Raw genomic sequence first — 144,179 nt, forward strand, 5'->3', positions numbered from 1 at the left:
CGACCAAGAGTCTGAAGCTCCAGGACACTGCCCTTGAGGCGGTAGAGGTGGGATCCCTCGCTAAGTCCGAGGGAAGAACCGAACCTGGAGGGTAAACAGGTGATGATGATGATGATGATGATGATGATGATGATGACTAACTAAAGCTCTCGGGTGGAGTATCTCAGGAAAAATTTTAGTTTTCTTTGGTCCTCACTTTATTTCCCACGACACCATCTTCTGGAGCGTTTTGCCTATCTCCATTTTCCAAAGCGAATAGCTAAAAAAATTATTTTTCCCTCATAATTTTTAGATGTTGAAGCTTCTGTGACACATTGTAATAGCCTGTCTCCCCTTATTCCAAGAACCTTCAACGAGCGGGCCTCAGCTGTCAGAGATAATGAAATGGCAGATTATGTGTTTAGCAATGTTTCTCTTTCTCTCTCTCTCTCTCTCTCTCTCTCTCACACACACACACACACACACACACACACACACACACACACACACACAAAGGAGAATATCCTATAAAGTTATTTTCTCTATGACGTTTGTTCATAAACTGATAATACGGGGTGAGTTAGCTGCACGGTACGGGTATTGTAGATGAATGCATTCGGGAGATGATAGGTTCCAATCCCACTCTCGACTGCACTGAAGGTGATTTCCGTGATTTCTCATTTTCACACCACGTAACTCTCGTTTTCTAACCTATCATCGTCAAAGACAACGGAGATTACTGAAGATGGCGTTCGGGTTCACGGCTGAGTGGTCAGTCTTGGTCCGTGGGCTCGATTCTCGGCTTGGTAGAGGAATTTTAATCTTTCCTATACACAGCATAAGCCAGCAACCTTCAACGAAGGGCCTGCGTTACAAAAGCCGCACGAAATTATTAGTACGGAAAATATGACACTGACGCGGGGAAGATAACGAATCAGAAAATGGGCATGTAACGTGAATGAGCCCAGCAAGACTAACCAAACTGACCTTAACATATTTCTGTACCGAGCTCGATAGCTGCAGTCGCTTAAGTGCGGCCAGTATCCAGTATTCGGGAGATCGTGGGTTCGAACCCCACTGTCGGCAGCCCTGAAGATGGTTTTCCGTGGTTTCCCATTTTCACACCAGGCAAATGCTAGGGCTGTACCTTAATTAAGGCCACGGCCGCTTCCTTCCCACGCCTAGCCCCTTCCTCCCTCATCGTCGCCATAAGACCTATCCGTGTCGGTGCGACGTAAAGCAAAAAAAAAAAAAACCACAAAAAAAAACAACATATTTCTGTCTGTCTACACATGTTTTCATTCCGTCCTTGAAAAGATGCGGCGGGCCTCTTAAAGCATTCTCGCCGGCCAGGGAGGTTTGAAGCGTTGAAGGTAATGTATAGAAAAGGTGAGGAGGTTGACGGCCGTGTCCTATACGGGGATCTATCCCGGCGCTCGCCTTGGTGCTGGAGAATGGAAAACCACGGAAAACAATTCTCAGAACAACCGAGGGTGGGGATCAGCCCCTCTCCGTCTCCCGAATGCAGAAAGCTCTGGTAGAGCCGTGGAGGACAACGCTCCTCTGCTCGGTTTATCGGTTGGAATGCAGAGCTGTTGGATCACTTGAGTAGGCAGCCAATGTTACATAATTTCAGGAGAAGCACACCAGTAGGACCTGGTTCTCTGAATGATGAGATTTACGAGAGAAATAGGCGTCACACATGAAGACATCCAGGAGCGTGACCAGCTTAAGCCCTTGCAGACTAAACGTACATAATGTTATGCACATCAACTCTGAAGCTTTTATTTAGCTGTATAAATCATTTAGAGACCTCAAGACGAGTTGCGCATAATTTTGCGCATCAGATATACTAAATTTTGGCACTGGTGCAGCCATCTAGACTGCACAGTATGGGACTACAACACATTCAAGAAAACGTGGCTCGCCATGGGAGGCCTAAGATTCACCGCCATCTAGCACCCTGCTTGACGTCACGCACAACCGACCATAGCATACTCTGCTCCGACCCGAAACAGTTTGTTATTCTAGCACCCGACAGAGGCCAGCGGCTTGGGACTCGCATATGTCATAATTTAAGAAAAGACTAAAATATACACTTTCAATGTAGTACTCATTTTTTAAATGATGACATGAGATCATCCCTATTAGCCATCATTATTGAAAATTACTGTAAGTGTATTTTAACATTCAAAGTTCCTTTTTCAGAAATTTAAATACAAATTACACAATAAATTTGATATTAAATATCACATTGTGCAGAAACATAAGGAATATACCATCAAATAATTTTATTCAGAACCGTTGTTAGTTGTACGACCATTAAGCGAAGGAGCCAACAGCAGCAATAATAAGTCCTGTATAGGCTTATTGTTTTTTGGTAATATATAACGGTTGCAATGCAGTCGTCTGAGGGTGACGTCTGTAGAATAAATCCAAGATATCCCCTGCCTGTCGTAAAAGGCGGCTAGAAGGGGTCCCAGGGACTTTCAACTTGCGAGCGTGGGTTGGCGACCAAGGGGCCCTTAGCTGAGTTCTGGCATTGCTTCCACTTAGTTGTGCCAGGCTACTCACTTTCATCAACTCTAGGTCAACTCTTATTGTTTTCTGACACCGGTGGTATTAGGTCTATGAATGCTAGGGAGTCTTTCATTTTCATAGCCCTTGTCTTTCTTTGGCTGATAACTTCTTTTGTCTAAGTATTGGACCTCTTCTTTTTTCCTGTGATCAGTGTTAAGAGTTGATGATTGTCCAGTTATTTTCTCTTAAAACAATGATCACCACCTATTTCTCATTATCATAGAGATATAAATAGAAATAGAGATAAATAATAATAAGGAGGTTTCGGTTGAAAAGGAGATTAAATAAAGATATAATTTCTAGGGAGATAACGAGCTATTCCTGAATAAAATCTGTGCATATTTTCTTTGTACAATTTTATTATTATTGAGAACTAGTGTATAATCCAATCTTCACTTTACTTTAACATTAGAATTACACTGACTTGTAAACTTATCGTTTGCTGTCATGAAAATATATTTTTTTTTGTGACAGTGAAAAACATTCTTTATTTACAGAGAGATTTCCAAGGATTCTGATTAAAGACATTAACAACGGTTCTGAATAAAATTATTTGATGGTATATTCCTTGTGTTTCTGATAAAGTGATATTTAATATCAAATTTATTGTGTAAATTTGTATTTAAATTTCTAAAAAGAAAGAACTTCGAATGTTCAAATAGACTTCCAGTTATTTTCAATAATTATGACTAATGGGGATGATCTCATGTCATCATTTATAAAATGAGTACTACACTGAACGTGTTAATTCACTGCTTTCTTAAAAATGGCATTAATGCGTGTCCCAGTGCGCGCGCGCAGCCGCTGGCCTTTATGGTGCTAAAGATACTGTTTCGGGTCGGGGAGGAGCCGGTTATGTTCGGCTGTGCGTGACGTCAGCGTGGTGCTTCTTCTTCTTCTTCTTCTTCTTCTTCTTCGTTATCTGTTTACCCTCCAGGGTCGGTTTTCCCTCGGTCTCAGCGAGGGATCCCACCTCTACCGCCTCAAGGGCAGTGACCTGGAGCTTCAGACTCTGGGTCGGGGGATACAACTGGGGAGGATGACCAGCACCTTGCGCAGGCGGCCTCACCTGCTATTCTGAACAGGAGACTTGCGGGGGATAGGAAGATTGGAAGGGATAGACAAGGAAGAGGGAAGGAAGTGGCCGTGGCCTTTAAGTTAGGTACCATCCCGGCATTTGCGTGGAGGAGAAATGGGAAACCACACAAACGCATTCTCATCACTTACGACAGAAAACAATAAAAATTAAACGGGACATACGATAATTTGCAGTCAATGCAAATGGTAAAACATTGTTAAAAACGTTTAAAACAATAAATAGCCTACAATAAACATATACTCTATTATCGCGCGCATAGTTGTGAATATGTTTCAGAAGTTGTAGTATTTTCGATTTGTGATTTGTTTAAGTGTCTATATGCTGAAGAATTTTATAATTTTGCTTAGCCTATAGTGTTTTGTTTAAACTGTGCCAGCTTTGGTGTTTTGAGAAGATGATGGAACAAACACCTGTGGGGGCTTTAAATGCCCATGACTCTGTAATAGAGAATTTGTTAAAAGTTACTTTCAGTCGTTTTTGTCCATACAGTGATAAAGCTCAAGTGATGAATATGACAAAGCCTACGCCTGCTTGTACTGCAAATGTGTGCCGATTTGAAGGTAAAACAGCTTAAGTATACACGTCACATCACATCATCTACAGTACTTATGATAGATAGAAGTGGCTGACTGGTAGTTCTAAGCTGTCTAAACTGTATTCCTGGTCATGTTGTTATTTAGCCGTGAAGCTAATGGATGGTCAAAAGAAGGGTTTTCAAATATCAACTCTTTTTGCACGGCAGTTCAAAAATGCGATAAATCGAAGGCTCACATTTGCAGAAGCATTAACTTTGCAAACTTTGCTAATACAAGAATTTACAGCTAGATAAACAACATGCTGTGCACACTGACCAACATAAAAAATCGTCAAATTTGACTACGTATTCGATTTCTCAAAGAAACAGTCCAAGAAATTCTATCCGCCATAGGCCCTATATGAAAACAGACCATAGCAAGTGATTCCTGAAGTACTAAAATCGGCAATATTAATTGTGACAATACCAGCAAACTCAGCATCTGTAGAAATAACGTTTCCTTCTACAAAGAGGATAAAGCCATATTGTCGTTCAACGCAGACACAAGAACGTTTGTGCAGTTTTGCGTTAATGTCAGTTTAAAATTCCTTTCTCCAAATACTTCACATATCATCAAGGAATTTTCATCCAAAACTAGAAGTCCCGACGTCACGTACAAAGATATAAGATTTTAAACTACGTTATTTAATGTTTTGTGTAATACTAAGGATGAGTGGTAGACCAGACCAGGAGAAGTGGGAAACCACACGAACACATTACCAACACTTACGACAGCAGCATAAACAAGTGAAAGTAAATAGAAATGCGCGCAAAAGAGCATATGCAGTAAAAGCCAAATGTATCAATAACAAAAGAAAATGTGCAGGAAATGTAACCATTACGGAAGACTGTCTCGATGAACTAGCTGAGGAAAACAATGATCAACCACATGTTAGTGTAGGAACGCAATGCTCTACAATCAAGTCAAATCACGTCAAGTCAACAAAAATAAAATTGAAATTAAGGAGGGCAGTAAGAGAGTGTTCAGTATACAGGACTACAGTTAAATCGGAAGATCATTTTATTAAATTGCAATGTCAGGACAAACTCGATGTTGAAATATTCTATCGAAGCTCAAGAGTGAAGCGGGTCGTGGGGACTTGAAAGCTAATTTCTTACTTGAACAAATTCGAGCTTTCACGAAAAAAGAAGCGTGAATAAACTGGCGTATTTCACTCAAATAAATCACCGTCCACTTACCGCTTAGTCAGAGATATGAATATTTTAGAACTTCCTCATCCACGAACACTGAAAATTTACATTGGGTCCACGAACTCAGAGACAGATGTCACGTGACTTGTGAAAGGTAGGTTGACAGCTGAAGAAACGCGATTGACTCACGATAATGACAAGTTCGACCACTTTGAAAGAATATTGCCACGAACCGCACGAGCCGTAGTGCACGTTTCTGAAACTCAGAAGTAAACCACTTGAGAGAAAAATCTTTAATGTGACGCGAATTTTAGCAAAGATCGAGCAGTATTTATCGTTCAGGTGGAACTGGAGAATAACCGGTATGTAATGCTAAAGAAGACATGTGTAAAGGGAATGTGAGTTGGATGTAATGCATAGTCAACAATAGACAACTAGGGCGCTAAACCGCGATCCTAGCGGCGTGAAGCGGTACTACCAGTTTTTCTTGCCACGTCTACGCTCTATTGCCAGGCCTTGAGTAATAACATAGGACACGCACAAAACATACTCGATATTTCCTATTTACGCCACAAGACGCCTGCAGCGCTTAAGCAGCAAACTCGCCCAGGCTGAGTGTCAGTGATCTTCAGTTCCATGGTGACAGAGTACTTTGTGTCGTGCATTATTTGCCGGATAGACACACAGGCAAACGGTGTTTTTCTTTCTTCCCCTACAGTCTTCAAGCATAGTTTCTAAATTGGCTAGTGAAGTATTTTCCAATGCTTGTGACTGTGTTATAGAGAGCTTTCTAAAATACGATCACGTACATTCAGAGAGTAATATTATTTCGCATTGCAGACCAACTCCTGAATTAAAAGGCTTAAACACTAAATCGTATGGACGTTTCGAAGGACATTTTAATGTAACATGGTGTACAGAATCACAGTGGCTGTACATATATTTTGGTCACGTTTTCCAAAATGTCTAATACATATATTTACTCGGTTTTTACCATCCATATCATTCTATTATTCTTCGTATAATTCTGTACGTTAGTTACTGTATTCGAAAAAAGAGGACTTCTTACTTAAACATTACTAGAACATTCGAACGAACTTATTCCTCTCCTCGAATGTATCAGTTTCGAACCCTCAACATCCAGGAAATTCTACGCCACGTTCCTGCAACTGACTAACAAACCGCCTGTTCACCTTCTGGCGAAACAAGAAAGTACCCACCACCTGGCTGGTGGAGACTGAGTAGGATATGAGTGGACGCGAAATTGAGATTTAGAGTCAAGAATCAATTTTCTTATGTTTAAACTAAAATTAACTTTGGAATCTCGGCTTTAAAATGATATAGAATGCCGATAAAACATGTAAATCCTCAAGGACAAGGTCATTTTATTCACAAGCGATGTGACAGGTAATTCATCATTGCAGGATTATACGGTTACATATTCAGACCAAATGAAACACACATCTAACTGTAAAGGGTACCAGAACAGTCTTATCAATACACAGTGTAACGCCCCCCTGGCGGCAACGCTGGCGTGTATTCGCGCATGCAAACGAACATAGTGACGAATGCTATAGATTGTCTCAAGCATCTTGCACCTTTTGATACAATTCAGCAATGGTTTTGTGCAGGCTCTGGAGAACGCGTAAGTTCCTGCTTCATCATGTTCCACATGTGCTCAATTGGCGAGAGATCCGGTGATCTTGCTGGCCAGGGCAGTTGTTGAACACCACGTTCAGCACGTTGCGTCACAGCACCTGTATGTGGACGTGCAATGTCCTGCTGAAAGAGCACATCACTCCCTGTCCAAGGAATGGCAATAGCACGGGAACAACAACCTGTACAATGCAGCGGGCACTGGTTGCGTTAACCTGCAGAAACACTAACTGTGACCGCGAGTTGTAACTGATGGCCTCCCTTACCACTGAGCCTGGGGTGAAATTTGGGTGTCGTGTGAATACACTCTAGAAAAAGGCCGCTCACCAGGTCTACGCCGTACACGTCTACGCCCATCACTTGCATGCAGACAGAATCTACGTATACTCCCGTCACTGAAGACAACAGAGCGTTATTTCCCTCTCCAGTCGACTCTGTCAGCACACCAGAGTAACCGTGCTTGGCGGTGTCGTGGTCTCAGTGGTAGCCTGGCCAGAGGTATACGTGATCGCAATCCTGCTGCAAGCAGACGGTTCCCAGTAGTCCTTGGTGGCACAGCAGGTGCTGCATGTGACCGGATTTCGTTCTTGGATGATGTTCGGTCGGCCACCGCTGTTCACACAATGCGTAGATCTTGGCGTGCGTGTGTACTACGCGGACGTCCTGAACCTGGTTTACAGGAGTGGAAATGTTCCACAGACCACTGCTGAAAGCAACGACACCCCACCGATACATTGTGCTCAACATATTCAGCAATCCGTCGATACGTCCATCCATCTCCCCGCAGGCCCACAATGCGACCCCTTTCAAATGGCTGCAGTTGTTCAACAGGACCACGTAGTCATCGGCGGGGCAAGGTTGTACCCTAGAATGAATGTTGCAAACACTGTTCACCTCTAACCTCAGCGCAGATACTGCCTAAAGAGTCAAAACAGTGTGCGCATGGACAGGCCGCCTGAACGCCGTCTGATCGCCGATATTCGTGACAAATGAATAACTAACATAATATCCCCTCAGTATGCCACTGAATGTAGTCCTTGAGAAGGTTGCATGTTTTTTTTCCTGCAGTGTATGAATCACCTTTGCGTGATAAGTGGAAGTAGTTTTTAAAAATATTTAAAATAGCTCATGCATCAGCTGATGGCCATCGTGGTCGGCGGAGTTATCTCTAAGGTTTCAGTGTGAGTATTTTAAACGTTGTGCCTTTGTTGGTAGAATGTAGTGTTTACAGTGCACTTTGTCTTCTGGTATGGGCTATATCAACTTTGTTACTTTCATTGAACTGTCTCAGTCTGATCCTTGGCTTTGATAATATGAAAGTGACTGAGGTATGAGTGATGCTAGTAATCCCATTCCTTATACAGCCAGTCCCTGTTATGAATGGTGTGAAAATATCACTCATAGGGTCGGTTGGTGCATGCATTTCGGTGGGCTTGGCAGACTGATATGCAATAGCAACTTCTGGCTCAGTGAGGAAAGCAACGGGAAACTACCTCACTTCCCTAGTATGCCTCTTCAGTGACACCTAGGCTATCTATGACAGCTGTTGGTGGAGCTGTAGAGGATCAAACCAGCCTTCGGGCTGAATACCCAACATACAACAACATTTTAAACGTAGCACTTCTGTAATGAAGTCGGTGGTTTGATAACTCTCAAAACGTACAATCATCCACACAGTCTTACCACTTGCTATGATGGAAATAATAAAGCCACCTTTTAGTGACTTACACACTGATCTGCTGAAAATATGTCTGCACAGACGGACACAAAATCCTAACAATACTAACAATAATGTTATTTACTTTACGTCCCACTAACTACTTTTCCGGTTTTCCAGAGACGCCGAGGTGCCGGAATTTTGTCCCGCATGAGTTCTTTTCTTTCTTTTACCAACACGAGGCTGACGTTTTTCAGCATCTTCAAATACCACCGGACTGAGCCAGGATCGAACCTGCCAAGTTGGGGTTAGAAGGCCAGCACCTCAACAGCCCTGCTGTAAACAACTTAATCTGGAGTCGAATTCACAAGGCAGTGTTTGTGGGTATTTATAACCTACACTTCTGAGTATGTGATGCAGTGGCAACATTCAATTACGGAAATGTAACAAGATGTAACGTTTTGGACAAGTTGGGATTGGGTATCGCGTGTCGAACTGTTGAGACCATGCTACGATGTGACAAGGAATGACTTCGATTTGCTGACCGAAGGTTCTAGAATTTAATCAAGGTATCCGGAAAACGACATAGAGCTGCCAAAACAAAAACTGCTGGGCCAGTATGAAGATGACTAACATGACGCAAGTTATAGGGCAGGTTTATTTTGACTTCTAAGTCTGGCGGCTGCTTTCCCGTAAGTTTACCTTTTTCTTACGTAATGTACCTTTTCTCAGCTTCTACTTCATGCTGGAGCTTGAATCTTTCACAGTTTGTTTATTCAAGTGTTTTCCATACAGTGTACTGCTTGATTTCAAATTTCTAGTCGACTTAATGAAAATTATGTTCTGTAAAGTGTATATTTTTGACAGTTGAAAGGAGTATTTACTATACTTGAGCACAATATTAATTATATACACTTCAGTAGCTAGTCAAGGTACATACATTAAACACACAGAAATTTCATACGTCTGTCATGGGTAGTTTTTCTGGAAAGGTACCGTACATCAAATATTGCTAATTTAGCATTACAGTGATAGGGCATTGCGGGTGCCCCTTAAATGAAGTTGGGCTGACAGACTTAGAAAACAGACAGGCTGTGAGACAGATCCTGAAGGATGTCCATGGTTTTTATGAAATACCTCTGAAGAAGAATGTACTTCTTAGTCAGAGGAAAGAGAAGGACCTACACCCGGAGAAGATGCGATAGAACTGTGCAGAGATCAAAAGCGGACGGGTGAAGAAGCGTGGCCCCAAGTACGCACATTCGAAAGAAGAAGAAGAAGATGAAGATGAAGAAGAAGACAAGATAAAAAAATACATGGCAGTTAAAACTTACTTAGGAGTAGTGTAACATAAAAATTAAAACAATTGCATAGTTGGCCCGCCTCTGTGGTGTAGTGGTTAGTGTGATTAGCTGCCACCCCCGGAGGCCCGGGCTCGATTCCCGGCTCTGCCACGAAATTTGAAAAATGGTAGGGGGCCACTCAGCCTCGGGAGTTCAACTGAGTACAGGTGGGTTCGATTCCCACCTCAGCCATCCTGGAAGTGGTTTTCCGTGGTTCCCCCTTCTCCAGGCAAGTGCTGGGATGGTACCTAACTTAAGGCCACGGCAATTTTATTCCCTCTTCCTTGTCTATCCCTTCCAATCTTCCCATCCCCCCGCAAGGCCCCTGTTCAGCACAGCAGGTGAGGCCTCCTGGGCGAGGTACTGGTCATCCTCCCCAGTTGTATCCCCGATCCAGAGTCTAAAGCACCAAGACACTGCCCGTGAGGTGGTAGAGGTGAGATCCCTCGCTGAGTCCGAGATAAAAACCGACCCTGGAGTGTAAACAGATAAAGAAGAGGAAGAAGAAGAAGCATAGAAATTCAAATGAAACTTATGAAAATTTATTTAAACTTGTCCCTTTCATGTACTGTAGCTTATCATGATTACAATGAAGTCGGTCAGGAATTCTCCCAAATTATACAAAATATTCCATTACAAGTAGAAGGATATTGATAAAACAATGTAATGACAATTTACAGATAACTTACATATTTCCAAAGCCGTTCCTTAACGTTACCTGAACAGTACAGTGACAGAGGGAATTATTACGGAAGGAGTCTAAAGTGCGGGAGCGCAGAGCTCATGAGGAGGTTGGCAGCCGTTGTTGGTTGTATCCCTGTGACTGTGAGCATTAATAACAAGCGAGTACAGGCGCGCGTCCCCAGACCACAGCGTGAGCTAATATTGTCCCGACGGTTTGGAGGGAGGAGAAATACTCTCATCACAGAGCACGTAAAGGATGGCGAAGCTAGGTTCAGCACAGGGCTGTTATTAAGACAGAGCACTCACTTCTACACCAGTGGTCCAATTTACACTCTAATGAATCGACGAGGGACCTCGTGGAAGGAAGGGACGAAATTAAAGCTTCAGGAATACTTTTCAGATCTCATCAGATTAAAACTACAGAACCCAGAAGTTAAAAGTACGAACATTTACTTAGGTGTCATTACACTTTAAATTAGTTAGGTATTTAAACTTGAATAAACAATTAGTGTCAAACTAAAAATTTCGACAGTCTTTTTCTTCCACCATTTTTCCCACATTATGGTGGAGTCGTGAGGTGAAATCGGTCAGACATGTGGCCGAATGTCATTTAGGATGCCAACCATATGGCGAGTAATATATTAGTAATTACGTGTTTCTGCAGGGGCCAGTATTAGGCATCCGGTTAGTCTTTACCGGTGGTAGCGAGTGGAACTACTCGCTATAAACAGAGTGAAAATATATCTTATCTGAGCGCGAGTGGTACAGTCACAACACTAGCGAACTGTCTTAGAAATAGTATCGTCGTTGTGAATTGCCGTCATAGATTAGCTGTTTTCCTGTAATGCTTCTGAGTTGATTAACAGAACTGTTGCCCTTTATGGAATGGAAACGTCTGTACAGAAATTACGTGAAGTGATCCATTTTCAGAGTAGAAAGATCATATACTATTATGTATTCTGAAATTCTGTCAGAAATAAAAGAGGATTTTTGTTTGTTTACGATTTGCTTTACGTCGCACCGACACAGATAGATCTTACGGCGACGATGGGATAGGAAAGGTCTAGGAGTTGGAACGAACCGGTCGAGGTGTTAAATAAATTACAGACCCAAAATTTGCCCCGTGTGAAAATGGAAAACCATCATCTTGGGGTGCCGTTAGTGGGGTTCGAACCCACAATCTCCCAGATGCAAGCTCACAGCTGCGCGCTCCTAACCGCACGGCCAACCCACCCGATAAGAAAACAGGAAAGGTTCCAGGGTTCCGTTACAGAATACTGTGGAAAGGACTACTAAGGCTGTAGGTAGAAGGAGAAAACTGCGAAACATTGCGGATATGGACGAAAGTTAAATCGTATTCCAGCCAAACGTTGACTACGTGTGAAAAATTCAGAGCTCGAGATTTTGGTAAAACTTTCCTCCGTACATTATGCAGAACCCACAGTCTATTAAAGAAAATGAAGTTTTTAAAGGGAAAAGAGACACATTTTTAAGATTAATAATAATAATGGTCCGCCTCTGTGGTGTAGTGGTTAGCGTGATTAGCTGCCACCCCCGGAGGCCCGGGTTCGATTCCCGGCTCTGCCACGAAATTTGAAAAGTGGTACGAGGGCTGGAACGGGGTCCACTCAGCCTCGGGAGGTCAACTGAGTAGAGGTGGGTTCGATTCCCACCTCAGCCATCCTGCAAGTGGTTTTCCGTGGTTTCCCACTTCTCCTCCAGGCGAATGCCGGGATGGTACCTAACATAAGGCCACGGCCGCTTCCTTCCCTCTTCCTTGCCTATCCCTTCCAATCTTCCCATCCCTCCACAACGCCCCTGTTCAGCATAGCAGGCGAGGCCGCCTGGGCGAGGTACTGGTCATACTCCCCAGTTGTATCCCCCGACCAAGAGTCTGAAGCTCCAGGACACTGCCCTTGAGGCGGTAGAGGTGGGATCCCTCGCTAAGTCCGAGGGAAGAACCGAACCTGGAGGGTAAACAGATGATGAATAATAATGTTTAATGCGGCGAGTTGTCAAAAGTAATTACAAAGTATATACAAATGAATTATTCCTTACTTAATTTAGTCAAGGACATATTTCTTTTCTGACAGTGAGAGATATGATATCTATCACATCGCTTGCCACACCGCAAGCACACGCATTGCATATCTGGTGCATGATACGTCTTACGTTGGCAGCACTTATGATGAAACACGTGAATAGCAAAGCGGGTTACTGAACGTCTCAATTCGTAACCGCTGTCTGTCCACTCTGTCGTCGTCACCGCATCAGTAAAGAAGAATTCTTCCCAAATTTCTTCTTTCTTCCTCTTCAGTTCGTCCAATAGCTCGTAGTGTAAGCAAGATGCATCTGAATCCGAAGATCTTCAATAAGGAAGTTTAGACCGTTCTTCAAAAATCAGCTACCTCTGTCAGGTATCGCACCCGCAAACTTAGGATCAAGAGTCGGTCACTCTATGATCTACCGAGACCTGTTTTTTGAAGACTGGTCTTGGTCGACTGGTGTTGGTTCCTCGAACCACAACTGCATAAGCCTATCGGGCAACAGTTGAGAACTAGTCCTTTTTATTTCTAGCATGACTATGCATCCATTCATAAAGCCACAACGGAGTGGTTTGTCGAAATGGGAATGAATTCTTCTTCTTCTTTATTTGTTTACCCTCCAGGGTCGATTTCTCGCTCGGACTCAGCGAGGGATCCCACCTCTACTGCCTCAATGGGTAGGATTTTAAATAATTAACCATTAAGTATCGCTTAAGAAAGAAAATTAACCCAATATAAAATACAAATGAATTTATTATACAAAAAATGAGATGAATCGGAAAAGTTCCTTAAAGCGTGGAGGAATTTAGAATTTGCTTTACTGAATTTACTAACTGCTTGCTTTATCTAATTGAAGCTCACCAATTGCAGCTTCCGTTGAAGTCATCTGGTTTCCGTAGTTACTCGTTCTCTTCTTCTCGATGTAGAATTTGCTCCATGGACATCCTTCCTTACTTCTCTGATATGGTACGGGCTATCTGGACTAGCACTCCCTAATTGCCTAGTCTTTAAATTAGACATTGGCCCTATACTTCTAAAAACTGATCAGCGTTGAAGATCAGCTGTGATAGCGGCGAAAGGTGGGCCTACGTGAGCTTCTAGCTTATTTTTGAATTGTGTAGGAAGTACTGAATGTCTGTTAAGAAAGTAGAGAACTCGCTTGCGTGTAACTGTGGGTGGCGAATGTGTGAACAAGTCAAATTTAATTCGAAGAAAAGGAGCTGACTGCTTAATTATTATGTCCACCGAGGTGGAAAGGACTAAATTATTAAATCTTCTTAAGATTTTGAACAACGCTAGATTCTTAGCGAAGAAGATAAATTTCGTGAGTTACCGAGTGTAAAGCAGACTAATGCGACAATCGAGTTAAAATGATAAACTGTGAAGTAACTTCAGCAATACGGACAATGAGTAGGATTAGTATAATTTTAGCGCGTAGGGTGGATAAGGAGAAACTGTAGTGTAGGCTGTAGAAACTGAAGGGAAAGTGATTAGTGATATTGTCTTCATCACTGAGAATTCACTTCTTGTTAGAGCTCATCTTTCATCACATCGTTAATTTCCGAACTACCCGGAGGGAACTTCACAAACTCCTTAAGAGACTAAACTGTATGGCTTCCATTGTAATCTGCAACAGTCTGAGAGCGCACCCTTGAGAACACCAGGTACAGTTTCTGGTGAAACTTTGGGTTCCGGGGGGGGGGTTGGTAGGACCTGTGTTGAACCACGATCTACAAGCCATACAGGTACTACGCCAACTTCCTCGAGGTGATCCAGCTTTTTTCAGGCACATCGCAAATGGAGGTGAGCTTCTTGTACCTTTCTGACCAGTAAACAATCTTAAATTTCACATGGTAGCGGGAATTGAAACCGAGCCTCCGATGAAGACAGCTTATAGGGATAACGTTCCACAACGAAGGCGGACTGGTGCTAAGTGGTCTGAACAGAGATAAGATTGATGTTCTGAGAACATCAGCTATGCTCCCCATTTACTGCTTACTGGACACCTGTAGGTACTGGCTTAACTGGAGCTGGTATAGTGTCAGTGTGACGTAGGTTATCCTTCACTGCTATCACAGCCTTTACACTTCTACGAAGACTATCTACTAAGTTCCCACATAATAAGATATTCGACTATAGTCATCACAATATTGTTAATTTATTATTATTATTATTATTAATAATAATAATAATAATAATAATGTTATTTGCTTTACTTCCCACTAACTACTTTTACGGTTTTCGGAGATGCCGAGGTGTCGGAATTTAGTCTCGCAGCAGTTACTTTACGTGCCAGCAAATCTATGGACACGAGGCTGAAGTATTTGAGCACCTTCAAATACCACCGAACTGAGCCAGGATAGAACCTGCCTAGTTGGGGTCAGAAGACCAGTGCCTGAACCGACTGAGCCACACAGCCCGGCAATTTATTATTATTATTATTATTATTATTATTATTATTATTATTATTATTATTATTATTATTATTATTATTATTATTATCAATATTGTTGCGGAGATTTCCGTGAAGCAGAGAGGAGAAGAAGCGTGAGGGGTAGATGGCCTGACAAAGCGAGAACCAAAGATTCAACTTTAAAAATAAAATCTACTGAAATTTAGTTTCTTTCTTTTCTTTCTTTTTTTTCTGTTCAAGAGAGGAAGCCACAGCTCCTAGAAAGAGGGGGATCGAACCCTTAAATTAAAGTTACATTACATCAAAAGGGTTCGAAACCTGAGCTACGCTTTACAAATTACAGTTAACATGGCCTAAAGGGTCTAAAGTTTACATTAGATAAGTGAATTTACAAAAATGACTCTACGTGAAACCTCTAGTTATTTTCAGCAGAATACACTATTCGCTCCAAAACTCTGGAACGGATTTCTCATCCGCTACCTTTTTTTTCACAGGGGAGCCACATCCGAAACTGGATCGAAAGATAAAAATATATATATATGTATATAGGAGCCGAAGCCCATACTACACGGGCAAGGAAAGAAAATAAGGTTAAATGAGAAAGCCGAGAACCAAGAATGAAAATGGAGGCTGAATCCTTTTCAAACACTGTTTCTTCTTCTTCTTACTGGGCGAGTTGTCCGTGTGGTTAGGAGCGCGCAGCTGTTAGCTCGCATCTGGGAGATAGTGGGTTCTAACCCCACTGTCGGCAGCCCTGAAAATGGTTTTCTGTGGTTTCCCATTTTCACACCAGGAAAATGCTATGGCTGTACCTTAATTAAGGCCGCTTCCTTCCCATTCCTAGGCCTTTCCTGCCCCATCGTCGCCATAAGACTTATCTGTGTCGGTGCGACGTAAAGCAACTAGCAAAAGAAATCTTGTTCTTTTTCCATTCAAGTGCCATCTCCTCTCAGAAGATCGGTTACCATCATAGAAATTCTTGTTTCAGATGATGCAGCGAGAAACAGCTCAATAGCGAACCAGTTGAACCAAGTTTTCAGATTATCAATCCAAGAAATGCGGCTTCTTCCCGGACTTCTTTTGCCTTGTATCTTATCTTGAATGACCAGCTGCAGTAGATGACATTTCTCTCCTCGCATCACATGACCGAGATACTTGAGCTTTCTGATTTTGACAGTATTTAATACTTCATTTTCTCCTTCCCATACGCCTCATTACTTCATCGTTTGTGACTTTATCTTTCCAAATCAACCGCAGTATATTCCTGTTTGTCCATAATTCAAATGCCTCTAATCTGTCGATTTCTCTTGTCTGAATTGTTCCAGTGATTGGGAGTGTTACTTGTCCGAAAAGAGGCATTGGCGAGGCCTGCGTGAGGAAGATCCAGCGGCAAAGTGTAATGGCAGAATTTACTTAGACATGTGAGAGCTCCTGCAGATAGTTTGAGAGGAAGGTTTCAACCTCTTCCTTTTAATGTAATTTTGTAAACTGGTCGTTTCAATGTGGAATTTTCGGCAAGTCTGAGGACTCTGGTTCTATTCCGTACTGGGAAATGCGTAATGTAAGGGAAGAAAGAGTGATGACCCTCTGTCGTTTTCCATTCAATCTTGCATTGGGTGATTAAAGCTTTCAACTTCTAAATTTCGTAAATCTTGTCTTGGCATTAATGTTTCTAATTTATCACCCAGCTGTAGTATAGGATTGGCTGCTGTATCTTCGGGCAGTAAGTCCACTTAGGGTTTTAACATTTCTATAAGGAGTGCTAGTGTTTCACCTCCTTGCCTTTTGTTTATGGCCGGTTATGTACTACCTTTCCTTTTTTACCATTAAGGCCACGTAGTATGGACAATTATTCCCCTGTTTACTTATCTTAGAGTGTAAATATTTCCTTGTGTTAGTTCCCTTTTAGAACAGTGACTAATGCATTTGTTGAGCAAGAAATAAACCCACATCGGGACAACCGTGTATGAGTGCTTTAATGTGAGGCCAACCGACAGGTTGTCTGGTGGAATTTTAGTACGCCATAAGAAACCTATGCCTCCGCGAGGCTAGACAATGGTGTATTTGGAAATCCGAATCATGAGTAGTTTAACTTCTTGGAGCAAATCCTGCTCTTATACAATATTTGTACCTGTTAAGAACAAAAATACTCTTTTCTATTTAAATCAATAAATTGATAATTATCTCAAGTTTTGTGCCTTATTTTCGAACTTCTTATTCTTTGTTATTGTTAGAGCTGACGAACTCATTAATAATCTCTTCTATTTGCTTGTTATTCATTCAGATTTTCTATCTATCAATTTTAAACTAGAAACAAGGAAGGGAAAGAAATACAATTTCCAAATTCGTTGTGTTAATTTCTGCTCTAGTTAATTCTTTGTCGAGCCATTCAACCCAGACGCTTCTTACCCCTCTGTAAACCACGGACATCCCGTAACAATGATTGTTATTATTATTATTATTATTATGCAGCATTATAAAATACCTACTTCCAACATCGCAACATTCATACTTGTAAGCGCAGACATATCTTCGTCGACGGTTGCAGAGTGGGCTTCGGCTTAAAGTGGCCGTGGCTGGACCGTGGCCCGACAGCTCTGCACTCCGACCGACCAACCGAGCAGAGGATTGGTGGCCATTTCTCTATCGTGTCTCTACACCTCTGTATTCGGGAGACGGAGAGGGGCTGTTCCCCGCCGTCGGCTGTGCTGAGAATGGTTTTCCGTAGATTTCCATTCTCTTGCACTCAGATGAATATTTTGACAGTTTCTAGTATAGACCACGGCCGTCAATTTCTTCACCTACACTACACATCTCTTTCACCAATTCAAATCTCCTCGGCCGGAGAGAAGGTTTCACCTTCGAAGAGGCCCGCCGTGCCCCGGAATTAAAACCATGTTACTATACTGCTAATAATAAGAGTTGGTGTCTGACATTTCTTAGAGGGAGGTCCGTTTACTGCTTGCCGAGGCGGGATAAAGGGAGTGGCTGTGTGGTTGCCATAGAAACGAGGGTGGGGCGACTGCGGTTGCCATGGAGATAAAACTTCAGGGCAGCTCGTCTTTCTGAGAGTTGCCAAACCTCTCACTGTCACTGATAAGAACACGATTGTTTGTATAAGAGTGATCGCAAATGGGACGACACCGCCTGGCCAGGTAGTCTACAACAGATCACAGCGGTCAGAATGAAGGAGGGAACAAGTGAGCCGGAAGCGAGGGGTAAGAGCATGTAGAAAGGAATGCTGGAATGTGGCAACATCGTGAAATGGCACGTGCAGTGCTCCTCCCTCCAACCTTACCTGTCAGACGCCAACTTTAGTTAAGTCTAGTATAGCAGTAGGTGAATTTGGAACATGATAGAATATCCACGCGGGTACGCAGTTGTGATTTTAAGAGCTACTGTTTTTAAATTGTAAATAAAATTTCGACCGCGTCTGTGGTGTAGTGGTTGGTGTGATTAGGTTCGATTCCCGGCTCTGCCACGAAATTTGAAAAGTGGTACGAGGGCCGGAACGGGGTCTATTCAGCCTCGGGGGGTCAACTGAGTAGAGGTGGGTTCGATTCCCCCCTCAGCCATCCTGGAAGTGGTTTTCCGTGTTTACCCACTTCTCCAGTCAAACGCCGGGATTGTACCTAACTTAAGGCCACGGCCGCTTCCTTCCCTCTTCCTTGTCTATCCCTTCCAATCTTCCCATCCCCACCAAGACCCCTGTTCAGCATAGCAGGTGAGGCCACCTGGGCGAGGTACTGGTCATTCACCCCAGTGGTATCCCCGACTCAGAATCTGAAGATCCAGAACACTGTCCTTGAGGCGGTAGAGGTGGGATCCCTCGCTCAGTCCGAAGGAAAAACCAACCCTGGAGGGTAAGCAGATTAAGAAGAAATAAAGTTTCACCTCTGATTACAAGATATTTTATCAACTACAGAATGCTATCTGTAATCTTGTCGGTATGTGTGAATATGTATAGTACTTATGTTATATCTGAGCTATAGTGCACCGGGCGAGTTGGTCGTGCGCGTAGAGGCGCGCGGCTGTGAGCTTGCATCCGGGAGATAGTAGGTTCGAATCCCACTATCGGCAGCCCTGAAAATGGTTTTCCGTGGTTTCCCATTTTCACACCAGGCAAATGCTGGGGCTGTACCTTAATTAAGGCCACGGCCGCTTCCTTCCAACTCCTATGCCTTTCCTATCCCATCGTCGCCATAAAACCTATCTGTGTCGGTGCGACGTAAAGCCCCTAGCTATAGTGCAGCTTAAGTACAATATGTTCAGTTAAGGCATTCAGTGTAAATAGATCTATGTATATGACATCACTGATTGTTTTCATAGTCTAGTGTATTTCCCTCAAATATTTTCTAAAATGTCTTTTCATTTTTGTTTGTATCATAGTACTGGTATATGTATTTTCTGTTTTTTGTTAAATCTGTAATAATTTAATACAACGCCTTCTGTAATTGGATCTTAAGCTCTGTTAACTAACTAACTAACTAACTAAATAAAAATAAATAAATAAATAAATAAATAAATAAATAAATAAATAAATAAATAAATAAATAAATAAATAAATAAATAAATAAATAAATAAATAAATAAATAAATAAATAAATAAATAAATCATCATCATCATTATTAGTCGTTGTGCTCATTACTGAGCGTCGTGACCTCATAACTCCATCATTTCCGTGTTGCAACCTTGACAAGATGTCTCCATCCAGAGCGGTTTTCACATTTCGTTAGTATGACCTGAAGTGGTAGCCCAGTGATCTTATTTGCCTGATCTATCCATCTGCTTGCTGTTATTCCTCGTGGTCTACTGCCTTCAATTTTGCCCTGTAAAATTACCTTTTCCAAGTTCTCTCCATCTCGTCTTAAAATGTGGCCAAGGAACTGGAGGTAACGTTCACTCACACGGGAAGATAGGCGTTTCTTGATGCAGAGTTCGTCCAGAATGGAAACATTAGTTCTTTTTTCTGTCCAGGGTACACGTAGCATTCTCCGCCAACAACACATCTCAAAGGCATCAATGCGCTTTTTGTCTTTAGCATTCACGGTCCAGGTCTCACAGCCGTACAAAAAGACGGAGAACACTAGTGATTCTACCAAGCGCATCTTCGTGGCTTTTGATATTGCCCGGTTCTGCCAGATCTTAGTAAGTTTAACCATTGCAGCACGATCTAAGGCAATGCGCCTTTGTACCTCTTTATCACAGCTTCCCGTGTCACTGATGACAGACCCCAAGTATACAAATTCCTTTACTATATCCAGGTCCTTTAGGCATCCCGTAAGTTGGATTTGACCTCGCCGATCAACTACCATTAGTTTGGTCTTTTTGATGTTTATCTCTAGACCATACTGAAGAGTAGTGTTCTTCACCCTTGTAAGCAGGTCGTGAAGTTCCTCTTCACTACCAGCAATGAGGGAAGTGTCATCTGCAAAGCGCAGGTTATTAATTTTTCTGCCACCAATCGAGATTCCACCATTCCAGCCATTGAGAGCTCTTTTGATGATACACACTGTATAGATATTGTAGAGTTGAGGTGATAATATACAACCTTGCCTTACTCCATTTATCACATTGAAAATGCCTGAGAGATCACCATCCACCTTTATGGTTGCTGCGTGGTTTTTATACAGACTTTTCAGTAACGATATTAAATGCAGTGGAACCCCAAATTCCTTTAGCACCTGCCACAACTTGTCCCACATAACACAATCAAAGGCCTTTTTGTAGTCCAGGAAGCAAATAAAGGCAGGGACACAAAACTCGCAACATTTCTCAATTATCTGTCTCATGTTCAGGATAGATTCTCGTGTTCCTTTACCTGTAACAAAGCCTGCTTGTTCTGCGGATATCTGAGGTTGCAGGAATGGTTTTAGGCGTTGATTTATTATGTAGAGCAGAACTTTGCTTGCATGGGATGTTAATGCGATAGTACTATAATTGGAACAATCCCTTATAGACCCCTTTTTGTGAAGAGGGATTAGTATTGATGTTGTCCAGTCCTTGGGCCATTCACGAGTTTTCCACACCATATTGCATACCGAATGTAGAACACGCATGCCCTCCTCCCCCATCACTTTCAGCATTTCTCCCGAAATACCATCCATAGCTGGGGCTTTGTTGTTCTTCAAATGATTGACAGCATTCACAATTTCAGGGAATAAAATATCAGGTTCTTTGTCATACCTCATAGAAATTTCCTGTTCGGCAGAATTATTTCCTTTGCAATACAGCATTTCACAGTATTGTTTCCACCTCTCTATTGCTTTGTTCTTATCAGTAATAAGGTTGCCATCTTCATCTTCAATCACCCATGTGCGTGGTTTGAACTCACGGGTAATGCTGTTGACTTTTTTGAAAAGATCACGTGTTTGATTCAGCCTATGATGTTGGTCTATTTCATCACAAATACTGGTGAGATACCGTGTCTTGTCAGTTCTGCAATTGCGTTGTATTTCACGGCAAAGTTCACTGTATGCTTCTTCGTCTTGCTTGGTTTGAATGCCACGTTTCTTCAGTATGCTCCGATCTTCTATCAGCAGTAGAGTGGTGTTAGATAACCAGGGGTGCTTAGCTTGGGAAGAATTAGTAAATGGTTCAGGGAGAGAAGAGTTAATGATTGACTTGAGGTTGTCCCATGTTTGGGAGGCTGATCATTCCTCCTGAACTTGCTGGAGTTTTGGCCTTATTTTCCCCCCAAAATCTTGGAGAGCATATTTGTCAGTAATGCAAACCTGTGTCACCCTCTTCTTCTTGGTCAATTTCAGTTTGATCCGCACTTTCATGGATAGCATAATGTGGTCACTACCACAGTCTGCTCCAGGATAGGTTTCGCAATCCAGTACATCGTTGCCTCACCAAAATGAAATCAATCTGATTTTGAACCCTGTCGCCAGGAGAAATCCATGTGTATCGACGCCGTGGGTGATGTTGGAAGAGAGTATTGCAGATAGACAGGTTATTGCCAACACAGAACTCCAGTAGACGCTCACCACGCTCATTTCTCACACCTAGACCGTGCCTTCCAACCACATGTCTCAAATGATTGTCTTCAATAGTCGCACCTATCTTCGCATTAAAATCACCCTGAATGACTAATATTTCCTTCTGAGGAATCTTTCTGATGGTGTGTTCCAGCAACTCGTAGAATTAATCGATTTCTTCATCCAGTGCAACTGCAGTAGGAGCATACACCTGAATGAAGTTGATCCTACACGGAGAAGCATTCATCTTAGTGGAGATGATTCTTTCAGAGACAGGCTCATATCAGACGACAGGACTGGCTAGTATTTTAGGAATCACTACAGCGACACCATTCCGACTGAGATCCTCACTTCCAGAAAAATATAAATAAATAAATAAATAAATAAATAAATAAATAAATAAATAAATAAATAAATAAATAAATAAATAAATAAATAAATAAATAAATATTCCTACATTCAAAATCTTTAATCTTTGAAACTTCTTCACCGATTGCCACGAAATTTTGATACAACGTTGCTTTCGAACACTATAGTGTTTTTATATACTTTTATCATTTATTTTCATGTAGTGAGGAATGAGGGGTTGAGATATAAAAATAATAGAAAATAGTGTCGAATCCATAGTTTTCGGTGTCGTTGAAATGAATAATGGCACTCCGGGTATTTTAAAGTCCAAATTCAGCCCCCTTCGGGTTGGGCGGCGAGGGGGGAGCAAGATATAAAAAAGTCGAAAATAGTGTCGAATCCATAGTATTCGGGATCGCTGAGATGAATTGTGACATTTTAGAAATTTTTATCCCTTACGGGTGGGGGACGAGGATTGTGTGAGATATAATAATAATCAGAAATGGTGTCGAATCCACATTTTTCGAGGTCGCTGAAATGAATAGTGACACTCCGGATTTTTAAAAATTCCAAGAACAACCCCTTTCGGTTTGGGGAGCGAGAGGGAGTTAGATAAAAAATAATCAAAAATAATGTTGAATCCAGAGTTTTCGGGGTGGCTGAAATGAATAGTGGCACTCTGGATTTTTTAAAATTCCAAGTTCAGCCCCCTTGGTTTGGGAGCCGAGGGGGAGTGAGATATAAAATTAATAGAAAATAGTGTCGAATCCATACTTTTCGGGGTTGTTGAGAGGGATAGCGACAATTTGGAATTTTTGTAAATCCGAATTCAGCCCCGTTTGTGGTGGGGGGTGAAAGGAGTGTGAGATATGAAAATAATCGAAAGTAATGTCGATTCCATAGTTTTCCGGGTCACTGAGATGAATAGTGACACTCCGCATTTTTAAAGTCCAAGTTCAGCCCCCCTTTGGCATAGGTGTAAGAAATGGTGAACATATACAATAACCAAAATGACTGACAATATGGATGTATGTGTGTATTTTCCAGCATAGCCGTCAACTAAATTTGGTACAGATATTACTTACTACCTGTAAAAAATGCTGTGGGGGCATGACACCCCTCGAACCCTTATGGGAGGGGGTAAAATACAAATACCAGTAAAAGCGACCAATATTAAAGTCGAATCCGTAGTTTTCAGGACTACTGGAGCGATCTGAACCAAACTTGGTACACTTATGACTTACTATCAGGAGACTAACCGCGTGGGGCTAAAACACCCCTAGCACTCTTATGCGTGGGAGTGAGGGGTTAGATATAAAAATAATCGAAAATAGTTTCGAATCAAAAGTCCCTTTGTGGTGGGGGCGAGGTGTTGTGTTTATATTTAAAGGGGCGATATTGTTCTTCCCTGACAGCGATGAGTTGTGTCCTGCTGCCGCGCCTACGACCAAGAGGGTGAGCAGACTTGGGGACTGTATTTACGAGTGAGCCCCTCGTATTTTTGTTCCTTCGACCCGCACCGTGAAATTGTGGTCCGTCTCGTAGTTGTCCCTGCGAGGAGTGCTAATTGATTCATTTCCTCAGCGGACATAGAGAGATGTCAGAAATCAATGATCCGGTTTTCTTTGTCGTAATTGTTTTCCATGCATATACAATCATTAGTAGGGATTTCAGGTTCCCTGCAGACGTCGTGGATTTTGGTTTGGCTCTGGCTGTATGACTGGGAGTCTCACAATGCTGGGACTGGTGATCAGTGTTTCATCGGTGTTGTGTATACAATTTCTGTATTTCCCTTGTGTGTTTATGCGCTTAATTGTGTTGTGATGTAATTCAGTGTCAACAATGGTGTCAACCATTGGTGCGGCGTGTTCATATATATACGGGTGGGGGTTCGATTTGAACCCAAGCTATTTGAAGATTGTGTTTGTTTGTTTGTATTATATTATCTAAGTTTATTCCATTGGGGAATAGTATTATGTTAGATTAGGTGACACTCAGATTTGTTCTGTTTGAGTATTATGATTTGTTTGCCCAGTAAAATTGGGAGTAGCTTCAGTGATTAATACTTAATATTCCGTACACGTGAGGTCATGAAATAGATTCGTCTCGAATGGTAATACTCGGTCTTATCCCTAAATTTGAGCAATGCTCAACAATCCAAAACTGTGTGAAATTCGATTTATGTATTTGCCTTGTATATATGCGTCATTTTTCATAATAATCAGGATTACAATAAAACCCCTTTGATTTTAAAAGATTTAAAAGCTTCTTCTCATTCTATGTAGTTTTATGACACCCGTATTCTCCTAACCTGTATGCCGCTAAGTTATTTATATTGATAGTTGAGGCCCATCAGATTTCACCCAGTTAACGACCCTGTAGACATATCTCCGGAGACTCTATGGGTAGGGGGCGGGTGCAATTTATTGACTTAAAACTTTCTTGAAAGTTGATGACCGATCATCGCAAATCGGCAAAAAATGTAAAATAATGCAAAATAGAAACGTTCTTTTATCGTTTGTTATATCGCAGAATGAATTTCTATACTACTGCGCAACGTCCTATTGCATAGGGAAAAGAGATGACATTTCAACAATATCCGCCCCATAATTTATTATGCCCTATTTATGGGGAAATTTACATTTTCAATTTATGAACGAAAATTATTGGAAGATATATTTCAATCCTTGTAGGAAAATTATTATAAAGGGCCAGCGCCCTAACTATACCACTTGAATAAAGCCAAATAAATAAATAAATAAATAAATAAATAAATAAATAAATAAATAAATAAATAAATAAATAAATAAATAAATAAATAAATAAATAAATAAATAAATAAATAAATAAATAAATAAATAAATGCTAATATATAAGGAGAGACTGTTTGTTTGTTTGTTTGTTTGTTTGTTTGTTTGTTTGTTTGTTTGTTTGTTTGTTTGTAACTACTAGATCGATGTTGAAATTTCTTCCTGCATTTGAAAAATAATATTATTCCCGTGAACGTAGGCTATATATTATCCCGCAAAATCAAAGCGTTCCCACAAGAACCGAGAAAACATTTAGCAATAATACATCTGAATGTTCGTACATTTGCGAGTCTGCGTTTTTTTTCAAGTGAAAAAATTGACCGAAGGAGCTCAAATTTGGCGGTACCTTCGCTTTACATGTAGGCTACTTACTAGTGAACTATCTTTTAAGTCAGTAGCGTAGCCAGAATTTCAGTTTGAGTGTGTGTGTGCATTAAGGTAGGTCTTCCATCCAGAACATATAAAATGCTTAATAAAAGTACATTCGTTAAAACTCGTGGGGTGTCTGGACTCCTTGGACCTCCCCCCCCCCTCCACCTCTGGGTAATCCCTTGTCTTTATCTGTTATTCCCATTCCAACATAACGTGAGAATATCATGTACAGTATTTCTATATTCCGAATACAAGTGAAATGAATGCAAGAATAAATAGTTTGAGTAAAGATGCAATATTCCGGTTTAGAATAAATACGGTAATTTTATTGTAATAATGGTCATATTATAAGCTATAAATTGACATCTCACACAAATAATGCGGCGAAGAAATGTACACACACATACAATAAATATATATAGAGAATATAAGATGTACGGGTATAGATATTTTGTTAGTTGTTAAAGAAAACTACAGGTCACAATCTATGCTATGTAGGGTTTATCTTGTCCTATTAATTTCTCTCACAAGCCTGCGAAACAGAATATTGTAGTATAAAGTTACAGTTTTATGATGCTAGTATATGTATGCAAATTTTTATTAACGTACCAAAAAACGACATGGGGCTGTTGCTATTACAACACCCTTTTAAGGGCCACCTACCAAAGCCTGGATTTGAACTTGCGACCTCGAATCAGGACAGCGACTCAACCAACTCAGCCACATGAAAAGGAGGCGTTTGTACTTATTGTTATAAATAGATGCAGTTAGTATTTTTACAAAGGTTTCATGAGGAGCATTTATTAAGACGTACATTTTCCATCTGTTCTAAATGAAATGCCGTGTGTCCTCCGGAGAAGCCTGATGCAGGTTTTTTGATTTGACGCCCGTTGTCAACCTACACGTCGTGATGAAGGTGAAATGATGATGAAGATGGCACATACACCTAGGGGAATTAAAGTTAAAATTAAAGTTAAAATTCCCGACCCTGCCGGGGATCGAACCCGGGACTCCTGTGACCAAAGGCCAGCACGCTAACCGCTTAGCGATGGAGTCGGACTCCAACTGTTCTAAACCGGACGGAAGGACTAGCTGGAAGCTAAAAAGCATTGCAGGGATGTAGCTTCCTTCTCTGTTTACTTTTCCAAACCAAATTCCATGGCGCAACAACCCCGAAGAGCCATAGCCTACCAAGCGACCGCTGCTCAGTCCGAAGGCCTGCAGATTACGAGGTGTCGTATACACAGCACGACGAATCCTCTCGGTCATTATTCTTGGCTTTCTAGACCGGGTCTCCCATCAGATGGTTCCTCAGTTATAATCACGTTAGCTGAGTGGACCAGCACTTAGATCCATTACCTGGCCGGAAATCGAACCCGGGACATCCGGTAAAAAAGGCAGGAACGCTACTCCTACATCGCGGGGCCGGTTGTTTAATTGTATGTCTTCTTATTTTAGAATTTGACTTAAGACTTACTGCATTCGATTCCCGACACTGACAGAGTTAAGAAAAGGATGGGACGGGGAAGATACAGCCTTGTTTATTGGTGCAATAGAGTTGGCCTTGAGTCTCCCATAATGACCATATGGTTCGTTTCTTAAGAAGACAAATTAAATGAAGATTCTGCTTCCTCACAAACGAAGAACGATATTTTTAATTTTACGAACGTTTCAATAATGCAGCCATTTTGTGTTAAGAGTACAGAAACTATGATCTTGATTGTTGGATATAATTACAGTACAACGTAACAATCAAATCCATCACTATCTATTGAAGTTCCGTTACCACACTCGGTCGGACCGGCTTTCTTTTCATATCCCCGTCCCACGGAAAAGTCTTATCCACGCTACTGACCTGTACTTGTACCCCACCCACTGAAATTATTTTCTGCGAACGCCACTGCATCCACTCACCATTTAAGGTACAAGGTAAGCCCGAAGAATTGTTTGATACGTATTCAAAATACACTACCATAAATTATGCGGTTATGCTTCAAAAGTACAGAGCAATCCATATAAACCTAAACTAATTTAATGGGTCATAATTTTCCTCTGAAAGGCCGTAGAAACTGGAAATTTGTTTTAATGATGTCAGTGGCTCTGGGAGACTGAGTACCGCTAACCATTATTGAAATTTTGTTGATTGTCGTGGCAATAACGAGCACTGTTGGTAAATTAATAATTCGTTCGCAGTCTTTAGCTGCAGTCGTAACGGAAACATGCAGTGCACACTTCGAGAGCGTTTTTTTATTGTGAAAACATACTGGAAGACAGAATCATTGGTTACAACACAACGGGTATTCCGAAGAGAATTCAATGTGCGTGATGTTCCAACAAAGGCAACAATTTTATCGATTATAAGGAAGGTGAAGGCAACTGGTGACTAAATTGTAACAGTGGTAACAGAGACTATTGATGATGTTCGAAGATGCTTAGAGAACTCTCCAAAGAAGTCGTTGCGTCGATTGAGCCAGGAGACAGGCATTTGATACGGCACATGTCATAGAGGTGCGAAGAAATCAGGGTTGCGACCATACAGAGGGCATATTGAAACAAGCAGATCATGAGCAGCGAATGCGTTATTGTCGATGGTTTCAGGGGTTTATTATTCAATGTCGAGACATTTTCTTCATAACTTGAGATTTACAGATAAGGCATGGTTTCATCTGTCAGGTTACATCAATACACTAAACACCACTGCATGATGAAAAGGTTGTACTGTGTGCTTGGTGTCAGATTCCAGGAAAGTCGGCCCAATTTTCTTTGATAAAAATGTAGACACAGCAGTTTATACGAGCATCTTCAACGCATCTGTGGAGTAGCTGGATGATGACGAACTGACAGGAAGTTATTTCCAACAACATGGATCAACGTATCATACCTACGTCTAACGATTCCATGCAACTTGTAACCAGTTTATTTGATGACCAATGAATCTCCAAACGTTTGTGCCCGCCCCATCACCTGACCTAACCTCGCAGGACCTTTTCTTATGGCGGTTATCTTAAAAGCGGAGTGTACAAGAATAGACCTCAGACAACTGATGAACTCTGCGAGGCCATTAGACACGAAATAAGCAACATTGGAGAGGATACACTTCGCAGAACGTCCCGGAATATGATGAAACATGGATGGATGGATGGATGGATGGATGGATGGATGGATGGATGGATGGATGGATGGATGGATGGATGGATGCTGCTAGAGGGCACTTCCAACATTTACTGTCAGGAATCTCCCAACAAAGTATTGTAATCGGTTTCTTTGCTGACCGAATAATCTCAACTTTTTATCTTATCTTATGTACATACGTATGTATGTATATATGCTTGTATGTATGTATGTATGTACACTTGTGTTCAAAAGTTAAGCATAAGTTACGAGTAAGCAGGGCAACAGGAAGTAGACCTCAAATCGCACGACGTATGCACCTACCAACCTTACGTGTTGGCACAACGACGCCATTCGGATCCCGTTTTGCAGAGTAGAATACTCGGCCGCCTGAAAGCAGGCCAGACACAGACCGAAGTCACCATATCCTTGAATGTGCTACAAAGTGTCATTTCCAGGTTTTGGAGACGATTTCGAGACACAGGAGATGTTAGTCGTAGGCCAGTACCACGTCGACCAAGGGTAACTACCCCACAGCAGGACCGATATCTGGCCTTAACCGCCCGATGAAATCGGAGTGCATCTGCAAGACAATTGTCGGCGGAGCTTGCACCTGGCTCAGGGGTTGCCGTTTCCCGGCAAACTGTGTACCGGAGGCTCAGAACAGCAGGGCTGTTCGCCCGACGTCCAGCGGTGTGCGACCCGCTCATTCCAAACAGAGGCGAGCCCGTTTACTGTGGAGCCGTCAACAACGAAACTGGACCATGAATGAATGGAGGCCTGTGCTCTTCACAGATGAATCAGAGTGCATCTGCAAGACAATTGTCGGCGTAGCTTGCACCTGGCTCAGGGGTTGCCGTTTCCCGGCAAACTCTTTACCGGATGCTCAGAACAGCAGGGCTATTTGCCCGACGTCCAGCGGTGTGCGTCCTGCTCATTTCAGCACAGAGGCGGGCCCTTTTACTGTGGAGCCGTCAACATCGAAACTGGACCATGCATGAATCGAGGCCTGTGCTCTTCACAGATGAATCCCGCTTCAGTTTGCAGAACGATTCCCGTCACACATTACTGTAATCTGGAGAGAACCGGGTAGCCGATACAACCACAGGAACATCGTGGAACGTGACCAGTTTGGTGGTGGTGGCGTAATGGTGTGGAGCGGCATCTTGTTGAATGGCCGTACGGACCTGTACATCTTCATGGGTGGTCCTAGGAACACTGTTAACGCTCGGAGATACAGGGATGAGGTAATGAGACTACATGTTCGACTCTTCAGAGGTGCGATTGGTCCCGACTTCCTCTTAATGGACGATAATTCACGACCACACCGCGCTGCTCTGGTGGATGCATTTCTGGCCGGGGAAGACATTCATCGCATGGACTGGCCAGCGATGTCTGCGGATCTGAATCCTATAGAACATGCCTGGGGTGTGTGTATAATTTGTAAATAAAGCACTGTACACAAGTGACAGCATCGCTTGTGTTCGTCTTTGTGGTTACAAGTACTTGACGGACTGTGCTCAAAATTGGCAAGCATACAGCTGGGTCCTTTGGTTAACATATAGATCACTTAAAATCTCACTTGTATCTTAAAGGGAACATTCAGAGAAGTAAAATGTGATTCAATTCACAGGAAAATGTACTCCTGGGACCGTTCCAGGCGAATACCTTGCCTAGACAGTAAGTCCGATTAAATAATGGATCCAGCGGGTGTACTTACAATTCTATTTCCTAGAAAATGTTTATATGGTTTTCTTTCGCAATTCAAAAGTATTCAAGAAAGAGACCTCTTAAGCGGGCCATGTAGCGAAAGAAAATGTGGAGCAAATCAGAGGAAAGCGTACGTTTACGGACCCTTAAAAGTGAATACACTGCTTAAGCGGTTAGTCCTAACGATCATTGGAACACAGCAAGTATTCTTAAAATTTGATTTGCCAGAAAAAATTTATAAACATTTTCTTCGTAACTCTAATAGTTTTCGAGAAAAGAATGCTTTTCTGTGATTTGGTATTTGTTTTTGAGGCTTGGAGTGTGATTTCCTTTCTCTAACGAATTAAATAAGCCACAAACGACGGAAGATGCATCATTTCATTCGAGAACAATTACACACATTCGTGTGTGATTCATAGCGCCCACTTACGCCCTCGCCTCGCCTTTTATTTGCATTCCGTACTCAAATGCAATCTCATGTCCTCATCGTGAGGTGGTACAGTTCTTTTCAGGCACACTCCCAGTGGAAGTGAGCTGCATGTACCATTTCAACCACATACCAGCCCTCCTGCCATTCTTACATTTCTGGCAGTACCGGGAACCGAACACAGGTCTCCGAGGACGGCAGCTAATAACACTACCAGTTACACTATGGAGGCGGACTGCATTCCGTACTAAAATGTATGCATGTATGTATCTTTATTTTCTCCAGATTATACAGTTTTTCAACCGACTAAATCTTCACGGAGAAAATATAAAAAGAACGAAACAAATGAAAACAATCGATACTAATCCATTACATAACACTGTAAAGATACAAATAATAAAACAACCCTATTGAACAAAACTCAACGGCAAAACGGCAACACAAAACAAAAACAAAAGAACAAAAGAACAATGGCCTACCTGTCAAACACTGGTTGAATCAACAAGTCTTGACCTCCAACTCTAAACTCAACACTCGCTGCCCATACTAACAAAGTACAATTCCTGTACAACTGACTCCACTTCAATTTAAGGACCGAACACAAGACCCGAGTGCGTGTATATCATATTTTAAAAATCTCTGATTGGCAAAGAATATGAATAGTTTAGACAAAGGTCAAAACAGAAACAGAAACGCAGTTGGTCAGCTGTCACAACGTAGAGGTTCACTGCAAGTCAGTGCGTTTTACCTCTCGCTCAGTCACAGCCTTCTTGATTCTTAACATTCTCCAAGTTACTGTACAGTGTTCTTCAGGATTGAAAAGCAGGTGGAGAATCATCGTCTGCCATTATAATGAAAACTTCCCAACTCCATTATGACTAGCAATAGGCAAACTTCTCACATGAAAAACGACGTACGGCGACCACTCTGCCGTGTTTCTCGGGTAACGCTAACATCCATCCCATTTAGTAAATTCTTACTTAGAGCATGTTAGATTACTTCATCTGGAATTCAGTATAAAAGGGTATAATTCCATAGCAAAACATGGGTACATACGCTAGTAAATAAGTAAATAAGGTGTTCCAACACCAGAAAACATTGCTCGAGTGGGATGCCTGGTATCAAATCTCTGGCTGGTATCACACCCAGGAAACTGCTTCCGCGTCAATATGTCCTTGCCCGACTGCACCCTGTCTGATGCGACATGCAAAACCGCGCATGCTGTTCGTATTAATATCTCAAAAAGTAAATGTCTGATTTTGAAAATACTTAGATATTTGAAGTTGTACCCAGTTGAACTTTTAGGCCAGCTGTATGAATTTGTACCGTTCCATTTAAAAATATGGAGTTGCTATCAATATCTCGGATATTAATCACCCCATGAGAATATGTAGCACATTATTTTATAAGCCCCTGGGCTATGAAAACAGAATGCCGATATATTTCATGGTTTAGATGTTATTTCCATGTAGCATCTCAGGTGAATACCTTTTTTTTTTCGCTATTTGCTTTACGTCGCACCGACACAGATCGGTCTTATGGTGACGATGGGATAGGAACGAAACTGACGAAATCTCAACGCCGTTTATCTGTGCAAGTGGGATTTAAGAGACCGTCGTGTCGAAACGTTGCATTTGTATCCTTACAAATTTACTGTTGTGTATGCGCTGAGCGTCCAGACGAGCCTTCGCGTGTTTAGTTCTGCTGGAGGTTTCTGAGTGAAGTGAAGTCCGGACTTTTGGACCCTCAGTTTTTCGTTTCTTCAGATGAAGCCATTTCCAGAGTCTTCTCTGAGTGGTGGCGGTGGTGGTGATTGTTGTTCTACGAGAAAGTGCAACTGGGCAGCCATCCTCTATATAACACTAATCGAAAAAGAAAATATGGAAGGGATGCGACACTTCGAAAATTGAAGGTATCGGTCAAAGGAAGACAAGGGTCACGAAGTGCATGAAGGCCTCGAGTGCTCTAATACAGTCGGGGTCGGAAAAGAACAAGAGGTGACCGAGGGAGGTCAAATAGGATAGATGAAAGTGAGGAGCCCGGCACAAGTAAGTGGAAGCAATGCCAGGACTCAGCCAATGGCACCATGGTCGCAAACCCACGCACCCAAGTTCAGAACCCCTGGATCCCCTTGTAGTTGCCTCTTACGGCAGGTACGGGATACCGTGTGTGTTATTCTACCATCCCCACCCACAGGGGAACATCTGTGATGTTCATGAACAAGGGTCAATCATATTGTAAATATTTTCTGGGCCAGTGTTATTTTCCCCACCCTGCATTTATGTACACATGTCATAAACATTGTCTACAAGAGCGCGTTTTAAGGCAGCTTTTACTTGTAGGTCACCTTCATATAACGACGTTAATCCTTACCCATAAATCCCTGCAAAGAACGGGTCTTTAGCTAGTGTAATAAACATATTGGATTTCGTCGCTCGTAAGCTTGTTGTTATTAATAGCTCTTTTATTGCAGAGAGCTTAGCTGCACTTCTGGAACTATCCTTTGGCATTGCCAGAACCAATTACACACTTCTCTCAAGCTAAAAGTGTTCGTTTTTCTCTCTATCTGAGAAGTGTCTTTGAGATGTTAACTGTTCTGCATTGTCTGCTCATCATCCATTTTTCGATACAATACCAGCCACCATCGCTGATGCAAGAACATCGCAAAGAACCGGGAAAAATATCCTCGACAGCTGACTTAGATGCACGACATCAAGATGAATGTAGAGATGTAGTAAATTATGGCAAGAACTGTACAAACAGCAAATAAAATAGGCAATTTTTCGCATTGTCAATTAAAATTAATTTCGCAGAACCATAAAACTGTGTGTTCCAGCTTGACACTCCCAATTATATACTCACCCAACAGCTATTCGACGCTCTGAAAAAGCAAATTTAATTAAATTCTAATTAAAAATGGGGGAGAAGGGGAGTTAATGAATTGTTTGATCTCTCCAAAGCGATTGCTACCTCTCTATAGAAGATATCTCTAAATTTACATGTTTTTATCTTTAGTTACCATAAGTATTTTACGCGTTAGTTAGGACACGGGGTGAGGAAGAACCGAAGCACTAGGATATGATATTTTCCATCAGAATGCTAACAGAGAAGCACTGGGAATATGGTAAGTACTTAGTGATGGTTTTTATGGACATCAAGAAGGCCTACGGCAGTGTGCCTAGAGAGCAAATGTGGGAATGCCTAAAAGGTATAGGTGTGCCAAACTTGCCGATTGGTGAAGTAATATTTTCGTATTGCCAATTAAAATAAAACTGTGTGTTCCAGCTTGACACTCTTAATTATATAATCACATAACAGCTATTCGACGCACTCAAAAATAAATTCGGCTTAAGCTGTGTCCAAATAGAGTTTGGAAAATCCGATTGGCTTGAAACCAAAAGAGGAGTCCAGTAGAGAAGTGCCTTATCACCACTCCTGTTTATCATTGCAATGGATCGGATCATAAAACCCATCAAAGGACATTTCAAAGAGCCTAACACTAAAATATTTGCAGATGATATTCTGATATGGGGGAGAAAATGAAGCAGAAGTATAGGAGAAAATAAATATTTGGAATGGCACGTTTAAAGAGTATGGACTAAACATCAGTAAAACAAAAACTGTTGAAATGACTATCAACAGGAAAGGTACAGATCAAGCAATTTTCTGAAGGTAATTCTGTTACAGTCTGCTTCTAACTTCAAATAGTTTGGAAGTGTAATTTCAAAAGGTAACACAGTAAACCAAGAAATATTTAATAGGACTCAGAAAGCTAATCAATTTTTTCCAAGTGAGGAAAATCTACTCTGGGATGATAAAATACTCCAGAAATCAAAACTAACCATATTTTATACGTACTTCATTCCATTTCTCACATATGGACTCAAACCATATACCCTACACAACAGAGCTAATAGTAAAATCCAGTCAACAGAACTTAAAGACATATGAACAATTGTAACGGTTCAAATCCCGTTACAAGATGATATCTGTATTTTTATTATTATTATTATTATTATTATTATTATTATTATTATTATTATTATGTCCGTATTATTATTATTATTTTATCTGTGATATTATTACTACTATTGTAATTATCATTCTTATTTAATTCAATTTTGCAATGCTTGTCGCTTGCAGGATTGTACTTAGATGTATGCATATATACGTATATGTAGAATAACACCCAAGACATGTATAGTGAGAATTGTGATATATCAGATGTTGGATATGACATTGCTATATTGTGCAATACTGCTGACATTTCTGTCAAGTCATCGCCACGTCATGGCTACGTCATCGTGAGCATTTAGCAATGCGCTCAGATACTCAGGAGCCCCAGGGCATTTCACCCTTACATGCAACAGTTTGAGGCGGGTGGGAGTAAATTATAGTTATTTCTGGAGATTACGTAGGTGTGCCATGCAACGTCTATAAAAGGTGGCTGCATATTGTACAGTCAGTCATTATTCTACTGGAAGGAGAGGCACAGTTGGCCATTAAGTGAACGAAGATGGAGTGGCCTCAGTCAGTCAACGGGAGTCATTAGTTAAACGGAAGCAGTACAGTGAAGAAGCCAAAATGGATAAGTGAACAGTCATAATTCTACTGGAAGCAGAGGCCCTAAGTCGGTCAGTCAACGAGAGTCAACGAGTGGGAACGAGATGAAGAAGACTCAATGAGCCATTAGTTGCTGGTCATTGAGAGAGTGAGGCCAAAGTTGGTCGGTCACCTAGTTGAAGATACGGACGCAAAGGCTTACCATGGAGTCACAGAGGGACACACTTGCATAGAAGTGATACCATACAGATTTGCCAAGAAATCATATGATATGGAGAAGAAGCAGTCATATGGATACATCACCAAATTAGGCGTGACACATCTACAGTAAACACGAGATTTAAGGAATACGTCGTAATTACACTCAAAGTGTTGAAGGTACAGTCAATTGAAACAGTGAGGAATATATTTTCTATAAATTGTTAAATTTCCGGTCAAGAAGAATTCAAATTCATGCCTAGTTTCTTTCAGTTGCAATGTCATAATTTCATATTCTCATCTGTTTTATCGCAACAGGACTCACTATATTTTATATATTATTTAAAGAATATATTTTGTTCTATCAAACGAATTCATAGTTTTATTTCAATGACAGTAAAATATCTTAACCTCAAAATTAATGGGGAAATCGAACGCCAATCTCCTTTTCCCAGAACTTATATGGTATGTTGTCAAAAGTAAGCTTATTACCCCACACCCTAGAGATAGTCACGATTCTCATTCTATTATTGCTGCACTGAGTGGTAGCTGGCGCCCTTCAAATAACGTATGTGTAAGTAAGCAGGTAAGAAGTAAGTGTGAGTCCAGTGTTCGACGATTGTGTATTTTATTTAATGAATGTTAATTTTCATAATTTCCATTTTAAATGCAGATATTCATATTTTTCAAGTTAAATGCAGTTTTATATGTTTCAAAAGATAGTCATCGAGTCACGAACATATTACACAATGTACCAAAAGACCAGAAAGTACAAGTTTGGAAATGAAGCAAACAGGAAGGAAGCTGGCATCAAAATACCTGTTACCAGTCTTCTAGGAAGACGCAGGCTACACTGGTTTGGACATGTTATGAGGATGAACGGAAAGAGAACAGCAAGGAATTACTTTGACAGAGAAGTAAAAGGGGAAAGGCCAGTTGGGAGGCCAAGGAATCGATGGAAAGTCATAGTGACATTGGAGGTCAGCAAGAGGAATGTCAAGTGGGAGGAGATAAGAGGAATATAAATATCTACTTTGACAGGAAAAGCTGACGAGCGCTTGTACACCACACCCGGGAACTGGAGCTGGAAAATGATGATTATGATGAGCTAGAACCTGCCGATATGTTTTTGCTGGCTATAATATTTTTCCTAGAATCTACATTATACAGTACATTACATAAATAACCACTTGCTACTGGATACGCTATTATTATTATTGTTATTATTATATTATTATTATTATTATTATTATTATTATTATTATTATTGTTGTTGTTGTTATTATTACCGTGTTTTGGTGGATCAGCAGAGGTGAAAGAAGGTGCGGGATGGAATGGGTCTAACTACAAGTCCGAATGATGAATTTAAAATTTAAATAAAGTTTATATTTCCAACAGACAACAAGATTGAACAATTTTCACTAGGTGAAATGACAAAGAAAAATCAGGTACAATACAACTTTACAAACGAAAGCACAAGTTAAGGGGTCTTTACAATTTCTGAGCTTTCAGCTCACAACCACAAATTACCAAAGAGCAGAAAACCCCTAATTACATGGAGCACTTGCTCCCACCTCGTAATGTCAAGCCTCCTGGAGGCACCTTTCAAATTACCAAAAAGAGCTGACCCGCTCTCAATCGTCAAAGCCCATTAAAGGCAATAACAGATTATTACACTTAATTGCCATCAAGGCACAACTTATAATGGAACAAGGGTACCTCGTACCCAATCTACTGGGCCTTCGCAGGAAGGAAAAAAAAAACGGGTTAAGTTAAAGGCCCAAAATACAAAATTGAATGGAGGCGAGTACTTGCACTCCTACGTGAAAGCTTGTTAAAACCTAAGTGGCGTTAAGCCAATACACAGGGGGTATTCCCATACTATAGAGGTGACTCGTATAAGAAAAATTTTAATACATGAAGAGAAGAAAATCGGTTATGAAAACGTAGTCACCTCAAGTCAAAATGAAGGGGAGCTCGAGAGGGTAAGGCACTCTCTATCCCCGATTTACAGTTAAAGTAATAAGAAAATGTTTACATAAGCCGGCACTAAGTTACATTTTTAAACAGGTAGGACTTTGAAAAGGTTTCGAACCTTCCCCGGGGGTTAAACTGCTGAGCAAGAAAGAAATAAAGATGTTAAAAGACAATTAGCTTTGTTGAAGAGCTGCTGCTCGAAGGAAGAGGCGCAACCCGCCCCCTGCTATACTTCCATACACTAAGTGGCCACGAGCCATAAAAATCAGCAGTTTTTAAACCCTCATGGAATAATTAAGACACACTAACAAGCGTTTATTGGTTGCCCAAAATTTACACCGTAAAATTGGAGAAGAAGGACACTATAGGTCCAAAATTAATTAAAGAAATTCGGGATTGGCTAAGTTCAAAACTGGCGGAAAGAAAAATTAATATTGCCAACCCATAGATGAAAGAACAAAATTTAGTAAAGGCCAAAACTTATGAATACAAAATATCTTCAAGAAAAGTTCCTTCACTTCGCACCAGGATGCATGATCATAGTTTGTGGTAGAGACATCTGTGAGAGAATGTCCAGACTTCTTGATCAATGAAAAACAGAACAAATCGAAATACACACAGTGACATCTTCTGAGAAAGAGTTGAGTTGATTCGGTTTTTAAAGTTCAGAGTTTCTCCAGTAGAGGAGTACTTTAAGGCGGAACCGTCAAATGTGCGGCGTATAGGTGTACCAACCGGTACAATTATTATTAGCGTATGGTAACGTACACACAACAATACAAAGATTAAATATACATGAACAGTAAGAACAAACTATTAAATACATAATTACAAGATATACACATTATAACACTGAAAACAATCATGCAAGCAAAAGGGTTCAAAGAGTTAGATCTAAATTCTCTAGCTATTGTATAGCCCCAACAGAAGCCACCACGAAGTCCTGGCTGGATCCAGCGAATGCCCTTCCAATGCATTCGGTGGCAACATGGTCGATAGTCTGCTTAACTGCACCAGTCACAGGCTGGAGAAGATTTCATACCTCATTTAAACATCATTGATGTTAGTACGGACTCTGTTGAGGGCTACCCATGTCTTGCGGGGCAAGTCAAAGCCAGCTTGAAGATTCTGATAATTGAACAATGTCTGCCATTGAGTCGGAGCTACGCTGTTCCACTCTTGTTGCCAATAAGTTCTTGGATTGAAATCCCTCCTAACAAGTTCCTGTGCTGTTTGAATAGGAGGAAATCTTGATTTGAGGAGGCTGAATCGGACGTTAACACCTTCATGGAAGGGGATATCAGGATTGGTTAATATCTTGTTGTATACTCTAACCAAGTTATTAAATTTTCTAATTCTAAGAGGTTCTATGTGGCTGAGCACTGGCAACCAGAAAAGAGGAGTAGATTTTACTGTGCCACTTATGACACGCATTGTTTCATCCAACTTTTTAGCATGAGAGCTGTTGATCCAAACTGAAGAACAGTACTAAGCAGTGGAAAGAACCAGCGCCATAGCTGAAGTACGCAAAGTAGATGCAGAAACTGCCCATGTGGAGTCAGCAAGTTTGTGGATGATGTTGTTGCGTGACCTTAATTTGGCTGCTAGGTTGGTTAGATGTTTCCTGTATGATAGCGTTCGGTCGAGAACAACTCCAAGATATTTGGGCTTGGTATTGCGAGGGAGACGACTTCCATTAAGTGACACTTTCAAGGTGATATCCCCTTCCTGGTTATTTAAATGGAAGAAGCAGTTTTCCGTTTTACTAGGGCTTGGTTTCAAGCACCAAGTTTTGAAGTATGTGCACAGAACATCCAGGTTTGCATTTAAAGTTCTCTCTATCACATTAGCATCCACATGCTGACTAATTATTGCCAGATCGTCGGCATAAGCAAATTGACGAGAGCTCGTGACAGGTACGTCTACAATATACAGGTTAAACAGTAAGGGAGAGAGAACAGATCCTTGAGGTAGACCATTGTTAAGTACCTTTATTTAGCTGTCATTCGTATGCATGGCTACCTGGATAATTCTATTTGAGAGCATGTTGTTAATCGGACGCGACACTTGACTACACTTTTTCAGTTTAAAGAACTTATACATATTATCTTCTCTCCACACTGTATCGTATGCAGCTGTTAGATCAATAAACACTGCTCCACTATTTAATTGCTTTTCAAAACCTGACTCAACATGTGTTGTCAAAGCAAGCACCTGATCTTCACAACTACGTTGAGGTCTAAAACCAGCCTGTTCGATTGGAATGATTTTAAAAATTAGAGGACTTACTCTATTGTAGATAATCCATTCGAAGTGCTTAAAGCAGACACCCATTAAAGCAATTGGTCCACAGCTGTCGACAGAATCCGTAGGTTTACCAGGTTTTTTGCTACTTGCTTTACGTCGCACCGACGCAGATAGGTCTTATGGCAACGATGGGACGGGGATGGGCTAGGAGTAGGAAGGAAGCGGCCGTGGCCTTAATTAAGATACAGCCCCAGCATTTGCCTGGTATGAAAATGGGAAACCACGGAAAACCATCTTCAGGGCTGCCGACAGTGGGGTTCGAACGTACTATCTCCCGAATACTGGATACTGGCCGCACTTAAGCGACTGCAGCTATCGAGCTCAGTTTACCAGGTTTTAAGATAGCTAGTATCTTAGTTCTTTTAAACTCTGAAGGGAGTTGACATGTTCGGAGTATGTTTGAGAAAAACTGCACTAGCCAGTTCCTTATATTTTTTCCACAGTGCTTCAAAAATTCTGGATGTATACCATCAAAACCCGGAGATTTCCATTTTTCAATTCATTTAGGGCAAGCAAAAACTCTTGCTCAGTAAAAGGAGCAGATATGTTGGAATAAGTAGTGTACTGCTTTCTCAAATGAAACAGTTCGTTTTTTTATAAACCTTTTGTGTAATTTGTCTGGCTTGGATTTGGACAAAGTGGCAATGCGACTGGCAATATGATATGTGAAACCTTTGTTTTCAGCTGGGCAATGTGAGGTATTCTTCCTAGTTTCTTTAGAAGGCTCCAAGGTTTCTACTTGAGTGTCTGAAGTCCAGTGTATCCATGATTTCCTTCCATCTGCTTCGTCTAGCTTCATCTAGTTTATGAAGGAGCTCGTCAGCTACATATTTTTCACCACTCCTCTGGAAATCCTCATAAAGTACTTCACAAGCCTCATCCCACCCTGGAATAAAGTCCTTTCTCACTCCACGGGGAATATGTCTTTTAACACATGTTAGTATAGCTTTCACAAACCTAGAGTAGTTACTAACCTCAGGAGGAATCCATCGTATGGTACTGTCAAGATCAGCTGAAAAGCTTTCCCAACTAGCTTTACTAAAGTTCCAACGAGGGAGTGGAGAAGATCTTATAATAGGAATCTGCATTCCAATTTCCAGAAGGACAGGTCGATGTTGACTGTGTGGAAAGTTCATAAGAACTTTACGAAACACAGGTAAGCTGGATCCCTGATGATCATATGAAGCAAAGCACAAGTAAGGATTGGTTTTTGGGTCCCATCTTTCTGACTTGATGTACGTTTGTCTTTTGTATTGAAAATCAGTTGCAAGAAATAAAGCTCTGCCCACTCTATAAGTTTTTCACTGGATACGCTGTTGTATGCTGATGATGAAGTACTATTTGCCAGTTTAGAGGAAGAATTATAACACTGTGCGCATCATCTTAATGGAACAGCAAATACACTTTCAATGGCAAAGAACCAGTTCCCTACAAAATTGTACTTGATAACAAGCCAGTAGGAAGAACTGTCTCCTTCAAGTATCTTAGCTACTCTCTACCATTTGACAGCAAAATTTAACAAAAACCATGAGCTCCATGAATTCGATAATAAAACCATCCTTATTACGGAGAAGCACAAAACTACATGTTCACAGACCTGTACTGCTGTACAGCAGATAAGAAAGGGCAATGAGGAAAGGAGACGAAACCTGAGCCCCCGTGGCTGAGATTAGATTAATGAGAGGTACAGAAAGATACAAACGAAAACAAGAGGAAATAGGAACTGATGGTGGAATCGGTACTAAAATACAGGATGTCCTAAAATACTCACTCTAGGAGTTACAATTAATTCGGTGTTCACTAATATAGATACATGTTTAATCATTTAATGTAAATATTAAAGACCATGGAATTCACGAAATTAAAGTGACCTTGTCCAGGAAAGAAAGAAAACAAGTCTAGTGTCCCTTGCACGTTCACTAATGTTCAAAATTGCCTGGAGTGATGAGGCTACATTTAGTTAAATGGTTCCATTCGGAGGGATAATCGAAGGTAAGGGTCTAAATTCCTACCATTAGGGAAAGAGTGAAGGTTCACTGAAATGAGGGAATACAGGATTGGAATCACAGATTTACAAAACACTAACGATTTATTTACAGTCTTGAAATACGTTTACCAGAAAACAAAGTTTTATAAATATACTTGCTCTTAAGCTGAAAGCTACTGATCAACGTTTCAGAGTTTTTAATTAAAAGACCGAAGTCTAAAACATAAAACTTAACTCCATTGCAAAGATTAACATTAAATGTAAGCCATAAGTTTGCTATTAAGTAATTTATAAAAGACCGAAGTCTTCAAAAATAAACATTGAATGTAAGCCACAGGTTGGCTATTAAACAATCACAAAGCACCGAAGTCTGCAAAAGGATTAACATTGATTGTATGTCAGAAGTTGGCTATTAAATAATTAAAAAAGGCCGAAGTCTGTAAAAAGAGTAACATTAAATGTAAGCCACAAGTTGGCTATTAAATAATGACAAAAAACCGAAGTCTTCAAAAGATTAACATTAAATGTAAGCCACAAGTTGGCTATTACATAATTACAAAAGACCGGAGTATTCAAAAGATTAACATTAAATGTAAACTACAAGTTAGCTATTAAATAATTACAAAAAAGCGATAAAAGACAGTTAAACAGCAATCAAATGCACAAAGACTTAATAGTAAATAATTGACATGAAAAGAGCAGCGAAACTGCAGGTAAGTTGTACATGCAGCCACAAAAGGCAATTAATAAACAATTAAATAGACGGACTCCGTCCTGAAATAGAAAAGCAGTTGAGACTGCTTTAAATCTTACAAAAATGCCATAAAAGGGAATTAAACAGCATTCAAATATAATTAAAACTCAGCAAAAATGTAGCAAAGCCGCATAAAGAAGAATTAGAGTCACTAGTGACTACAAAGTATGAACTGAGAACGGCTTACAATAATTTTAGCCTAAAAAGCTAAAGCGGGATGAAAGGTGCCGGTCCAGCAAGTATATTCACAAGGATTTTGAAGTCGGCTGCATGGCGCGTGCCGAGCTATGCAGACAGGTTCATGCACAGCTGTTCGATGCGAAAGAGCAAGCGAAGTCTGACCAACGCTCGAGCGTACTGCTCGATAGTGTGGGATAGGTCAGCCCGAGTTGTCCTTATTGCTGAGTCATGACGTTGGCTTAGTGAACCCCGTAGCTGTTTGTTGAGTAGCAGAGTTCCGGCGAGGGCTTGATCAGCCCAAGTTGTTCTGCTCAGAGGGTCAGGCGCAGTCCATATACTGAGAGTAATGCGCGGCGAATAACACGGTAAAACATAACACTTAAAGTAACTCATTTTATATTACAGACCAATAATAAACAAATAACGGCAAAAGTCTTGTGTAAGCCTAAAGAGAACAGAAACTCAATAATAAATAATAGAAAAAGTAAATAACACTGCAAAACAAGAAATAACAACCGCAGAGGGTTACATTACATCACTCACAGTCAATAACTAGGCAAGTTGCCGCTCATGTCAGAATGGCGTTGACAGAAAGACCTCGAACAGAGGTTAGACATATTACGCTAGCAACCAGTGTTGCCAACTTAGCTTTTTTCCCGCTAAATCTATCTTATTTAATCCAACGTTTAGCGGCAAAAGAACAATATTCCCGCTGTAGCTTTCCCCCCCAGCTAAATATAGCTTATTTCATCCGACATGCCTCATGTGATGTGGCGTTGTGGTTCACCCAGTATGAATGAAGAGTTACTCTCTCTCTCTCCCTCCCTATGTTCCCTTCTTGTATGATGTGGTAGCAGCCGTTAAATTAGCTATTATCACCTATTCATTGTACGTGACTCACCACTGGTCCATCGGGAGCATGGAATGTGCTTTTATGATGTAATACTATGACATCCCTTTTCATCCTTCAGTTTTGCTATCGCCCGATGATCTCACAGAACTTCCTTACTTGTGCGAGGCTCCTCACTTTCATCCATCATGTCCACCTCCCTTGGTCAACTCTTCTTCTTTTCCGACCCCGCCGTTATTAGGTCACGAGGCCTAGGGAGTCTTAAACTTTCGCGCCGTTCGTGGCCCTTATCTTCCTTTGGCGATACCTTCATTCTTCGAAATGTTGGACCGCTTCCATTTTCCCCTCTGATTAGTGTTAATAGAGAATGGTTGCCCAGTTGTACTTCCTGTTAAAACAATAATCACCACGATATCCACCTGTCAAGACTAGCTCAGTGTATGTAATTAAATGACCATGCTTTGCAGTTACAGTAGTTAGGTAATTTAGAAGAAAAAAGAGTAATTTCATTCTCTACCAAGTGAGCAGTGCTATAAATATTTGGCTTATTTTTTTAACTATTTCTAATTTAGCTTTCTCTAGCTTATATTGAATGATGATCTAGCTTATTAAATGCTAAAAACTTGTGCACCAGTCTGAAATGAATCACTGAAGGAGCTGGGTCTCAGAGAGCGACTCTAAAGAGATGATTAAAGCATAACATAAAACAAAGGTATGAAACTAAAATTTAAATAAGTGAAGCAGTGTATTTAGAGCAATCATAATAATCGTGATTCAAATGAATCACTACAATGTATTTGTGGAAACACGAACACAATTAATAGACACATTTGCACCTAATGGGTAGCTGAAAATCCAAATGTGACAGTTGAACCCCTTGTGAACATACACGGAGTTACCGTGAGGGGTTGAGTATCTGCATTGGGCATCCTAAGGCCATTCGGTTTTGACCAAAATGTCATGGGGGTTGTTTACCCAAACTTTTTGCAGGAATCCGTTCGACCATGCATTGTAAAAAACGTTTGGTGACGAGGACTGTTACTTCTAGCAAGATGGAGCCCCACCGCCCTACCATCGTGATGTCAGGGTGCCACACTTCCGAACAGATGGATTGGGCAAAGAAGTAGCATTGAATTCCCTGCGCGTTTCCCCAATCTCAAGCCAATGAACTTTATTTTAAGAGGATACATCAAAGATGAGGTTCACAGTGCAAAATCCACTACAGTCTATGCGTTGAAAGAGGAAATTGCAAGACAATGTCTTGCAGTTCCAAATGCCGTTCTCATACCGTTATTGACTCCATTCACCAGTCAAATGCTGGGGCTGTACCTTAATTAAGGCCACGGACGCTTCCTTCCAACTCCTCGGCCTTTCCTAGCCCACCGTCGCCATAAGACCTATCTATGTCGGAGCGACGTAAAGCCACTAGCAAAAAAATATTGACTCCATTGGTCCATGTTACCAGCCTGCGTAATCATTTTGAACATTTTCAAACCTGCAGTGGGCACTAGACTTGTTTCCTTTCCTTTTGTACCTGGTTACTTTAATTTCGTGCATATAAAAGTCTTTAAATTAAATGAATCCTTAACCTTATGTATATTAACAAACACTGAATGTATGGTCATTCCAGGAGTGAGTACATTTTTGGTACAACCTGTATATAGGAAGGTAGCGGAAGAACTGAAGGGATTGTGTCCGACAATTTGAGAAGTGACAATCCAAAACCAGGTCTTACGATACCAGCCAGGAGGAAGTCACTGTATTGGACGCCTAACGAAGAAATCGTAACAAACTACTTGACCTCATAACTGCTTTGATGATGTTGATGCTAGTTATTATTTAGCATCTAACATCTCCTACCATCATTGGTTGGCACGTATACAATTTTGCTCTCTAGAAGATAAATTTTAATAAATTATATTTATCTTTCACCTTCTCAGCGTTAGTTAGCTCAAAACAAAGGATGGTATTGTTTACGAAGAGAAACAATGAAGTTTTGTTTTTCTCCCCAACAATAGCTGATTTAATAACCCTAGGGTGTTCAAATTAATTTGTAGAGTATATTAGACGAGTCGAAACGATGCGGAATTGTTCTCAGTACCGGTAAGGTAATTAATTTCCTTGCCTGATGTCACATGTTCAGCAGAATACAAAGAGATCTGTCATAAGATGGAGAATGGGAATATATTTTCAGAGAAGACTGAATAAAATGTGTGCAAGAGGGAAGTTTTCCTAGACCAACTCTCAGTTTTGTTACGCTGAATATTTTGCTGAAGGTGAATGAGGGGATATCGTTGCCTTCCAGGTAACTGCAGGCTCTATAGAAAGTACTGTATATACTTTATGCTATTTGCTTAACTTCGCACCGACACAGATAGATCTTATGGCGACGATGGGAGAGGAAAGGCTTAGGAATGGGAAGGAAGCGACCGTGGCATTAATTAAGGTATAACCCCAGCATTTTCCTGGTGTGAAAATGGGAAACCACGGAAAACCATCTTCAGGGCTGCCGACAGTGAGGTTCGAACCCACTATCTCCCGGATGTGAGCTCACAGCTGCGTGTCTCTAACCGCACGGCCAACTCGCCCGGTATATACTTCATGAGGTGACAAATAATGATCTATCGGATTTTGACCTTACAGAGAAACGTATGTACCAGGTGCAACCCACTGTGGAAGAATGTGAACCAAGGGAGTTATCCGGTAAGTCTGTCTCCTTGGTGAGTGTTCAGATTTGACACCTAAATAGTTATCGAACAACATGCGTGGAGACTGCAACCAGTCATACAGCCGTGGCAGTCAAGTTATCTAAATACCATACCGACAGGGGTTTAGGGAGATACTGTCATGCAAACAACGTATGTCAGCTGCGGAATATTAACACATACAGTACTTTTCAGGAACATAGGATTTAGGGATTTGGCTACATTTTTATCAAACATGGAACGTGCAAAGGGATAAAGGCATGCTAATTTAATGGGATATTTTAAGTTACATACATTCTGTAAATTTAATTTGAATTTCTATGGTGACTGTATGGTAACAATGAGTGCTAGAATGTGAGGGGGAGCCTCCGTGGCTCAGGCGGCAGCGCGCCGGCATCTGGATAAAGCGGAATCGGGACAGGTTTTTCTCTCGGTACTCCGCTTTCCCTGTTATCCTTCATTTCAGTAACACACTCCAATATCATTTCATTTCATCTCTCAGTCATTTATCATTGCCCCAGAGGAGTCCGACAGGCTTCGGCAGCTGGCACAATTCCTATCCTCGCCGCAATTTGGTGGCTTCATTCATTCCATCCCTGACCCTGTCATTCACTGGAAAACAGGTTGTAGGTCTTCATTCAAAGCGAGGGGTAGCAAACCCACACAGACATGGAACTGAGATATTTGAAGTTTTGCGTTTGTCTTTATTGCACGAAATCGAGCGCATTAACAGTCACATTTTTGTTTCAAACAGTTATTTATAGTCCAAAAATTATAGGAAAATTAAAATCGTCTTCTAATATCCATTATTTATCTGAAAAATACCAGCTACAAGTCGCACACATTTTAAAAAGGAAATTTAAAAATCGGTTACATTTGGAATAGTTGAATTTTCATCAATCACTTGTTTTAAAATGCAGTTAGGTTCTGATTTACTTTAACATGAATTTCTTGTTACATTTCGGGTTTACTATCAGTGTCTGAAGTCATACCGACTCTAAGCAGCCATCCGTCACCGTCAGCCTTGAAGTCAACACTAAAACATGTGACAGCAAGCGCGTGTGCTATTGGCTACCACTAGCTGACGAAACGTTACCGCGTTGCTTAGCTTCCTCTCGCACTGCAAGATTGCTATTCAGAGATACTGAGCCGTATCCTGCCGGCCCATAATAATAATTGGAATATTATTTGACCAAATATGTAAAATTTATTCATAAAAGTTACAGTCTAACATGTTAAAGCATCGTACCCTAAGGTAGTTGATACCGGATGTTGAGCAAGACAGTAAGTCGCTGGATATTGCTTCATATTTCCGTATGACCGTGAGAAAGGATAGCGTACCCAAGCGTTGGTAAGGATCGACACGTGTATTAGATGCTGACCAAGCAAGATATTTCAGCCAATGGGAACTTAGGGATTTGGCAAACTTGGAGGCTACACCGCGCCAAATCTTAATTCCAGGATGACCAACGTGCTCTGTGGATAAAGTCAGTTTCTGTAGGTAATCGGTTTTCCACAGTTTCTGAAGTCAGATATATTTGGAAATGTATTATAAAAATTGGTGGAAGAGATTTGCTAGTGTTTGAGCTGTGTTTTGAAAATATATCACAATAAGTATTGTGTCATCATATATGACGAACTCTCTGATTGGTGGTTGGTTCAGACACCCGGGAACCCCAGCATTATTGGCGTCACCGAAGCCTCCTCAGTAACCCAAGATCTGGAGAGCGTCATTCCGTGGTAAAAATTTGGACAGTGCGGATGCACTAACTCTGTCACTCTGTGGTAAAGATTTGAACAGTGCGGATGCATTAACTCTGTGACTGGTGATCGTGATTAAAGTGGTGTTATTCCAGTAATAGTAACTGGTTCTCATTGATACTTTAAATTGTGCAGTCGCAATATTTTACTGTACTTGAGTAAATGAAATAGTATAATTTTGGCAGAGTTTACTTTCAATTGATAAAGACGGTGTTCAGTGACCGCTGAGTAACAAGTGTAGTGGAAACGTGCTATTGTTTCACTATTTCGCGACGGGCGCGTTTCGCGTGGAACTTTCGTACCGAACCGTGGGCTGCTTTTTAAACTGTATTTTTACCCTTTAAGTGAAGTGTGTAATATATATGTGAATCAGTGTGTTTAGCTGATCTGGCAAAGAGAAGGGTATTTCGGCTCGCAGCATTAAGCAGCGAAGAGATTATCAACTATAGTCTTCTGTGTTCCAGTGGATTATTTTCCAGCAAGATGATGGATACGCCTGCAGAGGATGGAAGTGCATTCACACATGTTAATGCTGTGATTAACATGGAGTAGACCCCTAAATTAGTGGGGATGTAAGCTGCTATCCTGGTATCCCGAGAGTCATGTAATATAAAGTAAGGCGCATGTATTATTTATGGCATGATATGTAAGTTATGTTAAGGTACTAGGGCAGTGTAGATAGAATTTTTAATTTTCATGTAAAGTAAGCCTGACGGCATCTGTTTGTTTAACTTTGTTACTATGATAGATTCGGATACGAGAATAATGCATGTTTGTTTTATTTTCATTTTGCTTTATGAGTAGATGTTTGGGAAAATGAGGGATTGATAGGATCAGTTGTTGTTTATTTGTGTATATTACTTAGCATAGGATATTCCGAGTTTTCCTTAAATATATGCTAGAAGGGCTAGATCGACAGGTTCATTTTTATATTACGTCAAATACGTATTAATTCATTTTATTTCGGTTATTCAGAGAGACAGGTATAGCTATTTTGCATGATGCATGGTTTTACAGAAGCTGCCAGAAGGAGCTGCAAAACGTCGTTGTTAAAATAAGATCTTTGAAGTTAAGTTGGATTCTGTTTGCCTGATGGTCTGCCAAGGACTCGAACTGCGTCTCATTATGTGGAAAGGCCAGTGGGATTCATGAGGAATAATGAGATAATAATTGCATGCTGAATTATAATGCATTGGTGCAGGCTGATTGTATGCCTGACAAGATAAAGAGTATTGTGCAGATGTGTGTGCCTGCCTAGTGTCTTCTGAGTGTATATTGTGACCAGAATGGACAGTGTTAATTCCAGACTATTGAGTCTGATATTGTTAAATGGCCCAAGCATGCTAAGAAGGAATGAATATACGTGAGTTTCCGTGTAGTTGATGAAAGGCGTTATCTCATGGCAAGCTGATCCCTGGCCTGTGTTTATCTGTATGTGCGAAGGAGGCAGTATTTCCTTGTGGCGGCCTCGGGAGACAGAATTCAATCTTTAGCATAGTGGAGTTCAATATTTCTTTACAGTTCGTAATCTACCCGGAAGTACATGACGGATGACAGCGCTGTTGAGCGCTCAAACGCAGCAGAAGGAGGCAATGTTGCCCATTGCTTTCTTCATGATATCAAGGGTTATTTATATGTTTTTCCCTTACAGGATGGTTTTTACATTATTATTTGTGATTGTATACCTTGTCTCGTTGTTTTTAAAGGGAACAGCCCGAGTGCTGAAGTATTGTTGGTTTATCTAGTTCTGTCTAGATCTTTTGTAGTGAACCGGGATTCACATTAGAATCAGTGTAGCATTTAAGACTTTACTCGATATCCGATGTATATATATGTTTAGTTTGATTATTTGAATTGTTGTAAATATAGTGTAGGATTTGCCCCTAGTATTTTGCATAAATTACATAGCGTCCATTGCGTCTTAATTATTTTTCCTTTCGTCGTAACTTTTTTTTATATAATGTAACTTTTATCTAATTGTAATTTCGACGACTCTCGGGATTAACTTAACTTTGAAACCGTATCGTTGGGATGCGATAGTGTGAAACTCCATACGGAAATACCACATGGCAGTGTTTGCGTACACTTGTTGCCATACAACATAAACATTGGACTATAAGAAGAAATTCAGTCTTGATTTATATAAATGTTCTTTGTTGAATTTTTTTTTAAATGTCAAATTTGTATAATCATTCAATTAACGTTTCTATTTTCGATTTATTTCTATATTTAGAGTTCATTTTTTTACAAATTATTATTTTTCTTGATTTTATTATTTTCGTGTGATTTGATCGGGGATATTTATTAATAAATCCATCTTACCCCCTATGATTGTTTCTCATTCGTGTTATACCTCCATTTCCTGTCATTGATTGCTATTTTAGAGTAGAACTTCGACTTTTTATCCTGACCCAATCGACAACCAACCCACACTCTGCCCAACCCTGAGTTAGTCGGATGTTCATACAGGAATGGAGGCATCGTCCTAGCGGGTATTTACCCCTGGGTACGGTACAATACTGTATTCAAAAATTTTATTTTTTGTACACTGGGAGTGTAAAAGTGGATAATAATTTTTCATATATTGTGGGATAATAAATACCAGGTGGCTCTCGAACGCCGTACTTTTTTTTACTTATAAATGCCCGGCATGCACAAATGATGAATGAGATATCTACCAACTGATTTTCATAGGGGCACTACTGCCAGCAGGCAGGTTACGTTAGAACATGAAGAGATTAGAAACGGGGAGTAGTTCGCAGCATGTTCCTCAGCGCTACCGGTCTAATGCGTTAATGTGCATTAAGACCACTTTTACGTCCAGTTGTCCTTCCTGACCTCCCTCGTATGTGGTGGAATGTATTTTCTATTGCACTTTATCTGTGGTGACTGGTTGTGTAATACGCTGTATTTAAATGAAGATGTGAATGGAGATAATTACAAACACATAGCCCTCGAATTGGAGAAATTAATCAAACGTACCTAAAGTCTTCGGCCCGGCAGAAAATCGAACCCAGATCTCTATGAACCGAAGGACGCTAAGCTGACCATTCAGCCAAGTGATAGATTTTAAGTTATATTCTGAAAGTATTGTGTGAATTCCCGGGTGAATGCGTTGTAATTGTTATTATGCTACCTGAATCAATTTCTTGTGAAATCCTATGTGAGTGCATGAAATATATTTTTTCTTGTGCTTCTTATACGAAGTTATTCATTTTCGTGTATTTATAATTTTTTGCTTTCTTTGTTTGCTGTTGTTTTCTTTTCTTGTATTGTACTGTTTTTCATGCAACTATGAGGGCCATTCGCCGGCCCCGTGGTGTAGGGGTAGCGTGCCTGCCTCTTACCTGGAGGCCCCGCGTTCGATTCCCGGCCAGGTCAGGGATTTTTATCTGAACCTGAGGGCTGGTTTGAGGTCCACTCAGCCTACGTGATTAGAATTGAGGAGCTGTCTGACGGTGAGATAGCGGCCCCGGTATAGAAAGCCAAGAATAACGGCCGAAGGATTCGTCGTACTGACCACACGACACCTCGTAATCTGCAGGCCTTCGGACTGAGAAGCGGTCGCTTGATAGGCCAAGGCCCTTCAAGGGCTGTAGTGCCATGGGTTTTGGTTTTTATGAGGCCCATTCAAAAAGAAATGAGCCAGAGACTATTAAATGAAAACCTCCGAGAGGATCATATTGCAATTGCCAGCGTAAGAATGTGTGGTCCCTATAATAGCGCTGAGGTCCTAAACTCGCCGCTGGAGGGACATGGGTGCAAATCACGTGACGACAGAGCGAGCACGCGCACTCGTTGATCGTCCACTGCACACAGTCGTGCTGAAAACAGTGAAACGGAGGCTTTAAAAGAAGAGCAAGGGGATGTAGATCGTTTCCTGACAGCAGAAGGAGTAAGGGGAACGAAAATTCATTGAATAATGTCAAAAATGCACGGAGAGCACTGTATGTCCGTTGCAAGGGTCAAGGCAGCACACACGATTCAGGGAAGGACGGATGTAGTTGGCCGATGTTGCACGGTCTGAAACGCCACACCGCATTACCGATGCCACTGTCCAGCAGGTGGATACCCTCATTGTGTGGGCGAGTTACGTCAGCAGCCATTGCTGCAGAGGCCGTAGCGAGCGTCGGCAGTATTCAAGGACAGATTGAACTGGGTGCCTCACAGTTCCAAACAGCACAGGAAGCATGTTGAATGGACCTCTCTCTTGAACATCTGCTGCGCTGTGCCAAGAAAGAGAATGAGTTCTTGCCACGAGTGGTCACTGGAGACGAGACATAGTGAAATAACTTGGAACCCGAGCCAAGACGACAAAATCTCCAATGGAATGTATGCAGGGCCGTCGCCACCCATAAAATCCAATGTGATCTAAAGAAGGCTCTGAGAGGTAAACGATTTACCTCGGACACCGACGTCAAGCAGTACGTTTGGAACTGGTCCCCAACGCAGCCCCAGGAATTTTACGAGAAGGCCATTCACCGCCTTGTGTCGCAGTGAGACAAGTGCCTCAACAGTGCTGGGCAATGCTTTTGAAATAACGGTACAGGTTTTCATTTTATAGTCTCCGGCTAGTTTCTTTTTGAATGGCCCTTATACTTTTCCGTACTGCATTCATGGTTCAAATTTCTGTGAGCACGTGAAATTTATGCTAGTAAGACAGTCCCTCTCCAACACCCGAAGTTTTCCATATGTATTTAATTCTAGTAAGAGTTACCCTGTTAGTTGGAAAAATTAGTCTATATATTTATATAAAAAATGACCGAGCGAGTGGCTGCGAAGTTTAAGTCCTATAGCTATCAGTTTGCATTCGGGAGATGGTGGGTTCGAATTCCATTATCACCAGCCCTGGAGGCAATCCTACGTACTCTCCCATTTTTACACCAGGCAAATCGTGGGATTGAACCATAGTTAACGCCATGGTCCCTTCCTTCCCACTTCTATCCCTTTACTATCCCATCGTCGCCACCAGATCTGTGTCGATGCGACGTAAAGTAAATAAAAAACGATAAAACTCAGAGGGGACATATTACAACACTTCTTCACGTGTTTGTGAATGACTGATAGTTTTCACAGCCCTTCATTCTTATAACTGCAACTAATTTTTGTATAGTTTGTAGATAACCCTTCTTTTCTCAGAATTTGATCCCGATCAACTTTCGTATACTGTAGGTATTCGATAATGTAGGGATCTTTCAGACCCAAGATACTAATATTTTTGACCCACGCTTTCATAGGTTTATCTGCGCTGAAGGCAGTTCCTCTCCATCCGTTGTATGTGATCGGACATAGCACAGTGTAATGAGCTGGATCGTGGCTTTCTTACAAAGGAGTTTTGTCCTCATAAAATAGAGAAAAGATGTCAGATATAATGTATTCATTCAGCCATAGCAACCATAATCGGCAATATTGCAAGTCGTTCCATATAATCCGATGCTCTTCGCTTTGAAAAGCAATGAACTGGCTTCGTTCATATTAATGTCGCTATTCCTTTTTTGTTCCTGCTATGCTGAGCCCGCTCTGTTCGCGTCCATTATTGAAGACTGGCTATGAGAGGGGATTAGAACGTGAGGTTGTTGAGGAGTACAGTCTGGAGAGAAGGGAGAGGACAGATGCGTGGAATTGTATTTCTTTTTATGAGAGATTCATGGTACAACTGCTTTAGCCAACGAAGTGAATAATAATAAATTTCAAATCCTAGGGCTCATACAGCTCACTAAGAGCCTCTACATACCAAGTTCCTCTTAAGAGCATCTGTTGATGAAAACTCATATAAAGGCGTTAGGTTGAACTGAGTTCAGACACTAGAGTTATGTATATATCATGTATTGTAATCTGTGGGACTGAGTGGCTCAGACGATTAAAGTGCTGGCCTTCTGACCCCGACTTTTCAGGTTCGATCCTGGCTCTGTCCGGTGGTATTTGAAGGTGCTCAAATATGTCGGACTCGTGTCGGTATATTTACTGGCACGTAAAATAACTTCTGACGGACTAAATTTCAGTACCTCTGCATCTCCAAAACCGTGAAAGTAGTTAGTTGGACGTAAAGCAAATAACATTATTATTTATTAATTAGAAATCAAAAATAATAAAAGGAAATGTTTGCGCGTTACCTACCCAAAACTACGGGACCCAGAGATCTGACATTTTTTAACATAGGTAGATGGAAGGGGGTGTAAATGCACCCCGAAGCCGAATTTTTAATGTTCGCGTTCATTGGTAGTTATGAACGAAAAACCGGAGGGGAAATGTGTTGGGATACGTGATCGTGCTTTCACCAGGATTAAATGTGTTAATTGTCGCTAAGGAACGTACATAAGACAGGTAATACAAGTCAAGAAGCCGTTTTAAATCCATGGCAGATGAACTAATTTTCAGTCCCCAACACGATGAGCCATATTCAGTCCGTAATATTCGGACGTGTTTGTCTGTGTGTATGTGTGCGATTCGTTTGTCTGGATATGGAAATCTATCGTGCTGTTGTCAGGATAAATGCATAGATTCATTGTCGCTATAGGGTCTATATCAGGGCCTCTCAGGGTACATGTACCGGTGCATTATGCGGTGCAAGGTGCGTAAGACGACTTCGCTAGGTTGACCTGAGTGCAGAACCCCACTCCTCGAGTTTGAAGAACAGTGCTGTCTCTCTCTTTCTACGCCTTTCTCGTTCGCACCACCTGTTTCCCCCTTCCACACTCGCCCTGCAGGGATCGCTATTCGAGCCGAGTTGAGCCGAGCTTAGCCGAGTCACCCCGAGTCGTCCCAAGACAGAACGCTGGTCCGAACTAAGCCGACTAGGACCGGTGCACGGCGCACACAACCTCTGCGCCTCACTTTCCACGCGCAAGATTTTGGACGTTTGAGAGGCCCTGGTCTGTATGGTCCGAACCGTGGTTAGCCAATTCGCGTCCTGTTGGTCGAAAAATGTCACCATCAGAATACTGGCCTGCGGAGTAGGAGAGGAGGTAGTGTACAATTTCCAATCACTAGATTGCGTATCAAAAGCCTGGATTTAATTCTAAATCTCTCCACAGTATTCACATGGCGTGAGAGCATATGGCACTGTTGATGGTGATTCGCCAGCGGATGAGGACGTAAAGCCTTACGCAGACCCCTTGGTGCTATTCAAGAGGATTAAGCTATGCACCAGTCCGGGATTCACCCTCTCCATTTCTACTATCGAATTCATTTCATTATCGGTGAGATTTCCGGCAGTGGTTGCCTTGATTAGGCGATTTTGTTGGGGACGCATGGTAGTAGGGTTCGTTGAACTTCTTTGTCTGTGAATTAATGCTGTAGAATAGCTGCACTGGGACGTTTAAAATAATTTTGACTGGTGCCAAAACTAGGAATCGGGATAGGTAGTATCAGAGTCGGTCGCTGAATATTTTTGGCTGCAGACATCTTGCCCGAGTGTTCTCGGAGCAGGGTGATTATAGAACTCACTGAACGTTTTCATGTGTGGATTTCTGTTGTAGGAATTGCGTCATAGCTGCACTCGTCCGTTAAAAGTCATTTTGGTACATTATGCGTTCACAAACTCCATATATAAAGCCAGACTTGTTGCTATAGAACGACTTTTAAAAGTGCTCCGTCACCAGACACCAATGGATTATAAACACTAAAATCGATTCGAAAACATCTCATCGGTTTGTATTCCTTCGCAACCGTTGTGGCGTTAGCGCGACTGGTATTCACTTGGAAATGTCAACGCTGACTTATCCTCCGCATTCCAACACGAGAGCCTTTTTTGGCTTCATAATTTACTCTTCTTTCGCTTTATATATTTTCAAGAGACTTTTGCGTTGTTGCATTGAATATATTTCCATATTTCAGAAGTGAAGCTCCTGCGGCATGCAGAGATATTTAGTTCTGGTTCCGGGTTGAACCGTGCTCTTGCTTTCTGTACATTACATACAATTTGCCGACGTTTCAAATGCGGTTTGATTGCTGCCTGAGAGACTGATTTGCCAGGCTGAGTGGCTCAGACGTTGAGGCGCTGGCCTTCTGACCCCAACTTGGCAAGTTCGATCCTGGCTCAGTCTGGTGTTATTTGAAGGTGTTCAAGTACGCCAGCCTCGTGTCAGTAGGTTTACTGGCACTTAAAAGAACTCCTGCAGGACTGAATTCCGGCACCTCGGCGTCTCCTAAAACCGTAAAAGTACTGTAGTTAACATTATTATTAATATTATTATTATTACTACTTACGCCTCCGTAGCGTAACGGTTAGTACTATTAGCTGCCGTCGTCGGGGGTCCGGGTTCGATTCCCGGGACTGTCAGAAATTTAAGAATGGCAAGAGGGCTGGTATGTAGTTAAAATGGTACATGCAGCTCACCTCCATTTGGGGTGTTCCTGAAAAGAGCTGCACCACCTCGGGACGAGGACACGAGTTTACTTTCTTCTTCTTCTTCTTCTACTTCTAATTCTTGTTATTCTTCTTCTTAGAGACTGATTACCTCGGATCGAGTAGGGGAATTTCAGTCGCCTTGACAAAGAATACTGCAATGTACTCGAAACGTCATCAAACTGTACAAAATGTACAGAAAACAACAACACGTTCCAACCCGGAAGAAGAACTATTTCGACATTCGGCCAATTCAACATTTTGTCACCATGTTTCCAAATTTTCTCACCTTGGTTAGTATTACTTTATAGCACTCCTTAAAACCTCTTCAATTACACCTCACACAGAACCCTTCACCAACGCGTTCCCAAGCTGTAACAAGTTTTGCTGCGCGGCGAACTGGTAACTTTCCGCTCGAAATACGCGATCATCTTGTGGCGACATGTGACGTCGTGCGCTCAAGGTTAATATCGCGTAACATTCTGAACATCTTCTTTTTTAAAAATAGCTTATTGTTTATTTTGGTATGCTTTTATGTTTAAAACATTTAGCCGGGCTGAGTGGCTCAGACGGTTAAGGCGCTGGCCTTCTAACCCCAACTTGGCAGGTTCGATCCTGGCACAGTCCGGTGGTATTTGAAGGTGCTCAAATACGACAGCCCCGTGTCGGTAGATTTACTGGCACGTAAAAAGAACTCCTGCGGGACTAAATTCCGGCACCTCGGCGTCCCCGAAGACCTTAAAAAGTAGTTAGTGGGACGTAAAGCAAATAACATTATCAATTAAAACATTTAGATTTGTGCGGTACACACAACATGGACTTTCGCATAGCTCTCCCGCATACGGGATCCGCTAAGTAACACGTTTTCCGTCAAAAAAGAACGACGTAGCTTGTTATGTATTTTCCCGTCTTTCACTAATCGAAATCACGTTCTGTTGCTTATGATTATTGTATTGTAATGTGTTATGATAGTTACTGCACTGCTTAAATATGCTCTTCTCGGTTACTGCATTCATTATCCGAGTCAGCCAGTTTGATCTACCGATATGGTGTAGTTTCGCGGCACGGAGGTAATCAATAATAAGGTATGCTATGACTGCCAGACCAAGTTCTGAGAGGCACGGGAAGCCACAGATAAGAGGAATAATCATATAACTAATGAGCTTCTTGCAATCTACCAAACGCAAGTTACAGACTTTCTGGAAGTTTGGCTCTTAATATTCAGATAAGATGCTTGACGGCTGGAACGACAATCTGTAATACTTATGGACTGTCATATCCTCACATTCTGGATTAAGTACCATATTATTTCAGATTACCTTCATATTCAATAGTGGTGGTGATTATTGTTTTAATAGGAAACACAACTGGGCAATCAATCTCTCTTAACACTAAACAGAGACAAGACAGAGGACGAGTTTGAGGAAACAGTTCGTATATCTGTAGAACCATTACATTAAATAGAGAAGATACCGATTCATCTGAAATTCATGGGAATATACCAAATATTAGAGCCAAAATCCGTAACCTTGGCTACTACTAAATTCTTTTATTCCTCGCCTGAAAGGGGGTAGGTGGCCCTCCTAGGCGGTGAGGCCGTCTCTCAGGCTACGAGATTTGTACTGGAGAAGGAGATGTGCGGAGGAGATCAGAGAGTTTAGGAACTGTACTTGCATTCGCCTTAGTGCAGGAGAATGGAAAACCACGGAAAACCATTCTCAGGACAGCTGACGGTGGGGACCAGCCCCTCTCCGTCTCCCGAATACAGAGACGTAGAGCCATGGCACGGCTGTGTCCATCCTTCATCTGCTCGGTTGGCCGGTTGGAATGCAGGAATGCAGAGCTGTCGGACCATGGAACAAGAGTCCAGCTCCTGAGGGAGCAAGAGTTTTGTGTTTTGCCACATAGCACTGTAAGAAAATATTCGGAGCACTTCGGAAATCTTCGGTGAGTTAGCCGCCGCTTGGCGCAGTAGGAAGGTAAATGCAATTCTTCGAGGGATCTATGCGATTAGGGGCATACAGCTGTCAGCTTGCGTTCGGGAGATAGTGAGTTCGAACCCCACTGTCGGCAGCTCTGAAGATGGTTTTCCGTAATTTCTCACCTTAATTAACTCCACGGCCGTTTCCTGATTACTCTTAGCCTTCAAGATGGCGGACGGTTGCAGGCGTGTTGTAAGTGTGTTCCTGATAATAAGCGTGTTTCTTGTGGTCCAAGTGCTTTTATCGCGGTTACGTGTGAATGAAATTGAACCGACTAGCGTATACTTTGATGTTAAGTGCGGTGTAACTTGTTGGGAAGATATACTCTCCAATAATAAGCTGCAAATAAGTGCCCACGTGTTGTGTGTTAACGGCAAGCAGCAGAGAATAGCGTCCAGTCAGCGTGTAAAGCACAAGCCTTCGGCCAGTGACACATCCATCCTGACGCTGAGTGTTCTACTACTAGCAGTTGCCGGCGATGTCCAGCTGAACCCAGGACCGGAGGTAAATACCAGCCTTAGCATCTACTACCAGAATGTCTGTAGTCTTAAGAAATCACTCGTGGACTTTAACGTCGCTCTGAGTGACATGCATTACGATTGCGTGTGTTTAGCGGAGTCCTGGCTCGGCTCTTCAATCGACAATAGTGAAATACTGAATGACAATTATGTTATTTTCCGCCAAGATAGGCAAAATATCATTACTAGTAAGAAAAAGGGAGGTGGGGTTTTAATTGCAGTGAACTCTGCGTACGGTCCAGTGCAACGACCTGACTTAACGGGAAACTGGGAATGTGTTGTTGTGAAAGCCACCCCATCCCCTGGCCGAGCGCTATACATAGTCTGCTGTTACCTGCCCCCGGACGAGGTGAACGTACGGCTCGCAGACTTCCGAGAAACCCTGGCTCGAATCAATCGCGCAGCAAAACAAAATGACACTATTATTGTATGCGGAGATTTCAATATAAGCCAATTAGCCTGGGCGTCAGACGATTCGGGATCTATTAATCCTATTCTCGCCCATGTCAACGAGGAAGCCTGCTTTCTTTTAGAGATCACTAACGAATTTAACCTTCGCCAAGTTTGCGGTTTTCCAACACGAGGAAATAACTTCCTGGACCTTGCTTTCGTGTCTGAAAAAGTCACAAATAATACCCTGTGTGAAGCAACAGAACAGTTAGTACAATCAGATCATTCTGCGCTTGAGCTCAGACTTCGTATTTCCCGTGTTCCTCGTTTACCACAGACTACAAAATCATTATTCGTTTGGACAAAAGCAGACTTTCCCCATCTACGAAATATCTTATCCCGTTGTCCGTGGAACTTGCTCGAATCCTGCCCATCTCTTGATGCCGCAGTTGACTTGTTTTATGACTTACTGCACAGCGCTCTTCAGGACGCCGTACCTTCCCGCATCATGAAGACCAGGCGTCTTCCCTCTTGGTATGATTCCGAACTTACAGACAAAATGCGAGCAAAGGAAAGAGCAAGGAAACGAGCTGCAAAGTCTTCACTTCCTTCAGATTACATCGAATTCGCGGCGCTAAGAAAGGAATACAAACAAATGCAGCGGAGAAAGTACAGGGATTATGTCGGGTCTGTTGAGGAAGATATTATCAGACACCCAGAAAGATTTTGGAAATTTATTAATTGCAAAACAAAATCTAGGCGGCTACCATCTATGATGATTAATGAAGACAAGGAAATTAGCTCATTGAAAGAAATTCTGGATAATTTTGCTGACACTTTCAAAACATTCCATCCACCCAGTGTTCCTTGTAATTCTCACACCGAACAATTAGGCGAAATTAATTTATCATCAGTAGTAACTTCGGCATCGGAAGTCTGCAACATCTTGAAGTCGATGGATACGAAGAAGTCTTGTGGTCCAGATCAAATTCCAGGAATTGTGTTACGTGAGTGTGCTGAGGAGCTGGCAACCCCACTAGCTACGATAATCAACTGGTCTCTTCGTACAGGCAATTTCCCGTCGGAATGGAAGAAAGGCTATGTTATTCCAGTGTTTAAGAAAGGTGACAGATCTTTATTTGTCAATTACAGACCAGTAGTTCTTCTTTCACTCATATCCAAAGTAGCGGAAAGAGTCGTATACAAAGCCGTGTACAGTGCAGTCAGTGGTTTAATTAATATTAACCAGCATGGGTTTGTCCAGAAACGCTCAACTACCACCAATCTTGCTGTGTACTCCCACTTCATATCTAGCGCTCTGGACAATTGCAAGCAGGTTGATGCCGTGTACACGGACTTTTCTAAGGCTTTCGACTCAGTGCAGCATAATGCTCTTCTGACTAAGTTGTCAGCATATGGGATTCATGGAAGCTTGCTTGAATGGTTTAAATATTATCTTAACGAAAGAAGGTATTCAGTAAAATACGAGGGTATCATTTCTCGCCCTTATCAGCCTATGTCTGGCGTCCCACAAGGTTCACTACTGGGACCTTTATGTTTCCTTCTATTTATTAATGATCTGCCATCACAAATCCATTCGAGCAACTACCTGCTCTATGCTGATGACCTTAAAATCTACAGGGTAATTGAAAAGATGAGTGATTGCGAATTGTTACAGTCTGATATAAATAATATTAGTGATTGGTGCAAAAACTGGCATTTAACCCTAAATATTTCAAAGTGCAGTGCGATATCCTTCACGAGAAAAATGCAAGTTAATGTATTCAATTATAATGTAGGGAATCAAGAAGTGAAGCGTGTTAATAAAATTAACGATCTTGGTATTATTTTTAGTAATCAAAATGGACTGTCTTTCAATGAGCATGTGTTAAATATCGTTAACAAGGCATTTAAAACGTTAGGCTTCCTCAAAAGAAATTGCAAGAGTTTTAAATCTGTTGTCCCATTGAAAACCCTGTATTTTTCGCTTATACGATCTAGTCTAGAGTACTGCTCTGAAGTGTGGATCCCCTCACAGCAATACTTAGTTAATGCCTTAGAGCGAGTACAGATCAGATTCTCAAAATGGATTAGTAAAAAGTGTTTGGGTATCAAGCTGTCATCGACAGAGTATGATTTGTTTTGTACAAATATGTGTATTGAGTCGCTTAGGACTAGGCGCAGGTATGTCAACGCACGTCTCATACACAAATGTATCAGTAATTTCCTTGACTGTCCCAGTTTACTCCAGTTGCTACCAATTCATGTTCCTTCCCGCAATACCCGACAGGCTGTCACCTTTCACTTGCCCAGGTGCAGAACGGAATCACACAGGAACTCTTGGTTTATGCAGGCCCTAAGATCCCTGAACGAAATTAGCGGGATAGTGGATATATTTCACTCGTCAGCTAGTGAAATTCGCAGACATCTTATGGACACTTCATAGACAGAGTGTTCCTTGTATCTTGTTCTGCCCATTTAGTAACTGAAAGTTATACTTCCTTCCTTCGGTCATTTCAAAACATGTCTTTTATCCTTCGTAATGTGTTTTGTAAATATGTATATATTATATATTGCTTATTTATAATTAGTGGTAGTAGTAAGTTCTGTTAATATTGTTATTATTTGAATGTATTATATCATCTGTAATTGGAGAATCAATAACTCTGTTGATGATAAATAAACAAATCAAATCAAATCAAATCCTATTGGATCATCGCCGTAAGACCTGTCTGTGTCAGTTCGACGTAAAGCAAATTATATATATATATATATATATATATATATATATATATATATATATATATATATATATATATATACCATGGAATATTTTCATATCTACTAGAACGTGAACTTTCCAGCCGCGATGACTTGACTCGTATCATACCGTCGTGAATTGCAGTGTGATACATTTAGCCTATATTTTCTTTATTAAACGTCGTAGAAATATAACTTTTTAAAACTCAAAACGCAGTTATTATATCTCTCTAATGTGCTTTTTCTGGGGAGTTAGAGACCTTGGAACGAACCGAAACTTCGTCTCTATAGCAACGCAGACATTCCGACTCACTTGCATCTTCGAAGAATGAAGACAAATGGTGGTAATGGTAATGATGGTGCTGATGACATGAAGATGATGAATAAGTGCTTTTATGTGCAAATTATTCTCGTAATCACAATTGGAATCGTGCTGAGGAATGGAGGGATAGCCCGACATATAGTGGCACAATTTGAACTACTAATTCTCTGTCAATTTAGTACTTGAAAAGAACGCGCATGCAGAGGCCTTTACTTATCACGTAGACAACGTCCCGGTTCATAATATTCAATGCACCAGCGCATTAACGACATTACATGCCACAGCTTGAAACTAAAGCTACATCACCGAAATTTTTCGAAGTGCTCCGATTATTTTCTTACAGCGCTATGTGGCAAAACACAAAACTATTGCTCCCTCAGGAGCTAGACTCTTTTGAACTGAGTCTCAATTAGTGTCCGTGCCCCAGTGCTGTATAAGTTACTAGGATGCTGAAAACGCAGCACTGGAATAGTCATGTCCGTAGTGCAATGGAAATTTTCTGAAAAAGTTCTGCAACAGATCTCAGGAGCAAGGTTAATGTGACATCCCAGGTATTTAGATGTTGCTACATTCACAATCCGGTCCTTTCCTGCTTCGAGAATACCCGAATACCATCTTATTTCGTACTTACAATCATCCACTTGGTCTTGTTTACATTCAGCCTCAAATCCAAGGCTGGCTATGCTGATTACGTAGTCCTTTTTATCTAGATTCAGGATGGATCTGATGCGAATGTACAGTTTAAGATCGTGGAGCGGGCAACGAGAAAGAGAAGGCTCTTTGTAAAAGAGGCAAAATCTTGTATCTTCTGCTGGTGCAGGAATACAACTCCAGCCGCTGTCAGTAGGTGGCCAGTTTTACAAAACTATACACTAGTTCAAATACCTGGGAGCAGTTTTCACAGAGGAAGCATTGTACTAAGAGAGATGAAGGAAATGATTCGAACCGGACATCGCTATTATTACAGCCTCAGTGAATTTCCAAAGTCACGAATAGTCTGTCGAGGCGGTTGAAACTCAAGCCATACTTGGCGTTAATCTTACCTGTTTTACTGTGTGGTTGCGACACCTGGGGGATCTGGTGGGAGGATTGTGACGTTCTCGTAATTTTTTAACGGAGCCTTTTTTGAAAGATCATCTTAACGATAAAGAATGCTGTATCAGAGATATAGTAGATACAATACAACCTTGTATTTTATTAAATATATTATGAGAATTCGAACTTCACTGAGTAAGGAGACAAATGTAAAATGTCCCTAACATGTAAGTTTGGTTACTTACCTTTATTTTGTGGAAGAAAATGGAATGCAACTTGTTAACTGAAATCAGAAATGCACGTGTACATTAATCACTGCTTGGTTATTAAAAAGAAAGACGACGTGATTTGGCCACGATCAACATTTACTACTAGGGGCATAAGCCCGTTTGCATACAGCAGGAATATTCATCCTGCGGAGGCTACAACCCGCTCTACAGGAGCGATAACACAGGTGTCCGTGCACTGGAATGGCTAGGAGTTAAGCCGGTAACTTGTCCGTCCACGCCGTTAAGTGGCTATGCATACCTTCCAGGTGTTCTAAATGGTGATACGAAGGGACTTTTGTCCCCACCAGATATATCTCCTATTTGGTTGATCTAAGTTCGATTCTTGGTTCAAGCACGGAATCGAGGCTTGTCTTAGGAATACAGTGGAGTTTTGTATGTGATGGTACGTTATGAAGTTCACAGACTGCAGTGTAATTTAAGGAATGCTCTGTAGGTTATCCGGCTCTGTGGTGTAGTGGATAGCGTGACTAGCTGTCACACCCGGAGGCCAGGGTATGATTCCCTCCTCTGCCGCGAAATTTGGAAAGTGGTACGAGGGCTGGAACGAGATCCACTCATCCTCAAAAGGTCAACTGACTAGAGGGGGAGGGGGTTCGATTCCCACCTCAGCCGTCCCCGAAGTGGTTTTCCGTGGTTTCCCACTTTTTCTTCAGGCAAATGTCGGGGCGGTACCCAACTTAGGACCACGGCCGCTTCCTTCCCTCTTCCTTGTCTATCCCTTCCAATCTTCCCATTCCCCCACAAGGTCCCTGTTCAGCATAGCAGGTGAGGCCGCCTGGAAAGTTACTGGTCCTCCCCAGTTGTATGCTCTGACCGAAAATATCACGCTCCAGGACACTGCCCTTGAAGGGGTAGAGATGGGATCCCTCGCTGAGTCCGAAGGAGAAACCAACACTTGAGCGTAAATAGATTAAAAAACAAACAAAGAAAGAAAGAAAGAAAGAAAGAAAGAAAGAAAGAAAGAAAGAAAGAAAGAAAGAAAGAAAGCTCTGTATGTTAAGATATAATAATAATAATAATAATAATAATAATAATAATAATAATAATAATAATAATAATAATAATAATAATAATAATAATAATAATAATAATAATAATAATAATAATTGTACCGGGCGGTACACCTCCACGCAGCTAATTCAAATATTGCGCCAGTTGAAACTCCTCTACAGGAGAAAGTCTGAACTTTAACAAACTGAATTAACTCAACGGTTTCTCGGAAGATGTCACCCCTGCAAATTTTGTAATTTTGAAGTGTTCTGAACTGTGTCTATTTCGAATTGTGTTTGTTTTGCCCTGTATCAAGAAGTGTGGACATTCTCTTCTAGGTGTCTCTACAGAGGAAAGACTACGATTGTGCACTCTGGTGCGAAGTGAAGGAACTGTTTTTGAAGAAACCTTGTATCCATAAGTTTGTTCTTTGTTAAATTTCTTTCTTTCAGTTTTTGGGTTGGCAGTATTGATCTCTGTTTCCGCCAGTTTTGAATTCAGCCAATCCCGAATTTTCTAAATTAATTTTCCTCCAATCCTAGGTTTCTTGTTCATGTTGTGTGTAACTTTTGATGTTAGCCAATAAAGGGAAGGGGTGTGGCGCTTTTATTTCATGAAAGGTCTCGAAGCTTCCTTGTGGATATAAAACTGCTGAGGTTCATGGCTCCTCGCCACTCCATCGACATCCTGCTTAGTTTATGAATATGTAGCAGGGGGCGGGAAGCGCCTCTTTCTTCGGGCAGCACTTCATCAACAAGGTAATGGCCGTTTAATAAACTTATTTCTTGCTAGCTCAGCAGTTTAACTCACGGGGCAGGTTCGAAACTTTTCTCATGTAACCTACCTTTAAAATGTAAAAGACATTTGGTAAAAAATTCCGTCTCTTTAACTACAAATTGGGATAGAGAGTGCCTAACCCTCTCGAGCTCCCACTCATATTGTTTTGAGGTGACTACGTTTTCATTACCGATTTTCTTCTTTTCTCAATGTAATAAAGTTTTCTTATGCGAGTCACCTCCTTAGTATGGGATTAGCCCTTGTGTAAGCGGCCTAGTGCCAAGTAGGTTTTAAAAGTGTATTAGGAGTGTAAGCTACGCCTCCAGTCAATTTGGTATTTTGGGCCATGTAATTAACCTTTTCCTTTTCTGAGTAGGCCCAGTAGGTTGGGTACATGATACCCCTGTGTAAATTTGTAAGTTGTGCCTGCAGGCAAGTGATTGTAAAAGTCGAGGATGCCTTAAATAGGCGTGAGTAACTGAGAGCCGGTTCGCTCGTTTCGAATTAGGTTTTGAGTGCCTCTAGAAGGCCGGAATGTGTTAGGTGAGAGCAAGTGCTCTTTGATTTCAGGGGAATTCTGCCCCAGGTAATCTAGTTACATATTGGTAAAGTGGAGCTTGGAGCTCATTAATTATTCACCCGGGGCTTGAACCCCAGCAAATGTAATTTCTTAACTTGTTTTCCTGCTACTTGGTACCTGTTACTCTGTTGTTGTTATTTGTTAATTTTGAAAAGAAAATATAATCTTGGTTAAAGTTTTAAATTAACTTTAATTTGGTAGTTGAGACCTATTCCTGCCCGCACCTTCTTTCATCTCTGCTGTTCCACAGATACCTCGGAATAATAATAATAATAATAATAATAATAATAATAATAATAATAATAATAATAATAATAATAATAATAATAATAATAATAATAATAATAATAATAATAATGGCAAAATAAAACGGGTCCAGCAATTCAAATATCTCGGTGAAATAATTCAGGAGAATGGAATGGAAACAAAAGCCAATGAAGTTAGATGCCAAAAAATGGAAACTGCGTATAGACTCACCCAAAATATCTATAACAAAAAGTGTCTCTCCAAGCATGCTAAACTAAGACACTATAATACAGTTATAAAACCAGAATGCCTCTATGGATCAGAGACAATAATTTTGAACAGGAAAACTGATCTAGAAAATATTCAGAAAAAGGAACGCAAGATCATTAGAAAAATTTTAGGCCCAAAACTCGTAGATGAACAGTACCGCCTTAGAGGGAAACAGGAAATCAAACAATTTTCTAACATTCACAGCGACATCAGAAAACGCAGATTAAGATTCTTTGGACATATAAAAAGGATGAACCCAGATAGACTTACCAAGCAAATAGTTGAATTTTATGAAAACCGAAGTAAAGCTAAAACGGACACAATAAAATGGATTGGCGAAATTAAAACAGATCTCAAACTGGCAGGAATTACACCTGAAGACATCCAAAGCCGGGTTATCTTCAGAACCAAAGTTCATAAGTGGCAAGTTGACCAAGAGGAAAAACCAAAGAAGAAGACCGGAACAACATGGTCTCAAGAGAGAAAAGAAGCACACAACAAACTAATGAAGGAAGTGTGGGCACAAAGAAACGCAAATGCCTGTCTCTAAGTACTTTGCGTAGTCCTAATGGGCTCATTCGCAATATATATATATATATATATATATATAAATAATAATAATAATAATAATAATAATAATAATAATAATAATAATAATATGAAAAAAATAAAATAATAATGGTATATCGTCTGCGGAGGAACCTGATGCAGGTCCTTCGAGTTGATGCCTTATAGACAACCGCACATCTGTAATTATGAGATCATAATAATGAAGATCACACACACACACACACACACACACACACACACACACACACACACACACACACACACACACACACACACACACACACACACACACACACACACACACACACACACACACACACACACACACACCAAGACACCGAGCTATAGGAATTATCCAAAGAGGGTTAAAATCGCCGATCAGATCGGGAAACGAACCCGGGACCTCTTGGACCAAAGGTCAGCATACTACCATTTAGGTATGAAGCCGAACACATATAAAGGTATTTTCATTTTATGCAAATGACTTATCTTATTTCAGGTATACTTTTTCGCCTAGGCACCAATTGGTCCTCTTGAATTCCAACTTTATCTTTATACTCATGAAAGCTCCAATCAAACTATTATTCGTCTATACTTGCTTCAAAATCTCTTTTGTATAAAACTACAAGGATTAAATGACTATGAACATTATCACATGATCACTCACCCAGGCTGTTCCATTCTCATGTGAAACAACTTGTTAGACTGAAGTTTTGTAGGATTTACATAACCACTGGTGCATGAAGCCCCATGAGCTATTTACTATGTAACAGAAATAACAACAGAATCCATAAAATAGTATTAACAGTGAACAAATGAAATGCGCTTATCGTACTTCATTTCGGATTACTGTGCAGTTCATACGGGAGTTTATAATAGAGAAGATTTACCTAATACAAGACCACAACTTCGTTTTGATGATGTACTAGCATACTAATAAAGCCGCGGCGAACGTGATACATTAATCTGCTATGTATAAATGTGCTTAAAGGTAACAAGAGCTCGGTTGGAGAGAATCTTTTAAATAGGCAGATAATATAAGCATGCCCTGTAGTAAGGCACTGAAAAATGAAATCGCGTATGGCTTTTAGTGCCGGGAGTATCCGAGGTCATGCTCGGCTCGCCAGATCCAAGTCTTTGGATTTGACAGCCGTAGGTGACCTGCGCGTCATGATAAAGGTGAAATAATGATGAAGATAACACACAACCCCAGCCACGGTGCCAGCGGAATTAAACAATTATGGTTAAAATTCCCGGCTTGGGATATAATTGGGGAGGACGACCAGTACCTCACCCAGGCGACCTCACCTGCTATGCTGAACAGGGGCCTTAGTGGGGGATGGGAAGATTGGAAGGGTTAAATAAGGAAGAGGGAAGGAAGCGGTCGTGGCCTTAAGTTAGGTACCATCCTGGCATTTGCCTGGAGGAGAAGTGGGAAACCACGGATGGCTGAGAAGTGAATCGAACCCATCTCTACTCAGTTGACCACCCGATGCTGAGTGGACCCCGTTCCAGCCCTCGTACCACTTTTAAAATTTTGTGGCAGAGCCGGGAATCGAACCCGGGTCTCCGGGGGTGGCATCTAATCACACTAACCACTACACCACAGAAGCGGACCAATTTCTAATCACTTGATTATGTGCGAAAAGCCTGGATTAATTTCCAAACCTCTCTACAGTGCTCAAATGGAGGGCATCTCTTATGTATACTCATGTTCATAAAAATGAGAACACCTTGAAAGACTAGACATAGGAAGTTTATATTCACAGGACACGCGCATTAGTATGTTCTAAAGAAATGGTTCGCATTTGAACCATGTTGGCCCTCAGGCCGACGGTCCACATCCCGACTGGTAAAATGTGCCTGCGGCTCTCGTTGTCGCTATAAACCAAAGGTAATAGATCAGTGTGACTTGAGCATACGTGCAGGATGCCTCGCAGACGTATGCGATAACCAAACCATCAAATTAGTGATTTTTGAAAGAAAGCGCGTTATTGGGATGACAGAACGTGATGCGTACAGAATAGTTGACAGAAGGCAGTAGAACACGACGAGATGGGTCTAGTCGCACCACTCAAACCACCCCTCCCCCCCGGCCCTCGAGAAGATAGACACCTCATCTGAATGGCATCGCAGGACAGGCCTGCGTCATCCTCGGCTCTGGCGCAACAGTGGAACAGTGTAACACATTGTACACTATCAGGAGTGACAGTTCGTCGCCGTTTATTACGGTCTGGGTTACCGATGCGTCGTCCACTTCTCCGTCCTTTGACTAATGTGAATAAACATGCTAGACTGCAGTGGTGTTTGGAATGACGTCACTTGAGACAGGAATGGCGCCAAAGAGTGTTTTCGGCCGAATCCATGTGCTCTATTTGTTTGAAAATGATGGCTGCATTTTGGTTCGCCGCAGACATGGGGAGAGGCATCACGATGACTTCATTCGCACAAGACATACAGCGCCAACTCAAGGCCTTATGGTGTGGGGTGCTATTGGGTAAACCACAAATCACAATCGGTGCACGTCCAGGGTGCTGTGACCAGTTTGACCTACGTAAATGACATCCTGCTACCCGTAACCATACCCTTTCTGCAGGACACCCCACACGCCCTATTTCAGCAGGACAATGTGCGACCACATGTTGCTGCACGAACACGTGCCTTCTTGTCGTCACGGGATGTCAGACTGTTGTCGTGGTTCGCCCGATCAGCGGACGTGTCGCCAATCAAAGATGTGTTGGATATGATGAAACGACGGGTGCGGCGCTGTGAACCACTGCCAACCACCAAAGATGAACTGTGGAACCTGTGAATGCAGCACGGATGGGTATATCCCAGGAAACCATTCGTGCCTTATACGCGTCGATGCCATCACGCATGGAACAAATTATCAGTACCCATGGAGGACCCAGTAACTACTAGGGAGCAGGACACATGCTGAACCTAGGTGACTGAATTTTTTTTTTAAATTTTGCTAGTGGCTTTACGTCACGCCGACAGAGATAGGTCTTATGGCGACGATGGGATAGAAAAGTCCTAGGAGTTGGAAGGAAGCGCCCGTGGCCTTAAATAAGGTACAGCCCCAGTATTTGCCTTGTGTAAAAATGGGAAATCACGGAAAATCACCTTTAGGGCTGCCGGCAGTGGGATTGGAACCAATCGTCTCCCGGATGCTAGCTCACAGCCACGCGCCCCTAACCGCACGGCCAACTCGCCCGGTGACTGAAATTTTAATCGTTTATGCAGAACATACCAACATACTACGCCCTTCCTGCGTCCAGGTCGGTTAACGAAAAGGATTCCCAGCCAGCTTCTCAGGGTATCTCAAATTTTATATTAGTGTCCTACGTGGGATCGGAAGACAATCGATGCGTCCATCCAAATTTACCAGTTTTCAGTCTCCCCAGATGGACGTCTCCATCCGTCACATCAACGGGATGGCATTCCAACTCAAAAATGCGATGACTTATCTCTAATATACCTTATTCTATTATCACCTTCGTAAATAAGTTCGTAAGTATCTTTTCTTTGAGCTATAATTATTTATTAAATACAATGAAAAATTAAAAGAAGAAAACTGAATGAGAAAAAATTACACATACTTTCACATCATTAATTGCTGCTAAACAGCTGATTTCTTATACTCATGCGGTACGATCCTATCTTGTTGACCACTCCCTCGTTGTCATTAACTGAACTGGGTTCATTCCTATCTTCACATCTTAAAAAAAAGGAAATCTGTAATTTGATATTTTACTCTTGAAAGTGTAAATTACTCTAACCTCATTCTAGTATACCTGACCTATATCATTAAATTAAGACTGGAGCATGTCATCACATGACTTACAAAAATTATGTTATTCAACATCCCAATTTCAATCTCACGACTAAATTACTTTCTTCGATTACCCTAACATTTGTTACATTCTTTATTTGACCTGATATTTATCATGGATTGTAATATCAGGTTATGCTTCGGACTTCTCAATAAGTTTCTTGTATTATATAGCCAATATTCGCTATCATTAAACTGACATTGATTAAGAAATCATTATCATATCTAAAATTCAAATACTCAATTCACGAAACATATCAGCAAGGTCAAAGATACCATACTTAGCCTACATTTTACTCAAATTGGGATTAAGAAATTACATGTGCAGTGAACATCGGGAAAGCTTCTGTTATTAGAATATATATATATATACAGAGCGTCCGAGAAGTCCCCGTACCCCTAGTTTCATACGTTTCATACGTTTGATATTATAGTGGAGTACTTACATATAAAAACTATGAATGCAGGGAATCTGTACGTGCACCATTATGTCTTACGCAGAGTTCTATCCGTCTCCAAGTCCTCATTGACATCTTGCGGAGCATCTCATGAGTTATGGAACGAAGGACTTCCTCTACACTTTGGCGCAATTCTTCATTAGTCGTGTACGTTGAGCCACATGGGATCTGGTTATTTTACATAATGAGTTGTCTGGCGTGGTAAGGTCCGGGCTTCGTGGTGGCCATTTCAACGGGTCTGGAGATGTTGGTGAGCCACGGTCAATCCTGCGGCCTTGAAATTGTTCATCAAGGTGACCTTCCAAGTATTTGTAATATATAATGAGGTTTATGCGGGTTGAATTTGTCTTCTGGGTTATAGCAAATATTAAGGTGAAATTTAAATCTTTCTCTTCTTTAGGTGAGTTGCCTGACTTTACATGCAGCACTCTGGTCTTCTCCATGTCTTGTTTAATAATTTTTCATGAAAATCAGAGTGGCCTCTTCTTATTTTTCTTTATCCTTTGGTATATTACGAATATATTATTATTAATAATCTTCTGGATGAATCTTCTTCTCTCCTTGCGAAGTCTTATTACGATAGTTTAGGCTCTTGGCTTATGTACGTCTATATCTTGGAATTGCCAATTCAGAAGCCATTTTTTATTTTATTGTCTCAACAATCCAGGTCCCATTTCGTGGTCGTTTACACGGCCATTGCGATTCTATGCATCCTGCTATGGCATCAATCTGGATTTCAGTGACGTTATAAGTTCATTTATTCTTTTTTAACTTCGCTGCCGGTACTTGCATTTTACTTCGATATCATTAAATTTTCATCTTAGGGATAACGTAATGGTACAATACTAATGAAATTGTCTTGTGAATATGAACTTCCTATCTTTCGAGATGTTCTGTTTTTCATGAATACTGGGTGGTTAGTTAGTTAGTTATGTTTTATTTTACCTGGCAAGATTAAGGCTTTCAACCTTCTCATCCATCTAACCAGGCACTGAAATATACATATATTACATTGTAGAACTTTCAATAATAGATATAACACTAATTGAATTAATAGTAATACGAGAATGATGAGTGATAAGGTTAAATGAAGATGAAATAAATGAGGGATAATAAAAGGGTTAATTCTTAAAACTAATATCCTACATGTAGAAGACGTAGTAAATAAAAAATAATAACATTTGAAAACAGATCGGGTAAGAATTTTAGACTAATCTTCTACGAGAACATCCACGACAATAGAACAGTTGTAAGTAGCAGCATCAAGTTTACAGATGATCCTTATTGGTGCATTAAATGTCTCCACAGAACTTCCTTGAAAGTGCGAATAGCGCTTAACCCTCTGATACTTTCGGGAAGGAGGTTCCACTCCCGGGAGGCAATTGCCGTGAATGTTTTATCGTAGGTGGCAGATCTCTGGGTAGCTAAAGCAAGGATGGAATTATTAGTAGATTTGGTGTTAAGACTGTGATGGGTATTTGAAATATGAAGTTAGGTAAAATGGCTGTGAAGAATGAAGGATTTTATGGAGATGGCATAGGGTGTGAACAGTGCGACGGATTTCTAGTCGGGGCCAAGATAGGTGGTTATATGAAGGAGACGTGGTCATAGTACTATAGGTTACAGACGTATCTCACACATGCATTTTGACCACGTTGTAATCTGTTCAATAACTTGCACCCAGCGTCTCCATAAATTACGTCACAATAGTCGAAATGAGGAAAAACCAGAGCTTCTACCAGCATTTTATTTAGTTTCTCAGGAAATAAATATTTATACCCGCGCAGCATGTGCAATGCAGAGAATGTTTTCTGAGTGATGTTCGTAATATGCATTTTCCATGACATGTCATCATGGAAAGTAACATCTACGACTTTTACTGATGACATGCATGGTATGTTAGTATTACATAATCTTATAGATGGAATCTCTGGTCGATTGACCTTCGCGAGTAGTATCGGGTATCCAAGGATGATAGCTTACGTTTTTGCTGGGTTCATAGTAAGAGCACATCTCAAAGACCAAGAAGAAAACGATGTTAGATCCCGATTGATTTTGTCTATGGCCGAAAATATTCGATCTGGAGATGTATGGAGGTACATTTGTACATTATCAGCGTAAATATGGTATTTGCAGTGCGTCAGGTTTTGGGAGACTTCATGAATGTAAATAGAAAAAGGAAGGGGTCCTAACACCGACCCTTGGGGCACGCCACACTATACGGACCGTCAAGTTGATTTGTTTAACCTATCTGTAACACACTGCCGCCGGCCATGCAGGTAGGAATGCAACCAAAGGAGGGCACCGTCCGAGAAATGAAGGGAATACAATTTCGAGAGCAAAATGTCAATGTCAACAGAGTCAAAAGCTTTGCTCAAGTCTAGAAGTATTAAAACTGTCAATTTTTTGTTGTCCATTGCTTCTCGAATGTCTTCTGTGACCTTCCGTAGAGCCGTTGTAGTAGAGTGTGCTTGATGAAAACCAGACTCTAGTGGGTCAAGTAAGTTGTAAGTCGTCATGTAGTCTGTTATTTGCCTATGAGCGATGAACTCTAGCGCTTTGGATAAAGCAGAAAGTATGCAGATGGCTCTATAGTCGGATGGTTCAGAAGGGGAAGGTACTTTTTTTTAGAGGACGTGTAATGCCCGCTTTGCATGTTTCGGGAAATGTGCTGTCTACAAGGTAAGAGTTAATTATGTTAACTAGTGCAGGTAAAATCACGCCCAGAATAATTTTTATCAACTCTATTCCTATACTGTCATTTCCTTTCACCGTTGATGTTATCCGATTTATAGCAAACCTGACTTGTGTGTGGGTTGCTGGACGGAAGTAGAAATTTTCTCTATCTGTTCGCGTCTTTGCATAATTCCCATCAAGAGTTTCCTGTTCCAGGGTTACATTTAATGTGCAGTTAGATGAAAAATAATCATTCAGTTTTTCCCAGGGTATATTTTTTTCGTCCCCGTCTCGTCCTTTGGTAATGCCAATGATCTTTATAGATTTCCACAACACAGCTGTTGAAAGATTTGGTTGAATTAGACTTTGAGCGTGTCGTAATTTCGAGTTTCTAACCTGTTGGGTCGTGGGTTTCTCAGTCTCTTATAGTTAAGTAGATTGTCAGGAGTGCAATGTTTTCTAACTCGTCTGTAAGCAGCATCGCGTTCAGCCATAAGTGCTCTAATCTCATGTGAGAGCCAGGGAACTGGTTTCCGCGAAACTTGAGCCGTCTTTTCAGAGGCATGTCTATCTTAGAGCTCAGTTATATGTTGATTGAAACATGCCACTTTGTCATATATGTCTTTAAGTTTAAATATGTCATGCTATGACTCCGAAACTACGTCTTGTAAAAGTTCATTCCTATAAATTCGTCGTAGATCTCGATATAAAATTATTTCCGGTTTGAACTTGGGACTTTTAATAGAATAGGCTATAAATATAGCATCACGTCGCGGTATACCTGGGACACTTATTTGACCGTGGTGAAGAACTAATTCAGATTGGTTTGTGCCAATGAGATCAATTAAGGTTTGTGATGTGTCTGTGTGATCTGTGGCATTGGGAGGGAGACACGTTAAGCTGCAAGCTTTAAAAGAAGTTAAAAGTTGGGTTGTCTGAGGAGAGTTAGGTTCAAGAAGGTTTATGTTGAAATCGCCCATAATAATTATATTTGAGTAATCAGTGACTAAATCTTGTATTTGAGTTTCCAGATCGCAATAAAAAAACCCGCATTCTGTGGCTTATATACTACACCCAGAAGACAACTTACTTCACTCACAGTTATTTCCAGGAACATGAACTCAGGTTTTTGCTCGTACGGACCTGGAGATCTGCAGATTATTTTAGGGTGTAGACTGGTCATAACATATGCGGCGGTACCCCCGGAGGGCTTATTTAATCTGTTGTATCTAAGCAATGTATAACCCGTCAGTTGCAGACTTTCTATTGCGTGGTGTGGTTTTAACCAAGATTCAGAAATTAATATTGCGTGGAAAATGGGAGACATAAATAGAGATTTAATTTCGTCCATTCGCGTCTCAGCAAGGAGGCTTTGAGCGTTTATATGGCATACTTTTGAAGCATTTCTGGACGGAGAAAGCTTGTGGTTAATAATGTCCCTTGTCGTCTGGGAATGGCTCGGATGACAATGGGTGTGTGTTGCCTGCACAGCTGGTTCCCAGGACATTGGAGGACGGTGGTGTAAGTGAAAGTTTGTAAGGAATGTTTGTAAGGAAGCGGGGACCCTGTTCGTTTGTCTCAAGGTCGTTATCAGAGGGGCTAAGAGCAGTTGACTACGGTTTTTCCACTTTCAATTTATATTTTTATGTAACTTACGATGATCTCAGTTATATTGGAGATGATCATGACAATAGTGGGCATGTAACTAACAATATTACAGCGATCAGTACGATAATGGCAATATAGCAATAATATACGTGGAAATAAATACGATAAAAATAAGACACTGGACACAGTCTACTGCTACTAACACCAATATATCACTACGGCAAGCAGAAGTAAACTATATAATTACGTTCTAATAGAGAGTTAATGTAAAACATTATTATATACTACAAGGATAACTCTAAACAACAGAAAGTTACAAAATGTTGTGACCCTTTCTCCCGCATATCACTTTAGTTCATTTAACTGTTCCATAGTGCACACTTTACACTTATTTGATCCAATTTTTATGTTAATTACTCCATCAAGGCTCCATACCTGGCATACTCCAAACCTCGAAGTTGCCTCCTTAAGGACTGCGAGCCTTGTTTCAGTCAGATCCTCTCTTATTGTGACCGCCGTTCCCTTGAGTCCTCTTTTCTTGTGGAAGATTTCACTCCGCTTCCGGTAGGAAACAAATTTCACTATTAGAGGTCGTGGCTTCGCGCCCAGTCGTCCTCCAATGCGATGGCTCCTGTCAGTGCCCCGAAGCTCAAGGTCGACACCAAGATTTCTTGCGATGCTAACTGCTATGACATCAGAACCTTCCCTTTCCTTTTCCGGAATGCCGAATATATGGATACATTGCCACCGCTGGTATTGCTCCAGTTCATCTTCCTTGGTTTTAAATTCACTTTTGATTTTCACAACTTCCCTTCCCTTTGCCTGAAGCTGGTCTTGTAATAGTTTGACAGTTTCCTTGCACTCCGCTCTTAGTTCCTGGAGCTGTGACATTAGGGGCTGTAACTGTTCGGCTACGGCCTGCTTATCGAGTTCTTGTATGCTGGCGCCATGAGGCGGGCTGGCTTGAAGCTTCTTAGGAGCCATTATGAAAAACTGGTAGAACCCTGACTGTTTACTTTAGTTAAATGCTCACGCTTAACTTCAGCACGAATCTAATAACGTCTTTATCTTTTTTTTTTTAATATTTGCTTTACGTCGCACCGACACAGATATGTCTCACGGCGACAATGGGATAGGAAAGGCCTAGGAATTGGCAGGAAGCGGCCGTAGCCTTAATTAAGGTACAGCCCCGGCATTTGCCTGGTGTAAAAATGGGAAACCACGGAAAACCATCTTCAGGCCTGCCGACAGTGGGGCTCGAACCCACTATCTCCCGATTACTGGATTCTGACCGCACTTAAGCTACTTCAGCTATCGAGCTCGGTAACGTCTTTATCACAAGCACGAATCTGATAACGGATTTCTCACTTCAAGCACTATATCACCTGCGATTTTAAATTTTTGCGAGAGAAATTTTGGGTGCGACTAGCAGCTAGCGGCCATGTTTAAGTGAATGATGTTGATCCATGAAATATCACTGATCACTGTAATATTTGTCACAAATGGAAGATAATAATTTCTTTTACTCAAATAAAGTCTCAAATCGACGGTTGATTAAGAAATAATCCAAAATATTTTATTTTAGAGAATAAATAATTTACTGCCTTACAACTACAATTTCTGCTACGTCGCAACGCTTCCGTAAGTGTTTTGTTTCTCTAACACTGTCGTGTGTGATGTCTTTGCTCATTGAAGTTCTTTGGTGTCGTTTTATTGATTTTTATCATTCGATGTAATTTGAAGGGCTGTCACTTCATGTGGCCTAACTGATTCATTAAACAATTTAATACCAGGGCTGGACATATGAAAAAAATAAGAATTCACAGACATAGCACTCCCATTCATCAGTGCCAGGCCTGGACCTCAAGAAAGAAACGAAAGACGACGCGAGCAGCGGAATGCAAGACAAATGGACAAAGATAATGAGAATTCACAGACATAGCACTCCCATTCATTGGTGCCAGACCTGGACCTCAAGAAAGAAACGAAAGACGGCGCGAGCAGTGGAATGCAACATAATGGAGTCCCTTTTACAGCCCATAAATACATATACATATTTCTCGCTAGTAACGACGGTATTTCTTAATCAACCTCCAATTTGAGACTCTATCTGAGTAACATCAATTACTAACTTCCATTTGCGACAAATATTACAGAGATATTTCGTGGATCAATATCATTCACATAACCTATCCGTGGTTCACAGGCCCCTTATTTATTCGGAGGTAGGTAACCCAAATAACGCATACAGTATAAACTAAATTTCTTATAATTTAGTTTTATGAACACCAAATAACTTGAAATTTCTTCTTATGGTGAGTAAAGCTCCCCCTTACCAGTGTGTAATCACTGCAAATTAATCCATGGACCTAGCAAAAGAGATACTTTCTTTCTTTCTTTCTTAATCTGTTTATCTTCCAGGGTAATTTTTTTCCCTGGGACTCAGTGAGGGATCCCACCTCTACCATCTCATGGGCAGTGTCCTGGAGCATGAGACTTTGGGTCGGGGGATACAACTGGGGAGGGGGACCAGTACCTCGCCCAAGCGGCCTCACCTGCTATGCTGAACAGAGGCCTTGTGGGAGGGATGAGACGATCGGAAGGGATAATAAAGGAAAAGGGAAGGAAGCGGTCGTGACCTTAAGTTTGGTACCATCCCAGCATTTACCTGGAGGAGAAGTGGGGAAACATCGGAAAATCACTTCGAGGATGGCTGAGGTGGGAATTGAACCCAACTTTACTCAGTTGACATTCCGAGGCTGAGTGGACCCCGTTCTAGCCCTCGTACCACTTTTCAAATTTCGTGGTAGAGCCTGGAATCGAACCCGGGCTTCCGGGAGTGGCAGCTAATCACGCTAACCACTACACCACTGAGGCGGACCTGGAAAACCTGTAAAATAACAAATTCCAACTTGTAAGTTTGAGATGTTTCTTTACTCACACACAAATACACACACACACACACACATACTCACTCGAGCGATGACACGGCATACCAGCGCACCTATCTCTTACTCATCACACATCCATTCACAATGCGGTGACGTTTATGAGAAGTTTACCACTAGCAATGTTCGCTGCAGTCCGTGAAGCCGACTGATGTAACCGTTCTCGACGTATGCCTTTTCACAGACTCGCGACCGCCTGTGGGCAATCATTCGTGATTTACATACTCAAAAGTGACTCCGGACTGATTGGCGTGTGCCAGTTGCTCTCTTCATAAAAATCCGTAGAAGAATCTGGTAGTTTCCACTTCCAGATCATTCTGAGCACTTGGCCCATTGTTAATCAGCTTTCAGCTTCTTCTAGGAGCTGCCTTATCAATACACTCAACAATTTGCCGACGCTATTGTTCTGCTCGCTGCTGCACCCCGTTCATATTGTTGCAACTGAACGGCGATTGTTTCCTTTTGTTGGCATTATTGCCGGGTGCGGCGCCCTCAGCCTTTATTGTCACAGTAATAATAATAATAATAATAATAATAATAATAATAATAATAATAATAATAATATCAGTTTATATTTCAAAGATGCAAATCTTGCTAGGAACAAATATTAAATTTGAAGTTCTTAATTCGCAACAGACTAATTCATTCCAGGGAAATAGTTATTGCATTCGTAGATTAAAAAAGCCTTTAATTCTTTTGATAGGGAAATATTAGATAAATCAATTCAGGAATTTCGGGTTCAATAGAAACTGGCAAATATCAAATGAGGAACCCTTGTAGACACAGTATCAAAGGTAAAATAAATGGGAGAAATGTCAAAAACTTTCAAGATGAATACAGGTGTAAGGCTAGGCGACAGTTTATCGCTTATCCTCTTCAACCGTATCCTATAGAAAATTGTAAGAATTTGGAAAGGAAAATTAAATGAACACAGGATTTCACCAAAAACTTTGGGGAGAAAAGATAAAAGTGTTGAAACAAATTCCTGGCATTTGCATATGATTTAGCTCTATTTTCGGAGAACCTAACAAATGCAGCAACACAAATAAATCTTTTGGAAGAAATAGACAACAAAACAGGTTTGAGAATCACTGTAGAGAAAACCAAATTTATCATAAACATAAAATGTGCTTCAAAATATTCAATGACAAATGTTGGTCAAATCGAGAAAGTGAAGAAAATCAAATACATGGGAGAGATAATTAGAGAAAATTGCTTAGAAATGTCTGTTATAGAAGAAAAGGTAAGCAAGATGGAAATGGAATATCTTATCACTGAGAAATTTGAAAAGTGCTTATCTGTAAGTCTTAACATAAGGCACCATAATACAGTAGTAGATCCGAAATGTCTATAAGCGAGCAAATGCATTGTATTAAATTATATAATAGATAAGCTTGAAATAATAGAAAGAAGTATCATTAAAAAAATCCTGGATTACATCAAAAGTACAGAATTGTGGAAATTAAGAATAAGGACATCTATCACAACCTAGAAATCATAAAATGAACAATAAGGAAAAAGTGACTGTTTTGGGGCATTACTTTAGGATCAATAATATCAGATCAAAAACAGAAGGATATTGTAATTCTTTTGGAAGAAAACGTCAATAACAACATGTAATCAAGAAATCAAGAAAGGTTTGGAACGAAGTATTGAAGAAGAAGGTGTAAAAAGAAAGAGAGATTTTTTTTTAGAAAAATAAGGATAACCATCTATTGCATGAATTGTTTTTAGTTTCCGTTTCGTGAAGAAAATTTCAAGCTTTAAGGTTCAACTTAACTTCAGTGTCTTAGATATACCATCAATCCTTACCTGAGTCTAATACCTTAACAATCGTATGTGATGTGGTTTGTCATAATGGGATATTTATACGATTTTTTGCGATTTTAGCGTCTTTCATCGACCTACCGGCATTGGACGTCTCCGAACTCCAGACTCTCCTCATATTTTTGATCGGCCGGGTGGCTCATCAGCTTTACTAGCAGCTCCCCGTCGACGCTAATAAAGCAAGCGGCCGACACCCCAAATTGGAAGTCAGCCTCCCCGATATACCCTCCTCTTCCATCATGACCACCTCCACCACCACAACCTCCACCCTCACCATCCCCTACAATTTCTTCACTACGCTCGTATACTCCCATCCTTCACCACCTCTGAGCACTCCAGTCCTTTATATATCCCACCCCGCTGCTTCAATCACCAGAAAATCAACGACGCACTTCCCCCAACTACAGAAGCCGCCGCACCGCCAACATCGTCACCACCGCCACCACCGTATCAACCCGCAATGTTTATTTGCGTCATTCGCGGCTTTGCCACCGCCATCACTGAATGGGAAGTCCTACATGAATGTCACGCAGAAGGCGTCCCAGCACTGTAGGCGTTCCGCGTTATGAACCCCTCTAGTGCGACCTCATTAGTACACCTGTATCTACCGACAGAAGACGCAGTACATCGCCTCATCTCCAGTGGAGCGCATATCTACAGACGCCATCACCAAGTGGAACCTTCTCGATCCCCTCCTCAACCTTTCTCAGACATCCCTCCGCCACTACACGTCGTCGTAACCGGCCAGCTCATCCTCCCTATAAACCTCATCATCACGTTTGTCCACCCCTTACCCAAACTCGTTTCTTTTTCCACCCACCTCCGCATACAGATCTCTACAGACTTACAAATTCACTATGTCACATCGCCGCAGCCCTACAACTCCTCAACCCACAATTCCACCCTGGCACTCTCGTGTAAAACTACACTCCATCTACACATTCTCCCTCCTTCACATCTCCCTAGCCAAAGGCCCCACCATTCCTCCTCCATCAATCATTTACTTCGTTTTTCACATCTTTATACTCCACCACACTTCACTCCTTTCTTCACATCTCCCGGTCCGAGAGAGTGCGTTACAATTTACGGGGCCCACCCGGGGCAGGGAATGGAAACGTCGTCGTCGTCGTCGTCGCAATTTTACGCTAAAATACTGGCCATGGGTGCGTACTGGAGGGCGCAGTATACTTGCACGACCGTAGGTGTGCCGTAGAACTACCTCTGTCCACAATCTGTATCCAATTACACGGGTGAAAATTTATATGTCGACTGATGTTAACACTATTCAGTAGAGGGTTAAATGTGAAAGGATTCCAAAGCAAAATGAAACTAGTACGAAGCGGTATGAGGAGAGAAAAAAGAAACACAGCTAAAAATAATTGGCGGCAGGCTGTCACAGTGGTAACGGCTGCAGGGATATGAGCGTTTCGTAGACTTACTTATTAAATTGTTTTCACTTTTTCAGTTTCTCTTAGTAACGTCTATTACGCTCTTTTCGTTTCAATTCAGTTGTTCCTTCATCATTCACTTTTCTCGTTTCAACTCTTGCTTTTGCACGTTTTTGTAGAATTCTACTCTAATCTTTATTTTGCATTATTAAATTTGTTATTCTATACAACTGAACACGATGTATTTAAGACAGATAACCTCTAACTGAGCCCACGAATGAACACAGCGCCATCTCATTACAGAGTGACGTCACATATTTAGTACAAATTTTGCCTTATATTGAAGCCTTATTTCATTAAAACAACGGTTCTGATTTTGAATATGCTTTTGCAACAGGCAGCCTCCTCATTTTTCTGACAATTGAGACATTAAACATAATGGTAATTTAAATACTCTCCGCGAAATACGCGTTCTATCCAAACACTAAAAGCGTCTTAATTTTTTCTTTCCATGTGCTCGTTGTCGAGGAAAATAAGTCTTTGTTGAAAGGTGAAGTATTGTTGAGAAAAGAAGAAAAAACATCGATTGCTGAGGAATTGAAATTGACACGTGATCCCCAGAAGAACATAACAAGAGGATAGAGAGATAATAATAATTTTGTGAATAAAACTCCTTCTGATTTATTACTCTAATTTACTTCAGGATGACCTATTAAATGCAAACACACATATTTAAACACAAACAACCAGTTATGAATGGCCACACTAATTACCAATCTATTTACAAATCTCTCTCTACCTTATGGCGCAGTAAGGGTCCAGCCGGTTCCTTTACCTGGGACACTAATCCTTACTTTCACTTTCCCTCAAGTCCAGTCACCTCCTACAGCCACTGTGCGTAGACAGCTGGATTTTAACACAGTGCCCCTGGCTATACAACACACGACGATTGTTCGTTGGTTCGACTCCAATTATAGTCCAGTACTTCACACAGTCCCATGCAGTGAACAACTGAACAGCTCAACATTATTCAACAGCAGGACGATACTCACAACGGCAAACATTAACACAAGTCCATTTATCCTTGCACTCACGATAGCGCATTTCCTCGCTGGCTCACGGCGATCCTCAGTCCACAGAATTACACGAACACACAGTACAATCTTTCGCTCTGTCGTCTTCACCTACACACTGGTCTTTCCGACACAACAACAACAGCTCCTCGTCCAGACCTCGGTGGAACATTGGCGACAACCAACACCTCTGTCGCGCTCAGCCCAGCCACCGAGTCCTAACTCACCGAGTGTCACACTGACTCCCCCACGGAGTCCAACTCTGACTCTGAATCCAACACTGACTGACTGTTCGCGGCTAGCCTCCCTTTTTATAGCTCGTATGATTTGCTCCAGAAATTTCACGATGTCACTACAGGCAGAACATTCCCGTTGGATCTCAAAAGAACTCACAGGTAAGCTGGCCGCCGAGAACAATACACGGAAAGGCCGGCCCCACCCCACAGGCCGACTGGGGGATTTCAGGTCGTCTGAGTCACCAGCCTCTTCTTGGAAGTACCGAAAGGGGCTACCATGGGGCTGGCACGTAACAATAATAATAACGATTGTACCGCAAGGGTACACCCGCTCCGTGCATTCAAATCAAGCGCCTTGTGAACTGACATCTTACTCCTAAAACTTGAAACCACTAGTGCAAGGAGTTTGAACGTTGGTCAATAGATGTCACTACTAATGTGATAAAGTATTCTTTATTTCAAGGTTTCCTAAACTGAGTTGCTTATCTTTTGTTTTTGGTATGTCAAAGTTCTCAATCCTTCCTTCTCTTGCCGCCAACTTGTGATGCGGGCCAATCAAAAATTTCCTGTATTTAATTTTCACCCAATCAGTGCTTTCTTCTACATATTTAATTATCCAATAAAAATCTGGGGGTGTGTCGGGCATTAGTCCAGATCTCTCTCGAACCTTCCTCTCGGATATAAAAGTTGGCAATTTTTTGAGCTACCTGGTCTTCTTGGTCGTCGAGTGTACTGAGTGTGTGCTAATAGTGGAGGCTGGTGGTGGTGGTGGTGGTGGTGGTGGTGGTGGTGGTGGGGGAATTATCCATTCATCGAGCAGTCTTGCGCAATAAGGTAATGACAGCCATTTACTAACTAGGTGATAGCCTCTGAAAGCTAACCCGAGGGGAAGGTTTCCTGTCCTTAAGAATGTAACATTAATTTCCAATCTTCGATAATATAAACTTCATCTTCTAATGTAAATTTCAAAACCAGTCTAAACGCACTTAGCTAAAATTCGGGAATATAGAGTGTGACTCCCTCTTGAGTTCCCTATCAACTTATATTTGAGGTGAGTATGTTTTGTAACCTTTTTCTATCTGTAGCCTTGTAATTTACATTTTCTCCATCTAGTCACCTCAGTAGTAACGTCGGGATGTGAGCCCCACGAGGGTTTTTAACTTCTAAGTGTCAGTGTCAAGGAGTGCAAGTGTCTGCCTCCGCAACATTTTGACTTTCGGGCCAGCACTTTAACCTGTTTTTCCTTTCCACAAAGGCCCGGTAGAATGAGTATTCTATGCTCCCGTAAAAACATTTCTGTTAAGTGGGTAAACTGTTGAGTGTTGAAGACAGTGACATCTGCTTGAACTTAAATGTAGGTTGTGCCTCGAGAGGCCTGGAAAATGTAAATTTTCGGTGAGCAAAGATGCCCGGATTGTAATTGTATTAGGTTCGGAGCTCAGTCTCCTGTTCTATTCATAGAGCATAGATCCTTTTCCTATTTTGGTAGATACTATCTGTAAACGAAATAGGAAGACCTGTCTCCTTAACTGGTGGGTGTATGGAGCAATAGTGCCCAAAACTCTTGTAAAATTGTGTTCAATTACTGTACCCGATATCTTGTACTGTCTCTGAGCGACTAGTTTTGTTAATACCTTTCGTTTGAAAAAGAAGGGTTCAAAGGAAATATAACCCTGATTTCTAAAGCTTTTAATTAATCTTTTGATTGTAGTAGATACACCCGTTCATGCCCGCACCTTATTTCTCCTCTGTGATCTATGAAATCTCCGTAAAAATAATAATAATATTAATAATACCATGCGGTAGATAGCCGTTTCGTCCGACTTCCTGGCTGAATGGTCAGCGTTGAGGACTTCGGTTCAGAGGGTCCGGGTTTGAATCCCTGCTGGATCGGGGATTTTAATCCTATGTAATTAATTCTTCTACCTCAGAGACTGAGTGTATTTGTTTGTTCCAACAGTCTCCTCTTCATAATCAGACCACACCCTACACTACCATCCACACGAGAAACACGCAATAATGATTAAATCCCTCTAGATGTGCTTGGTGTCAGGAAGGGCGTCCGGCCGTAAAACAGGCTTAATCCACATATTCAACCCAGTTCACATCCGCGACCCCAGAAGTTTGGGAAAAGCGGTAGATGAAAAAGATAGCCTCTTCGTTACTGTGTGGTATCGACGGCCTGTGGAGGGACACGTAGAGTGTCTCCCATTGTCAGAGTGATGTATGGGGCAGAGACAATGAAATATGGAGCAGTTTTATTTCGCAGAAATCAGGAGATGAAAAGTTGCCCAGTTTACTGCTGGGAAGTGAAGTCGTATATCTCTGACGCTCACAGGACAGAGCCAGGAGCATTGCACTTATACGTGAGGCGGTATATTGGGGTTCAAAATTGTTAGGTTTCATTACGCGTTGTATACAGTATGTGTGTCAAGTGAATGCGTGCCTTGCTGACCAACGCGAATAAATAATTCTTCTGTTCATCCAGACATTAAGATAATGAAAATATAAGAGAGGTGACCGTAATTGAAGGAGAGTCGGAGACCTGAAATTTGTAAATACGTTTCTACATTTCCGTCCTGCTAAACAATAGTTTTACCGAGCAAATAGCAGCGCGGTTTGGGTCACGTAGCTGTGAGCTTGCATTCGTGAGGTACTGTGATCGAAACCGACTGTTTGCAGCCCTGACGATGTTTTTCCGTGGTTTCCCATTTTCACACCAGGCAAGTTTCGGGGCTGTATCTTAATTAACGCCACGGTCGCTTCTTTCTCACTCCTAGCTCTTTCCTATCACATCGTTGCCTTATCTGTGTCGGTGCAACGTAAATCAAATAGTATAATAATAATAATTGTTACGGAGTTATCCGTGGTAGTTAGAGGTGAAAGAAGGTGCTGGGATGAATAGGTCTCAATCTACGAAATTAAAGTTAATTTAAAATTTAACAAGGTTATATTTTCTTTTTAAGATCAAGAAATAACATATATAACAGGTACTCAGTAGCCTAGCAACAAATCGAGCATGTACAATTACAGTGTTACAGGATTTGGACTCCGAGAGCCAGACACATAATTCTTGAGCAATTAGCCCACCTTTAGCCAGATACCAGGTTTGACAAAGGGGCAGAAAACCCCAATCATGCCCAGGAGCTCTTGCTCCCAATTACACAGTAAAGCCTCCTCGAGGCACGCAGAAACAATTTTTTTTGGGAAGAGCAACTCGTTCTCAAAGTTCCAGCCTATCAAAGGCCACACCAAACTCCACCTTCAAGTTGACCTCCAAGCACATGAAAACAGGGGTAAAAATACCCAAGCTACTGAGGCCTACTCAATAAAGAAACAGGACAATTACATGGCCTCCAAAATACCAACTTGAGAGGAGGCGTCCTTGCACTCTTAATACACTTTATTAAAACCTAATTTGGCCCTAGGCCGCTTATGCAAGGGCTAATCCCATTCTACGGAGGTGACACGATAGAAAACTTATTACATTACGAAACGAAGAGAAATGGTTGAGAAAACGTAGTCACCTCAAAAACAATATGAAAGGGAGCTCGAGAGGGTTAGGCACTCGCTATCCCAATTTGTAGTTTAAAGAGATAGAATTTATACCAAGAGTTTTTTACATTTTAGAGGAAAGTTACATGGTAAGAGGTATCGAACCTGCCCCGAGAGTTAAACTGCTGAGCTAGCAAGAAAAGAAGTTATTAGAAGGCCATTACCTTATTGAAGAACTGCTGCCCGACGAAAGAGGCGCTACCCGCCCCCTGCTACATAATTTACACAATGATAGATGTTACTGAAGTGGCGCAGAGACCCGAAAATCAGCAGTTTATATACCCTCGCGGAACATTCGAGACCTTTCATGAATGATAACACCCGCCCACAAGCATTTTATTGGACGGCCAAAAGATTACAAGTCAAAACTGAAGAAGACATCTAGGATTGGTGGAAAATTAATTACAGAAATTTATGATTGGCCAGTTTCAAAACTGGCGGAAAGAAAGGGTTAACGTTGCATCTTAAAAAATGGCAGAAAGAAATTTAATAAAGAACAAACTTATAAATACTAAATTTCTTCAAAAAAGGTTCCTACACTTCGCACTAGAGTGCACAATTGTAGTTCATAAGAGGTGCCATCTAGAAGAGAATGTTCACACTTCTTGCTACAGGGAAAACAAAAATACACCGAAAACGACACAGTTCAGAACACTTCAAAATTTACAAGTAGGGACATCTTCTGAGAAACTTGAGACTTAACACGGTAGTTAAAGTTCAGGCTTCCTCCAGTAGAGGAGTTTCAACTGGCGCAAAGTTTGAATTAGCGGCGCGGAGGTGTACCGCCCGGTACAATAATAATAATAATAATAATAATAATAATAATAATAATAATAATAATAATAATAATAATAATAATAATAATAGGCTAATAATAATAATAATAATAATAATAGTAATAATAATAATAATTTTACCGGGAGGTACACCCCAACGCCGCGCATTCAAATTCAGCGCCTAAATGAACTCCTGTATTGGTAAAACAGTGAAACTGAAACTACACCAACTTAGAAGTTTACTCAGAAGATGTCACCACAGAAATATGATGTAACTTTGTTATTGTGAAGTTTCCTAAACTGACTGAATTTCTACTAGTTTTGTTTGCTATACATCAAGAAGTTTGGACATTCTTCCACAGATGACACTACTAAAAACTATGGTCATGCACCCTGGTGCAAGGTGAAAGAACTTATAATTTAAAGAAGTTTTGTATTTCTAGGTTTTTGTAACTGATCGATGTTAATTTATTTTTGGGTTGTCAATGGTTCCCTTTTCTTTCTGCCAGTTTTGAATCTAACCAATCACTAATTTCTGTAATTAATTTTCAACTTATCACAGATTTCGTCTTCGATTTTGAGTGTTACTTTTGAATCTACCAATAACATTGAGAGGGTGTGGGTGGTTTAGTCTTGAATGATCTCGAACCTTCCCTGAGGGTTTATAAACGGCTGATTTTCACGTTTCTTGGGCAATTCATCGTCATCTTTCTGAGTGTGTATGTTAAGCAGGAGGCGGGCGAACTCTTTCGTCGGCAGCTAGAACATCTACAAGGTGATGACCAAATAACTTTATTCTTTCCTCCTACCTCCGCAGTTTAACCCGAGGGAAAGGTCCGAATTTTTAACTATTGAACCAACTTTTCTAAAATGTAAATCTTCTTTCGGCTAATGTAAAAACTTCGAAAATCTTTAACTGTAAACCGGGGATAGAGAGTGAAGTATTATCCATCCGTGCTACCTCAGTAGTTTGGGAATAGCCCCTGTTTCATCGGCCGAGAGTCTTATAGGTCTTAATTTTTTGGAGCACAGTCTTCGCCTCCATTCAAATTGTACTCGGGCCGTTTATTTAACCTGTTCTTTTTCACTAAGGCCCTGTAGGTTGGGTACTAGTTTTCTCTGTGTAATAATATTTCTATTTGTAAATAGTGCCTTGTAAGGTCAGAGATCGTCTGACTTTCATGCAATGTTGCCTTGAGTGGACTTGGGAAAATGAGAGCCTGTTGCTCTTTTTCAAATTTTGTAATTGTAGGCCTAAATAGTGCTTCTGGAAGGCTAGATATTGTGATTTTAGGAGCAAGTGCACTTTGAACTAGTGGATTTCTGCCCTTGATAAAAATTGTTCTCATTTTTTGTAAATTTGAGCTGGGAGCTCTGGAAATTGTAAAATTACGGGCTTGAAGCCCAGGACTTGTAACAGTCACTAATCTTGGATTTCCCTAATCTTGTTCCAAGAGTACTTTGTATCTGATATGTTTTATGTTCATCAAGTGAAAATTGTTAAGTTGTGGTTTTCAAAAAAAAAAATATATATATATAACCTTCAGTTCAAGTTTTAAATTGTTTTTGATATTTTAGATAGACCCATTCACCCCGGCACCTTCTTTAACCTCTTTCTGCTCCTCGGGTAATCCTGGAATAATAATAATAATAATAATAATAATAATAATAATAATAATCATAATCATAATAATAATCCGACTCTTTGGCTGAATGATCAGCGTTGAGGCTTTAGGTTCTGAGGGTCCCGGGTTCGATTCCCGGCTGGGTCGGGGATTTTAGTCGCGTCTGATTAATTCTTTTGGCTCGGGGACTGGGTATTTGTGTTTGTCCCGACAATTTCCTCTACATATTCATACAACAATTTTTCTGAATATTGAATTTTTTTGGTATGAATATGAAGACGAAAGTGTTGAGACAAACTACCACAATACCAACCACCACAGAAAGACGCAATAATGATTACATCCCTCCGTAGGGTTGGCGTCAGGAAGGCAATCCGGCCGTAAAACATATGCGACACAGTTCGCACCCGCGACCTCGCAAGTGTGAGAAAAGCGGTAGAAAGAAAATGATAATGATAATTATAATTACCAATTTTCTGATGAAACAACTCGACCTAGAAACAAGTTTCTGACGTTTACCAAGGGCGGCTCGAGGTAATGTCGTTGTGCCATGGCACCCCAATGCAATAAAGAATATGAGATTTCTTTCTCTTAAGAACAGTTTAGGCTACGTATACACTTCAATGTCAACAGAATGTATGCATATCGTTTTCTGCCTTCATTTGAATCAGTTCGGAGACCGGCATGCACTCCGGAGCTATACCTCACGAGCACCGCTACTGGGCATAAGCCACCAGTAACGGTGACCTGTGGGGCGGGGGAGGCGGGGGGCAGTAGCCGCCCCGCCACTTTGCGGAGAAAATTAACGTTTGAGTCCATTTCACCCGCCTAAACTAGGAGTAATATAAAAAGATAATTTACACAAACCCTGTTGTCTTATCACTTACTGTAATTCTTTCCTTCAGTTTTATAAGTATTAAAAATTTCATAGTGGAAATACGCACAAAATGTCATTCGACCCAGCTAACCGATTCGTACAGCGCCAGAGCTAGTAGTGGAAACTCACGTAGCAGCGTGTAGAAGCGCGAGTACTTTCTGATGGCGCACTAAATGAGTTTTGAATGCGGAAAAATCCATGAATGATAGGGGAGGACCTTTCACTTCACTATTGTGTCCGGCTCGATAGCTAAATGGTTACCGTACTGGCCTTTGGCCACAGAGGTCCCGGGATCGATTTCAGGCAGGGTAGGGAATTTTAACCATAATTATTTAATTCCTTTTGCACGGGGACTGGGTACATGTGCCGTCTTCATCATCATTTCATCCTCATCATGACGCGCAGGTCGCCTGCGGACGTCAAATCAAAAGACCTGCATCATGCATCTCCGGAGGCCACACGCCATTATTTTATTATCATTATTAGCGTGTAGTTAAGAACTAAAAGGTTTTTATTGCATAATCACGCCGTACTTCTGTTTGATTGTGATTGAAATACATGTCTTATTGTTCCTTTGGTGAAAGTTTGTTACTGAACCCTTTAAGACCCTTCGAAGGATACCTACCTTCTTTACCTATCAGCAATCGGCATGAGATCTTTCTCTTGGGTCGCTTATGGGTTCCTCGTCACTTGCTTATGTAAGAGGCGGGTTTCAGTAATTTACATACAACGAGAATCCGAACTATTGTTTAACTTGAAAGTTTAGGTTTATTGACCATTGGAAACGAAATATGAAAACTTGTGACATTTCACAACAGCTGATCAACGAACTCATACCTGTCTGTTTAGAAACAAACGAATAATAACAACGATGATAAGAGACGCTGGCTTTGGAGACCTTAAATTAATTGTCTGAGGGGCATCCTCACTAGAAAACACCATCTTAATTTAAGAATAAAATAAATAAAGTCTGGAGATTCCTAAGATCGGCTTCCATGTGGGACTGCATGTACCACCATAATGATTCGTGATAATCCAGCCCCCGTAACACGAACTCTAAACTCTTGGTATAATTAAGGCTGTCCAGTCGGTATGTGCCTCACAGTGGTTGAACGGGATGGACCCTTAATTGAATCGATGTGACCTGCGACTATTCCATGGACGGACATCTAACTTTGTGAATTAGGTACATTAAAGTCATTGTGGATGATCACTGCAAGAAGAATGCTATAATGGCAGATGGCCCTAATCTAAGTCATTAAGGTTGATGACACCATAACCATCCAAATTTCTAGGCTGAAGGCTGAACACAATTAAGTTAAAGTAGTTGATGCCAAGGTTTCCACGATAGTAAATCCCCAGTACATCTGATGCTCAGTCAAATCTAAATCCAAAAACAACAACAACAGCAAACGCTCACAACACTTGTGGCGGTAAAGTCCCTTGCTCTCAGACATGTTCCCTTAATCGTTACGCTAATAAGTTAAATTTTACCAGCAAATAAACCTAAGATTTCCAGAACACATTTTAAAGTTAGTCAATTGTGTTACGAGCTCAACTTCGCCTACCTTATGGCTGCGTCTCCGTCTTGATTTAGTGCACACTATATTGCGCTGCTCTATGAACCTTCTGCTTGCTATGCTGTCTCACCACTGCTTCATCTGCTACACCGCCGCGCAATCTCTGTGACGTCACCTAGTTCTAGTGTGTTCTCGAGCTCGCTTCGCTCCGTGTATATATACTCGCCGCTTTCTCCTGTCCGGCGATCAGGTGTGACTTGGTGTTGTAATCGGCAGTGGGAGCTCAAGCCCTGCACCGGCTGGTCCGAGTGCATTTGGACTTTACTTGGTTCTCCGTTACGTGTTGGGTGAGCAGACTTTTACTATAATTATTTACCATTCATTTTAATTTCGCCCTCTCATTCATCATATGGGCTTGAATAACGCTTCGATATTGAACTATCGTCCCTTCAGGACACAGCGAAACTTCACGGTGCCAAATTATTGACTTTGACTTTATGATGGAAATATGAAGGAGGAAGCGTGCTGGGCTTCAAGTTTTGAACAGTTGCACTGGAACCTTTTCTCTCGTTTGGAGCGGACGTCGTACCCTGGTCAATCCCCTTTCCCTGCTTGAATCTCTTTCCCGATTTTTCCTTCTTTTCATCTACCTTTCGTACCTCTAGTAACATATTAATAAATTTGTAGCTTGGTGCTCTGCTAAATCTTTTTTTACTTCATCTGGCGTGTGCCTTTCGGTTATCCTGGTGTCTACTTGCTTAAAAAAAAGGGTATGCCTTAGTTTTAGGGGGATAGCCTGTTCTTTTATCACGTGCCTTTGCGAGCACTGGAAAAATTCCTTTTAACTAATGTTAATTTTCTTGTTCCTGTTTCCATAATTCCTTGCTACTTTTGTGACATTCGCGTGAACGTTGGTATAAAATTTTATTCTGGTTTCGTGCTTGGCTTGTACAATTTCCCATTTTAATGGTGTATCAAATGGTCGAAGTTCTCATTCTTATAGTGTAAACAATTGTTATTTCTTGGAGTTGTTTTAATATATGTGTTCATTTTTTGAAACCTGTGCTTGTGGGAGTTTTCTTGGGTGTTCTCCTTCCCCCCCTTTTTCCACGTGTCCCTACCGCGATAGTTCCTCTGGGAAAAGGCCCCATAATTGAAATCACCACTTGATTTGGGATATGATCACTGCTATCTGGTTATTCTAGACACGACATTTAAATTTTGGTGTTACTTCACTTTACGCCCTTCCCTGCGCATTGCTCTGCTGAGTCCTCTCCCCCCCCCGCACCGGCAAGTATTTCTTGAGTCCCTTTGCTTACTTTACGTCGAACTTGGTCGGTTTATGCTTAGTGATTGCTGCAAGCACTTGAAAGTACATATCTGTTTAAATGTGTCAACGCTCATCGTAACAAATGGTAGCAGAGTACTTCGTATTTTGACTGCTTCATTCCTTTGTGTGCTTTCATTCATGGCTTGTTTTTCTGATAATTTCTCTTTAGGGGATGACTCTTCCGTACTATCTTCTCCGCTAACACCAAATTTATCATTACCCAACCCTCCTGTACCGAATCTAATTTCTTTTTCGTCTACCCCATCTTCTCCTTCCCTATATCCGTCTTCCTCAACCCATACACCTCATTTGCAATCCGATGATACTAAACCTTCCGTTTTACTACATCCCATGGCCCCGTCCCCCCCTCCTTATTCTCAACCCCCAGTACCTACTACCCCCTCTGTTGATAATGCCCTTAATGTACAAATCATTACGCAATCGTTATTACAAGTTCCCCAATTATCCGCCACAGATCCCCGAAATCTTACCATTTGGCTGTTTTCAGTTCGTAAGTTCTTAAATATAAAAGTTGCCTCCTTTCCCCAATTAATTGGTCTCTTATCCACCAGAACTACGGGTTTTTTCTCCACCTTTTTGTTGGATAATATGTCGAATTTTTCAAATTGGTATGAATTGAGACATGCGATACACAATTATTTCTTGCCCCTAGAAGTCCGTTACAAACTAAGTACAGAGTTCATCAGACGCCACCAGCTACCCAATGAACCTGCGCACGACTATTTGGACTCTATCATCACTTACAGTGACGTTTTGAATGTTTCATATAATACTTCCGAACTGATATCTATTATTCAGTTTTATGCCGCTCCATCATTCCGCATGCTTTTTAATGTTCTTACCCCCCCCCGTTTCCCTTTTTCAACTCTACAATCTTGCTCAACAACATATGATACATTCTCTAGGGGATCGTTCCTACTATGCTTCCGTCTCTCCCCCAACGATCCCTGCTCCTCCTTTATGTTCTTCTTTGTCTGCCGTACCTACCCTTAGTGTCCGTCCTCCTATAACCTGTTATAGTTGTAAATTACCGGGCCATATTGCCCGTCAATGTACTAATTTGCCTTCGGGAAACGCCTTCCACCCGCGTCCTTAGGCAGTAGGCGTTCACATAGGGAAAATCTGCCTCATTCCTCCCAGCTTACCTCCGTACCCCCATCTTCCCAATCCCTTCATAATTCTATTTCTCTCTCACCCCCGAGTTGTCATGTTATGCTCACAGTTAATAACCTTCCTTCTGTTGCGCTCCTAGATTCTGGGGCGACAGTGTCACTCATTAGTTCCCGTTTTTATAGCGATTTACTTCACAATAATCCTCATCTGCAATATCTTCCATCTCCCCTTCGATGTCTTTCAGTCTCCAATCAACCCTTAAAAATTTTGGGTAGTATCTTGTTACATATTAAACTCCAGCACCTTTCTTGGCCTTTCACTTTTCAGATTGTGGAGGACTTGTCCTTCCCGGTTATCTTAGGTTATGATTTCTTTTCACATACTGGTCTTCTTCTTGACTCTGCCCAGTCTAAAGTTTCCTTTTCCTTTTCACACAAGTCTGTTCCGTTGATTAATATCTCTGATTTTCCCTCTCGTTCACATTCTCTACTTCCTGCTATTAACTCTATTCATTCTAACCAGGTTCAAGCTTTGCTCACTGAGTTCTCTGACGTTATTACCCCTAATTTGGGCACGGTTAAGAATTTTTTTGCACATATTGATCTAGTGGATTCTACCCCTGTCCGTTCTTCTCCCTATTTTCTTAGCCCTCCTCGGATGAACACTTTAAATCAATTGATTCAAACAATGCTTAAAGATAATACTATTATTCCATCATCTTCCGATTATGCTTCACCTGCCTTTGTGGTTGCCAAGCCTGATGGTTCTGCGAGATTTATTGTGGATTATAGGAAGCTTAATGAGAAAATCGTCTATGACGCCTATCCGATGCCTAAATTAAATTCTGCATTCCAACATTTTTCCGGTTCCAAATTTTTTTCAATTTTCGACCTCAATTCTGCTTACAATCAACTTCCCTTAGATGACCTCAGTTCTCGGTATACGGCATTCATTACTCCTACTGGGCTCTATCAATTTAAAAAAGTTACCTTTGGCCTTAATCTTGGCTCCCAAATAATGCAGCGCTTTGTTGATTCCCTTTTTGCTGACATTAAGTATAAGTATCTTTTTCCTTTTGTTGATGATATCTTAGTTTTTTCTCCGGATTTTGACTCACATTTGTCTCATGTACGCGAAGTCCTTACTCGTCTTCGCAATGTCGGCCTCACCGTTAATCCTTCTAAAGTTTTGATCGCCCAAACTTCGATTAAATTTCTTGGCCACATATTGAGTTCTGATGGCATTGCTGTTGATCCTGATCGTGTCTCTGCCATTAATAAGATACCCCCTCCTACGAACTTGAAACATTTACGTTCCTTTTTGGGAATGGTTGGCTTCTATGCCAAATACATCCCTAATTTTTCATCTATTGCTGATCCATTGAATAAACTCAAAAGAAAAGGGGTCAAATTTCACTGGTCCCCTCAGCAACAAATGGCCTTTGATCTTCTTAAATCGAAACTATCTCATGCTCCCCTCTTACAAATTCCTGATTTTAATTTTACCTTTGAATTATCTACCGATGCTTCAGACATTGCCATTGGTGCTGTCCTTCAACAAACTATTAATGACCGTACGCTCCCCGTGGCCTACTTTAGTCGCCTGTTATCCCCTGCTGAACAAAAGTATTCTACTTACGAAAAGGAAGCCCTGGCTCTTATTCTCTCAATAGAACACTTTTCTGAATATCTCGACCATCGCGAGTTTATTGTCAGCACTGATAACCAGGCCCTTTCTTGGCTCTTACATAATGCCCCCAAAATTGGTCGTACTGGTCGTTGGTTACTCCGCCTGTCTCGTTTCAAGTTCTCTTTAAAATTTGTTTCCGGTTATAATAACTCTGTCGCCGATGCTCTTTCTCGTCTCTTTGATGACCATCAGCTTCAACCTTCCGAACTTGATTCCCTTCCTATTAACTCTGTTATTTCTGTCCCTTCCTTAACTAACTTTCCCCTCTCTTTTCAATCTTGCTTGCACCATCAACAGCATGACCCTTACTGTCAACAAATTTCCCAAAAAAATACTTCTCCTGATTATTCTGGCCCTTTTCGGGTCCACCGCCAACTCCTTCTTTTTAAACCTACTCCTAAGGCTACTCCTCGTCTGGTTCTTCCTTCCCCTCTCCGGTCTATGGTATTTCAATATTTTCATGATTCGCCTATCGGCGGCCACTTTGGGAGAGCTAAGACCTACGCTCGCCTTGCCTCCCAATTTTTTTTGGCCGCAGATGCGTAAAGACATTTTTTCGTGGGTTCGATTTTGACCTTCTTGTCAGAAACATAAACCGTTAAATCACCTTCCTTATGGCTCCTATGCCGCTTCTCCCGCCACTTACTCGTCTGAAAAGTATTACATTGACATTGTTGGGCCTATTGTTAAATCCTCTAAGTCCAATTCATACATCTTTACTCTGTTGGATGGGTTTTCTAAATTTCTTATTGTTCGTCCTTTGAGAAATATCTCTTCACAAATTGTTATTAATCTTTTGTTCAATTACATTTTTCCTATCACTGGCCTCCCTAAAGTTCTCATTTCTGATAATGCTTCGATTTTCACCTCTAGACAGTTCTATAATTTTTGTTTTTCTCTTGGCATAAAAAAGGTTTGTACTTCCCCCTATCATCCTCAGGCAAATACCGTCGAACGCTACCACCGTAACCTTAAAACATTTCTATCTATTTTTCACTCCCATAACCAGAAATCATGGGATACCGAGCTCCCTTCTTTTGTGCTCGCCCTCAACTCCACCATCAATTCTTCTACTGGTTGTACACCGGCTAAACTCTTTCTTGGCCGTGAGTTGAATACCCCTCTTGCCCTTACGTGGGATCTCCCCTCGCTTTTGGATACACCCTCCGATCGTCTTAATCACTCCCAATTGTATTCCACTTATCAAAAGCTCCTTCAGGCCAGTAAAGTTCATAAAAATCTGTGTAATTCTCGTGCCTTACCTTCTAAATTTAAATTGTTTGATTTAGTTCTTCTTAAAAATCATCCATTTAGCTCTGCACCTCAGAATATTTCGGCTAAACTCTCCCCTCGTTGGCTGGGTCCCTTTCGTATTCTTTCTTTTCCCTCGCCCAATACTGTTCAGCTTCAGTCTGTGGACTCCCCTACTGATCTCCGAAAGGCTCACTTTTCTCGACTAAAGCCCTTCCATACCTAATCCCTACGTTCCCTTTTTTTTCTGTGGGGCGGGAGAGGGGTATTGATCGGTTCTTTTATTCCTTTTGTATTTTCTTGGTTTTATGATATTAATTTGCTGTCCATTACTCTCCTTCCTTCATATTTCGTAATAAATTTTTTTTGTTTTTTTCCTTTGTCTCTGCTCACCCAGCTCTTCTCCCACTGCCGAAAATTTCATGCCTGATCCTCCCCCTCTTTTAACTAAGTTTTGTCTTGTTATCCCTTTGGGGGTATATTATTGATAAATATTGGAAAATGTTTTTTACTGTCATATTGTTATGCAGAGCACTAGATAATTTGGTTTGATCATTTAAATCATCCTGTTTGTTTTCTTGCTCTCTCCTTTCCCCCCGTCCATTCCCCCCCTATTCTCCTCTTATTTTCTTTGGTGACTTATTCTCTTTATTTCTTCTTTCCTCTGATGCTGCGTCTTCCTGTCTGGCCCTGAGACCGCGCTTCCTTCAGACTTCGTGGGACCTGGTGCTTCTACTGTCTTTATGTTTTCGTCGGTTCTGCCTTTTTGCCTGTCATCGTTTTCGCCGCAGTTGGATCTCCGCCACTCTTCATCTTCCTCCGTGTCGCTTTGGACCACCGGTACTGCTTTCACCATCTTCTGCTCTCATTTGCCGTCTCGTCAACTTTGGACACCAATCCTTCGGATTTCTCCTGGTGGTGGGGGTATGTTACGAGCTCAACTTCGCCTACCTTATGGCTGCGTCTCCGTCTTGATTTAGTGCACACTATATTGCGCTGCTCTATGAACCTTCTGCTTGCTATGCTGTCTCACCACTGCTTCATCTGCTACACCGCCGCGCAATCTCTGTGACGTCACCTAGTTCTAGTGTGTTCTCGAGCTCGCTTCGCTCCGTGTATATATACTCGCCGCTTTCTCCTGTCCGGCGATCAGGTGTGACTTGGTGTTGTAATCGGCAGTGGGAGCTCAAGCCCTGCACCGGCTGGTCCGAGTGCATTTGGACTTTACTTGGTTCTCCGTTACGTGTTGGGTGAGCAGACTTTTACTATAATTATTTACCATTCATTTTAATTTCGCCCTCTCATTCATCATATGGGCTTGAATAACGCTTCGATATTGAACTATCGTCCCTTCAGGACACAGCGAAACTTCACGGTGCCAAATTATTGACTTTGACTTTATGATGGAAATATGAAGGAGGAAGCGTGCTGGGCTTCAAGTTTTGAACAGTTGCACTGGAACCTTTTCTCTCGTTTGGAGCGGACGTCGTACCCTGGTCAATCCCCTTTCCCTGCTTGAATCTCTTTCCCGATTTTTCCTTCTTTTCATCTACCTTTCGTACCTCTAGTAACATATTAATAAATTTGTAGCTTGGTGCTCTGCTAAATCTTTTTTTACTTCATCTGGCGTGTGCCTTTCGGTTATTCTGGTGTCTACTTGCTTAAAAAAAAGGGTATGCCTTAGTTTTAGGGGGATAGCCTGTTCTTTTATCACGTGCCTTTGTGAGCACTGGAAAAATTCCTTTTAACTAATGTTAATTTTCTTGTTCCTGTTTCCATAATTCCTTGCTACTTTTGTGACATTCGCGTGAACGTTGGTATAAAATTTTATTCTGGTTTCGTGCTTGGCTTGTACAATTTCCCATTTTAATGGTGTATCAAATGGTCGAAGTTCTCATTCTTATAGTGTAAACAATTGTTATTTCTTGGAGTTGTTTTAATATATGTGTTCATTTTTTGAAACCTGTGCTTGTGGGAGTTTTCTTGGGTGTTCTCCTTCCCCCCCCCCTTTTCCACGTGTCCCTACCGCGATAGTTCCTCTGGGGAAAGGCCCCATAATTGAAATCACCACTTGATTTGGGATATGATCACTGCTATCTGGTTATTCTAGACACGACATTTAAATTTTGGTGTTACTTCACTTTACGCCCTTCCCTGCGCATTGCTCTGCTGAGTCCTCTCCCCCCCCGCACCGGCAAGTATTTCTTGAGTCCCTTTGCTTACTTTACGTCGAACTTGGTCGGTTTATGCTTAGTGATTGCTGCAAGCACTTGAAAGTACATATCTGTTTAAATGTGTCAACGCTCATCGTAACAATTGGTTTTAAGCTGATTCTCAAAATACGGTTTCACTGAACTTAACAAATAAATAAATGAAGTAATCTCATAATCCTCACAAATGTATCTATTCCGGACGAAGTGGTTTCTTTAAATTCCTTAACTGTTTCAATTAAATTTACGTTATTACTTGGATATGTTTACCAGAAACATTCCATTAAAAGAAAATATTTGATCTCTGTTTATTCTCATAGATTTCGTGTTTAGCAACTGTAATACGAAAGGCATGGTCATAACTACGGGTACCATTCGTTTATTTCATGAAGCCACCTAGTAAGTTTACGTTATAACACTAATAATAATTTAGACACTAGCTTGGATAATCCTAACCTTAAATCATATAATTTACATACGTTGCACGAAAAGCGAAATAAAACAACCCATGTTAAACTCTTATAACGTCTACAGTTATTAATTGTACTAATTCCGGTACCTCCTTCCGATATGATTTCATGCGGATGTGACTCAAGTGTCGTAATGTACCTCACCCAAACTCTAGGGTGAATGGACTACTGTACCACCATGTAGGCTACTCCACAGGCATGACCTCATACCACACGAACCTACACTTCTGCCTTGGAAACCACCACCACCAACAACAACAACAACAACTTATTATTCATGAACTCTATGGATTGACAAGCTATCGCGATCTTCAAATAAAATAATCGCAAGATCTTGGACAATCCTCAACAATAATATAGATTCTCAAATATTGACACCCCTGAAAATGGTTAATTACAACATAACACAACATTGTATCGTTTCCGTCAACCTATAATGAATCTAAAGTTCTCTACCAAACTATTCTCTTATTAAGTAATGAAATCTATTCCCAAACATTTATTGTAAATGACAAAATCTCAGTTACAATTCCTTTCTGACAAATGGACTGGTTCGTACGCCGAAACAGATGATCGCCCTACCTGGAAGGAAGACCCTTTTCGTTATCTCCATGAAAGTAAACACGTTATCTCTTCTAACTGTATCAAAAATGAAATCTCGCCTCGTTGACGACTTGAATGAACCAATACAGAATATACGAAAATATTTTATTTAAAACGCCACTTGAATTTTTCCTAGCTACCACGTCGTACGGTTTCACGTGGGATCCTAACTATTGAATGACCCTATTCCCATACCATTAAAATACACAAATAAATTTTCTTGTTCCCTATAATGAAAAATCTCGGCAACAAACATCACTTCAACACTACAGGATTTCAACCACCTGAGCCACATTTCCTCCTAACTCTGCAAGACTTGAACCAATTGCTACCTCAAATTCTCTACACGACTATAATGCGGAATATCTCTCTTACGCGATCCACGATGCTATTACATAATACAATCTGCGACAAAGTAACCATCTCTCCTCGCATATCTGAGTCTCACAAAAAAATATTTCGAAACTGATACTCACAACTTGACTTGCAAAAATGTTACCGTTAGTTTCTCCTCAACAATTCTACACATATTTTAATAGACATTTGGAATAACACTTCCCTTCCACAAATCACACGCCAGTTTCGCCTCGTACATAATTTGACAGCTCCGACCACATTACGATGTGCGCTCCACAACAGCTGGCGTTCCATCATTACGACACGATCAATTTAAATGGTAAACCACGGATTACACTGATGGGAATTGCAACTTCACACTGAAAAGAATTTCGTGATAAATTAATATCTTAACTTGGGCAAACAACAAATCTAGGAATAAACGTACGGAAATGATACTCCACTATACACATTACATTCCTTTTCAACCATCACATCCACTACTGTACAACATTTCACACGCTAGTTTCGCCACTCTACCGATTATCTAAGGAACACAAAATGACCTTTCGTCGTAAACTTCTGACATTCTCACGAAATAAAAAGGTGACCAAAGTGCGAAACAGATACACAAATAAAATGGTGACATAATAAAGTAAGCAAATGCACTTAACAAAGGGTAGCTTACGTACTTGTAAGTCGTACGTGACCTTGCATCATTACAGGCCCACCAGCCTCTCTCAATCTTTTATCTTTCCTCGCTGGTTTCTTTTCCTGTCACTTAGCACATGTGGTACCCATACACCCAATTTTTGTACCTTATCCATCGAATTCAAATGGCGTATAATAGTTGACTGAGCACATTGCGCCATTTCCCGCGTTGTTTGACGAGGATTCTCGTGAAGCAACTCATTCAAGTGATTTTCGTCAAAATCTGAAGGTTTCCAGAACGTGTATCATCAGACAAGTCAAACCGTCCTGCTCGAAAGCGGGAAAACCATTTTTGTGCTATTTTTTCAGCAATTGTTTCATTCCCGTACACTTCACAAATTGTTCTCGGAGCTCCTGCTGGACAAGATCCTCGGTTCAACTCAAAAAGTAGAATGTGTCGGAAATGATCACTTTTCTCAACTTGACATTCCATATCCGTTTGTCTGAAATATACACAAATAATGCGTTCACACTCAAGAAAACCTGTATTTCACAACACACAAACTCCAAACCTAGTTAAAACAACGGAATAACGATAAGCAATTCCTTCACGCCGCATTGTTGCTAATCCGAAAGAATACCGCACGAACTTAGGCATCGACCGAATATAAAGTAAACTGAACTATAGGAATGTATGCTTGCATGACGTGTTTGCATACTCCTACAATATAATATACACTGACTGACAGAGCAAATGCAACACCAAGAAGGAGTGGTTCGAAAGGGATGAAAGTTGATGAAAAAAACAGAGACGGCACGGACGAATAATTGATGTTTATTTCAAACCGATATGCAGGTTAAACAATGCGCACGGCATCGACTCAGTAGGTTGTAGGACCACGGCGAGCGGCGATGCACGCAGAAACACGTCGAGGTACAGAGTCAATAAGAGTGCGGATGGTTTCCTGAGGGATGGTTCTCCATTCTCTGTCAACCATTTGCCACAGTTGGTCGTCCGTACGAGGCTGGGGCAGAGTTTGCAAACGGCGTCCAATGAGATCCCACACGTGTTCGATTGGTGAGAGATCCGGAGAGTACGCTGGCCACGGAAGCATCTGTACACCTCGTAGAGCCTGTTGGGAGATGCGAGCAGTGTGTGGGCGGGCATTATCCTGCTGAAACAGAGCATTGGGCAGCCCCTGAAGGTACGGGAGTGCCACCGGCAGCAGCACATGCTGCACGTAGCGGTGGGCATTTAACGTGCCTTGAATACGCACTAGAGGTGACGTGGAATCATACGCAATAGCGCCCCAAACCATGATGCCGCGTTGTCTAGCGGTAGGGCGCTCCACAGTTACTGCCGGATTTGACCTTTCTCCACGCCGACGCCACACTCGTCTGCGGTGACTATCACTGACAGAACAGAAGCGTGACTGATCGGAGAACACGACGTTCCGCCATTCCCTCATCCAAGTCGCTCTAGCCCGGCACCATGCCAGGCGTGCACGTCTATGCTGTGGAGTCAATGGTAGTCTTCTGAGCGGACGCCGGGAGTGCAGGCCTCCTTCAACCAATCGACGGGAAATTGTTCTGGTCGATATTGGAACAGCCAGGGTGTCTTGCACATGCTGAAGAATGGCGGTTGACGTGGCGTGCGGGGCTGCCACCGCTTGGCGGCGGATGCGCCGATCCTCGCGTGCTGACGTCACTCGGGCTGCGCCTGGACCCCTCGCACGTGCCACATGTCCCTGCGCCAACCATCTTCGCCACAGGCGCTGCACCGTGGACACATCCCTATGGGTATCGGCTGCGATTTGACGAAGCGACCAACCTGCCCTTCTCAGCCCGATCACCATACCCCTCGTAAAGTCGTCTGTCTGCTGGAAATGCCTCCGTTGACGGCGGCCTGGCATTCTTAGCTATACACGTGTCCTGTGGCACACGACAACACGTTCTACAATGACTGTCGGCTGAGAAATCACGGTACGAAGTGGGCCATTCGCCAACGCCGTGTCCCATTTATCGTTCGCTACGTGCGCAGCACAGCGGCGCATTTCACATCATGAGCATACCTCAGTGACGTCAGTCTACCCTGCAATTGGCATAAAGTTCTGACCACTCCTTCTTGGTGTTGCATTTGCTCTGTCAGTCAGTGTATTTAAGGTTCATTTTCTTTTATACCACAACAAAGAAATATGAACACAACGGAAATCGTTCTGACTGACTGCCTGTCCATATGAGGCAGGGAGGTATGACCATACTTAAGGAGATAATAATAATAATAATAATAATCGTATGGCCTCAGCTACCGTGTGCAGACATTTCGATTTGACCCCATCTGGCTGTCTGCTCGTCAATTTCGACGTTCCGTTTTACTCTAGGTCCGCTAGATGGCAGACAGAGTAAACCGGATCTCTCTTGGGCGTCTATGGCTGAGATTTAATTAAGTTTGTCGGGTAAATACCAAATGTATCACCAGAGATCTTTTACATGCCGACATCGTACGACATGGAGTGTCGAATGGACTTTTTTCCGCCCTTCAAAAATCCGACTACCTCTGCCGGGTTTGAACCCGCTATCTTGGGATTCTGAGGCCGACACTCTACCACGGATCCACAGAGATAAATGAATAGGAAGAGCATTGTGGGATGCGAGGTATTGTTTCAGGAGTGACGATGTGTGTGTAGAATAGAGCACTCCCATCTCCTACTTCATTATCTCCTGAAACTAGGGGAGAGAGTATTGTTTCATTGCAATTCATTAAAGTTTGATACGTGCATTATATTTGTCCTGGACGTTAGCAACGCTATATTGTCTTGTATTTGCTTAGTTTTTGAATACTTACTTTTGTGTCAAAAATCTTTTGGAGTATCCTACCATTGATAACATGCCTTACATAATGGCTGAATTATGAATAGACGATAATGACACGATAATACAACAATTTATATATTACTACATTTGATATCATATTTAACCTACTAGTAATTAAATTCATTATTATAGGACACTCAGGCCTCTTATCCATATTATCCTTCATTATTCTCGTTTGTATTTGTTTTGATTTTTTAAAATTTCCTTTTCTCACATACTTTTTAAAAATTCAAAAAATTGTGCTATTCTTCCCGGTGTAATCCAATCTTCATTTACTAGTTTAGTAATTGTATATAATTCTCTACCTCCATCTATTTTTATTTTATATTCACTTCCCAGATATATTTTACTCTCAGTGCTTCGGTTGCTCTACAAACTTTTAATAGATGCGCTTCTTCCAGTTTTTCCCAAAGAGTAGACAATAATTTTCGTTATTTCTCCCTCTCTAACCCTTATTTTTATAAATTCCCATTAGCCAAAACACCATTCCTCTCACTTCTTTGTTCGGAAGCCTTTCCATCCTTATTGTCACATTGTGTATAATTTTACGAAATTCCAGCAGTGTCCTTTTAGTACCACATTCTGAAATAATCATCTGTTTCTCAATATCCTTCACTCTAACCATTACTTTCTTACTGAATTCCTTATCTGTACCCCAGTAGCTTCCCATCCTTATTCTGTCGGGCGTTCTTTCCACTTTCCTTTAAGGGGACCCGGTATGCCCTATCCTTACAATGCTAAATTGGCAATGTTTGATGTACCTTTTTCCAAAAACTACCCATGGCAGACGTATGCAATTTTTATATGTTTAAGATGTGAACCTTGCCTAGCTACTGAAGCATGTATAATTGAAATTATGCCTCGGGTGTAATAAATATAATTTTTTTCTCTCCAAGTGGAAGAAATGAATATTTTACAGAACATAACATTCATTAAGGTGAACATTAATTTGAAACCAGGAAGTAAAAGACCTTAAATATACACAGAACCCTTGAACAAACAAACGGTGAAAGTTTGAAGCTTCTACATGTAGTAGAAGCTAAGAAAAGGTACATTAAGTAAAAAAAGTGTACTACCGAAAAAACAGTGTCCAAAGTTGGAATGTCAAAATAAGCCTGCCCCATAACTTGGATCATCTTCTTCCTCTTCAAACTGGTCCAGAAGTTTTTTGGCAGCTCTATGTCTTTTTTTGGCTTCTTTGTTTAATTCCTGGAACTTTCGGTTAGCATTTCGGAGTCTTTCCTTGTCGCATCGTAGCATGGTATCAACAGTTCGACTCCCGATACCCAATCCCAGGTTTTTCAAAACCTTACATCTTGTTACATTCCCGTCATTGAATGTTGCTACTGCATCAAATACCCCGAAGTGTAGGGTATGAATACTCACACACACTGTCTTGGGAATCCGACTCCAGATGACATTGTTTACACTATCGTTTGTAGTTTGAGTTCGGCCGTGCAGACATTTTTTCAGGGGATCGGGGTGTGCTATGTCCCTAAAAATGGCTTTATTATTTTCATCACAGCAGGAGGTAGACTGTGTGGATGGTTATACTTTTTCCCAGTTATCAAACCACTGTTATACTTGCACCAGCTTTTAGGACCAACCGGACACAGCCCATGGGTAGGTTCTTCATTTGAGGACAGTGTTAAAAATATAGGGCCCACACTGCTCTTTTCATAGCTCCCAAACTTCCCAAGTTTTGCCTGATTGCTAGGCCATAGCAGTTTTGAAGGTGGTCTGTAGCTGAGTCAGTCTGTTTGTCCCACTGATTGGCTTACCATCTGACAATTTTTGTCCCCTCGTACTTGCCTTCAGTCGCCTCAGTCGTGATCCCGTCCTTTACTGCACATGGCCCACGCACTCCAACTTATTTATATTTACAGTATCTCCATCATTATATGCCTTGCTATCCCCATCTCCTAAATAATTTATATATAGAACATTATGCCATTGGACGGAACGCTGAAAAAATTTTCTCACTCCTTCTATCTCCATTGCTCCACTTGACCCCTTATAGTTGGCAGCACAATCTTCTTTGTGCATATCTTTCATTCTCAGTGGACATCTGCAGTACTTGGACATTATACACACTACTTGGACATTATACACACATCTATTACTTTACCAGTGTCAATACTAGTAGCTGTCACTACCCCATTATGAGAGGTATGTCCTCTCTTATGCCACGTTCCATCGAGGACTACACTGAGGTCACAAGGATTATCACAGTCGTTTGCCACTACTGCTTCTTCAACCGCAACTCTCATAGATCGTAATGCAACATCTTCTACAGCTCAACCTATTACATAATTATAGTCTTGAAATTTTGCAGGTGGAGACGGTAAATTTAAAACTCCACAGAGCATATCTGCAGCCTACTTTCCTTTCCCAATGCAACGAAGGCCATATACTAGTCTAATATTTACACTGTACGCGTTTATCTGTTCACCTCTCACATTCACATTCACAGATGGTGAATTATAAAATTTAACTGAATATTTGCAATATCTACAAACAATTTCCAGCTCCGCCGCTATGCCCATATGATTATGTACAATTATTTCCAAGCCACTGTTTCTGCACTGTTTACACAACACATGTTCACTTAGAATAGAAGAAAGAATTGATAAACCAATTACTTCATTTGTTTTATTACCCTTATTTACGCTGTTATACACTTCTTCTAGGTGTTTTAGTTTCTTCTCTAAAGCACATTTAGCACTAGGCCTAACTGTATCATTAGCACTGGGTTAGAAAACACTGGGTCCTGAACTTGTGGTTGTAACGCAGGTTTCACCGCATCTTCACTTACACTACTAGTTATTTTAGATTTCTTCTGTCAACACACCCGCTTCTTAAAAACTCTTTTCCCACCTCTAGGCATACTGATCTTCAAAAATAATTTTAGAACAATATACGTTACACACACTGAACAACAGTCAAAGATGATAATTTGGCGGGAATAGAGGCAAGCATTCATCAGGTTTGCCAACCACTGAGGTTAAAATTACTTTCCTGACTGTAAAACGCCTTACCAGAAGTTAAAATACTTTTACAGGCCACACACTGAAACCTTAGAGAACCTTAGAGATAACTCCGTCGGCCATGATTGCTACCAGCTGACAACTTTTCATGCATGAGTTATTTGAACAATTAAACAAAACATACTTTCACGTATCATACAAGAATGTTGTATATGTCATTTGAAAGCAGAGATTCCAAAGTTAATTTTAGATTTAAAAAACGAAATTTGATTTTTTGGCGCTATATCTACATTCCCGGTTCCCCCTAAGCGTTCTGTCTGTTGTTTGATATGTGTGTGTGTGTGTGTGTGTGTGTGTGTGTGTGTGTGTGTGTGTAGAGTGACCTTGACGTTGAAGGTAAATTTCTAAATTTCATTTTTGTGGCAACGATTCTCTGACACCGACACAGGTGGGACACCGACCACACCAACAGTGACTACAGCCACCACTACTGCTGTCCATCTCCAAATACTCTCTCTTAAAATATCGCTGGTGTTGGCGTACTACAATCTTCGATGCTCCTCTGCAGACGGAGCATTCTCGTTTTGCACTCGAGAAAGTCTGTGGAGAAAAGTGATGAAATCAATGCAAGGACCCTCCGGCCACGTTACCGGGCTGCCTGGGAGGTTGCCGGCCTGACCTACTCATCCCTTTCAACAGGGGCGGCACATAACAACAGAGTACCGGTATATGGAAACACTTATTCTAACGATATTGTCGCTTCCTTCCCAGGTCTAGGCTTGTCCTATCCCATCGTCGCCTTAAGATCTGCCTGAGTCAGTGCGACGTCTAAACAAAAGAAAACATCCACAGTTCTAGCAATTCAAGCAAACAACTCATTGTTGAAAACATCCTGGGGATATGAGCTACGAATTTTAGGTAAATACTAGCTGATGTACCCGTGCTTCACTACGGGATTCTCAGAAAGACTGTCTTTGTGGTTTTCCTAACTACAGTTAACTTAGGCCATTACAAAAACGTCAGCAGGAATGTAGCATTTGAAAGCAATGCTATCATATAAAATACTCGATCAAATGAAAAACCGCACATGTTCTCACTTTTAACGAACAGTACTACGATGCCGATCTAACAGTCCAAAGTTCCAGTGCTGGAAGGACCAGGCCGCAGACAGCCATGAACACTCCTTTGTCATTGTTCCGTTAAATATACACACTGCGCATTCCAATCAGTGCCTCAGGGTACGGATTGACTGGTATGATGAACCATTTTGTTACGTACCTGTAGCATCAGAAAATTTATGAACCAGAGGAATGGCATAGTTAAGAAGAAAGTTACCTAACTCCCCAGCTACTTCCCGCCAATATTCAGGCAGGCTGTTATACTCGGTACGACCGGGTGAGGTAGCCGTGCGGTTAGGGGCGCGCAGCTGTGAATTTGCATCCGGGAGGTAGTGGGTTCGAAAATCACTGTCGACAGCCTTGAGAAGATAGTTTTCCATGGTCTCCCATTTTCACACCAGGTAAATGCTGGGGCTGCACTGTACCGGTAATTAACGCCAGGGCCACTTCTTTTTCACTCCTAGCCTTTTCCTATCCCATCGTCGCCATAATACCTATCTGTGTCGGTGTGACGTACAGCAAATTAAAAATATACTCGGTATATAGCGGTAATCCCATCTATCGGACATGACTGGCAACAAAAGACACAAAGCACATCACAACAAACAATGGTCAATGTAATATTATTGTCGTTCAGTGTTATGAGCATTCTGTATTTCAGGCCTTCACATTTAGTTTTCTTTCGACTCTGTGATATTAGGGCATCTTACGAAATTACTTATAGTGTAGACTGTAGTTCCTTATTCCGCGACTTCACAGAACGATTTTCATTAAATTCTGTTTGCCCATTTTCTCGTGACTTGGCGCTGATATGGACTTAGCAACAAAAATCTACATTCATGAATATCTCTGTTATAGCCGGTGCGGTAAAAATGTATTGCACCGTTCCCGCGTCCAGGTGAGGATACATGAGTTCCAGACTAGCTCTTGATAACGATTCCATTTGTTTAATATTGCTGGGTTGTGGGTTCCGCGTGAGAAAGTACGCCGATGGCCTATGGTAAATCTCAACCTACGCAGAAGGACGTCTCCAACACGCTATCAGTCGGATACCATACTTGCATGTCGCCGAAATTTATCGCAAAATCCAGGTTATTACGTCATTTCAAGAAATTCGTGCATGTTGCTATCGAAATCGCAATCAGAAATTGAGTCATTATAGCCTTATATCTAGCTCTTATTCTAAGTAGGCATTAAAAGAATTTTATATTTTCACTACTCAACTTTTATTGGCAAATCAGTCTAAGTATCATTTAAAAGTTACGTAAAGTATCGTTAGAAATTGTCTCATATAACGTAGGTAGTTTCATAATGCAATCAGCATCTCTATGCAGTGTAATTATGTTGCATTGAAAGAAAAACAGGTTTGAAAACCTTTAGCAAGTAATTGGAAACCAGGCCTCAATCATCGATACGCTAATTCTGGCCTGTCGAAATATTAGGTTGTAACTAAGTAATGTCCGTAAAAATCAAATGAAAAAGAAAAATTAAATTATATATAATCAAGTGAAAAATTATTCAATATAGTTGAAATAATTAGATGCATCCAATTGGTTTAAATGAAAACAAAATTATACTCCCTACTATATACAACATTTCAAATTATGGTTTCAATTAAGAATGTAAAAACGCAGTGAAAATAACCATTAATTAATTAATTAATTAATTAAGATCTGGGATTCTTTCTTAGTGAGCTGGATTGCTCCTCAAAGTTACCAAAAATTCTATCACTTGAACTTTAATTCACATGTGACTAGTGAAATGAATATCACTTTGCTGAAAACTTAACATCCGTGTCCATGCACAGTAGGAAAATCGTATGAGAAAGCAATGTTTGTTTTCTAAGAACTTCCACTAATTTATAAGTTTGAAAATTTCCATAATCATTTCATATTTCATGCTGTCTGATCTCCATATAAGCAAATTCAAGTCCACTTTAAGTCGTAATTAATCTCAAATTAATTCTATCATAAGGCTTATGTGGCTAACTCACTCAATTATCATCTTAATTCATGGTTGAAATTCAATTAAAGTGCGTATCTGGCTGAATGTAGCATTGGCAAGTGTATTTAACTAGCTTTCCAACAAATTATACCATAATTGGAAAAATTGGCATATTAGAAGACTCTACCTTCATCTAAAAGTCCAAATATGAATGACTAAGTTACCAGTGATGTGTCAAATTGCTCCCATAAAATCATAAAATTAAGTTGCCGTATGTGAGAATACTTAAAAATGATCGTAGATAAGTCAGTGAAGGCCTAAATATTAACGTTATTGGCCTCTCGGCTCCTCTGATGATCCTACATACTCAAATAACTCTATATTGATGGCATTGAGATCATATCCTAACCTATTTTGTCTATCAGGGAATAAAAACAGCAATTGAAAACAGTACGTTTCAATATTTACCTTAGCATGCGCAATTTACACATACTATCATCTCTCGGAAGAATACTATGACCAACTTTCCAAATAACAATAACTATCACCATCATAACTTACTATCAACTCATATTATTATTTCATTCACCATTTATCACTTCAAATATCACGTACCATTCATATTAGTGCGTCACAGGCACTCATTTCATCAAATACGCTGCATATGTGCCATAACCTACACATATAAAACATTATCCTTACCGTCATTGTATCAAAGAAAAGTGCATCACAATATTAAACTGTGCTACTATACTTCGTCGCAAACATTCCCTAAATACGATCTCCACGCTTGTTATTCTGTTAAAGCCATCACGCATGTATATTAACCTTCATATAATACTCTAACACTTCACTGACAACGATTTAAAAACATCAATCACTTTCTCTAACACCACATTGATAAATTTGCGAACGGCTTTCACTGGTATTTTACGCCTATATATGGGATTAACGGTAACTTCAGATGAATACCTACTTCCTTGTAACTACACTTGCATATTATCTACGCACACACAATGTCACAAATCATGTCACACATATCCAAAAAAATAAAGGTTTCTACTTACGAAACGACTCATAGGGGACTTAACTTTGCTTATTGGGTAGTGTCTCCCATCTCGCTGTTGTTCATCGGGAATGGTAGGCCTCGCTCCATGGTTCGGCTTAGGTAATCGGGTCCATCTCGTCCTCTCAGCTGATTACCAACCCTCCTGGGTCATCAATCTCGTGAAGCGCCACCATAGTCGGAGTAGTCTCTGCCTCAGTTTCTTAGAACATCATAGTGGTCTCTAGTACGTCAGGGACAGAATAACACAATGCATTAGTTGATATTGACATGCTGTAATTCGTTTCGTACTGCCAATGATAAAGGAAAATATGTGCTCTGGGCCGTCTAATTTAACTATAACAGCTCTTAATGTGCTCTTATTTGTCAACTCTCTTGCTTGTTGGACGAATGCAAATTTTCTGTGATTTTTTAGAATTGCACTTTATAGCCAGTTGAATTCCGCTCTCTACGGTGTGCAGTATCTGACAAAATATAATGCTTCCGAGCCCAGCCGTGACGTAGTCTAAACCAAACTTGACGTTTCTTTATCGCTGGTCTTAAATTTTGCGTATATATGTCAACCTACAGTTGACGTCGAACGGGCCGTCGCGGATTTAACTTTTCTTCAATAATTGATTATAAAATCAGATATCTATCTCGTTTCTTTACACGATTCCGTCCTTTTTTGCTGCAGTGCTGGATTGAGTTTTCGTGTTAATGGAAGTCTCTTCTTTAATAATCAGTTTAAATAATCCGCTTCTGTCATTCTTTTCTCACCGCCTTCCAAGAATGGTTCTTTCGGTGACTGCCGGTTGAAATTATTATCTTTTCGGCTCGTACCGCTGTTAATTGCTTTTATATTGATCCTTTAATGGCTAGAACGCCATTTTTGTTCCTAATACTGCAACTATAGAACGGTGAAATGGCACAGTATAAGACATAAATGATCGGAAATTTAATACTATATAACTTTAGTAATGTGCTATTTGTCGATAGGACCACTAATATCACAAATATTTGAGAATTAAATTTTAAGCCTTCCCCTAAACTACCATTGCACTGAGCGTGAATAAAAATATTTATAGCCTAGATTGTAGCGACTTATTTCCCTACTTTGCATACCGATTTTCACTAAGATAGGGCCACTAATAATATAAACATTCCAGAATTTAACTTTAGTCCTTCCCCTAAACTACCATTTCTTTCGGCATCAATAAGAGTATTTATGACCTAGATTGTAGAGACTTATTTTCCGACTTTGCATACTGATTTTCATTAAGATAGGACAATTAATAACATAAATATTTGAGAATAAAATTTTAGGTCTTCCCCTAAACTACCATTTCCATCAGCGTGAATAAAATTATTTATGGCTTAGATTGTAGCGACTGATTTCCCGACCATGCATACCGATTTTCGTTAAATTATCTTTAGCCGTTTTCTAGTGATCCGTGTACATACATACATACATACATACATACATACATACATACATACATACATACATACATACATACATACATGCAGACAGACAGACAGACAGACAGACAGACAGACAGACAGACAGACAGACAGACAGACAGACAGACAGACAGACAGACAGACAGACAGACAGACAGACAGACAGACAGACAGACATTACGGAAAAGTGAAAAGTGCATTTCCTTGTTACTGTGGACATGACCGATACAGAAATACCATTCTTTTCACATTCTGAGCAATGTACAGACAAAGCTCTTATTTTATATATAGATAATAAAACATGAGAATATGTATGTAAGTATGTTTAGTCCTTATATCGAAGGCTGGTTGGATCCTCAACATGTCGGCCATCAGCTGTCATAGATGTCCTAGGCATCATTGAAGAGGCGTACTACAGAAATGAGAGTGGTGTAGTTTCCCGTTGATTTCCTCACCAAGCCAGAAGTTGCTATTACATGTCAGTCTGCCAAGCCAACTGAAATGCACGCACCAACCGACACTATGAGCAATATTTTTACACTATTCATAGCAGGGATAGGCTGCATAAGGAATGGGATTACTAGCATCACACATACCTCAGTCAGTTTCATTTTGTCAAAGCCAAGGATAAATTTGAGATAGATCAATGAAAGTTACAAAATTGCTCTAGTCCATACCTGAAGACATAGTGTTCTGTAAACACTAGGTCCCGTCAGCAAAAGGCATTATGAAAATATAGTCTTCATTTATTCCTAAAAATTACAATCTTTTTTCTTAATCATCGTTATCCGGTCGATTAGCTTAGCAGTTTGCTTTTTCTATCACTGCAAGCGCTAATGTGAGTCAATGCAGATTTCACTTAAGCCCGTATAACTACATTCGGTGTAGACATTTTGCAAAAAAAATAAAAAACCGTCTGAGGGTGTTGAACCAAGGAACACATTACAGAAAGAAGTAATTAAATAAGTTAATTAGGCTAGGATTTCAATAAGAAAGAATACGAGTAAAGAAGCAAGCAAATTTAGGCTATATTTTTGGAACTGCATTTAGGCCGGAGATGATTATCGAAATTTGTTCTTTCTAGTTTAATAGAGCTATCCAAGGTTCACAATTTGAAACTTTCTCGGCCCCTTTAACCCTTCAACGTTCGGCACAATTGAAAATGCTTAATTTTACGTTTTTCGTAGTATAGGGGCCCATACTTTAATGCCAAGAAAGGCTTTCAACATTGAAATACTCTCATACGTACACACATACATACTGTACACTATTCCAAAAGTAAAATTGCAATCAAGTCAGAGTAAACGCGATTGCCCGTAGCGAAGTTAAATTGAATGAATTCGTAGTATGTCACGGAATTCCAGATTGATACGACTGCGAAGTATGTATCATCATAATGGCAGTGTCAAAAAGAAAATAACCTGAGATTTGAAATGTTGAGGAAAGACACCACTGAGAAAAAATGAGACAAAATGACTGACATTTTCAGCTGATAGACACACTGAAGATAAGTATTATAATTAATCATATAAAACTTCAAGGAAAAAGGAGTATTTAACGAAAAGTATACACCAGCAAGAATACTACAGTGATTTATAGCGAAACAGAGCGAAGCCATATTTATAAAACGCATTATATTTGTATCAAATAATATAAAAGACTGAATAACCAATTTGCCGTAAAACACCAACGGAATTGTGAAGACCAAGGATTCGAGAAGATACGATAACAGAATATCATTGCTAGATTTTACACAATAAAACACCATAATTCGGATATTGAAATTAAAGCAGGCATCTTATGGTCCGACAAAGAAAATAGAGATCTAAGCAGGAATATTTAAAAGAAACATAATTGTCTACTTAAAAGGCTTTGAATATTTGATCATGTATCAGCTGATCACATATGTGTATTTCATTTCCATGAACGGGCAAGGCAAGATATCTCTTTCTAAAATGGGCGACGGACTGCCTGGGGATTACTTAAGCCAAGCCATGAAAACACGAAACCGTAGATGACGACTGCATAACCAGCTGCCAGACACGACTGTCGTTACCAGCAGCAGAGGATAATCCAGACCTAAACCATCCCAGAGGCGGTGGAGGTGAGATAAGTTTCTTGTTAAAAATTTACGTGGTTTGATAGTTTTAATTAGGTCATCAGTAGTCGAAATGTAGTTGTGGTGCCATTTTTAATCTTCAGAATTACCCAATAGCATGTTAGATTCTCGCGAGTGTTCTCAATATAATTCGATTTATAGGGAGTGGACAGTCTTTTACTTGAAGAAACAAATCCCAAGGTTAGATGGAGATGATATCCAAGTAACGTTGTGCCATAGTTGAAGACGCATTTCTCATCAGAAGAGTAAGTTATAAGAATAAACAGATTCTAAGCCATAGTTGAGATAAATGTAGGTGACATATTCAAAGAGTATACATGGGTGATACTTTGTTTACTAATGAGAGAGGTTATGAAGCATAGAGAATTCATTAGACAAGACGAAGGTTATGAAAAAATAAGAAGATATGGATCCAATATGAATAATATATGAAGGTGTGAATACTTGTGCCTCGCGGGAAGTCTGTGTTATGAAGAGTTGTGGACAATGAGAAGATATGCGAGTATAAACGCAGAATTTAGGAGATTATGGAGATGTTATGAGAATGAAATGAAATGTGAAGTAAATGAAAGTTTATTCTACGTCGTGATAAAAGGAGAAAAGGAATGTTTTAAGTAATGATTGACGCAAGTTAGGATTACACATGTTGGTAATTGAATAACCGTGTATGTCATCAAGGAAAGCGTACTGCAATAATTGCAATGTAATTAACCTAATGTAAAAAAATTATGATAGTTCGTGGTGTTCTAATAATATTCCTACTATAAATAAATGTCTGTTATGCTTGGATATAACAAGGTTCAACTTCTTATAGATAGCTACATCCTTTTTATCAGGAGGGTATTGTATTTTCTGGTAACTTCATTTCAGCAATGTTGTAAATAAAATAGTCTAGCCTATCTCAGTGATGATGAAGAGAGGTAACAGAGGTAAATGTGATCATATATCAGATGAGTTTAACACATCCGCTCTATAATATTTAGTCGATTTGGATTTTAAGAACGTCATTTAATTTTTCTCTTCCAATATGCTTATCTTTTATTTTAATGAATAGTAAGTTAGTAGTTAAAATTTATTCGAAGTCTTATTTATAGATTTCTTCAGTAGCATAATGAATATTAGAGTTGAGACGAGGAGTTTTAAAGCAATTATGTCGACCCATTGATGCGTCGGATGGTGACGTCCATCTTGTAGACTGAAAGTTAGGTAAAATCAGACTCGGGGTATCAACTTTTCTCTGATCCCATGTAAAATAACATATATTCAATCACCCTGAGAGGCTGGCTGGAAATCCTTTTACGTACACCAACCTGGACGCGCGAAGGGCGTAATACATAAATATAACTCATTTAATTCCAAACATTCATTGATTCATTTAGAGTACGGCACACTTCTATATCCAGGTTTATGTTTCATTTGGTTTGATCGTATATACGGATGGTGAAGATGTTCCATGGTCGCTTCTTGTGACAGTCTGCGAAAATGATCAAAGTAATTGCACCCGTTAGCTGACTTGTGTCTGTTATAAGGGAATTTTAAGTGTATTCTCGCTTAATGCAATTTCAAATTATCTACGTAAAGTGATTGATATCCGTTACACTTGTGTGAAAACTCGTCTCCATCACACCACCTGCTCCTGCTTTACTTAACGGTATTACCTGTAATAATTTAATTTATGGCGTTATTTGATAAGCAAGTCATTATATTTTACGTCTAACGTGATGACGGTATTATTAACAAAGGCTACAACATTAGCGATGTGATGTTTGATATGTTCCCAATTTGCAAATGGAATAATCCCTTAATGGGTTTATAGTGTATGGATTGAGCCATTTAAATATTTATTACAGTTTTGATATTGAATAAGTAATATGAGAAAGCACGAGGAAGTACATGTGAAGACGCCTTCCAGAATAATGCACTTTAATTTGTGTAATTTGTGTGTTTGTGACTGGTTACTTTAAAGGGCGAAACTGCGTATTCATTATTTTGTTATTTGCCATTCCACTGATAATTTATGTACACGTTGACCTAAAATTCCGTTAACATTTGACGAGGCCATACATCACGGAATACTGTAGATAGAGAAGTAATAATTGACACACATGATTGGCATGATGTGGGGTTTTATCGACACCAAAATGAAGTGCACAAAAAGTCGCAAGTCTAGCGCGATCGTCTGACCTCATTAGGGATGCTAAAAGACGGCAATTTCTCACCATACCTAAGGATATGCTGAACAGTGGTGTCCTCGACTACAGGTATTGTTGGTAAATGACGGATGACATGTTGAGCATGTGTTATAAAGAAAATTATTTATTTATTTATTTATTATTTATTTAGTGGCGAAGTTAGGGCTCGTGGCCCTCTCTTACACTTAACCACCTACTTATTTTTATACATACATACATAAAAGGAATGCACTATTCCATTACAAAATCAATGATAAGCTAAAAATTACAGATTTGGACAACATATAATGAAGAAAGAAAGCAAATTTCAACAAATAAAATAAAATAAATCCGGAACGTAAAGATAAAAAGAAAGAGACAAAGTCATAATGAAAAAGTAAGATACAAACTGTAAAATATGAGCTATACATAAAAAGAACACAATACGTAATAAGTTAAAATGAAATATAAGAGTACCATACAAAGTGACCTTCTGTAGATGAGTAAGAAGCTAAATATTATGTACGTTTACACTATAATAATAATAATAATAATAATAATAATAATAATAATAATAATAATAATAATAATAATAATAATAATAATAATAATAATAATAATAATGATAAATATTATTAATAATAATAATAATAATAATTGTACCGTGAGGTACACCTCAAACCCGTGCATTTAAATGAAGCGCTTGAAGAACGCTATCTATCACATAAAAATTGAAACACTAGTGCAAAATGTTGGGACGCTGATCAACAAATGTCACTACTAAAGTGATAGAGTAATGCGTTATTTTAAGGTTTCCTAAACTGACTGGAAATCTTTTTTTGGTGTATCACGGTTTGCAACAAATATTTCAAGAAGTTTGGACTTTTCTCCATAGATGGCTCTATTTAACAACTGATGTCATGCACTCTTGTGTAAAGTGGAATAACTAGAAATTTAAAGATATTTTGTGTTTATAAGTTTTCTGAACTGAATCGACTTTCCTTATTTTTGATACTTCAAGGTTTGCAACACTTCTTACTCATCCCGCCACCTTTGGAGTCTGGCCAATCATAAATTTTGTGTACTTATTTTTCAGCCAATCAAACGTTTCTTGTACCTATTTTATCTGCCAATAAAGTTAGAGGGTGTGTCTGGTTTTAGTCCAGAGCCTTCTCGAACCTTCCTCTCGGGCATAAAAGCTATTGCCTTTTCGAGCTAACTTGTCTTATTGGTCGTCGTGTTATTGGGCGTGTGTGTCAAGAGAGAAGGCGAGGGCCTCATTCTTCGGCAGACAGAACATCAGCTAAGGTAATGGCCACCATTTTTTTATCTCAATAATTATCTCTGGAAGCTTACTTGAGTGGAAGGTTCCAATTTTTAACTATGTAACAGTCAATTCCCTAAAATGTAAACTTTCTTCCTTCTCATGTAAAAGTTCAAGTAAGTCATAAGTACTTAAACTGAAAACCGGGGATAGAGAGTGCGTTGCCGTCTCAAATTTCCCTTCAATTAATTTTGAGGTGACTATGATTTTGTAACCGTTTTGGCTTGTAGTTTTCACCCTCTACCTATTTCATCATCATCATCATCATACACAACCAGACACGTAGGTCATCCATGGACGTCAACTAGAAACACGTGCTACCTGTATCTCCAGAGGCAACATCACATCACATCACATCACATCACATCACATCACATCACATCACATCACATCACATCACATCACATCACATCACATCACATCACATCACATCACATCACATCACATCACATCACATCACATCACATCACATCACATCACATCACATCACATCACATCACATCACATCACATCACATCACATCACATCACATCACATCACATCACATCACATCACATCACATCACATCACATCACATCACATCACATCACATCACATCACATCACATTCTTATTGTAATGCTTATTCTCTACTCTCTGAACATTCAAACCGGGTCTTAAAAATAACCAAAACCAAACCAAACCAAACCAAACCCCATGGCTCAAGAACCCCGAGGGCCCATGGCCCACCAAGCGACCGCTGCTTAGCACAAAGGCCTGCAGATTACAAGGTGTCGCGTAACGGCACCATTAATTTTCCCGGCCGTTGTTCTTGGCTTTCTAGACGGGGGCCACCACATCACCGTCAGCCAATTGTATTTACGTAGACAGAGTGGACCTTGAACCAGCCCTCAGACTCGGGTAAAAATGCTTGACCTGGCCGGGAATCGAACCCGATGCCTCCAGGTAAGAGACAGGCACGGTGCCCGTACACCGCGGGGCTGGCTTCAAAATAACGACGGAATGATATTTAAATGTATCATAGTGTATGTGATAAAACATTGCAAACATGTAACATATTAGAGTATGAATTTAGTACATCCGTTTTTTATATAAATCCTGACGAAATTAGTTCCAAGAAAATGTTGACCATTTCTAGAAAAAGGGAAAGGTGTGAAGAAAACTCAACACGAGGGAGAACTTGGTAAGGCTGCACCTAACACCCATCAAGGAGAGTTTAGCCAGTCCAGGAATGGGGTGAACCATAAATTATTAAGCTGATTTTTTCACTTCTATTGTGGAGACACAGTATCTGGCAAAGTATCTGTAAAACCTGCAGAAAATATGATCATAAAGAATGGCTGGGAATAGCAGGAAAGGACACAACTCCACATTTCACGTGTCTCTCGAGTGGTAAGTGAATTATTGACTGTGTTACAATTTCTTTTAAGTCGCGCCGAAACAGATAGGTCTTATGGCGGCTATGGGACAGGAAAGAGCTAGGAACGGGAAGGAAGTGGCCATGGCCTTAATTAAGATACAGTCCCAGCATTTGACTGGTGTGAAGAAAGGGAAAACACTAGAAACTATCTTCAGGGCTGCCGACAGTGGGTTTCGAACCCACTATCTCCCGGACGCAAACTCACAGCTGCGCGCCCCTAACCGCACGGCCAACTCTCCCGGTGACTGGTGTTTGTGAAGTGAAAATGCATTTTAATTTATGGTAATTTTCTACCTCCCTGTATATTTCACGGATGCATTATACATTTTCTGAAGGTTCTAAAATGAATAAATCTAGACATTTTTTTCGCAAAAAGACACTATATACATTACTTCTCACCCAAGATTTATTTTTAAATTTACGTCAAAGGCTCAAATTGCCGATTTTGGGATGTTTTCAATTATTTTTAAGGTTAATCTATTTTACCTTGTGTCAATAAAGCAAAGTAAAAAATAAGAGCTCTGGACATTACTTTACTTTAAAAAAAGGGTGGGCATTATTGGGGGTCAATTATGGACCTTATTTGGATCAGGTGTTCCTTATAAGGCCCACTGGCATTAGTTATTAATTTCTTTTATTTCTATTTAAGCTAGAACATTTTTAATGCTTACATTTAATGTAAAAAACGCCGGAGTATATTTTACTGCTTTTTAAAAATGTCGTCTCCCTTAGAAGAGGAGTAACAAGCGGCTGAACGTTAGGTGGGCCTTACTTAGTACAGGTACCTTATAAACAATGAAACATGTAACGTATTAGAGTACGGATTTAGTACATCAGTTCTTGATATGAAGTCAGTCAGTGTTCGAAATATTCTAATGCGTCACGACTCTGGACGAGATCGACGCGACGTCCGTTTATCCTTTATTTTCCCCTTGTCCATAGTCTGTTCAAATTAATGAATACTGCCCACGTAACCAAAAGGAACCAAAGCAACCCCATGGCGCAACAACCCCAAAGGGCCATGGCCTACAGAGCGACCGCAGCTCAGTCGGAAAGCCTGAAGATTATGAGGTGTCGTGTGGTCAGCACAACAAATCCACTCGGCTGTTTTCCTTGGCTTTATAGATCGGGGTCGCCATACCACCGTCAGATGGGTCCTCAATTGTAATCACGTAGGTTGAGTGGACCTCGAGCCAGCCCTCAGATACAGGTAAAAATGCCTGACTTGGCCGGGAATATAACCTGGGGCCACCGGGCAAGAGGCAAGCACGCTACCCCTATACCGCGGGGCAGGCTTCGTAGCGAAACTCTTAGCAGTATTAGCTGCCACCCTCGAAGATGCGGGTACAATTCTCCGTACGGCCAGAATTTTGAGATTGACACGAGGGCTGATATATGGTTAAAAAGGTAGACCCATCTCACCTCCATTCGGGATATGCCTGAAAAGAGCTGCAATTACATTGGGAACAGGATGCGAATGCCCTGAATACGAGAATCAGAACAGGACATGGCCGGTGCAAAGCCGCTCTCCGTAAGTGAAAAAAACTCTAATAGAGAAACCGAAATAACAGATGGTATTAGTGATCACGAAGTTTTTTTGTCATAGTTAATAAATGTGATAGAAAGGAAGGTCTTGAAAGTAGGACTATTAGGCAGTAACATATGGCTGACAAAAAGGGATGGGGGAGTTTTTAAAAGTAACTTTCTGAATCAGCTGTCCTTCCCATATTTACTTATATGCTATATGTTGGTCATGCTTCCTGTCGTTCGCATTACTTTCCCAATTGACAGAGACCACATGAGATTGAGGAATAAAACATAACTTGGCGAAGTGGTCACCGAAGATATCAAATAAAGACGATGTCTCCCACAACATAAGGGATGATAGGGAGAATACAGTAAAGAAGTGTTATTAGTGACACAAATTTCTATGGCATAACAGCCCAGACGAATATATAGATGGAGAGGAGACCAACATGAAAGACATGCTAAACACGTTGCATTCGCAACAGATTGCTGGACGTCGAAGGTGCAGGATAGCTACATCACTGTCACAGCGCATTTTGTGTTAAATGGGGTACGGTACATCAACAAATGGAGCTTAACGCGGAAGATTCCTGCAGTTACCACAGACAACGCTGCAAACATGGTAGCTGCTAAAAGAAATCCACAGTTCCAGCCCTTCAGGCAAGCAACTCATTGTTGAAGACATCCTAGGGGTATGAGCTACGAATTTTGGGTAAATAAAATATAATAAAGTACAAGAATTTATTCCTTATTTTTTTCCTAAAAGTGGCAATTCTTTTCTAATCATCGTTATCAGGTCGATTAGATTATCAGTTTGCATTTTTCAACCACTACAAGCGCTGATGTGAGTCAGTGCAGAGTTTCACTTAAGCTTATAACTACATTCGTTGTGGACTTTAAAAAAAAATGCCTGGGGGTATTGAACTAAGGAACGCATTACAGAAAGAATTATGTAAATAAGCTAATTTCGCAAAGACTTGAATAAAAAATAAAACGAATAAAGAAACAAGCGATTTTAGGATGTTTTTCTGGAACTACATTTAGGACGGAAATGATTTTTCGAAATGTGCTTTTTAAGCTTAATAGAGCTATCCTGGATAGGAGCCTCCGTGGCTCAGACGGCAGCGCGTCGGCCTCTCACCGCTGGATAACGTGGCTCAAATCCCGGTCACTCCATGTGAGATTTGTGCTGGACAAAGCGGAGGCGGGACAGGTTTTTCTCCGGGTACTCCGGTTTTCCCTGTCATCTTTCATTCCAGCAACACTCTCCATTCTCATTTCATAGCATATATCAGTCATTAATAAATCACTTTGGGAGTGGCGACCCCATCGTATTATCAGCCTATATATGATTCATTCATTACATACCTGACCCGGTCAATGACTGGAAAACAGGTTGTAAGTTTTCAGAGCTATCCTGAACTTACAATTTGAAACCTTCGTGGGCCCTTTACCCCTTCAACTTTCGGCACAATTGAGGAGATTGCTTCATTTTACGTTTATCGTAATATGGGTCCCAAACGTTTATCACCGGGCGAGTTAGTCGTGCGCGTAGAGGCGCACGGCTGTGAGCTTGCATCCGGGAGATACTAGGTTCGAATCCCACTATTGGCAGCCCTGAAAATGGTTTTTCGTGGTTTCCCATTTTCACACCAAGCAAATTCTGGGGCTGTACCTTAATTAAGGCCACGGCCGCTTCCTTCCAACTCCCAAGCCTTTCCTATCCCATCGTCGCCATAAGACCTATCTGTGTCGGTGCGACGTAAAGCCCCTAGCAAAAAACAAAACGTTTATCTGCTAAGAAATGTTTTCTAGATTAAAAGTAAAAAAGTAAAGAAAACAAAACAACCTCCTCCTCCGGTATGTGCCATGCGTGGCTCACACCTTGCATCTTGTGATATATGACGCAATCCACAACACGCTCTAGCTGCAACATCTTTTCGTCCTATGTACCAACATTGCCATATTCTTTAGGTAATTACATCCTTGTACGCACTTTCAATGAACAATATTTTATACTGTTATGTTGGCGATGGCCCAGAGAAAGATTAATAGCTAATTTACTACCTCATACAGTCCACGATATGGATAACGCTCCTTGCCACACCAAGCAGCTAACTCGTGCTCCCACATCAAACTCCACTCCTCGTTAACAGAAAAGGGAATTCCTTTTCATGAGGACGTACTAAAACCTCAGTTTTATTCATTAGTTAAAATGAAAAGACCAGTCCAGTGCGCATAAAATGGACATTATTTTATCCGAACACGGCCATCCTCGCTTACATTCTCCTGTGCATTCGCCTGTCGCAATTTGCTTCCACTGCATTACTCCTCCCCGCCGTGCTATGTGAGTTTTCTCGTCTATTTGGAGAAACTTTGTAAATAACGTGTCCTTGGTAATGGTTGGGATGGAGCAGTGCGAAGCGGGCCGCAGTACCCGATGGTACCTAGTGAACGTAGCGGCATGTTTAAACACGTTATTGATATAGCAATATAAAGGTATTCCGCCGTCCTGTTCAATGCCCGTTTCTCACAATATAACAACCGTGTATATATTCAACAGAACTGTGCTCTAAGTAGGGAGTACAAGTGGCCTAACTGTTAGGAACTCGTATAGTTAACTCATTCTAATAATGAGACTTTGGTCCATGGGAGAGAGAACAGGTTTGAGAACAATGCAGCTCGGAATTTAACAGGCAGTTAATTTAACAATGTCCCGTACTTCCATGGGATACTTACCTACTGCATATTGTAAATGAATAAAGTACAGTCGAACCTGGATATCTCGAACCTCCATTACTCAAATTTTCAGTATCTCTAATTTTTTTTTTTTGCTACTTGTTTTACGTCGCGCCAACACAGATAGGTGTTATGGCGACTATGGGACAGGACAGGGCTAGGAGTGGGAAGGAAGCGGCCGTGGCCTTAATTAAGGTACAGCCCCAGCATTTGCCTGGTGTGAAAATGGGAAACCACGGAAAACCATTTTCAGGGCTGCCGACAGTGGGGTTCGAACCTACTATCTCCCGAATACTGGATACTGGCCGCACTTAAGCGACTGCAGCTATCGAGCTCGGTGTATCTCTAAGTAACTTTAATTTCACCGCGCGAGTTGGCCGTGTGGTTAGGGGCGCGCGGCTGTCAGCTTCCATCCCGGAGATGATGGGTTCGAATCCCTCTGTCGGCAGCCCTGAAGATGGTTTTCCGTGGTTTCCCATTTTCACACCAGGCAAATGCTGGGGCTGTGCCTTAATCAAGGACACGACCGTTTCATTCCAACTCCTAGACATTTCCTATCCCATCGTCGCCAAAAGATCTATCTGTGTCGGTGCGACGTAAAACCACTAGCAAAAAAACTGAAATATCCCGGTCGTTTGTTCTATTCTTCACCTGTACTTATTTCTCTGTTACTCGAAAATCGGCTACATGAACTTATCGATTTTTCAAAGCAAACATATCCTCCCTCGAAGCAAAAAGGACTCTGTAACTCGAATTTTGTGCAACATAAACTGTGCAATACGGCATTTGTGGTTTGTGAGAAACAGTTAACGAGTAAAGAAAGGTTTGCAGTGATATTGGGAGCTAATATGACGTGAACAGAAAAAAATAAAATTTCTAATGATCGGAAAATCGGCGAAGCCTCGTTGTTTCTTGGGTGTGAATTAATTTGCGGTCACGTATGAAAGCAACTCCCGAAGTCGCACATGACAAGCTCCATTTACGAATCTCGGTTGCGTGGTATTGACGAGAAGTTTCAATGTGAAGGGAGGAAAGGTTAACAGTAACAAACAGAAGGGACTAACGGAGTTTTTCCAAAGGTGTTAAAGGAGGTATGTTTGTTGTTTTACTACTGTATGTGCTGTATTTTGTCTTCTAAAAAGTTACTATAATAAGGGTTATAATTAAAGTGATGTCCGACTCGTTGGCTGAATGGTCTGCGTACTGGCCTTCGGTTCAGAGGGTCCCGGGTTCGATTCCCGGCCGGGTCGGGGATTTTAACCTTCATTGGTTAATTCCAATGGCTCGGGGGCTGGGTATTTGTGCTGTCCCCAACATCCCTGCAACTCACATACCACATATAACACTATCCTCCACCACAATAACACGCTGTTACCTACACATGGCAGATGCCGCCCACCCTCATCCGATGGTCTGCCTCACAAGGGCTGCAATCGGCTAGAAATAGCCACACGAAATTAAATTAAATTAAATTAAAGTGATGCCGTAAAATGGAGGTTGTTTGTATATTCTTAAATACTGTTAAAAATAATGTACTCAGTATAAGCATGTAGATACATATGTTGCATTTATGTGCTATAATGCTCAAAAACAGTATTCTCTATATCCCTAAATTTCCATAATTCGAAATAAAATTTACCTCTCAAGGTGATTCGAGATATCGACGTTCCACTGTAAATATAAGTAATGAACAAAAATTAAGTAGTTTCATCATAAAAAATCTTATAAACTACAAATTAGAGATCGGGTGTAAATAATGAGTATGCATAATTGTAATAGATAAATTAATAGCAATAAAATCATGCATGTATCTAAATAATTTGGACTGTAATAGATGATTACTCTCTCCCCATTCTTTTGACAATCCGGAACCAGGAGATGGGAGTATTCTGTTCTATTCTAGGACATAACCGAGTCGAAACTGAAAAGAGGTGTCTTCAGATATCACAAAAATGTGTGAGTTTCAGTCCAATCCATATAGATAATTGGATGGAACTTATTCCTCACATTAAGATACTTCATAAGTAAGCGATTCATTTAGCTTTAATACTGCCTTGTTGCTGGAGTAATTTTCGCTTATTTATTGTATTCTTCTGCCTGAATCCTAGAATGCAAAGCGTTTATCGGAGTGTTTATACTTCTGTCCAAATTACTAAATGTCTGTCATTTTTTCATGAATTTCATTTAAAATAGGTATTATTTTCCTTTCTGTAACGTAGAAATTATTTACCACGCGGCGAACGACTTGCTGATAAAAATTTTTCAAACTAGCCTTTCCTGGTAGAGTTTGAAACTGACGAATCACCGGAAGCAAACACTCCAGTTTCCTAGGTGACTCGTTTCAGTATGGATTTGAATTGCAAAGGATAATTAAGCACAGCTTCTTTCTTTGTAAATTGGGAGATATTACCCAATACATCAATGGTTTCAAGAGGAAGTAGCCTGTAACTTGGCAGCCATTCTCTGGTTTGTTTCACGTAACTCTGAGATTGCATTCGGGAGATAGTGGGCTCGAAGCTCAATGTCTACAGCCCTGAAGATGGTTTACCGTGGTTCCTCATATTCACACAAAGCAAATGCTGGGATCGTATCTTAATTAAGGCCCTGTCGTTTCCTTCCCATCCTTTGCCCATCGTCATCAAAAGACCTCTAGGTGTGGCTGATACTTAAAACAGACAGAAAAAAAAATGACGGTGAAGGCAGTTTCAGCTGCCGTTAATTTCAAGGGCGACAAATATTTTCTTAAGACGTAGACTTTCACGACTTCTTATTGACATTATAATGTATAATTTTGGTGAAGTTAGGTCTTGTAATACTTATTATAAGAAGGCGTGTTTCGAGTCCCGCAGGCATTTAAGTCTGTGTCAGACAGAGAAGTCTGCTGTGGCCGAACATGCCATACATAATGACCATCAAATCATTTGAGGCATTGACACGGGAACAGTATTAAGTACTAAAAAGTGGATTTTACAGGAGAAGAAAAATAATAGTTTTTTTAACATTCCGAATTAGATGTTACTGGAAAAATCATATAAAGTCAAGGAGTTATCCATTTATCAGTTTAGCACACAAATTTAAGCTAATTATTCATCAGGCACAAATTGTACGATAAAATACGTCGTGAAAAATTACTGTCCAATAAGTTTGTCAGCTGACGTATATGTTTCAAGCTCAATTTTCACGATTAAACTTATGATATTTTTCATCCAAGTAATTCAGTATGGCCAATAAGTTCCTTTTTCGATTCGCTGTTGGTTAGTCTCCTTCCAAATGGTTGTAAGGACTGTATGTCGTTGATCCCGTGATTGGACCGCCCTCTTTTGAGGAGGTTACACTCCTTCCACGGTTCCAACTCGTTGAACGATTATCTTGTTTTAACTGAGGTAAATTCAGCTCATGAAGTCCTCATCCAGCTCACAGTAATAATGTTAGGACGTTGAGTATTTAGATATGTCTTGCTTTCCATGGTGAAGCCACAAATATCCCCAGCCGTCATCATGATTGCATCAAATGGTCGAAAATATTCAGCCTCTCTGATTAACTCCACATTTTCTTCTGGAACAATTGTTGGGCTCACGTAGTACCTATTTATGAAAACAAAGAACTAGCATGAACATCATGTCAAGATGATGGCAATAACTCCTTTCCATTTTTAATGGAATAGGTTTCAAAGACATTTTGGCAACTGAGTAACTATAATAGCCATAAAAAAGTGGTTTACACACGTCTATGTCAACAAGTGGCAAAGATAATAGGTACCTAATTTCTCCAGAGGCATAGTCTGATTTCCAACAACCTTCTCCATGCCAAACCTCGGGGGCTTAACACAGGTTCCATATTGCGTCAATCGTAGAAAATAATCTACTCTTCCAGTTCGATTACTACCTATTTCATGCCATTGGCATGACCGTTTATTACGTTCTCCATGAAAAAAGCTAAATTTAAATCTTCAATCAATCACTACTGATCTGCATTCAGTGCAGTCGCCCAGGTGACAGATTCCCGATGTCCCTATCTGTTGTTTTCCAAGTCTTTTCTTAAATGATTTCAAAGAAATTGGAAATTTATTGAACATCTCCCTTTCCTATAAACGAATATTTTCCCCAATCTGTCCTCATGAATTCCAACTTTATCTTCATATTGTGATATTTCCTACTTTTAAACTCACCACCAAATGTTTCGTCTACTAATGTCATTCCTCTCTAGAATCTCCATTGACAGCTCGTCTCACTCTCCCCAAGTCTTCCCAGCCCAAACTTTGCAAAATTTTGTAACGCTACTCTTTTGTCGGAAATCACCCAGAACAAATCGAGCTGATTTTATTAGGATTTTTCCAGTTCTTGAATCAAGTAATCCTGGTGAGGGTCCCATACACTAGAACCATACTCTAGTTGGGGTCTTACCAGAGACTTATATGCTCTCTCCTTTACATCCTTACTACAATCCCTAAATAGCCTCATAACCATGTGTAGAGATCTGTACCATTTATTTACAGTCATACTTATGTGATTAATCCTATGAAGATCTTTCCTTACATTAACACCTAGGTACTTACAGTGATCCCCATAAGGAACTTTCGCCCCATCAACGCAGTAATTAAAACTGAGGGGATACTTTCCGTTTGTGAAACTCACAACCTAAATTTTTAACCCCGTTTATCATCATACCATGCCTACTGTCCATCTCACAACCTTATCGAGGTCATTTTGCAGTTGCTCGCAATCTTGTAACTTATTTATTATTCTATACAGAATAACATCATCCGCAAAAAGCCTGATCTCTCATTCCACTTCTTTACTCATATCATTTATATATATATATATATATCAAGGACCAATAATACTACTTTGAGGAATTCCCCTATTAATTATTACATGACCAGATAAAGCTTTACCTTCTCTAATTCTCTGAGATCTGTTTTTTAGAAATATAGCCACCCATTCAGTCACTCATTTGACTAAAATAATTGCACTAATTTTTGCCAGTAGGCTCCCATGATCCGCCCTATCAATTCCCTTAGACAGGTCAATCGTGATACAGTCCATTTGAGATCCTGAATCCAAATTATCTGCTATGTCTTGCTGGTATCCTACAAGTTGAGCTTCAGTGAAATAACCTTTCCTAAATACGAACTACCTTCTATCTAACCAGTTATTAATTTCGCACACATCTCTAATATAATCAGAAGGAATGCTTTCCCAAGGCTTAGATGGAATGCATGTCTAACTGACTGGCCTGTAATTTTCAGCTTTATGTCTATCACCCTTTTCTTTTTACACATGGGCGACTATAGCAACTCAACATTCATTCGGTATAGCTCCTTCATGCAAACCATATTCAAATAAGTACTTCAGATATGGTACTATATGCCAAGCCATTGTCTTTAGTATATCCCCAAAACTCTTATCAATTCCAGCCTTTTTTCTAGTTTTCAACTTTTGCATCTTATTATAAATGTCGTTGTAATCATAGGTAAATTTGAATACTTCTTTGGTATTAGTCACCTCCTCTCTCTGGACATTATCCTTGTAACCAACAACCTTTACATACTGCTGATTGAATACTTCTGCCTTTTAAAGATCCTCGCATACACACTCCCCTTGCTCATTAATGATTCCTGGAATGTCCTTCTTGCAACTTGTTCTCCCTTAAAATATCATACCTATACACACCCTTCCATTTTTCACTAAAATTTGTATGACTTCCAATTATGCTTGCCATCATGTTATCCCTAGCTGACATCTTAGCTACAGTAGATTCAATTTCCTAGTAAGTTCCTTCAATTTCTCCTTATTTCCACAGCCATTTCTAACTCTATTCCTTTCCAATCTGCACCTCCTTCTTGGTCTCTTTACTTCTCTGTTATAATAAGATGGATCTTAACCATTCCTTACCACCTTTAAATGTACAAACCTGTTTTCACATTCCTCAATAATTGCTTTAAACCCATCTCAGAGTTTGTTTACATTTTTATTTACCGTTTTACACCGATTATAGTTACTTTTTAGAAACTCCCTCATCCCTTTTAATCAACCATATGGTACTGCCTAATCGTCCTACTTTTAAGACGTTCCTTTCTATCATATTTATTTTTAACTATGACAAAAACAGCTTCGTGATCACTAATACCATCAGTTTCTTCAGATTTTCTATAGAGATTTTTTTCCACTTATGGAGAGCGGCTCTGCACCGGCCATGTTCTGTTCTGATTCTATTCAGGGCAGTCCAGATCTTGCCTGGTCTTCGTCAGGGAATGTATGATTCGAACCTATCACGGCGATGAAGATGACTTCATGCTGGTAACTCCAGATGCTGTACGCTGGATTGAAAACTTGATATTCAATTGTGAAGCAAAAATTTCTTTGTTTCTCATCTGTATACGTTTATATATATAACTGATGTTGTCTGTATAAGCCATACGCTAAATAAATCTATAGAGTTCATCTGGTTTTACTAGCGCCGCGCCCCGAATATTCTTCCCTCCTCTTAAAACATTAGACCATCTCTCTTCTACAATTCCCCCTTTCCTTTTCATCTCTCTTTTACACCTACTGTATCCTGTACATTGTTTCTTTCTGACTTTTAAAAAATAGAAAAATGTTATTTGTTCGTGACCTCGACCTCTAGAGATCTTTTCCCACTACTTGCACCATATGGTATGAACCTGCGTGTAATTGGAATTGTGGAAGTGTACAGTGTTGAATGTGAGGAAAGGAGCGTTAAGGACAACACAAACACCCAGTTTCGAGGCCAGGGATATTAATCATTACAATTAAAAACCCCGTGACCCGGTCGGGAATCAAACCCAGGACCGCCGGGTGGCAGGCGGATGCGTTGCCCCCTACACCGCGAGGCCGGACTTCTTTTTGACTTACTTACTACCTTTCCCATGTCAAAGCGTCATTGTTGATGCAACCTCTGTCATTTATAAAGAGAAACACTACACACCTAGAATCATTCGTGACGCGATAGAAATTGCTAAACACTGGAATAATTTTAACAATGGTAACGGTTATACTGGGTGGTCGGAAACATCGCGAAACGGGTATTGTACCGGGAACGCCGCTACGAGAGAAGTCCGAAGTATGTTTGTTGAACTTCGCGCGAGGTGGAAGGTAGGCAGCCCGCCGAACGCAGTGACGTACCCAGCGAGTGACGTGGCCGCCGTAACTCGCTACCATATATGGTAATGTTCCAGCTCATCCTCAAAAGTACATTTTAAGCTACTTTATCGCTATTTTGACACTGCCATCTTAAAAGCCTTTACAATGGACATCATCTGTTAAGATTTCAAGAAAATCCACCGAGTATTATAGAAGTTATAAGGGTAGATATTACCCGAGTTCTAGACACTTCCATGCGAACGTGTATAAAAGGAGGACCACCCGACCTACGAATTCAGTGTCTGTCACTCCGCCGTCTCTGTGACACGGGTGACAAGAGAAGTATTGTGTGTGTCGAACTTCTAGTTGACAGTCTGCGAAATACAAGTATTTCGGTATTTTCTCTAAGTGTTGTATCGGGACTTTATCATATTCTTGAAGTGCCTGAGTGGGACTTTGTTTTCAGCGAGCATCGTATTGGAACTTTTGTCATAATGACACATTGGAACTTCGTTATTTTTCGTGTGTCGTGATTAGACTTTGATATTCTCTTAAAGTGCCATATAAGAACTTTGTTGTTTTTCTAAAGCGTCTCATTGGAACTTAGTTATTTTCGCCAAGTGTCGCGATAAGACTTTATTATTTTCTTAAGGTGACATACTGGAACATTGTCATCGGAACTTTATTTTCTTCGAGTGTCGTGTTGGGACTTTAATATTTCGACACGTTGGAACTTTATTTTCTTCGAGTGTCGTGTTGGGACTTTAATATTTTGGCACATTGGAACTTTGTTATTTCTACACATTGGAACTTTTTTTTTTGAAGTGCCACATAGGGACTTACTTATTCGACGACGATTGAAAGGACTTTGAATTTTCACGGGTGTTGTGTACCGCATTGAACTTACGTTTCGAACTTATTCGAATTTGTATTTTTTGGAATCAATTTCTGGAACATTGAAACTTTCCGAGCGTGTAGGATGAACTTGTGCCCTACCAACATAAACTTTCGTGTGAACGATGTGACTTGTTTTCTCAAGTGCCTCATTGAATTTACGCCTTGTAAAGACTATGAAACTTAGGGGACATTCAACATTACGTTTAATTGTGAAATATGCAATACTTTCCAGGTGCTGCACAGGGACTTATGTTTTGATTCTTAAAGACTGTGACAATTCAGAATACGCATATCGCGTTCCCAGAAAATCTAGAACTTTCCAGTATTTTGAGTGATTCATAATTTATGAAGTCAGACTTTTTCTTTCAAATATTATTTTCTTTAATGGCTATTCACTTCGCATATTGACGGAACAGGACAGTTTCCGAGTGCTACTTATTCAGTTCATTGCCAATATGTTTTAAATCTTCAGAACTATGCGTTTAGGACTGCAGTGACAGTAATCCTCTAGAACATTCCGACTTACAGCGAGCTTGCATTATGAACTTGCATTTCTACCAGTACTCGTTCTTCGGGTGATTATTCCAGAACGTTTTGATTTGATATCTAGAGTGCAGTAACCATAATTAAAAGGTCATATCTGTTCAGACAGTGCCCTGAATGTGTGGAGTGCCGTGCAGGAAATTCAAGTGTGAATTACGTCTCGAATCGAACCCAGGAACGTGTGCCAATCTTCGAGACATTCCAGAACGTCGAGACATTTCCAGAACCTACAGACATTCCGGAACGTCGAGACTTCCAGAACGTCGAGACATTTCCAGAACCTCCAGACATTCCAGAACTCCTCATCCGAGCAGGTGTGGTCCCTGCCCAGTCGATGTCCAGCACCATCCCAGGACTTGGAGGTACCAACCAGCCACGACACTTCCACGCTGCTGTACGAAGGTGATATGAACTTGCTTTTGATGATCAATAAACTCAATTTATCAAAAGAATCTCTCAAATTGATAACTATACCTCTCTCTGTACCAGCTCCAATGATAAAGCCACTCCCTAGGTTAAGAATCATGCTCGTTAATTTAATATCAAGCGCCTTAAAGATATGAACAAATTTTTACGGGTACAGTATATTAGGGTTAGAGGGTTGGTCATACCGAAAAATAATTTGAAAAACATAGTTAAGTATCTAGCGCCATTTTTATTTTATCAGCTGAACTGTCCGGCTCTGTGGCTAAATGGTTAGCGTGCTGGCCTTTGGTCACAGGGGTCTCGGGTTGGATTCCTGGCAGGGTCACGAATTAACCATAATTGTGTAATTTCGCTGGGACGGCGACTGAGTGTATGTTTCGTCTTCATCGTCATTTCATCCTCATCACGACACGCAGGTCGCCTACAGGAGTCAAATCAAAAGACCTGAATCTGGCGAGCCGAATTTGTCCTCGGACACTCCCCGCACTAAAAGCCATACGCCATTTAATTTAATTTCAGCTGCTGAACTTCGCAAATCACTTCGCTTCACGGGCGAATTCAAATGGACTTTGTGAGGCGGTTTTGCTAAATGTGAACCGTGACTTAAGACTGGATTGAGAATAACAATCGAAGGAAAAGGAACTTAATCCGGGGAGTGATTTTAACACGGACCTCCGAGACGACAGTATCGGCACTGGCTTAAACCCACGGTGTTCGTGTTTGATGCTGATTTCTCGCCATGGCTCTCAACCTGTCTTATGTATGTATTGTCAGTCCGTCAGCGATGCCGCTGGTGGGATCCTCAACAGCTCTACCATCAGCTGTCATAGATGGCTTAGGCATCACTGAAGAGGCGTACTAGGGAAATGAGGAGTGTGGTAGTGTCCCGTTGCTTTCCTCACCGAGGCAGATTTGCTATTACATATCAGTCTGCCAAACCCACTGAAATGCATACACCAACCGACCGTATGAGCAACATTTTCACACCATTCATAGCAGGGACTGGCTGCATAAGGATTGGCATTACTAGCATCGCTCATACCTCAGTCACTTTCATATTGTCAAAGCCAAGGATAAGACAGAGACAGATCTATGAAAGTAACAAAATTGCTCCAGCCTATACCAGAAGACATAGTGCACTGTAAACACTAGGTCCTGCCAGCAAAGGCACCACGCGCGAATTTAGCAGCATGTCCTCGCAATGTTTGTTTGAATTCGTCCTCTTAGCTACCTGATTGGCTACCTTCAGAAGCCAATAAAACAACAACAGCATCATATATCGAATTATTTTTTTCAAATTGTTTATCAGAAGGAACAACCCTCTAACTAACGTATGCCTGTATACTGACTTGACTGAGTGGACCCTCAAAAGTTACATATTCAACATCTATCTCCTTGACTCTAGAGGCCCTGGAATTAACTCTATTTCTAACAGGGTCTCTCATACTGATGCCTCAAAGACTGGGGATGGCATTGGAGGAGGGATCAACGGGGAAGACCTGAGAGATCAATCCAGATGAGCCTGGGCAAACATACTGCAGTCTTTCAAGCTGAAGTGATAACTATCACAACATGTCTTGAAGAAAAATCTGAATATGAACTATAGGAATGAGAACATTTTCATTTTTACGGACAGCCAAGCGGTCATTAAGGCACTAGAAGCAGCTGGGTAATATCCAGAATTGTCTGGTATTGCCATTCACTTCTACTGAAGCTCTCAAAGTACAACATTGTCAAAATAATATGGGTACCAGGGCTTGTAGGTATAGAAATAAATGAAAAGGCAGATAAACTGGCCACGAAAGGGGAAGAAACACATTTTGTAGGCTCAGAACCTGTATCCGGGATTTCCTATGGACAATCCCGACTCTACATAGGAAAATGGGTACAAAGGAAACAAATGGAGAACTGGAAAAATACTCCATGTGCAGGTTTGCAAAGGAACTGATAAAAGGACCAAACTAGAAGCATACGAAAGAACTGTTGAAACTCAGCAGAGAAAATATAAGATAGGTAGTAGGACTGTTGACAGGACACTGCCGTCTGAAAAACACCTACAAAGAATTGGAGTAATAAGAGACAATATATGTAGGAAATGCAAAGAAGCAGAGGAATCAGCTGAACACACACTTTTCGAATGTGACGCGCTGGGTAGAATCAGACTCTCTACTCTAGGACTAGCAGGCGAAGAGAGAGAAAAAAAATCTAATAAGACCCAATAAGAACAACCTGCAGCTTTGTGAAGGGAGCAGGTATATCTAGGTGGGAATGAAGAGAAAACATGGTAGCAAAAGATCTTAGAGGTCGAAGCTAATTACGAATTAATATTTAGAGGCCCCATGAAGAAAAGAACAGGGTTCTCTATGTTGAGTCTAGTTACTACGGAGTGACAGTTGCCAATACAATCCTTGTTATTGCTCTGAAGAGGATCCTGGTGGCAGGTTCGGAACGTGTCAACTTGTAATAAGTATTACACGACCTAACGTCCCAAAATTATATATTATAATGAAAATATTTTTATTTCATCATTTATTTTATTCTTTATTTCATAATACATTTATATTTTCTTAATTTGTATACATTCATTTATTATTTCTTTATTTTAAAATATTGTTTCAACAACACATTTATTATATTTGGGGTAAGGTTTAGCGATTACATGAATCTTTCCAGCAAATATTGCATCTATACTTCATTTGATCACTGCGCACTCGATTTTGGTCTTGTAGAGCTGTTTTACTCTCATTTTGTTCAACATTTAGTCGTCTTGTCAATGGTCAAGTAATTAGACGTTTTCGCTTGCTTTGCTATGCTTTGAAGTTGTACATTACGAAACTGTGTCACAAATTTCACAAAATATTTTGGCATAAATATGTCTTACCGCTGGGGGTCATCCTAAAATTTGTGTAACATAACGCGACAAAATGTGTGACAGATGTGTAACCATAGTAACCGTGCAGGTAGTTATTACTATTATTATTATTATTATTATTATTATTATTATTATTATTATTATTATTATAAATTTTTGCGTATGATGGTACAGTTGACAATCGACTACGTACAAGTTCTTAATGGGTACAGAAATGACTCTACATACAGATATATATATATACATGGGATCTATGAGTCTCTTATAGACGAATGTCCAGTTCTTTCAGCCAAGAGAGTGCCTCAGGGATCACTCGATGAATGTCCTCGGTAGAACCAGCAAAAGCCCGCAGAGGGTAGTCCTCCAGAGTGTGCAGGATGGCTTACACTTCAGCACCACAGTCACAAGGTGGAGAGTCTTTCCAGCCCCTCTGATGCAGAGCAGAAGCACTTCTTCCTACTCCGCAGCGTATCCTGTTGAGTGTGGTCCAGGTGGAGCGAGGAAGGTTGAACCTAGGCAACTTTGTAGTTGGATCATTGATGTTGACAATGCCATGAGGGTGTGATTGAGACTATTCGTGTTTTCGTATTTCATCAGGCTCGATATGCGAATTAAGTAATTCCTTTGCCGTCTTCCAGGCAGGTTTCCCTGACTTGAGTCTCGTTACGGCATTTTCAACTGTATTCTGATGTATTGGGAGGTAACTGTTCTTCGCTATGCTGGTCCACTGTCTAACAAGGGTGCTTTGACGTCTAATGTGGGTAGGCTAAATGTTGCTCAGTGATGGTAACCACTGAATAGAGTAGATCGCAATGTACTAGATATAATTCTCACTGTGTGGTGCAGTTGGATCATCAACCAGTGATGTACAGATGGATGGTCAGACAATGTTACTTAGCAACCGTACAGGCTACTGTATGTCTTATGGTTGGTTGCCATCTGAAATTAGCAACGTTGTTTTGTTTTTTTTAAGGCGTGTGGGCCTCCCGTGAGGTCTGGTGCATATCTGCGCGTCGCTGAAGACGGGGCTCTACGTGAAATTAATGTTAATGGTGAAGGCGATACTAACACCCAGCCCCGAGCCAGAATGAATGAAAGTTAAAATCGCCGACCTTGCCGGGAATTGAACCCGGGACCCCTTGGACATGAGGCCAGCATGGTAAACATTTATCCATGGAGCCGGACTAAAGTAAACTCGATTCTTCCTCCCGAGGTGGTGCAGCTCTTTTTTTTTCAGACACACCCGCATTGGGGGTGATCTGCATCACATACCAGCCCTCCTGCCATTCTTAAATTTCTGGCAGTACCGGGAATCGAACTCGGGATCCTGAGGACGGCAGCTAATAGTACTAACCGTTACGCTATAGAGGTGGACAGCAGCCGTTAAAGGATGGCCAATGACCAGGAGACTTTTTTAATGATCATTTGGTTTTAGCAAAAGGAAATGTGGTTTCTTTTAATCAAAGAGACGTCCGTCGCTAAGGGCTTCTACCAGCTGAAGTGAAGTTTATTTTGCTTCGTAGCTTATTAAATAGACGCGCAAAACTGACGGTTCCGAAGTTATAACGATTGCCCTCAAGCACGGTAACGCCAAAATGGGATCTTGTATGGCGGCCATCTTGGTTTTGACGGTTGACGTCACGGAAACATTTTGTTGTTGTTTCACATCGTAGTTTAAAAATTCTTTGCAACAATTTGCTTAGGCCTACAATACCGATATCATTAATAGCTACGGAGATATCAGCGTTGCAAACATCGTCACATTTTGTGACAGGTGTTTCAAGGCTAGCACGCGCCCAGCGTAGCCCAAAAAGAAATACTTTTCCACATCAAAGAAGAGAAGCCCACTTTTGTGGTGTTTTTTTTTTTTGCTAGCGGCTTTACGTCGCACCGACACAGATAGGTCTTAGGCCTAGGAATTGGAAGGAAGCGGCCGTGGCCTTAATTAATGTACACCCCCAGCATTTGCCTGGTGTGAAAATGGGAAACCACGGAAAACCATCTTCAAGGCTGCCGATAGTGGGATTCGAACCTACTATCTCCCGGATGCAAGCTCACAGCCGCGCGCTTTTGTGGTGTGGAGGCCGGGGTTAGATTCCCGGCTTTGCCACTAAACTTGAAAAGTGGTATTTGGACTGCAATGGGGTCCACTCAGCCTTGGTAGGTCAACTGAGTAAAGAAGTTTCGATTCCCACTTCAGCCATCCTCGAAGAGATTTTCCGTGGTTTCCCACTTTTCAAGGCAAATGCCGGGATGATACCGAACTTAAGGCCACGGCCACTTCCTTCCCTCATACTTGCCTATCCCTTCCAGTCTCCCCCTGTTTAGCATAGTAGGTGAGGCCGACTGGGTGAAGTATTGGCCCCCCTCCCCAGTAGTCTCACGGTCCAGGACACTGCCCGTTAGGCGGTAGAGGGATCCCTCGCTGTATCAGAGAAAAAAAAAACAACCCTGGAGTATAAACGGACTGAATAAATAACAACAAAGTAGAGAAAAGGAAGAGATCCAGTACATCGAAGGATGAAAATATCAGGCAAAGGAACGGAAGGACATGAAAACACTTACAATTGCTGCCTGGGAGACTGATTACCTCGGATCGAGTAGGGGTATTTCAGTCGCCTTGACAAAGAATACTGCAAAGTATTCGAAACGTCGGCAAACTGTACGTGATGTACAGATAACTACAACACGGTTCAACCCGGAAATTAAACTAAATAATCAAATACATTAGTCAGTCCCTTAAAAATATCAAGGCGCCAGGTGAGGACTCGATAATGTGCCAAGCAAATTATGAATCTGAAATCTATCCTCTCATATCTGAAACTAAGGAACAAGAAAGTGGTGGTGAACTTCGCCGACTTCAAGAAGGCCTATGACTCTGTTGATAGAATCACTCTTATTCTAAGTCCTAAAGGAATTTGGGTTGGATAACAAAACCAGTGCAATAATCGAACGGACACTAGCTAACACAACCTCCAGAGTTAAGTTCAGAGGAGATATAATCCTCAGATCTTAGATGAACTTCACACGGCTGGCCCGGTGGTGTAGGGGTAACGTGCCTCAATCTTACCCGGAGGCGCCGGGTTCGATTCGCGCCTGATCAGTGATTTTTACCGGGATCTGAGGGATGCCTCGAGGTCCTACGTGATTAGAATTGAGGAGCTATCTGACGGTGAGATAACAGCCCCGGTTTAGAAACCTTCCGCAGTGTCTATCACATATCTGAGTGAATTCTGCCATTGCCTTGTGCCACTGGATCTGCCTCACTCCGGGCTCGTCCCTGCCCCCTTCAGATACGACGCACTCCAAAGTACTGGGACATTCAGACAATACGGCCCTAGAGTGCCCTGCTTTTATAGTGCTTTAAGGGGAAGCTTGCGGAACTCTATTGATAAGCTGGATTCCTGTACACACCACCAATTTTAATTGGCTAGAGAAAGTATTTACAAGTTTTTGATAGGTTGATTACAATCGAAGAGGAACCAGCTGAAGTGTTGACAACTTCAAAACATATAAGAAACAATCCTCGGAATCAGGTTTATAAACATCAAAAATAAACATTTCTTTATGAAATTATTAGAGTTTAGCCCGCTAGAGGGAGCAAATAAACCGATGGTAGAGACATCTAACAGTTGAAGACCGACGTTTCTTGTAGTTCACAAGTTCAAGTTTGTTTACATAGATGGCTTTAGAGAAGGTGCGCAGTTTAACTAGCTGGTCATGCTGGTACTGAGAGTTGTCTTCGATGTAAGACCTTATGGGGACAGTTTGTAATAATTAAATCCACCAAAGGTTGCAAATTACGAGTGATGGTAGACTATGTAAGCAGGCGGACGAACTGGAGTAGTCGACTGACTGATTCTGATCTAATAAAAGCGTCTCGTCCACTTCTTCTTTTTTAACTATTTGCTTTACGTCGCACCGACACAGATCTTACGACCGGGCGAGTTGACCATGCGGTTAGGGGCGCGCGGCTGTGAGCTTGCATCCGGGAGATAGTGGGTTCGAATCCCACTGTCGGCAGCCCGGAAAATGGTCTTCCGTGGTTTCCCACTTTTACACCAGGCAAATGCTCGGGGTGTACCTTAATTAAGGCCGCGGCCGCTTCCTTCCATCTCCTAGGCCTTTCCTATCCCATCGTCGCAATAAGACCTATCTGTGTCAGTGTGACGTAAAGCCAATAGCAGAAAATAGATCTTATGGTGGGGATGGGATCGTAAAGAGCTTGGGGTGGGAAGGAATCGACCGAGGCCTTGATTAAGGCCTGGTGTGAACATGGAAAACCATCTTGAGAGCTGCAGACGGTGGGGTTCGAACCCACTATCTCCGGAATGCAAGCTCACATCTATGATATTCAAACGACGCAGCCACTCGCTCGGCCCTTCCACTTCTGAAAGACATGATTCTCGTAAGTCAAATATTAACAGACATGAACACAGTGAGAATGAGTGTTTGTAAAACGGGTCAGAATAATAATAATAATAATAATAATAATAATAATAATAATAATAATAATAATAATAATAATTTCGTGTGGTACTTCTAGCCGAGTGCAGCCCTGGTAAGGCAGACCCTCCGATGTGGGTGAGCGGCATCTGCCATGTGTAGGTAACTGCGTGTTATTGTGGTGTGTGAGTTGCAGGGATGTTGGGGCAGCACAAACACCCAGGCCCCGAGTCATTGGAATTAACCAAGGAAGGTTAAAACCTCCGACCCGGCCGGGAATCGAACCAGGGACCCTCTGAACCGAAGGCCGGTACGCTGACCATTCAGACAATGAGTCGATCGTCGGAATAATGACAGGAGGATATTAGGGATAAGGAGGTAAAGAGATAAAGACTATTAGGAATGAACATAAGGGATGCAACTCTGCGTGTATACCTACTTCAGTGGTGTGTTCATGTAAGGCTAATGGAGGAGGACAGATTCTTCTTCTTCTTCTTCTAGTACTTCTACTAGTACTACCGCTTTCTCCACACCTGTGGGGTCGGGGATGCCGGCTGTTGCACATGTAGATTTTGGCCCTGTTTTACGGCCGGGTGCCCTTGCAGCCTCCAACCTTATATGAAAGGATGTAATCACTATTGCGTGTTACTTTGGTGGTTCGTAGTGTAGTGTGTTGTCTGAATATCAAGAGGAAAGTGTTGGAACAAACACCCACTCCCCGAGCGAGAAGTATTAATCAAACACGATTAAAATCCCCAACCCGACTGGGAAACGAACCCGGGACCCTCTGAACCGAAGGCCTGAACGCTGACCATTCAGCCAATGAGTCGGAGGGAGGGGGATAGATTACCTAGGAGAATAAAGGACTTGGCCATGTAGGAAAAGAAAGGTAGACGAAGACCAAGGCGAGGATGATTAGACTCAGTCTTTAATTTTAAAAATGGCAGATGCAGAACTAAAAGAGGGCACAGAGCTAGTTGGAAATAGAGCATTGGGGAGGCACTTAGCTAATTCACAAGCGCTTTCAGACTGAACACTGAAATAATAATCTGATGACATTGTTGAAGGGGGAAATACTGACCCGCAGCACTTGTTGCACAGAACAATACAGTTCATGCAATACTGAACCTTATTCTAAATGACAGAACCTTAAATGACACAACCCTTATGGTCAGAGTTTTAAGATGAAATCACATAGCTGTTTTTCTAGGCGAAACGACCGAGCGAGTTGACCGTCTGGTTTGGGTCGCGTGACTGTGAGCTTGTGATCGGGAAATGGTGCGTTCGAATTCTAGTGTCCCAATGGGAATAAAAATTCATGCCTGGAAGAGCGGGTAGTATCTCTCCTCAGAGGTCACGAGTTAACTTGTCCCGCATGGTGTCCGTGATTGTTAAGGCGGCAGGTCTTCATGGTCTGACATCGTGGTTAGCTGGTTTGTGTCCCGTTGGTAGAAAAACATTTCACCGTTAGGATGTTGGCCGGCAGGGTAGGGAAGTGGTACTGTACGATTTCTAATCACTAGATTGCGTGTCGAAAGCCTGGGTTTAATTCCAAACCTCTCCGCAGTGCTCATATGGAGTGAGAGTATGTGACACTTTGATGGTGATTCGTGCGTCGGGTGGCGACGTTAAGCCTAGAGTGCACCCCTTAATGTTATTCGACCGGAGTGGGCTATCTGTGGACACCGGTTATCACCCCATCCCTACCTCATAACCAGATGCGCATGTCGCCCATTGGCTTCAACTAGAAAGACGTGCAGCAGGCCCATCCGAAGGCCACACGGCGATTGTGCACACACCTGTTACGGAGTTGCCAACCACAACAGTTACGACAGCAGAAGAGGAACTCAGAAAGAACGTTATAGATTTTATACCTTTACTGATGATCTGTTGTATTATGTGATATTGTGATCAATTAAGTAGCTACAGGATGACTACCATGATATAATTACACGCCATCCTCCAACGTTTGGGTTAAAGGTTAGGAAAAGTAGAGCAATTTATTTTCATTTTACGTTGCCACATCTTTGTGGAATCACACTGAGATTTCTCTTAAAGGTCAACATTATCAATCAGGCTCCATACGTTCATAGGTTGAGCCGCATTTACAATGTGGTAAATACAGTAACAATATCAGCTAAATCAAATCAGTTTAGTAGAAATATAGTCGATAATTTGTCAGGAGAGTTGAAACTACATGACAGCTTATTGTGCAGTCTAAGCGCTGAACATGTGCTCATTTTCATTTAGACAGAGTAAACGTTCGTGATTTGTGCAATAAAAGATAAATCAGTCGCTGTTAATCGAAAGTCTACTTTGATCGCGTTATGAACTCTCGCAATGATCATTTTGTGATTTTTCGTAATGGCGATATTACGTGTAATGCTTATAAAGGCTATTTATTATCTCTTTATAAAGGCTGTGCAAAATACACTCAATGCGAAATTTATACTACACTGAAGAAAATGGAAATTGCTACACCCAGAAGGAGTGGTGCTACATTGCTGCAATTGAACATGCAGGACGAGTGTTCAATTGTGATTCGATGATTATACTCTCAGGTCCCCCTGACCGCAAGTTTGGACTACAATCAATACAGGATGTGCCCACCACGAGCTGCAATACATTGATGAATCCGTCGAGGCGTGGGGTCAATAAGACTCTGGATCGCTTCCTGAGGAATTGTGGCCCATGCTTGTTGCACTGCACGGGTCAGTTGTTCCAGAGTTGTGGGTGGCTGAGGACGGTTGGCCAGTTGTCGACCCATCATGTCCCACATATGCTCAATAGGACTGAGGTCCGGGGATCTGGCGGGCCATTCTAAGGTTGTGATGTCGTGGAGAGCTTCTCTGGAGATGCGTGCAGTGTGAACCCGGGCATTGTTCTGCTGAAACATCCCATTAGCAATGTTCGCCATCACAGGGACAACCACTGGATTGAGTACCCTATCAACGTACTGTCGAGCAGTCATAGTGCCCTCAACGAGCACTAATTGTGATTTCACATTAAAGCCAATAGCTCCCCAGACCATAATGCTTGGTGTTGGCTTTGTGTGCCTTTCGACAATAATATCTGGGCGGCCCCTCTCCCCGGTACGTCGGCGCACACGATTCCGGCGATCACTGCGGAGAAGACAAAAGCGCGATTCATCACTAAAGACGACCCTATGCCATTCGTCGACCCACTTCGATCTTTATCGACACCAGGCCAGCCTTACACGTCGCTGTTGTGGGGTCAATGGAACACCTTCTGCAGGGACACGGGCTCGTAAGCCAGCTGCACGCAGGCGATTACCAACTGTTTGTTGTGTAACGTGGGGTGCCACAGCTGCTCGAATTTGCGCTGCTGTTGCATGGGGTTCCATCCGGGCCATCCGAATGATGCGGCGATCCTCTCTCACAGTTGTCCGTCGCGCTGGGCCTGTGCCAGGTCTACGAGCTGGGTACCTTCATTTGACCACTGCTGCCATACACGTTGTACCGTAGATGCCTGTCGGCCAACACGTGTAGCGACAGTCTTTAGCGATAATCCATCCTCACACAGCCCAATTATCCGAGCCCTCTCAAAAGGTGACAGTTGTTGATAGCGTGCTCTTCTCTGTCGTCGAGGCATGTTTGACGGGGAGCACTTCACTGCACAGACTGCAAGTCAACTACGCTACACCAGAGTCCGTATACTGGAGTTGATTCCTCCGCGACCAATCACGTGGGGAGAGCAGTAGCAACAATCCAATGGGTCTGAAACTTTGATCGTTTACATAGCTACATGGCATCGTTCCACAT

The sequence above is a fragment of the Anabrus simplex genome, chromosome 7 (assembly GCF_040414725.1).
Source record: "Anabrus simplex isolate iqAnaSimp1 chromosome 7, ASM4041472v1, whole genome shotgun sequence".
NCBI lineage: Eukaryota > Metazoa > Arthropoda > Insecta > Orthoptera > Tettigoniidae > Anabrus > Anabrus simplex.